Genomic DNA, 139,435 nt, shown 5'->3' on the forward strand with positions numbered 1-139,435 from the left:
CAAAAATAATAATCCTGGCTACACCCATGGTGTCTGCGTCATCAGCTAGGTTGTGAGAAAAAGGGCCTACATATTGAGAACCAAGTTCTCCCATTCAGGTTTGGTGGAGCATAACTTGCCAGGTGGAGAAGAGAGAATTCTGGTGGATTCTCCTGAAATGCATGGGAGCCGCTTCTCGGCTAGGATGGCTAGCAATCCTATATACACTCTGGGTTGGTTTCAGGTATGTCCTACTCAGAGTAAGCCCATTGAAATGAATGAGCCTGTTAGCCGTGCCTATTGACTTCAATGGGTCTGTTCTGAGCAGGACTTTTGCCAGAATAAAGAATGACAACGGTAGGGGGGCTGTGGAGGGGATTGAAGAGAGAATTCTGGAGGCTTTTGTTGAACTGCATTGAACTGCAAGGGCTACTTGGAGAAAGGTGATGGGGGTATTTATTAAACCATTTCCTGATGTTTGTCTCCGCAACTTCAGCATGTATTCCAAGTCCTTTGGGCAAGTGAGACTCACCCTTATCTGCCATGGCAATGAGACAACTGAAGAACTGGGAACAGGGCCAAGGGGGCATCAAAGAAACATTTCTGACATTGTCCCACTGCTCAAATAGGAAGAGGAAGTGAAGGGAGATCTTTTTAATCTCTTCTGAGTTCTGTGGAGCAAAGAGGAAATAAATGCTACATCCTTGTGCCCACTCCCCCCCCTCGGCAAAAATCATAATCAAATACTGTATGTCCTTCTGGGAAAGCCTCTAAAAATGAAGACCATTAGAGGGGCTGGAGATGGGACGAGTGGGTGGACAGGACTGGGAAGACGCCGGAGCTGGAGAGCAGCTTAGAAATCCTCCAGCCTCCATCTCATGTTCTCACTGGCTGCGGATGAGTGTGCAATTGTCCCGTGGGAATGTGCATCACAGTGGCGGGTTAGGCTCCGGCTGCGATGCTCCTTGGAGTCTGAACTTCTGGGTCTTGCAGCTGGATAAGGGTGTGTGAGTTTGAGCAATTGGGTGGGAAGGGCTTGCAAGATTCAGATTCATTCACTGGCTTTCAAATAAATCTGAGACTGACATGAAGCTCAATTAAAAAAACAAAACTCGCTTCCATCTCCTTTGAGAAATGGCTCCTTAAATCGGCAGCCAGGATTTATGCCCTTTCTTTTTAATATATAAATTCCCATGCTGCAAAGACTCTGCGTCTCAGCTCACTCCCTCTCTCTTCAGGCAAGCAGTGATTTCGAGCCATCGTCTGAATTTCCTGGAAAGGAAACACGCCCCTTTGCAGACGCAAACGAGAGAAAACGAAACCATCTCTCTCTTCCTGGTGAGGCAGCAGCCATGGCTACTTATGGGGGTCCCGTGCAGGATCTCTGCGAGGAAGCCACTTGCTGCATCTGCCTGGAGTATTTCAGGGATCCTGTGATCATCCCGGAGTGCGGGCACAACTTCTGCCGATCCTGCCTGATCCAGTACTGGGGGGAATCCGAGGGAGAGGCTTCCTGCCCTCAGTGCAGAAAAATCATTCTGCACAGGAATCTCATCCCCAATCGGCCGCTGGCAAATGTTGTGGAAAGACTTACAGCCGGGAATTTCCGTCTTCATGGAGAAATGGAGGCGGAAGGAAAGGGGAAGATCTGCGAGAAGCACCAGGAGCCCCTCAAGCTGTTCTGCAAGGAGGACGAAAGCCCCATCTGTGTCGTGTGTATTGTATCCAAGGAGCACAAAAGCCACAAGGCGATTCTTCTGGAGGAGGCTTTCCAGGAGTACAAGGTATGAAATCTCTCTGGGTTTCCTTTGGGGATGGTGAGGGTGAAATAGCTACAGAGAAGGCGTCTTGCAAGAAAAAGTTTTAAGGTATTCTCCCCTCTACCGGCAAAAGAGTCACTCACAGCAAGAGCTTTAGTGCAGCCTTATAAAACTCATTTTCTGAAACTCTGTTCAATAAACATTTCTTTTTCCCTTTCAGGGGAGTACAGTGCCCCCAATGCCCCCCTACCTGCATGCAGGAGTAACTCATCCACAGCTCTTCCTCTGGAAGCAGCTCTCCTATGAAAGGGCTGGAGGGAGGAGCAATGGAGGTGGCAGCGATAGAATTGTAGAGTTGGAAGGGACCCTGAGGGAGGGCCATCTAGACCAACCCCCTGCAATGCAGGAATTCTGCCCACTGTCGTCCCTGGTTGGGCTTGAACCACCAACCTTCTGGTTAACAGCCAGACACACTGACCCATTGTGCCACAGGCTCCCTGGATGAAGAAGGCACTTGGGAGACCCAGGCAAAGATCACAGACTTGGGATCAGAGAGCAAGCATATGATTCATCTTTCCTGTTATTATGAATATTGAACTCCAACAATGAAAAAAGCAACCAAACTTTGATTTTGTTTTGTTTTCAGGATCAGATCAGCAGCTGCCTGGACAATTTGAGGAAGGAGAGAAATAAAATTCTGGTATTTAAAGCAGACACAGAAAAGGAAAGCCAAGACCTTCTTGTAAGCATCATTATTAGTTTAAGGTGGAAAAGTACTATAGTTTAGAATCCATATCTGGGGGGAAATAAATATGGAATATAGAAAGGGGTTTCTTTTTGAACAGTCTGATTACCCACAGGGCATGGAAGACCATTTGAAGGAGGGGATGGACTTCTACATTTTTATGAAACTCTTTTCCTGCTGGAATGATCTCTCTAAAATGTCAGACTTGCCCTTCCAAGTGAATTCTGATAACTGGTATTTTCATCCTGCAACATTAGACTATATGCAAGCCTGATAGGTTCTCTTCCTTTTTCTGTTTTTGCTGGTACAGAAGCAAATGGAAGCAGAGAGGGAAAAGATGGTGGCTGAGATCAGGCAGATGCACCAGTTTCTGGAAGAACAAGAGAAGCTTCTTCTGGCCCAGATGGCAGAAGTGGAGAAGGAGATTGCAAAGAAAAGGGAGGAGCACCTGGCCAGACTCTCCGGGGAACTCTCCTGTTTTGAACACGCCATTTGGGAGATGGAGGAGAAGCTTCAGGAACCAGCCAGTGAACTCCTGCAGGTCAGGCCTCATCTTGATGAGAGAGGGTGGAGTGTGTTGCTTCAGACTACAGGCTTTTCTTAGTCCTCCCCCACATAAAAATACTTTTTGTAAGAGAAACAAGCAGTACATGAATTGTAAAAAGTGTCAGCCCTGGCATAGGAGCTAACTCTGAGGGGCTGAGGTCCCTTGGACGCCCCAATAAAATATTTGAGGGGGCCAGCCCCCCTAATAATGGGCATTTCTATTGAAATGGGGTGTGTGTACTGCATCCTGTGATTGATTATGTGGGGCGGAGATTACCTGCTTCCCTCCCCCCCAATATTTTGTTCAAGTCGTCACCCCTGAGCCCCCGGGGTTGGCACGAAGGGCCCTGCTAGATCAAACCACAGGCCCCTTTGGTCCTGCATCCTGTTCTCACATTGGCCAACCAGAGGTCTCTGGGAAGACCACAGGCCAATAGAGCTCTGTATGCAATTAACTTTTACTCAGAGTAGACTGATTGAAATTAATGTGGATGACTATCTTAGGTTCATTAATTAGATTCATTAATCTCAGTGTGTCTGAGTAATAGCGAGTTGAATACAACAGATACTGCCTCCAACACAGGCATTCCAAATTGGCACTGCATCACTTTTTCATTCAGATGCTGTCTTGGGTCCAGCCAGAGACGGGATGACTTATTATTATTATTATTAAAATAATTTTGTATACCGCCCTATTCCCACAGGTCTCAGGGTGGTTCTCAGGATATGATTGAGTGTGGGATGCACATATCAGAGGACCGACTGGTTGCAGGTGAACATGGCAGATCAGGGTGATTGGATTGATCTCTCAGGTGTTTGGGTGACTTGGCCAAAAGGGAAGAAAGGGACCTTTTATTAGTCATCACTGGAATGGCTGACTTTTGTCATCTGATGGTTATTCCAAAATTATGTGCACTGCATATTTTATCGGCTTAGTATTTTATCGGCTTAGTATTTATAACTGACCGCAGGGCTCTCTGCAGAAATGGCTCCATGGATATCTTTTTCTTTCTTTCCTTCCAGGATATCAGAAGCTTCTTGCAGAGGTAAGTGATGGAAATCTGCTGCTTTAAGAAAACCCCTGCCTTATTATGATGCTAGGAACATTCTTGTTTAATGGGTGTTACACTCCCTCTGCAGTCCCTCCTTACAGAGACAGCTTTAGGTCTCCCATCGTCCATCTCACAACATCCCAGCAAAAATAGGGACACGTTTTCGTAGTCATTGGTCTCATCTACAATCATCAGAAGGAAGCCATTCCTCGTTCCCCTCCATTGCATATCTCTGAAGGCCACTTGAAACGCTTCACTAAAACTGGTGTAGTCCTAAAATCTCTGCGGAAGGACCCAGTATTGTTCACTTTTCTTCAAAAAAAAAAGTTGCATGTATCAGCTTCTTTCCCTTCAATCTCATATTCATATATTTCCTTCAGTATGTTTTGGAAGCAGGTGTGTGTCGGTTTTCCTTCCACTTGTTAGGTGCTCTCTAGATCCACACGTAAACAATATGCTCCCTTTTGTCATCATAAAAAATCCTGCTCTCAAGTCTTCATCGTGCCTTAATCATCAGGATGAGACACCTGCCCTGTCTGAAAGTTGCTTGAATTGGAAGGATGGTGATTGACTTTGTTCTTTCCCCCCAGGTCTCAGGTGAAGGAGGAATCTCCTGTGGCTTTTCCTCCTGCCCTGAAGTGGAGGATCTGGGACTTCTGTGATATAAATCCCTTCCTGGAGGCTGTCATGAAGAAATTCAGAGGTAGTAAAGAAGAGCTGAAAATATTTTATACTGAATATTTAAAATTGTTCATGAAACGCTCCAGCTCGTTAGCAGTGCCAGGATGCACAATCACCAGGAATGTAACCCTCCCTTAAGTTGTGAGTTGTCACTGACCTCTTCATATCTCTCGGCCAGGCATTAGGTGCTTTCACACATCTCGCCCATTTCCCAAGTAGCCTCACCTACAGCTTTTCAGGCATTTCTCCTGTTCCTTTGGCCCTGAGATTGATGTAAGGTGGGGGCAGAAGGAGGGGAGCTGTCCAAGAGCCAGCCAGGAGCAGAAGGGACTGGGGTTGAGGCCTCCCATCCTGGAACATCTAGATCTTCTTGTTGACGGGGAGATCTTCTGGGGGTCCTGCTCCTCCTCCCAAGATTTGGGCAGGCCTGAACCTTAACAGCACCCTTGCCCTGGTTATGCAGGGATAGCCAGCATGGTTTCAGATGGTTTTAACTGCAACTTCCATAATCTCCAGCTGGCATGTCCCATGATTAGGGATGATGGGACTTGTAGTCCACAATACCTGGCTACAATCTCATGAGCTCATATAGTTGTTGCCAGGTTTGTGCTCTAAATGATGGTGTGATGCTAAATCTCTGTTCCCTTTTCTCTTCCAGACACTATGGAATATGGACTTCAGCTGCGAAAAGGTACATTTAATAATAATAATAATTTATTATTTATACCCCGCCCATCTGGCTGGGTTTCCCTAGTCATTTTGGGTCAAACAGAGGCACCAGTTCAGGAGAGATGGGATCCGCTTCTCAGAAGACCAGGCCACTGCAGCTCTTCCGTCCATGCCTTCTTTCCCCTTCTTTCCCAGAGGCATCTGTTCAGTGAGAGTAGCATGCTGGGCTAGACGGGCTCTTGGCCTGAGCCTGCAGACTCTTAGGAAGCCCCCAGCCCAGGATGGCTGGCTTTTCGGTGCCGAATCTCAATAAGACACAGGGGTGATGTGAAGCCAAATGCTCCTGGCACATGAGGGGGAAATATCCCTTTGAGCCATACAAGATCCCCACCCCTTTTAGGGGAGTTTATGTAAGAGTAAGGTGTAAGAGTGGGAAATGTATGATCAAAAATAGCTCAGAAAATGGCTGCAACAACCTTTGAGGGCGAAAAGCTAATTGTGTTCTGGTGTCAATGGCAGGGAGGTGGGGGCTGCCTGAGTGTCAACTCCAGGGGCCCGGCTTCCCTGCAAGATGGGGGTCTTCCCTCAGCCTTTGTATTGGAGGGGAGACATGACTTCTCTGCTTCAACATGATGGCAGACTAGAGAAACCTGAGTAAACTTAAAAGAGCAGGGCACAGCAGGACAGAATTACTCCAGAGACCAGGGAGAAAGGCTCAATGGGAAGACAGAAGTCCCATCTGGCCTGATCCTGGACACCACAAAAATGGAATCATAAGAGCTGAAAAAAGTACAGCAGATGGTAGCATAAAGGAAACTCTTACTTGGCTTCTATCTATCTATCCACATTTAATATCTATATTCATATTCTCACCTTTTATCTTGGGATTCCAACAACAAATGCATTAACACAATTCATAGGAAAAGAAAGCTATTCATAGTATCAACAATGTAATAGTTGTCAATTTAAAAGATAAAAGTATACATATTCTGCATCACTCTAACCAAACCACAGGAGATAATCAAGTTTGTTCTTGGCTGACTGCTCATAGTTTGGCTGGGGGAAACAAATCACAGGCCCAAAGGCTGCCAGACTCCTGCATGGCACTGAAGGGAGGCCCTCGGAGGGTGGTGGACTCTCCTTCCTTGGAGGCTTTTAATCAGACGTTGGGTCAGGAATGCTTTGATAATGTTTCCTGCCTTGCAGGGGATTGGATTAGATGACCCTTGGGGTCCCTTCCAACTCTACAATTATACGATGCGCTTTCAAGAATCCCAAGTAGGACATTTCACTTGGGGTCGGGGTCGCCTAGCCACTTTCTAGCTTTTTTATAAATTACCTGGAAGGATGGGGAATAACATTACATTAAAAATGTAACTGAAACTGGAATGGTGGTTACAAGGAGGGTGAGAGCACCTTCTGCCAGATTTACCTGGCATGTTAAGCTTGGTCTGCCATGTGATGTGAGGTAAAATATTAAGATTTGAATGAGGGAGTCCCTGCTTTGACTCCCTTCTGCCATAAACTGTGGGGGGTGGGGCTGGCCTTAGACAAGCCGTTGTCTCTCAGCCTCAGTCCTCCCATCTGAAAAATGGGCAAAGTAAGATTGACTCAACTTACAGGGTTATTGCAAGGGTTCTATGTAGATAATGTGTGCTAAGTACTTCAGACACTTGAAAGAACTGCAAATGTTTCAAAAATCCTTATTAAGAACTTGATGAACATCCCTCTCTCGAATGCAGAGCCATGGAGTCCCTGTTCATTTCAGAGGGGATGCTATTTCTGTCATGTGCCTAAAAATGAGTCAGCTTCCCAGTTGACGTCATTTCTCTTCTCTTTCCTCCTCTGCACCCACAGAAAACATAACTTTGGATCCAATCACAGCAAATCCCTGGCTCATCCTGTCTGAGGATCGAAAGAGTGTGAGAGAGGGAGAAGTGTGTCAAGACCTGCCAAACAGCCCTAAAAGATTTGACCAACATGCCTATGTGCTGGGATGTGAGGAGTTCAAGGAAGGCAGACATTTCTGGGAAGTCGCTGTGGGGAGTGAAGAGAGATGGGGAGTGGGGGTGGCCAGAGAGTCTGTGAAGAGGAAAGGCGTGTTAATCCCTGGCCCTAAGGAAGGGATCTGGCGCATAGGGAAGTTGGATGGTCAATACAGGGTCTCCAACTTAGCTGGGCCCCCTGTTTCCTTGCTGGGTGGGGAGCCCAAAAGGATCCGAGTGACCCTGAACTTTGAAGGGGGACGGGTGTCCTTTTACGATGCAGATACAGCAGTCCTCCTCCACTCATTCTCAGAAGCCTCCTTCTCTGGAGAGACCCTCAAGCCCATCTTTTTCGTGAGCGAGGAAGCAAACCTGACACTCTCTTGACAGAGGGTGGAGATAGACAAGCTTATATTCATCGCCATCATGGCACATTCAGTCTCCTCTTCAGGACTGAGCTGACAAGAACTTGAGAAACCATATTTGCCGAACTGTGATTGGCCATCCCTTGTGTCAATGATGCAACTCTCCCTTCTCTAGCTAGCTTTGTAAATGATACTGATTGACTGGGTCTCCTGTCTGTCCCCAAACTTGCCTGTTCTCTCTCCCTTGGGAATCAGCTACTTCTGTCAGTCAAGGAGGTGTATAGGAGGAAAGAAGCAAGAAAATAATTTAGGAAACAACAGCTACCCCCCAACACATTCCTGTTTCAGTGTAGTTCTTTCTCCAACTTCCAATTCTGACTTAAGATTTCTAGGGACAATACCATCAACTTTTATGAATAGAATCACTTAAAACTTAAAACCATCCTCAGCCTCAATCCTGCTCTCAGATTCCCTTTTCCTCCCCCAAGACCTCCACTGACCATAGAGATGGAAGTTCCAAAATCTCTTTTCTTGCTGCTACTCAGAGAGGCCTATGTGGCAATTCAGCAAAATCTCCATATCCAAAGAGACCTGTTTGTTAGTTGAGTACATTCAGCCCAAAATTCACAGCGTGATGGAGGCCTGGAGCCTTTCGTTTGTGATACAAGGGCAAGAGACTGGGGAAAACTGTTGGAAGGGACTGTGTGAGATCTCACAAGAGTCTTCAGAGCCCAGAAGGCAATGGGGGGGGGAGGCTTTGGCAGTGGGGGGGAAGAGTTTCTACATTCACCTTGCTTCCCGGCCTCTAGAAAGGTTGCATAAAGCCTCTCAAGATCTCTGCCTTGGGACAAGCATAGATGGTTGCTTGGGGGCATTTTGGGGGGGTCTTCCTGATTTGCACTATATTGCCTTCATATGCTGACCCCTGTCTCCGAGACGTGTAAAGCTTTGTGGCTTCTTGAATGATTTCCCCAGAGATAAAGTGTTACTCCTTGTGTGTGTCGTCATGGTCCCTTCGTATGTTTGGTCAAAAATGTATTTGCAGCATTTGTGAGCATCCACCCTTTGAGAGATGGTTAATGCAGGCCTCTCTTATTTGGGGCATGAGTGTGGACACCACTATGGCTCTGTGTGGAAGACCTCCCTTTGTATCTGTTATTTTAAGCTGGAATTTCCAAGCCAAGTGCAGTACTCTGTGTATACATTTCAATGTCTATCATATTAAGGAGCATGACATGATGTGTGGCTGTAGTTGATTAGTATGGAATCTAGCCTTTATTGGTTGTGATCTCCTGAACCTATATACAATAAAGGCATTAATGGTTTGCCAGTCCGCTGCAGCATGTTCCTTTTGTTCCAGATGTACTGAGGCAAATCGCTTTTTCAAATATTAAAAGCAGAGGATATCCAAATAAGCAAGCAAGCTGCTTACCAACTCTTGTGCAGAATGGTGTACACAGAGTACAAGTGAAAGGCAGTAATTTTTAATAAATTCTGACAAGCAATATTACAATATGCACTTTCTTCTGGTGGCTGTCAGAGTTCATGCAAATCTGCTCCCTCTTATCTTTTGCTATTGTTGATGCATCACAGGAGACAATTGCACTCCAGTGCTGTGGAGGGGAAGGGTGCAACTTCAGAAGAATTCAGAAAAGCAGAAGCAACGGGGTGGGAGGTTTTGACATTGAGGTCACAATCATGGGGGAAGGGAAGCCTTGTTCTTTCCCACCCCCTATTTTGCTTAAATAGCTGCTCAAGCTTCCTTGCTTCAGTGGCACTAGCTGAGAATATTCAACCTCTGAATAATGTCCTTAGCTAGGACCATCATTTGAGCAGGAAATGTAAATTCCCAGAGACTGTCATCTAGAAAGGCCCTAAAACATAGCATCATAGAGTTGGAAGGGACCCCAAGGGCCATCTAGGCCATCCCCTTGCAATGCAGGAATCTCAACTAACACATCCATGACAGATGACCATCCATCTATCATGCCATTGGGAAAGGCCTCTATTAAAGATGGCAGACCCTAAGAGATTTGCTGCCCTCCTCGATCATGCTTCTGATGTATCCCCTGTGTAACACCACCAGCAGCCTGCCCACTTCTTCTCCGTCACTGACTGGGCAGGCCATACATCAGTATTTTCATTACAAACAATACATGTGCTTAGGGGGTAAGGGTTTCTTTAACTAATCTAGTGGAAGAGACTAATCTAGTGCTAAAATCCACGGGTTATGGGGCGCAAATTACTTGCCTTGCCCCGGGTGCTGACAACCCACGCTACGCCACTGGTGAGAGGTTATGCTGGAGTTTGTTAGAGGTAGAGAGAGAATTAGAATTACTGATCTATGTACTGTTTGTTGTATTTCTGTAAATAAACTTGTATATAGTTACTCAGTATTGTGGCAGTGAGTTCCTGTGTCAAGCTACTTGCCTTCACCTGCAACCAAGAAGTTTCTGCTGTGCCTGCGCTTACTCTGCTGAAGTCCAACTGGTGTAGTTGGCATTTACAGACAGCCTACAAATCTTTAACACAAACTTCAGGCCCTTTCAGTCCTGCATCCTGTTCTCACATTGGCCAACCAGAGGTCTCTGGGAAGCCCACAGGCAAATAGAGCTCTGTAATTTTATTGTGGTTGTTGTTGTTTTAATTTCAACACAATTCCAATAGAGGCAACATTATCATAATGCCAATTAAAAACAATAACAACCAATTATTCAGAAGCCAAATTAAAACATTTTTTGAAGACTTCCCATGTTCTGGATTTCAGGATGCAAATGATCTTATTTCTTACTGCTTTCATAATCTTGATTAATCCAATTACCACCATTCTGATCTTAGTCCCTTATTTGACAGCCACATATTTCTTGACTTTCATTCGTTGTTACAAATTTACTGACTTTTATGTTTGCAAGAGGAGTTTATGTCCAGTAAGATTCCTGTGTGAGATAGTAATCTTCCAGCTATTTCTTCTTTTTCCTGATATATTCCAGTCTTAAAAGACACCTTCATTTCCACAGTTTCGCTTTCTCTTCTGGTCCTACTCTCCGAGGTTAATTTCCTCTGCGTCAGTCAGGGCTACGGTAGATCAAAGGGCGGTAACTTTAATTGCGCTTCAGTGGAAATTCGGTGCAGTCAATCATCATATCAACATTCTCACACAGAATAGAGCTCTGTATTCAATTAACCTTTACTCAGAGTAGACTGGTTGAAATTAATGGGCGATGGCTATCTTACGTTCATTAATTTCAGTGTGCCTGAGTAAAAGCGAGTTGAATACAACCGATACTTCCTCCAACACAGGCATTCCAAATTGGCACTTTGTACTTTGTAACAAATAACATAAAGTGTTGAATTTTTTGTGTATTTTGTTGGTGTGTAAACATAATAAAGCATAATAATAATAAATAAAAACAAACTGGCATTGTAATCACCTTTTCATTCAGATGCTGTCTTGGGTCCAGCCAGAGAGGGGGTGACCTATTATTATTATTATTATTATTATTATTATTATTATTATTATTAGTTTGTATACCGCCCTATACCCACAGGTCTCAGGGTGGTTCATAGGATGTGATTGTGTGTGGGATGCACATAGCAGTGAACAAATTGGTCACAGGTGAACCCGGAACCAGCACACACTGCGGGGCAAAATGGCAGATCAGGGTGGTAGGATTGAATCTCTCAGGTGTTTGGGTGACTTGGTCAAAAGAGAAGAAAGGGACCCTTTATTCCTCATCACTGGAATGGCTGACTTTTGACATCTGATGGTATTCCAAAATTATGTGGCACTGTGTATTTTATCAAGGTTCTTTTGTTTTGTTTCTCTCTGCTTCAGCTGCATGGCTCTGTGCAGAAATGGCTCCACATATATAACTTTTTCTTTCCCTCCTTCCAGGATATCAGAAGCTTCTTGCAGAGGTAAGTGATGGAAATCTGCAGCTTTAAGATACTTCTATTGGGAAAGTTCCTGTTTAAAGGGTGAGAAACTCACTCTCCGGTTCCTCCTTTCAGAGATAGCTTAGGAATCCATTGTCCATTTCACAAAATCACAGACAAAAGTAGGGACACATTTTTGTGGTAGTTTGTAGCTACAATCACAGACAGGAAGCCGCTCCCATTGCATATCTCTGAAGGCCCTTCTCTGTGAAGGATTCATTTACTCTGCAATGGATAGAAAAAAGGGGGGACATACTGTATAGCAAATATCTTCACTATAACTTGCCCCTAAATATCTAGTGTATTTCAGGCTCCTGCAGGTTCTCCCCCAGACATAAGAACATGAGAAAGGGCCCTGCTGGATCAGGCCAGTGACCCATCTAGTCCAGCATCCTGTTTTCCCCATGATTAACCATATGCCCCTGGGAAACTCGTGATCAGGATCTGAGCCCCAGAGGACACTCCCCTCCTGAGGTTTCAGAGGAACCACTGCCTTGGACCCAGCCATCGTGAATAGTAGCCACTGAGAGTCTTGTCCCCAAACAATTTTATATTGTGAAAATCTTCCATGTTTAGAAAATACTCTAATATTTTCTCCATTTTTAAAATATAACCACTCTGCTACAATACATTTCAGATGCGGGTGGCGTTGTGGTCTAAACCACAGAGCCTAGGGTTTGCCGATCGAAAGGTCGGCGGTTCAAATCCCCGCAACAGGGTGAGCTCCCGTTGTTCGGTCCCAGTTCCTGCCAACCTAGCAGTTCAAAAGCATATCAAAGTGCAAGTAGATAAATATGTACCACTCTGGTGGGAAACGGTGTTTCCGTGCGCTGCTCTGGTTCACCAGAAGCGACTTAGTCATGCTGGCCACATGACCTGGAAGTTGTCTGCGGACAAACGCCGACTCCCTTGGCCAGTAAAGCAAGATGAGCGCCGCAACCCCAGAGTTGTCTGTGACTGGACTTAACGGTCAGGGTTCCCTTTACCTTTACAATACATTTATAATGTTAATTGCAAAAGCCATTCTAAAGCATTCTGCACTTCCTTATATTTCAGAAATGCACATGTTAGCATGCCACCAAGGAAACCGGGACAACTGGCAGGCCCCAAACTGGCTCCAGCTCTGCTGGCCGATCTCATTAGTGGATGTCCGCTCCTTGGTGCAGAAATGTGTCAGAAATGCAGAAGTGGCACCGTGAGGCTTGTGTAAGCATAATTTACAGCAGTTTATTGAAGCAAGTGAGGACAAAGAGAAAACATGTCCGAACTCTTTCTTGTCCAAGCAAAACAGAACAGTAATACACAAACGGAAATTCCCAGCATGCAATGCTGGTGTGTGTTACAGACATGTGACACGCAACAGTCCCACATCTGCCTTAAGGTGGAACGGAATATCCCAACAGCACATACCAGATCTATTTTATTTTGCCATTAATCACTTGAAATGCTTCACTAAAACTGATGTAGTCCTAAAATCTCTGCGTCAGGACCCAGTATCTGAAGAAGTGTGCATGCACACGAAAGCTCACACCTATGACAAACTTAGTTGGTCTCTAAGGTGCTACTGGAATGATTTTTTATTTTTATTAGGACCCATTATTGTTCACTTTTCTTCAAAATAATAATTTGCATACATCAGCTTCTTGCCTTCAATCTCATATTCATATATTTCCTTCAGTATATTTTGGAAGCAGGTTTGTGTCGGTTTTCCTTCAACTTGTTAGATGCTTTCTAGATCCACACGTCATCTAGATTCTCCCTTTTGCCAAAGGAAAATCCCTGCTCCCAAGTCTTTATAATATATCCATCATGCCTTTATCATTAGAATGAGACACCTGCCCTGTCAGAAACCTCCTTGCATTGGAAGGATGTTGGCTTGACTTTGTTCTTCTCCTCCCAGGTCTCAGGCGAAGGAGAACTTAGAGGATCCTCCTGTGGCTTTTCCTCCTGCCCTGAAGTGGAGGATCTGGGACTTCTGTGATATTCATCCCTTCCTGGAGGGAGTCATGAAGAAATTCAGAGGTAGTAAAGAAGGGCTGAAAGGATTGTTAGCTGGATGTTTCGAAATGTTCACGACAAGCTCCAGGTCATAGGGAATATTAGCCAAGCCAGGAAAATAGAAGGCTTATTTATTTATTCTCTTTCAATATCTAGAAGCCGCACTTTCATATGTAGATGACTGATTTTACTTAGGCAATTGAAAGGGGACGGTAAACCCTTCTTGCTGGGATCTTCGGGGAGCCTCCCAGATTCCAGTCAGCAAGGTTAAGGGTGTTTGAAAGCTTTTGCCATGAAGGGTTTAGCCACCACACAAATTGCTTTTAAGACCTCGGCCATGCTTATTGGGCTCTGAGAGGCTCCTGCGAAATCTCATGGGGCCGTCTTGAGATCTCAAATGGCAGGGGTGATTCTAGGGGTTTTCTGACTTTGTACAATTTGCCTTATTCTCATTACCCAGGAATGTAAAGGGAGCCCTGACCATTAGATCCAGTCGTGACCGACTCTGGGGTTGCGTGCTCATCTCGCATTATTGGCCGAGGGAGCCGGCGTACAGCTTCCAGGTCATTTGGCCAGCATGACAAAGCCACTTCTGGCGAACCAGAGCAGCACATGGAAACGCCATTTACCTTCCCGCTGTAGCGGTTCCTATTTATCTACTTGCACTTTGGCATGCTTTCGAACTGCTAGGTGGGCAGGAGCTGGGACCAAGCAACGGGAGCTCACCCCGTCGTGGGGATTCAAACTGCCGACTTCCTGACCGGCAAGCCCTAGGCGCTGTGGTTTAACCCACAGCGCCACTCGCGTCCCTCCCCCAGGAATGTAACCCTCCCTTAAGTTGCGAGTTGTACTTGACCTCTGCACATCTCTCAGCCAGACTTTGGGTGATTTCACACATCTCACCCATTTCCCAAGTAGCCTCACCTACAGCTTTTCAGGCATTTCTTCTGTCCCTTTGGCCGTGAGATTGATGTAAGGGGGGGCAGGAGGAGGGGAGCTGTCAAAGAGCGAGCCAGGAGCAGGGGGGGACTGGGGTTGAGGCCTTCCATCCTGGAACATCTGGATCTTCTTGTTGAAGGGGACTCTCCTTCCTTGGAGGTTTTTAATCAGACGTTGGGATGGTCATGTGGCATGGATGCTTTAGTTGAGATTCCAGCATTGCAGCGGGTTGGACTAGATGACCCTTGGGGTCCCTTCCGACTCTACAATTATACAATGTGCTTTCAGGAATACCAAGTAGGACATTGCACATGGGGGATGGGGAAGCCTAACCACTTTCTTGCCTTTTATACACTACCTGGAAGGATGGAATATAACATTATTTAAATATACAACTGAAACTTGAATGGTGGTTACAAGGAGGGTGAGAGCACCCGCTGCCAGTTTTACCTGGCCTGTCAAGCATGTTCTGCCATATGAGGTAAAAGATTGATGTGAATGAGGGAGTCCCTGCTTTGACTCCCTTCTGCCATGAACGGTGGGGGTGGCCTTAGACAAGCCAGTCTCTCAGCCTCAGTCCTCCCATCTGAAAAAAATAGGAATAGTAAATTTGAGTTAACTTACAGGGTCCTTGCAACGGTTCTATGTAGATAATGTGTCTTAAGTACTTCAAACACTTGAAATAACAGCAAATGTTTCAAGAATCCTTATTAAGAACTTGATGAACATCCTTCTCTCGAATGCAGAGCCATGGAGTCCCTGTTCGTTTCAGAGGGGATGCTATTTCTGTCATGTGCCTAAAGAAAAGTCAGCTCTCAGTTGACATTGTTTTTCTTCTCCTTCCTCATCTGCCCCCACAGAAAACGTAACTTTGGATCCAGACACAGCAAATCATTACCTCATCCTGTCTGAGGATCGAAAGAGAGTGATTCGGGGGAAAGTCTACCAAGACCTGCCAAACAACCCTGAGAGATTTGACATGCGTGGCTATGTGCTGGGATGTGAGGGGTTCACATCAGGCAGACATTTCTGGGAGGTCACTGTGGGAAGAGAGGAGAGATGGGGGGTGGGGGTTGCCAGAAGATCTATAAAGAGGAAGTGTCTTTTCTCTTTTGCTCCTAGGGAAAGGAGTCGGGTAAAAGAGTGTCAAGAGATGGCAAACAACCCTGAGAGATTTGACACACATGTCTATGTGCTGGCATGTGAGGCGTTCAAGGAAGACAGATATTTCTGGGAGTTGATTTTGATGAGAGAGGGGGAATGGGCCATGGGGGTGGCCAGAGAGTCTGTGAAGAGGAAAGGCAATTTAATCCCTGGTCCTAAGGAAGGGGTTTGGCGCATAGGGAAGTGGGGTGATCAATACAGGGTCTCCACCCACGATGGGCACCCTGTTTCGATGCTGGGTGGGGAGCCCAAGAGGATCCGAGTGGCCCTGAACTGTGAAGGGGGACGGGTGTCCTTTTACGATGCAGATACAGCAGATCTCCTTTGCACATTCCCGGCAGCCTCCTTCTCAGGAGAGACCCTCCAGCCCTTCTTTTACATGTTTGCCAGAGGCCACCTGACAGTCTCTTGAGTGTAGAGACAGACAAGTTCCCCAGTTCCCTGCTTTTCAGTGCCAGCAGTCCTAAATCATCAGAGAGATGCACAACATCAAAGCGCTTCAGGAGCCCTGACCCAGACAACAAAGCAATAAATCACAGAGGCAATTAAGCACAGACAAAAGTATTTTACTACCGGGTCAAAAGCATAATGGTTCCCATTTACAGTGTTTGTATCCTTAAGCGTTTGTTAGTTAGAGTTTTCCAGGCTTTGCTTTTCGCGACCCGCAATGCCCTGCTCTTCCCTCTCTTGCATTCTGTCGGCTTGCCAGATAAATGCAGACTAAACATAGTTTTTATACAGCTTCTGTTAGAACAGAAGCAGCTCCTCTCGCAGATGTGGCCTTGACGAAAGGTCCAGCTTTCTGAATCCTCTGGAATCTTCGAGAACTTTCAGTTAGTTCTGGAAAGAATGAACATGAAATTCTCCGTAACGTGAAATTCCATTACCTGAAGGCAATGTATCTAGATGTATGACTGCATATGTTTTTAGAGATCACCTCTTATCCTTTTGTGTAACATGTCTGAACAAATGTTCCATGTGTTAACCTGCTTGAGTTTATTAAATATGCTTCTTCTTGTTGCTCCTACCGTATGTTATTTCAGACTCGGTGGTGTAATAGCCCCATCCACCCCACATGACACCCCCCCCCCCCGGATATAAACAGGGTGATATCCCATCTGATCCCCACAGCAATAGTTTGCCACACCACCCCCACTTTGTTACTTAACCATTTTGTTGTAAGAATAACAGATGCTCACAATGTTTCCATGAACAAAGAGGGGACACTAAGTATCTGTATATACCCCGTATGTTCCAGCTTCCGACTAACACTGTCTGTATTCTTTGTTCCCTTTGTTTTATTATATTCTTGTTTTAATGCATGCACTGTAATCAAATATACCATGCCATGTCCTGTTTTCATAAAATTTTATCCTTTGTATAAAACCTGTATCTCCTTGTAACCAAATTATAAGGAAACTTGGTTTCACGCTGGCTGCTACTGTTGTCAAAATGTATTCTCCAGCGCCACCTACTGGGTCTACAATGAAGACACATGAATATACAAGTTTAGAATATTTTACTGTATTGAAATAAAGGTATCTGAAGAAGTGTGCATGCACACGAAAGCTCATACCAAAATAAAAAACTTAGTTGGTCTTTAAGGTGCTGCTGGAAGGAATTTTTAAATTTTGTTTCGACTATGTCAGACCAACACGGCTACCTACCTGTAACTGAAATAAAGGAAACACTGATTAGGACCAAAATAAAACAATTCCTTCCAGTAGCACCTTAGAGAGCAACTAAGTTTGTCATTGGTATGAGCTTTCGTGTGCATGCAACACGTGTGATTAGGACATCACACCCACACTGATTAGCGGCTCCCAATCTCCTGTCTCATCTTCAGACAGTTCCATTGTTTTCCTGTAGATACAGTGGTGCCTCACTAGACGAACGCCCTGTAAGTCAATTTTTTCGCTTAACAAATCTATTTTTCGAGTGAAGGTTGCCTCGCTAGACGAATTCGCTTTACAAAAAATGTGTCTAGCAAATCGCGGTTTCCCATAGGAATGCATTGAAATTCAATTAATGCGTTCCTATGGGCAAAAAATAAAAATAAAAAAATTCAATGCATTCCTATGGGATTTGCTAGATGAATTTTTCGTTATAAGAATTGACCCGTGGAATGAATTAAATTCATCTAGCGAGGCACCACTGTATAGGAAAAACAAATTAACACTTGTCAAATACAACCCAAACACTTCTTGTATACCGTAGCAATCACAAACTAACACCACCATTTGACCCTTCCTCAACACACCACTTACCTGTGAAAAATCCTCTTCAACATATTTTGCAGCCGTGCCTCTTCTGACATCTACTGTATAGAGATTGAAGGGTATAAATGTAAAGGATATCTTTTGTTCAGGGTTCCTCCTCCAACGCCTGCAGCGTGAGTGGGAACCCTGTTGCCAACAGCTGTTCCCCCCCCCTTAATAATAAAGATCATGCTTAATCAGCTGCCTTGCTTTCTCTAATTCTGGTTTGGTCTCTGTCATTTTCCTACCAGAAAGGAGCATTCAAGTTTGCTCTCTCCGGAGGTTTTGGACTTCCTACCGGAGTCAGAACCCCTTCAACTGGGGAGACAATCAGCTTCCTATCTCAATTTCAACCCGTGCCAAGCGGATGGGGTATCACACATAAGGAGAGGCACTTCATTTCCACATTTCTGCCATAGTCCTGCCACCCAAATGCTGATTCTCAAATGGGAAGAGAAAGTGAAGGCAGCGGGTCTTTCTAATCTCCTTTGAGCTCTATGGAGCGAAGAGGAAATTAAAGCTACAGCCCTGGGCCCACTTCCCTGGGAGCAAGTCCCTTTGAACTTAATGGGATTTACTTCTGAGTAGACATAGGAGTGCTGATGTTTTTATAGATTGAGGGAAAGGATTAGCTCCCAGGTTTTGGTGATTCTCCTCTTCACACAGCACATAGTGTGGTGTTGGCCACTAACTTGCACACCCTCTTAAAGGCAAAATAAAAAAATTATTGAAAAAGATAACAGAAGTCACCAGACCCATATATTGAAAGAGCGGTTGCCGACAACAAACTTAGGTAAAGGTAAAGGGACCCCTGACCATTAGGTCCAGTTGTGGCCAACTCTGGGGTTGTGGTGCTCATCTCGCATTATTGGCCGAGGGAGCTGGCGTTTGTCCGCAGACAGCTTCCGGGTCATGTGGCCAGCATGACAAAGCCGCTTCTGGCAAACCAGAGCAGCGCACAGAAATGCCATTTACCTATTTATCTACTTCCACTTTGATGTGCTTTAGAACTGCTAGGTGGGCAGGAACTGGGACCGAGCAACGGGAGCTCACCCCATCATGGGAATTCAAACCGCCGACCTGATTGGCAAGCCCTAGGTTCTGTGGTTTAACCCACAGCGCCACCCATGCCCCATGACTTAGGTGGTCTCAAAGGTGCTACTGAACAATTTTTGGAAGGATTCTTTTAAGGACTTTTTTTAGGGAAATTTTTTTTTAGACTTGATTCTTTTGGAGGATTTTTTTTCTGGAAGAGTTTTTTATTATCTTTTTTGAGATTTTTTAATGTATTTTTCTATTTTGACTACAGCAGACCAACACAGCTACCTACGGTACCTGCCTCTTAAAGGCAGTGAGACAAAGGAGGGTTTGAGACCCGAAGCCCTTTCCTGTTGTTCACCTACACAGCTTCAGCTTATTCAGAGGTAGACTGCTCTGTGGTGCAAAGAGGAAATAATTGCTGCAGCCTTGTGCCCACTTTCTCCCCCACCCTCACCCCACCAATCAAAAGCCTTATTATTATTATTATTATTATTAAATGATATATTTCCCCCCAAGAGCACAGAGGGGCTGGAGATGGGAGGAGTGGGTGGACAGGACTGGGAAGACGCTGGACCTGAAGAGCAGCTTAGAAATCCCCCAGCCTAATGGTCCCGTGGGAATGTGCATCACAGGGGAGGGTTGGGCTCCAGCTGCGATTCTCCTTGGAGTCTGAACTTCTGTGTCTTGCAGCTGGAAAAGGGTGTGTGAGTTTGAGCAGTTGGGTGGGAGGGGCTTGCAAGATTCAGATTCTTTCACTAGCTTTGGAATGAGTCTGAGGCTGACATGAAGCTCATAAAAAACTCGCTTCCTCCACCTCTTCTTGGAAAGTGGCACCTTAAATCGGCAGCCAGGAATTACGCCCTTTCTTTTTGAAATATAAACGCCCATGCCCCAAAGATTCTGTTTTCCAGCTAACCCGCCTCACTCTCTTCAGACAGCAGTGATTTCGAGCCATCGGGTCTGAATTTCCCGGAAAGGAAACACGCCCATTTGCAGACGCAAACGAGAGAAAACGAAACCAACTCTCGCTCTCTCTTCCTGGCGAGGCAGCAGCTATGGCTGCTTCTGGGGGTCCCGTGCAGGATCTCTGCGAAGAAGCCACTTGCCCCATCTGCCTGGAGTATTTCAGGGATCCTGTGATCATTCCAGCCCCTTCATGGATCAATGCCTTGTCGTGGCGAAGGGGCTTGAATAACTCAGAGAAGCTATGAGCTATGCCATGCAGGGCCACCCAAGATGGACAGGTCATAGTGGAGAGTTTTGACTAAACGTGATCCACCTGGAGAAGGAACTGGCAAGCCACTCCAGTATCCCTGCCAAGAAAACTCCATGGACAAAGACAACAGGCATATAAAAGTTATGACGCTGGAAGATGAGCCCCTCAGGTCGGAAGGCGTCCAACATGCTACTGAGGAAGAGCGGAGGACAAGTACAAGTAGATTCAGAGCTAATGAAGCGGCTGGGCCAAAGCCGAAAGGACGCTCAGTTGCGGATATGCCTGGAAGCGAAAGGAAAGTCCGATGCTGTAAAGAAAAATATTGCATAGGAACCTGGAATGTAAGAACCATGAGTGGAGGTAAGCTGGATGTGGTCAAAAATGAGATGACAAGAATAAATATCGACATCCTGGGCATCAGTGAACTAAAATGGAAGGGAATGGGCGAATTCAGTTCGGGTGACTATCATATCTACTACTGTGGGCAAGAATCCTGTAGCAGAAATGGAGTGGCCCTCATAGTCAACAAAAGAGTGGCAAAAGCTGTAATGGGATGCAATCTCAAAAATGACAGAATGATCTCGATACGAATCCAAGGCAGACCTTTTAACATCACAGTAATCCAAGTTTATGCACCAACTACCGGTGCTGAAGAAAGTGAAATTGACCAATTCTATGAAGACCTACAACAACTTCTAGAAATGACACCAAAGAAGGATGTTCTTCTCATTACAGGGGATTGGAATGCTAAAGTAGGGAATCAAGAGATAAAAGGAACAACTGGCAAGTTTGGCCTTGGAGTTCAAAATGAAGCAGGGCAAAGGCTAATAGAGTTCTGTCAAGAGAACAAGCTGGTCATCACAAACACTCTCTTCCAACAACACAAGAGACGACTCTACACATGGATATCACCAAATGGGCAGCATCGAAATCAGATTGATTATATTCTCTGCAGCCAAAGATGGAGAAGCTCTATACAGTCAGCAAAAACAAGACCTGGAGCTGACTGTAACTCAGATCATCAGCTTCTTATAGCAAAATTCCAGCTTAAACTGAAGAAAGTAGGAAAAACCACTGGGCCAGTAAGATACAATCTGAATCAAATCCCTTATGAATACACAGTGGAAGTGAGGAACAGGTTTAAGGATTTAGATTTGGTGGACAGAGTGCCTGAAGAACTATGGATGGAGGCTCGTAACATTATACAGGAGGCAGCAACGAAAACCATCCCAAGGAAAAGGAAATGCAAGAAAGCAAAATGGCTATCCAACGAGGCCTTACAAATAGCGGAGGAGAGGAGGCAAGCAAAATGCAAGGGAGATAGGGAAAGATACAGGAAACTGAATGCAGATTTCCAAAAAACAGCAAGGAGAGACAAGAGGGTCTTCTTAAATGAGCAATGCAAAGAAATAGAGGAAAACAATAGAATGGGGAAAACCAGAGATCTGTTCAAGAAAATTGGAGATATGAAAGGAACATTTCGTACAAAGATTACCATAATCAAGGACAAAAGTGGTAAGGACCTAACAGAAGCAGAAGACATCAAGAAGAGGTGGCAAGAATACACAGAGGAATTATACCAGAAAGATATGGAGGTCTCATACACCCCAGGTAGTGTGGTTGCTGACCTTGAGCCAGACATCTTGGAGAGTGAAGTCAAATGGGCCTTAGAAAGCATTGCTAATAACAAGGCCAGTGGAAGTGATGACATTCCAGCTGAACTATTTAAAATTTTAAAAGATGATGCTGTTAAGGTGCTACACCCAATATGCCAGCAAGTTTGGAAAACTCAGCAATGGCCAGAGGATTGGAAAAGATCAGTCTACATCCCAATTCCAAAGAAGGGCAGTGCCAAAGAATGCTCCAACTACCGCACAATTGCGCTCATTTCACACGCTAGCAAGGTTATGCTTAAAATTCTACAAGGCAGGCTTAGGCAGTATGTGGACCGAGAACTCCCAGAAGTGCAAGCTGGATTTCGAAAGGGCAGAGGAACCAGAGACCAAATAGCAAACATGCGCTGGATTATGGAGAAAGCTAGAGAGTTCCAGAAAAACGTCTACTTCTGCTTCATTGACTATGCAAAAGCCTTTGACTGTGTCGACCACAGCAAACTATGGCAAGTTCTTAAAGAAATGGGAGTGCCTGATCACCTCATCTGTCTCCTGAGAAATCTCTATGTGGGACAAGAAGCTACAGTTAGAACTGGATATGGAACAACTGATTGGTTCAAAATTGGGAAAGGAGTACGACAAGGTTGTATATTGTCTCCCTGCTTATTTAACTTATATGCAGAATTCATCATGCGAAAGGCTGGACTAGATGAATCCCAAGCCGGAATTAAGATTGCCGGAAGAAATATCAACAACCTCAGATATGCAGATGACACAACCTTGATGGCAGAAAGCGAGGAGGAATTAAAGAACCTTTTAATGAGGGTGAAAGAGGAGAGCGCAAAATATGGTCTGAAGCTCAACATCAAAAAAACCAAGATCATGGCCACTGGTCCCATCACCTCCTGGCAAATAGAAGGGGAAGAAATGGAGGCAGTGAGAGATTTTACTTTCTTGGGCTCCTTGATCACTGCAGATGGTGACAGCAGTCACGAAATTAAAAGACGCCTGCTTCTTGGGAGAAAAGCAATGACAAACCTAGACAGCATCTTAAAAAGCAGAGACATCACTTTGCCGACAAAGGTCCGTATAGTTAAAGCTATGGTTTTCCCAGTAGTGATGTATGGAAGTGAGAGCTGGACCATAAAGAAGGCTGATCGTCGAAGAATTGATGCTTTTGAATTATGGTGCTGGAGGAGACTCTTGAGAGTCCCATGGACTGCTAGAAGATCAAACTTATCCATTCTTAAGGAAATCAGCCCTGAGTGCTCCCTGGAAGGACAGATCGTGAAGCTGAGGCTCCAATACTTTGGCCACCTCATGAGAAGAGAAGAATCCTTGGAAAAGACCCTGATGTTGGGAAAGATTGAGGGCACTAGGAGAAGGGGACGACAGAGGACAAGATGGTTGGACAGTGTTCTCGAAGCTACGAACATGAGTTTGACCAAACTGCGGGAGGCAGTGCAAGACAGGAGTGCCTGGCGTGCTATGGTCCATGGGGTCACGAAGAGTCGGACACGACTAAACGACTAAACAACAACGTGATCATTCCAGAGTGCGGCCACAACTTCTGCCGATCCTGCCTGATCCAGTGCTGGGAGAAATCCGAGGGAGAGGCTTCCTGCCTGCAGTGCAGGGAAACGGTTGAGCAAAGCAGCATCAGGAGAAACCAGCAGCTGGCAAATGTTGTGGAAATAGCCAAGAAATTCAGCCATCTCGGAGGGAAAGAGGAGGGAGAAGGAAAAGGAGGGGTCTGCGAGAAGCACCAGGAGTCGCCAGCACTAAATTCGGCGCAGAATAGCGTTTTGGTATGTGCTTTGAAAATACTGGCCGAGAAACTCCGTGAAAAGGAGGCCGAAGGAAAGGGGAGGGTCTGCGAGAAGCACCAGGAGCCACTGAAGCTCTTCTGCCAGGAGGACGAAAGCCCCATCTGTGTTGTGTGTAATGTTTCCAAGGAGCATAAAGGCCACGAGGTGATTCCTCTAGAGGAGGCGTCCCAGAAGTACAAGGTATGAAATCTATCAGGGTTTCCTTTGGGGTTGGTGAGGGTGAAATATTCTCCACTCCAGCTGCTAAAGAGTAACTAAACTTCTATAACAAACATTTCTAACCCGCCCCCCCCCGGATTACAGTGCCCCCAATGTCCCCCTACCTGTATGCAGGAGTAACTCACCCACAGTCCTTCCTCCAGAAGCAGCTCCCTTATGAAAAGGCTGGAGGGAGGAGCAATGCAGGTGGCAGGGATAGAATAATAGAATCATTGGAAGGGACCTTGAGGGCTATCTAGTCCAACCCCCGGCAATGCAGGAATTCTGCCCACAGCCGTCCCTGGTTGGGCTCGAACCACCAACCTTTTGGTTAACAGCCAGACACACTGGCCCATTGCACCACAGGCTCCCTGGATGAAAAAAGGCAAAGACCACAGACTTGGGGGCAGGGAGCAAGGGTATGGTTCAATGTTCCTGTTATTATGAATATTAAACTCCCCAACAATGAAAAAAGCAACCAGACTTTGATTTTCTTTTCTTTTCAGGATCAGATCAGCAGCTGCCTAGAAAATGTGAGGAAGGAGAGAGAAAAAATTCTGGTACTTAAAGCAGACACAGAAAAGGAAAGCCAAAACCTGCTTGTAAGCATCATTGTTACTTGAAGGTGAACAAGTGCTATAGTCTCTAGAATCAATATCAGTGTGTGTGTGTGTGAATATGGAATATAGAAAGAGGCTTATTTTTGAACAGTCTGATCTCCCACAGAGCATGAAAGATCATTTAAAGGAGGTGGTAGACTTGTAAGTTTTTACGAAGCACTTTCTCTGCTGAATACAGTGGTGCCTTGCTAGACAAAATTAATTCGTTCCACGGGTCAATTCGTGTAACGAATTTTTCGTCTAGCGAGTCCCAGTTTCCCATAGGAATGCATTGAAACTTAATCAATGCGTTCCTATAGGCTCTGGGGGACTGGCGGCGGCATGCGACGGGGCTTCGGAGAAGGTCAGTCCGATGCCGGCTGTGTGCGAGGCGGCTGGGGGAGAAGTTCTCTTCTCCCAGCCACCGCCTTGCCTGACTGCCCCGACATGGAGCACAGCTTCGGAAGCCTCCGAAACTGCACCCCATGCCGGCTTCGCGCTGCGAGAAGCGGCGCCGCCGCCTCCCGCCTGCCTTCTCTGGTGTGGGGTGCAGCTTCGGAAGCCTCCGAAACTGCACCCCATGCCGGCTTTTCCCTTGGGAAACGCTTCTCCAAAGCCCCGTCCGATGCTCCCTGGTGTCCATGGCGTGCTGGTGGGAGGAGTAGTGGCGGAACGGATCAGTTCCTCTACTTCTCCCCCCCTTCTTCCCACGCTACAGCCCTTTGTGTTCCGCTGGTTTCTGCCGGTTGCCCCTCACCGGCAGAGACCAGCGTAACACAAAGGGGAACGAACTGCAGCGCCGGAAGACTGCAAAGGACGATCAGCTGAGAGGCGGGTCAGCGCGTTCCCCTTTGCAGCTCGTTCCCCTTTCCTAGACGAATGCCCCTTTAGGTTTTGCAATCGGAGGTTTTTATGGCCTCACTTCGCAAGACGAAGCGGTGGCCATAAAAAAAACTCATCGTCTTGCGAGGCAACCTCCGATCGCAAAACCTATTCGTATAGCGGAAAATTCGTCTTTCAGGGCATTCATCTAGCGAGGCACCACTGTGTGTCAGAAGTTGCCTTCCAAGGGAATTCAGATAACTGCTCTCTTCATCCTGCAACAGGAGACTACTGTAGATGCCTGATATTGGCCCACTGTTCTCTTCTTTCAATCTCCTTGCTGCAGAAACAAACAGATGTAGAGAGGGCAAAGATGGTGGCTGAGTTCAGGCAACTGCGCCAGTTTCTGGAAGAACAAGAGAAACGTATTCTGGCTCAGATGTCAGAGGTGGAGAAGGAGATTGCAAAGAAAAGGGAGGATCACTTGGCCAGACTCTCCAGGGAACTCTCCTCTCTTGAGAGCCTCATCCAGGAGATGGAGGAGAAGCTTCAGGAACCAGCCAGTGAACTCCTGCAGGTGAGGCCTGGTCTTGATGCGAGAGGGTGAAGTGTGCTGTTTCAAACTATAGGCATTTCTTAGTCACATAAAAATGTTGCTGGGGAAAACAGCAGTACATGAAGAATGAAAGGCATCAGTCCTGGTGTCGCAAAAGGGGCCCTGCTAGATCAAACAACAGACCCCTTTATTCTAGCATTGTGTTCTCGCATCATCCAACCAGGGGTCTCTGAGAAGCCTAAAAAACAAACCTGTGATTCCCAGAAGCTGGAACTCAGCTGCTTGGTATTCATAACTGACTGCAGAAATGGCTCCACTGATATCTTTCTTTCCTTCCTTCCTTCCTTCCTTCCTTCCTTCCTTCCTTCCTTCCTTCCTTCCTTCCTTCCTTCCTTCCTTCCAGGATATTGGAAGCTTCTTGCAGAGGTAAGTGATGAAAAAACCCTGCTTTTTTTGTTGCTAAAAAAGTTCTTGAGAGGAACTCACTCTCCAGTTCCTCCTCCCAGAGCTAGCTTATAACTCCATCGTCCATTTCACAAAATCACCGACAAAAATAGGGACACGTTTTCATAGCCATTTGTAGCTATTGGTCTCATCTACAATCATAGGAAGGAAGCCAGTCCTTGTTCCCCTCCATTACATATTTCTCCCTTTTCCCGATTCATTTACTGTGGAATAAGTACAGAAAAGGGGGGACATCCCAAAGGTCCTTGTAAATAGCTTCACTGTTGTTTGTTGTTTAGTCGTTTAGTCGTGTCCGACTCTTCATGACCCCATGGACCAGAGCACGCCAGGCACTCCTGTCTTCCACTGCCTCCCGCAGTTTGGTCAAACTCATGTTCGTAGCTTCGAGAACACTGTCCAACCATCTCGTCCTCTGTCGTCCCCTTCTCCTTGTGCCCTCCATCTTTCCCAACATCAAGGTCTTTTCCAAGGATTCTTCTCTTATGAGGTGGCCAAAGTATCCTTCATGGATCACTGCCTTGTCGTGGCGAAGGGGCTTAAATAACTTAGAGAAGTTATGTTCTGACCAAACGTGATCCACCTGGAGAAGGAATTGGCAAGCCACTCCAGTATCCCTGCCAAGAAAACTCTATGGACAAAGACAACAGGCATATAAAATACCTTCACTATATTTGACATATTTCAGGCTCCTGCAGGTTCTTCCTCAGACATAGGAATGTGAGAAAGGGCCCTGCTGGATCCGGCCAGTGGCCCATCTAGTCCAGCATCCTGTTTTCACAGTGACTAACCAGATCCCGTGAGCAGGATCCGAGCCCCAGAGGACACCCCCCTCCAGTGGTTTCAGCAACTGGAGTTCAGAGGTGCCACTGCCTTTGACCCAGCTATTGTGGCCAATAAGTGTTGATAGCTTTGTTCTCCAAATGACTTCAATATATTTTTAAAATCTTCCATGTTTAGAAAATACAGCTTTAATTTCTAATAATTCTCCCCACTTTAAATGTAACCAGAGGGCTAAAAAATATCAGTAACTTTAATCATTTGAAATGCTTCACTAAAACTGATGCAGTTCTAGATCTCTTTCTAAGGAGCTTGTAGTGTTAATTTTTCTTCTAAATTATTCATTTGCATACATTCAATCTTATCATCACATATTCCCTTCCATGTATTATGGAAGCAGGTGTGTATCGGTTTTCCTTCAACTTAGATGCTTTCTAGATTCACACGTCATCTAGATGCTCCCTTTTGCCATAGGAAAAACCCTGCTCCCAAGACTTCATGATATATCCATCATGCCTTTATCGTCAGGATGAGACACCTGCCCTGTCAGAAAGCTCCTTGCATTGGAAGGATGGTGGTTTGACTTTGTTCTCCTCCCAGGTCTCAGGAGAAGGAGAACTTAGAGGATCCTCCTGTGGCTTTTCCTCTTGCCCTGAAGTGGAGGATCAAGGACTTCTGTGATATAAATCCCTTCCTGGAGGCTGCCATGAAGCAGTTCAGAGGTAATAAAGAAGGGCTGTAAGGATTCTATAAAGGTAAAGGGACACCTGACCATTAGGTCCAGTCGCAGATGACTCTGGGGTTGCAGCGCTTATCTCGCTTTACTGGCTGAGGGAGCCGGCGTACAGTTTCCGGGTCATGTGGCCAGCATGACTAAGCCACTTCTGGTGAACCAGAGCAGCACACGGAAACGCCATTTACCTTCCCGCTGTAGCAGTACCTATTTATCTACTTGCACTTTTGATGTGCTTTCGAACTGCTAGGTTGGCAGGAGCAGGAAACAAACAGGAGCTCACCCCGTCACGGGGATTCGAACCACTGACCTTCTGATTGGCAAGCCCTAGGCTCTGTGGTTTAACCCACAGCGCCACCCACAAGGATGCTATACTTAGATGTTTAAAAGTGTTCATTACAGGCTCCAGGTCATATGTAATATTAGTAATGCCAGGGAAATGAAAGGTTTATGTATTTATCCTCTTTCAATATCCAGGCACCACCCTTTCGTATATAGATGACTTACAACTTACGCTAATTTTACTTACACAATCACAGCTGGATGGGGATCACAAATAAATAAATAAATAGGAAGTGGGGAGGAAACAATCACTTGTTGGGCTGTGGAGGCTCACGTGAGAAATAGTGCTTTTAATCCCGCCACGAAAATCGCTTTAAAGCCCTCTGCATTGCTTACTAGGCTCTGAGCGACTCTTGTGGGGCCATTCAAGATCTTTAATGGGACGGGATGATTCAGGAGGTAATTCTGATTTTGCATGACTTTATGAACAATCCCCAGGAAAGTAACCCTTGCATACGTTGTGAGTTGTTTGTAAAAAGTTGTATTTAACCGCTTCACATCTCTCAGCCAGCCCTTAGATGCTTTCACACTCCTCACCCATTTCCCAAGTAGCCTCATCTTTGGCCTTGAGAATGATATAAGGGGGCAGAAGGAGGGAAGAATTGAGGCTGTCAAAGAGCCACCCAGGAGCAGAGGTGGTGAAGGTCCTGTGTGAGTGTCTGGAGGCGGTTGGAGGATGGATGGCGGCTAACAGATCGAGGTTGAATCCTGACAAGACAGAAGTACTGTTTTTTGGGGGGACACAGGGGGCAGGCAGGTGTGGGGGACTCTCTGGTCCTGAATGGGGTAACTGTGCCCCTGAAGGACCAGGTGCGCAGCCTGGGAGTCATTTTGGACTCACAGCTATTCATGGAGGCACACGTCAATTCTGTGTCCAGGGCAGCTGTCTACCAGCTCCATCTGGTACGCAGGCTGAGACCCTACCTGCCTGCAGCCTGTCCTGCCATGCTCTAGTTATCTCCCGCTTGGACTACTGTAATGCACTCTACATGGGGCTACCTTTGAAGGTGACCCGAAAACTACAACTAATCCAAAATTCAGCGGCTAGACTGGTGACTGGGAGTGGCTACTGAGACCATAGAACACCGGTCCTGAAAGACCTACAATGGCTCCCAGTGTGTTTCTAAGCACAAGTCAAAGTGTTGGTGCTGACCTTTAAAGCCCTAAAAGGCCTCGGCCCAGTATATCTGAAGGAGCGCCTCCACCTCCATCGTTCTGCCCGGACACTGAGGTCCAGCACTGAGGGCCTTCTGGCGGTTCCCTCCCTGCGAAAAGTGAGGTTACAGGGAAACCAGGCAGAGGGCCTTCTCAGTAGTGGCACCCGCCCTGTGGAATGCTGTCCCATCAGATGTCACGGAAATAATCAACTACTGCATCTCACTTTTAGAAAGCATCCGAAGGCAGCCCAGTATCGGAAAGTTTTTTATGTTTGATGTTTTACTATGTTTCACTATATGCTGTGAGCTGGGGTATAATTATTATTATTATTATTATTATTATTATTATTATTATTATTATTATTATTACATCTCCTCAAGATTGTTGCTGATGGGAAGATCTTCTCCTCCTTTAAGGTCTGAGCAGGCCTGAATCTTGTCATTGCCCCTGCCCTGGCAGGGATAGTCAGCATGGTGGATTTCAGACATTTTAAGCTCCACCTGGCAAGGCCAATGGATAGGGATGATGGGAACTATAGTCCACAATACTTAAAGTTCACCATTCTGGTTTCCCCAGCTATAATTGCATGAGCTCATATTGTCATTACCAGGATGATGGTGTGATGTTAAATCTCTGTTCCCTTTTCTTTCCCAGACACTGTGGGATCTGGACTTCAGCTGCAAGAAGGTAAATTTCAGGGTCAAAGGGAGGCACAATTTCAGGAGAAATGGAATCTGCTTCTCAAAAGATGAGGTTATTGCAGCAGCAGGAGGAAAAAAATAAGACACCCCCTGAAAATAAGTCAGTGGTTTTTTTTTTGAGTAAAAATAAGTATAAGACTGTGTCTTATTTTTGGAGAAACACGGTACTACTCATAAGCCAGGTGTCCACCATCCTATAATCAAAATAAAAACATAAACAACCCAATAACCGCCGCCCCCCCCCCACGCACAAACACATTTTAAAAGGGCATTGGATGTCAATCAGCCAAAGGCCTGGTTAAAGAGGAATGTTTTTGCCTGGCACCTAAAGGTGTAAAACGACGGCACCAGGCCTTCATTAAAATGATCTTCTGAAGGATATTATTGGAGGATAATGCATTTTGGTCCTGTTTAATTTTTAATTACCAATATAAAGAAGGTGAGCAGAGCTTCAACATTCCCAACAGGCAAGTCCATTGTTTGGCATCTGCAGAGAGAGGCAGCCTGCTTGACAACGTCTGCTCATCAAAACAGAGCCCCCCCCCCGATTCGCTCTCAGAGCCCCAAGCAGGTCATTTCACACACAGAGGGTCAAGGGAGACTACCAGCAGAGCATAGAGACAGTTTTATGGGTGTCGGTGTTTTTACTTTTTATAAACTGCCTGGAAAGGTGGGGTAAAACATCCTTTAAATACATAACTGAACTTGGGTTGTTGCCATGAGAAGGGTGTGTTCTCTGCTCTGTCCTGCTGCCAGATTTACCTGGCATTTCAAGCATAGTATGTGATGTTATGTGATGTGAGGGAAAAGGTTGAGCTGTGAATCAGGGGGACCCTGCTTTGAAGCCACCTTCTGCCATGAGCTTTGTGGGTAAGTACTCTCAGCCTCAGTCCTCCCATCTGAAAAACAGGCATAATAAAGTTGACCTTACTTACAGGGCTGGTGTAAGGTATCTGTGCACAGTGCTTTCATTACCAGAAAATAGGAGGGTGCCTTTTGATGGCACAACTCCCCCAAAACCGGACAGATGTTTCAAGAATTATTATTAAGAACTTGTGGAGCATCCTAGTCCCGAACGCAGTTAACTGAGTCCCTGTTCATTTCAGAGGGAATTACATTACTGTCTAAAGCAAAGCCCCCAGTTGATGTTGTTTCTCTTCTCTTTCCTCATCTGCCCCCACAGAAAACGTAACTTTGGATCCAGACACAGCACATCCCCAGCTCCTCCTGTCTGAGGATCGAAAGAGCGTGAGACAGGGAAAAGTGCGTCAAGACCTGCCAGACAACCCTGAGAGATTTGACCCATACCTCTATGTGCTGGGATGTGAGGGTTTCACATCAGGAAGACATTTCTGGGAGGTCTCTGTGGGAAGAAAGGGTGGGTGGGGGTGGGGGTTGCCAGAAAGTCTGTGAAGAGGAAGGGTGTTTGCTCTTTTGATCCTACAGAAGGGATCTGGGGTTTGGGGAAGTGGGACGGTGGGTACAAGTTCTGCTCCCCCCATGAGAAGCCCAAGAGGATCCGAGTGACCCTGAACTGTGAAGGGGGACGGGTGTCCTTTTATGATGCAGATACAGCAGCCCTTCTCCACTCCTCTCGCCAGCCTCCTCAGGAGAGACCCTCCAGCCCTTGTTTTATGTGTCTGCCAAAGGCCACTTAGCACTCTCTGAGGGTAGAGACAGACAAGCAGATACAATGAATCTAAGTTTTCTCTTTTCTCAGAAGCACTAAAGGGGAAGCCGTATTGGCAGAACAGTGATTGGCTGACCCGAGTGTCTGTCATGATGCAGCTCTCTCTTCTCAGGCCACTTTTGTAAATGGCACTGATTGGTTGAGTCTCCTGTCAGTCCTGAAACCTGCCTGTTCCTCATGGTCTCCCTTGGGAATCAGCGGCTTCAGTTGGTGCAGGAGGAGCAAAGGGGAAAAGAAGCAGACTAATAATAAAAACAAAAATCAACCCTATCCTCATGCTTGTTCTGATGCTTTACTTTTTCCAGTCTCCCAAAAGTCAATGAAGTCTTTCTATGGAGAATACCTTCATCACTTCTGATAAAAGCAGAATTCTGAATAGGCATTTCTTAAAACCTCCCTCAGCCTCCGTCCTGTTTTCAGTTTCCCTTTCCCTCCCCCAAGACCTTCACTAGTTGTGGAGATGCAAGAACCAAAATCCCTTTTTTCTTCGCTGCTGCTCAGGGATGCTTATGTGGCATTTCAGTAAAATCTCTATATCCAAAGAGGCCCAAAATTTGCACGCAACTTAGTTACACGATCACTGCCTTGCATGCTTCATCAAAACAAAAATATCAAGAGGACGCAAGGACGAAAAGGATTAGCTCACTGGTTTTGATGATTCTCCTCTTCACACAGCACTTTGTGTGGTGGCGGCCACTGACTTGCATATCCTCTTAAAGGGTGTGAAACAAAAGGAGGGTTTGAGACCCAAAGCCCTTTCCTGTTGTTCACCTACACAGCTTCAGCTTATTCAGAGGTAGACTACCTCTGCACCAGGAGGTTCCTCATAGCAGGATGTTGTGTTCTGGCAGCCCCAGAAACAGTTCCCCTCTGACCTGACCTGCTGCTGCTGCCACAGGGCTTGTGCAAATAACACATATCTTAATGATTAACATAAGCTTAATGGATATAAGTAAAACAATGTCTACTCCCCCACTACTTTTGTGTGTGTCCTCCCAGAACGCATGGTCTGAGGATATCCCACCTCCAAAAGCTTTCAGAAGTGTCCCCAGGGAAACCTCAGCCCTTTCTTAAGCTCTGGACCCTTCTGCAAAAAGGAACCAGAATCTACAAGGATCCAGAATCTGAATCTGAAAGCAGTTTCTGGTGGATTTATAATGGCATTAATGGTTTTTCTCTTCATTTCTACACTTAAAAATATACCCAAATTAAGGGAAAATAAAATCCTCACTTCAGCATGGATCATATGAAATTTGTAAAAGCATCAACACTGAACAACACAATCTATTTGTAATATATTTTTATTAGGAATGTTGATCAACCACCAGCAATAATAACTTTAGCAGTATCTACAAATATTACAAGTAGGGAGAGGGAGAGAGAGAGAGAAAAAAAACACTCTTCCCCCCCCCCCCAATCAAATGCTGGCCATGAGTTAGCTCACCCTTCTGGGACAGCCTGTAAAAAAATATTTTTAAAGTTTTAAATTTTAATCCATCTGAGAGCATGGACACAGGCTGGAGATGGGGTCAGTGGAAGGATAGGACTGGGAAGGAGCTGGAGCCGAGGAGCGGCTTAGAAATGCCCCATCCAGCCTCCATCTTCTGTTTTCAGTGGCTGTGGATGGGTGTCCCATGGTCCCGTGGGAATGTGCATCACAGCAGGGGAGGGTCGGTCTTCTTTCACGTGTTCTCTGTGGCTGGGGATGGGTGTCAAATTGTCCAAAACATTCCCGTGTCAAAGACACTCTGTGTCACAGCTGAATCCGCAGCTCCAAGGCAGCAGAGATTGAAATAACCTCACCTGAATTCTCATCTAGGAAACACGCCCATTTGCAGACGTAAAAGAGAGAAAACGAAACCAGATCTCTCTCTCTTCCTGGAGAGGCAGCCGCCATGGCTGCATCTGGGGGCCCCGTGCAGGATCTCTGCGAAGAAGCCACTTGCTCCATCTGCCTGGAGTATTTCCAGGATCCAGTCATCATCCCGGAGTGTGGGCACAATTTCTGCAGAGGCTGCCTGAGCCAGTGGTGGGAGAAATCCGAAGCGGAGGCATCCTGCCCTCAGTGCAGAGAGCAAATTAAGCAGAGGAACCTCATCCCGAATCAGCCACTGGCAACTGTTTTGGAAACGCTGATAGCCAAAAAGCTCAGTCTTCAGGGCTGGGAAACGGCAGGAGGAAAGGGGAGAAGGTGTGAGGCACACCAGGAGCCCCTGAAACTCTTCTGCAAGGACCACAAAACGCCCATCTGCCTGGTGTGTGATAGATCCAAGGATCATGAAAGCCACAAGGTGATTCCTCTGGAGGAGGCTTACCAGGAATACAAGGTAGGAAATCACTCTGGATCATGATTTTGTCGACAATGGAAATAGCTGTAGACAAGTAGGACCAGGGCTTTTTTTTTCCTGGGGGGACGCAGGGGTATGCATACCCCTAAAAAAATTGTGAATCTTTGTACTTTTGTCCATTTACTGTATTTATTTTTCCCGGATTGAACTATAAAATGGTGATTTTCGTCAGTCAAAATGAGAGTACCTACAACAAAATTTCCCCACATTACTGTTATGTACTGAGCTGAATCATAGAGTGATTTCTCCAGGAGGAATTCCTGTGCAGCGTTGTAAAATCCTGCAAGCCTGTTGAATTTAATTTTTTTAAAAAAAATAACATAGAATCACAGTATTGTAGAGTTGGAATGAAGGGACCCTGAGGATCGAGTCCAGCTCCCTGCGCATGCAGCTGTACCCTACGGGCATTGAACCTTCAACCGTGCTGTTCTCAGCACCAAGCTCTAACCAATCAGCTCTAACCATGCTCTAACCACTCTATGAGAGTGCACAAAGCCTCATTTGAAATCTAAAAAAGTGATTTAAAAGTTAAGTATTGCCTGATGCATTAACTTGTATAATGAATCAATTGTTCTGAGGCTTTGATTAGAGCAAAAGAAATTTTGGGATGTCACTTAATACTTGGGAAATGTACCCCAAAGAAGTATAGACGAAAGCAACCAAAGCAAATCTCCCAAGGAAGGGGGTTGGGGGTTAAGTTGCAAAAAAACAAAAACAAAGAAAGGACACTAAAGCAGGATGAAGGCAACACAAAATGACTTTGCAAAAAGCCATGCCATCTCAGTTTGGAGAAACCAGCTTGGACCTCTTAACACGCTGGAGTTCACATACCGTAGTAGACTGAGAGAACAATAGGCTTGTCTTCTTTCTGCCTGTGAGTGGAAGTGACTTCGCTAAGCCTGGCAGGACACTTTACTCTATGGCATTAACCCCTTCATGCATTACTTAGATCAGGCTTCCTAAAACTCGGCCCTCCAGATGTTTTGAGACTACAATTCCCATCATCCCTGACCACTGCTCCTGCTAGCTAGGGATCATGGGAGTTGTAGGCCAAAAACATCTGGAGGGCCGAGTTTTAGGAAGCCTGACTTAGATTTAAGCAGGTTGATTATATGTGGCTAGTTAGGGCACAAAAAAATATGTAGGCAACTGAACACTCAGTCAATTACTACCCCACATTGCCCCTCTGCATATGGGCTGGAGCAACTCCACCAGTAAGTGGGGCACACTATAGAGGTTTATAATAGGGTTGCCATATTTCACGAAGTAAAAATCCAGACACAAAAAGTTGCTGAGCAAAACCTAAACATTCCGCCCTTGGAATCCCGGACATGTCTGGGGGAAAACAAACATATGGCAACCCTAGTTTATAGAATTGTGTGAGATGTGTCAAAAGTGGAGGGGTGGATTAAATAGAAAATTTCAAGTTTCTCTGCTCAAGCATGAGATGATTATTTAGAATCTGGACATGGGAAGGAGCTCCCTGTCATAGCTGCCAAGTATCCCGTTTTTGCCAGGAAACCCCCTTTTTTCCTACCGTTTCCCGGCGGTCTCCCGTATAGGTTTTTATCTCATTATTCTCCCTTAAATCCGCTTCTGCCGGCGGCCATTTTTCTGGTGCCGCTTTGCCCTTCTATGGGCACCAGAAAATGGCAGCGCCGGCGCCAGAAGTCGTTGTTACGCGTTTCCGGACTTGCGTAGAAGCGACTTCTGGTGCTGGCGCCACCATTTCTGGTGCCCATAGAAGGGCAAAGCACCACCGGAGGTTGCGTCTACGCAACTTGGATTTTTCTGTCCAGGACTTGGCAGGTATGCTCCCTGTCTGCCCCATCTCGAGAGGTGTTGAACCCATATTGAATCCAGTAAGTAGCCTCCTCACCCCACTTCTGTGTTACAGTGGGGGAAAGAGGGCACCTCGGAGACCTTAGCAAAAACACCGTGGGATGAGCAAGCATATCAATCAACTTGCCTTTTCCATGTACAGTGGTACCTCGACTTATGAAGGCGATCCGTTCCGCGGCGCTCTTCAGAAGTCAAATCCTTCGTAAGTCGAAGCGTCCATTTAGCGCATGTGCAAAGAATGCGTGCAGGGCGAAAATACCTTCGGGTTTGCGGACTTTGGAAGTCGAAACCTTCGGAAGTCGAGGCATTTGTAAGTCGAGGTACCACTGTATACTAAAACAATTACTGTACAGTGGTACCTCGGTTTATGAACACAATTGGTTCCGGAAGCCTGTTCATAAACTGAAGCGAACTTTCCCATTGAAAGTAATGGAAAGTGGATTAATCTGTTCCAGGAGGTCTGTGGAGTACTTAAACTGAAGTGTTCATAAACTGAAGCGAACTTTCCCATTGAAAGTAATGGAAAGTGAATTAATCCGTTCCAGATGGGTCCGCGGCGTTCGTAAACCGAAAATTCGTAAACCGAGGTGTTCATAAACCGAGGTTCCACTGTAATAACTAAAAGAAGGAGCCAGACTGTAATTTTGTTTTCTCTTCAGGATCAGATCAGCAGCTGCTTAGGCAATCTGAGGAAGAAGAAAGGGAAAACTCTGGCATTTAAAGCAGACGTAGAAAAAGAAAGTCAAGACCTGCTTGTAAGTTTACTGTTCCTGGGAAGTGGAAAAGCGCTATTGTCTAAAACAAGGGGGTGTGTGGCAAACCTTTTGGACCAGTGGGCACATTTCAACTTTTGGGAGAGTGCTGGGGGTGCTCTTCACAAAATGGATGCCATGGGGAGTGTGGCTTCACTCAAAATGAGAGAGACATATCCCATAATTCTTTCTAAATGAACATTTATTTAACTCCATTGTTTCTTTGCTGTTTCACATTTCCTATCATGTGGAAAAGGTCTCCTTTTTCTTTCTGACGTTTCCAACATGTGGCAGGGGTGGGATAATTTTTATATATTTTGTTCCTCTTTACTGACATAATGTACCACCTGCTCATTATTTTATAGCAATTTTCTGTTATCCCTGAATTAAATGTAAACCTACCATATTCAATGAACCATAACTTCTCCCACACTTCCAATTTCCCCAATATTCTGCCGCGCTGGTAAGAGTGGGTGGCGGCAGCGGGGGTTGCCTGGGGGGCGCATCAATGAGCCTCACGGGCCGCATCCGGCCCATGGGCCTTAGTTTGGGGAACCCTGTTCTAACAGGTAGATGTTGTGAGAGAAAGTTACTTTTAGCCTGATCCTTCTCAAAACTGACTTCTGGATGCTGCAAAGCCAGACTATAGTCCTGATATTGTCCTCCTGTCTTTTCCTTCCACTTACTTATCACAGAAACAAATAGAAGCAGAGAAGGGAAAGTTGGTGGCCGAGTTCAGGCGACTGCACCAGTTTCTGGAAGAACAAGAGAAGCCTCTTCTGTTCCAGATGGCAGAGGTGGAGAAGGAGATTGCAAAGAATAGGGATGAACTCCTAGCCAGACTCTCCGGGGAACTCTCCTCTCTTGAAAGCCTCATCCGGGAAATGGAGGAGAAGCGTCGGCAGCCAGCAAATGAACAACTGCAGGTCAGGCTCCTTCTGATGCGGGGAAATCACTTCGGAATTCTTCCCCACATTTTAAAATGTTTATGAGAAGAAGAAGCCAAGTAGCACACCTTGGCTACTTCCTCCCTGCACATCGCCACTTAGTTTTTAACTTCCGGGAACTGTTGTATTGTTCTACAGGGGAGCAGTCATATATGAGGGGCTGCTGCAGACTTAAGAACACCCTCCCTGGAGAAGCCAGGCTGGCTCCTTCCTTTCTGTCCTAAGAATAATAATAAGAATAATAATTAATAATTAATAATTTATTTATACCCTGCCCACCTGGCTGGGTACCCCCAGCCACTCTGGGTGGCTCCCAAAATAATATTAAAAATACAATCAAACATTAAAAACTTCCCTAAACAGGGCTGCCTTCAGATGTCTTTTAAACATCTGGTGGGAAGGTGTTCCACAGGGAGGGTGCCACTACCGAGAAGGCCCTCTGGTTCCCTGTAACCAGTGGCAGAGGATGGGGTGTGTGGTGGGTGTGGCTCGTCGCGGGTGTCATCCCTAAGGGGGGGTGACATTGCAGCGCCGCCGCCCCTGGGTCGCTCACTGCAGATGGCGCCTCCCCGGGATGCTCGCCACAGGCGAAGCCCCCCCCCCCCCGGATGCCAGCCCTGCCCCCGCGGGCACAGCATGTGCACCACTCCAGGTGCCAGAGCAGCTAGCTCTGCCTCTGCCTGTAACCTCACTTCTCACAGTGAGGGAACAGCCAGAAGGCTCTCGGCGCTTTAAAGGTCATCACCAACACTTTGAATTGTGCTCGGAAACGTACTGGGAGCCAATGTAGGCCTTTTAGGACTGGTATTATATGGTCTCAGCGGTCACTCCCAGTCACTTCCAGGTCTTTTTGGAACTGACTGCTTATAATGCATGTGAACATGATCCCTGGTTTGTGAGCATGGCACCAGCATTCTGAGAGCCAGCGTAGTGTAGTGGTTAAGAGCGGTAGACTCGTAATCTGGGGAACTGGGTCCGCATCTCCGCTCCTCCACATGCAGCTGCTGGGTGACCTTGGGCTAGTCACACTTCTCTGAAGTCTCTCAGCCCCACTCACCTCACAGAGTGTTTGTTGTGGGGGAGGAAGGGAAAGGAGAATGTTAGCCGCTTTGAGACTCCTTAGGGTAATGATAAAGCGGGATATCAAATCCAAACTCCTCCTCCTCCTCCTCCTCCTCCTCCTCCTCCTCCTCCTCCTCCTCCTCCTCCTCTTCTTCTTCTTCTTCTTCTTCTTCTTCTTCTTCTTCTTCTTCTTCTTCTTCTTCTTTGGGGTATGCTGATGTCATGCGCGCATGTTGCGGGTTATGCAAGCACGGCATGTTGACGTCGTGTGGCCAAGTGTGCATGGTCCTTCCTGGCCCATAGCTCTGGCTGGGTGACTACGAACTGCACTTCATGAATGCTAGGATGCCAAGACACTTAGAAGTTAGGTCCTTCTAGGGAACTTAGACATCCTGTTTAGCAACTAGATGGGGGAGGAGGATGTTTGGATAAGTCCAAATATTCAGAAAAAGTGAGCACAAGGGTTGAAAGAAGCATTCTGGATCAATGAAATTATTTGTTTCCATTACAATCTTGAATCTGTGGTTCTTTGATTCTAGGTGTGCCTCAGTTTGACTCAATTAGAATTAAGTTTCTCTGCATGTTTAAGAGGGGAGTGTTTTGCCAAAAGATAGATATGCCTCTCTGTCTCTCCCTCCCTCCCTCATTCATTCATTCAGACCCACACAGTATTCTGCAGAGAAGTGACCCAACTGACTTCTTTCTTTCCCTCTAGGATATTGGAAGCTTCTTACAGAGGTAAGCATAAAAGAAAAGAAAATTCTAGTTAATTAATTATTCTCTCACTAGTGAGAATAATATTTAAATTTTAGGGTAATCAATCTTTAAATATTCCCTTAGAGTAATTAATTTTCAACTATTCAACATGTTTCAGACTCCTGCAACCTCTTTCTCATCTACAAAATATACAGTCACACTTTATGATGTTGAAATACCCAGTCACTCATACTACGGTATTAATTATGGAAATATGCCACATGATTTACAAGTATTATTTCATTTTAAAATATCATAATAATGTCTTAAAATAGAGAGCAAATTTTCACTGGGTAGCCTTCCTTACCCTCATATAGTCTGTGCATATATATATATTTAAACACACACACTGTTTTTCTCTTTTTAAATGATTAATTTTAAATGGGCCTAACCCTAAAATCTCTCGCTGTCCAAGGATTCTATTTTTCATTCACTTCCAACAAATTAGATATTTCTTCTATATATCTTTGTACATTTGCTTCTATTTATTTGCCCCTAGGAGTCCACCGTAACTTGTCCAATTCTATTTAAAAGTATTTCTAAAACTGCTAAATATTGAGAAATCTCTAAAGGGTGTGCAAAAATACAACATAACAGCCATAATAAAGCAGCATCATAATAACAGGAATGCAGTAATAAGAGGGTCTAATCCAGGGGCTCGGGTAGAATCTGGTTAAAAAGATAGGTGTTTACAAGATGTCTGAACACAGTAAAATCCCTGCTCTTCACTTCCTATCACACATTCCATGATGTGGAGATTAACTGACACCAGGAAGAGACACCTGGCTTTTCAGAAAGCTACTTGCCTTGGAAGCAGAGGTGGCCCAATATGTTTTGGTGTCTGAGGCGAACCAAAACACAGCGCCCTCCTCCCTGCCAAGGAGAAAGGGGTGAGTGAAGATCTAAGTCAGGAACAAGAGTAGAAGGAAGATCAACATTGAGATCTGCTGCCCCTCTGGATTCTGCCACCTGAGGCGGTCACCTCACTTTGCCTCATGGGTGGGCCGGCCCTGACTGGAAGGCAGGTGGTTGATGTTGTTCTTCTCCATCAGGTCTCAGGCAAAGGAGAAGTTGGAGAACCCTCCTGTGCCTTTCCCCTCTGCACTGAAGTGGAAGATCTGGGATTTCTGCGATATAAATCCCTTTCTGGAAGGTGTCATGAAGCAGTTCAGAGGTACTACGAATGGCTTCATTGGTTTTATAGTGGGTATTAAAAACAACAACAATGTTCGTGAAAAGCTCCAGGTCACTTGTAATATTAGCTGGGCCAGGAAGATGGAAGATGTGACGGCCAACTGAAAAAGCAGCAATTTTATTTCACGATGAAAAGGTCAGTAATCAACCTGCAAACTACAAACTACCCAGCATTGCTTAACAGTGCAAGAGTGAGCCTTGCACTGTCAGAAAACATTGTATTGTCTTCAGTATTGTCTACACTGACTTGCAGTTCATTCTCCTGGTTCAGGAAGGCTGAGCTTGCTTGGAGTGGCTGTTTCAGCCATCAAGTTGCTCAGACCAAGAACTTCTTTTCACCCCTTCCCTTCTCTCTAACAGGCCTTGATTCATGCAGGTGCTTTAATACACCTCACAGCCTCTCATACTGCTAGCCAAGGGCTGGAGGGCCCCAAAGCTCATGCTTGGGCTCCAGTCTATTCAATTCCTGGGCACCCAAGGGGGGGGCAGGAGGTGTCCAAGATCCAGGCAGTAATTCTGGCAAGTGAGATCTCTGATCCTGGGGCAGGGGTGTCTGGATCCGACAGCTCCTCAAGGCTGCTGGTGATGGAAAGATCTGTTGAAGGGGGGGCAGTTTTTCAAAGAGACACCATGTCCTTATTCTGGACACTAATACATCCCCCCTACCTTGACTTATCCAAGCTGTAATGCTCTGATAGCCAATATGGTGGCTTCCAGATGTTTTTGACAACAACTCCCATCAGCCTCAGCCAGCATGGCCAGTGATTAAGGATCATGGGACTTGTAGTGCACAACATCTGGATGATACCTCTGGTTGCCTACCTCTGATATAATGTTACTTTTCTTGTCTAGACTCTCTGGGATCAGGACTTCGGCTGAGAAAAGGTATGTCATTTCAGGGTCTGCTGGAACCACAATTCCCGGGAGAGATTCCAAGTTACCAGGCCATTGGGGCTCCTCTGTCTATGTCTGTTTTCCCTGCTAGCACTTTCTATGTCTGCCATACATGTTTCTGCCGCTGCCATCTGAAATATGGGGATAATAATAATCCTGTTTTGCCTTACAGAGTTGCTACAAACATTTCAATTACATAATGCATGTGCAATGCTTTTAAACACTTGAAAGCATGGCACACATGTAAATCTTTATTATAAACCAAAGGAAGCATCCCAATCCTGGATGAGGCCCATGGAAGTCCTGCTGATTTCAGAGGGAGTGTTTTTCCTTGTTTCGTGTCTAGACAAAAGCCAGTCTCCCAGCTGACCTTGTTCGTCTTCTCTTTCCTTCTCTGCCCCCACAGAAAATGTAACCTTGGATCCCGACACAGCGAATCCCTGGCTCCTCTTGTCTGAGGATCGTAAGAGTGTGAGGCGAGGAGGAGAACGTCAAGTCCTGCCCAACAGACCTGAGAGATTTAACAACTATTATTATGTGCTGGGCCGTGAGGGGTTCACAGCAGGCAGGCATTTCTGGGAAGTCACCGTGGGGAGCGATGAGGGGTGGGCTGTGGGGGTTGCCAAAAGGTCTATCAAGAGGAAGCAGGTGATCACTGCCGGTCCCGAAGAAGGGGTCTGGGATCTGGGGAAGTGGGGAGGCGCATACAGGGCTGCCTGTCTCGGTTCCCGGACTGTTCTGCCCCTGAGTTGGGAGCCCGGGAGGATCCGAGTGACCCTGAACTGTGAAGGGAGGCGGATGGCCTTTTACGATGCTGATAGAGCAGCCCGCCTCTGCACGTTCTCAGCAGCCTCCTTCTCAGGAGAGACCCTCCATCCTTTGTTTTCTGTGTTCAGTAAAGGCCATCTAACCCTGGCTGCCTAATGGTGGAGGCAGGCAAGACAGGGGGGAACCCCCTGCTGTCGCCACATGCATGCTGCCTCCATCCCAGGAATGAGCTCAGAGGTTACTTTCTCCCGGAGAAGAAGCCCTATTTGCAGAACAGTGGCTGGCTGGCTCTTTCGCCGCTTGTCCTGCTCAGGCCAGGTGTGTCTAGGAAAGGCTAGTGGTGCCAGCCAGAAAGCCTGTAGACCAGGGGTGTCAAACTCAAATTCATCGGGGGCCGCATCAGCAGTTTGGTCACCCTCAAAGGGCCGGTTGTATCTGTAGGACTATGTGTCCACTCTTTATTATCATAAATTATTGTCACTGCATTCAATTATTACTGTTTTTTGTAATAATGTAAGTAATAACTAGCTCTGAAAGCAGAAACATAGTCAGAATAATGGCAAGTGGATATTTGAATGTACAATTATTGTACAATTTATTGAAAAATGATTTTTGGTAACTGCACTGGGTGGTGGAGGCTCGCTAGGGTTTCATGCAGGACCTTTGCAGAGCTACTAGTACCTGGAGATGCTGGGGTCCTTCTGCATGCAGGACAGATGTTCTGCCAGTGAGCCACCACCCTTCACCAAAGGGACTGGCTGAGGTTGACTCACTGGAGCTGCTCTCCTGGTTCCAGGGTTTAAGGGCCAGAAGTATAAAGCAGCATCCTATGTTTCTGAGGAGAGGGAGAGGGAGGGAGGGAGGGAGGAAGGAAGGAAGGAAGGAAGGAAGAAAAGAGGGAGTGGGAGGGAGAGAGGAAGGAAGGAAAGAGGGGAGAGAAAGAAGAGTAGGAAATAAGGAAGGGAATAAAGAAGGAAAGAAAAAGAAAGAGGGAGAGAAGACGGAAAGGGAGAAAGAAGAAAGGAAGTAGAGGGAAAGAAAGAATAAGAATGAGGGAGAGGAAGAAAGATGGGAAGGACGGAAGGAAGAAAGGAAGTAAGTAAGGAAGGAAGAAAGAAAGGAGGGAGCAGGGGGGAGAGAGGAAAGAAAGAGGTGACAGAAAGAAGAGTAGGAAAGAAGGAATAAAGAAGGAAATAAAAAGAAAGAGGGAGAGAAGACAGAGATAAAGAAGGAAGGAGAGGGAAAGAAAGAATAAGAACGAGAGAGAGGAAGAAAGAAAGGGAAGGGGGGGGTCGCTGCCTTGATTCAGCGCCAGAAAAGAGCGCGAAGGGACCCAGGGGCAAAAAGCATTTCCCGTGCAGCATGAGGCAGCAGATGTCCGTTTTAGAAGAAATGCGTAAAGCCTCAGAGTTGCACATTCGTGAGGCTGAGCCGCTGCTGAGCTCACGTTCATGAGGCTGAGCCGCGGCAGGAGGAGGAGGAGGTGAGGCAAGAGGAGGCGGAGGCGGCGGCTTGCGGGTCAGCGCCCGGCAGCGCCGCACGGAGAGTCCCGAGCCTCTGGGACGCAGCAGTGCTCTGTAGCACTTTGAATCCTCCTCCTCCTCCACACGGCGCTGCTGGGTGCTTTGTCTGTGCTTCAGCAACCGTTTCCAGGCGCCGAGCCGTGGCAGGAGGAGGAGGATTCAAAGTGCTACAGAGCACTGCTGCGTCGCAAAGGCTCGGGACTCTCCGTGCGGCGCTGCCGGGCGCTGACCCGGCAAGCTGCCTCCTCCTTCTCCTGCTGTGGCTCGGGGCGCTCCACGCAGCGCTGCTCTGGCCGCCTTTCTACCCCCCCCTGCCCCCAGCTGTTTGTCGGTGCTTTGTCGGCGCGGCGCTTCAGCAGCAAGGTCCCGCTGCTGGGTCCCGCTGGCTGGGGCGTTCGGCGGGCCACATGACGAGGTCTGGCGGGCCGGATTTGGCCCCCGGGCCTTGTGTTTGACACCTGTGCTGTAGACCCTGTCCCAAGCTTCAGTCAGTGTTTCCTCGGGAGTCTATGGCCTGGGTTGGTTATGAAACTCGGATGAAAGAAAGAAATTCCTGTGTCCGCCTAGGTCTTTCAGTAATTTTCCCAAGGTGGTCGCCATAGCTGCCAAGTTTTCCCTTTTCTCGTGAGGAAGCCTATTCAGCATAAGGGAATTTCCCTTAAAAAAAGGGAGAACTTGGCAGCTATGGTGGTCACGCTTACCTTGCAGGTGATGCTGGAAGCCAGAATGGTACTGATCTAGGGAACTCGGGGGGGGGTGCATTTCCATGTAGTATATAATTATTTCCATTGAAATAATCTGCAGCTAACAGTTGGGCAGATCAGTCTATAGATTTTTGTACTTTGTACTCTGCTTGTACTTTTGTGTTTGGAGTTTTTGTGTGTTAAGACCAGGCATAGGCAACCTTGGCTCTCCAGATGTTTTGGAACTACAACTCCCATGATCCCTAGCTAACAGGGCCAGTGGTCAGGGATCATGGGAGTTGTAGTTCCAAAACATCTGGAGAGCCAAGGTTGCTTATGCCTGGTTAAGATGCTTGCTTTTATTAAAGATTTTGCTTCCTGTTGCTCTTTTGTCATCTTGTCTCACAACAAATGAAACTTGAATTGTAGAAAACACAAACTGAGAAAAGAGGAAACGCATGTGTTTCTGTACACTAAGAAATCTTTAATAAAATATAAAAAAAGAGAAGTGTAACAGCCTCATACACCACATAATCCTGCCTCCAGAAACTGCAGTGATGTAGGCAGAGTATGATATCCCATGTAATCCTCACAGCAGCCCTGTGAGGTAGGACAGGCTCAGCGGAGAGGTGCTGACTTAGGCAGGGCCTCGCAGAAACCCCCCAATCCCTTGCTATCAGGAATGCCGATGAGGCAGCATTGGCAGGCATGGGGAGAGGCCTTCACTTGAATGTGCCACACGTCCCTCAGACCTTCCCACTCGACAGGAAGTGTAAGGAGAAGGGCTTCGAGTCCCTAAATGGGATTTGTGTTAACTCAACTTTTGGCCAACCACCTTTCCCAAACTAGCTGTTCTCTATGTAGAAAGAGAAAAGCAATGAATTCCTTATTTTATTTTATTTTGCTGGGGGGCGGGGGGGGGAATACACCATCCATACCATAAAGATCCCTCATTGATAAGATGACTGCTGATGTTCCTTCCACCTCTATGATTCTATCACCACTGAATAAACAAACTATGAGCAGTGTTTTAATGCAAGTGGAAAGCATTCGGAGTTATAAAACGTGGGATGTAATCCACTGAGAGCAGTCAAGTACAACATTCCTTGTTTTGCTAGAGTGGGCATGCAAGGGAATGTTTGGTCCAGCCAGTTGAAACTTCCTGTTCCTCCTGGCCTGGAGCATCCTTCCTTGCATGTGACTAGAGGGTGGGCGTGACCTTTCCAGACTTGGTAAAAGGACAAGGCATGCTGCCTTTTCCATCTTCCTTCCGTCCTGCAAACTTCTGAGACTGCTAACCGCAGTCACTAGGTCTACCTACATATGGGGTAAACCTGTTTGTATACGTTTGTAACTTTAAGCCTAAAGCCTGCCTTCAGGGATCACATTGTGCTCTACCTGATCTTAATTAAAAAATATTTTATTGCTTATGAACAAGACTGCGGTGTCTTTATTCTTTTAGGAGGGATTCAAGGAGTCTTACCAGGAAAATATTAGAACACATTTCAATCTGGACAAGCCTGATTGAATTGCGTATTGTGTTAGAAAATCACATGAGTTTGCAACTAGTTTTCTGCTGTGTAAAGGGGAATGCACTATGCTAAGTAAAGAAACTTGCTAATGCAAGTTAGGAAAGATATTAATAAACAATATATCCTCGTCTGCTACCCTGAACATTCCCACAAGATGCTTATTGCAGGGCTGGGTCAAAGGTAGGTTGGAATCTACTGACAGATCTCCAGTGATTGCAGAATATCACCAGTGGTTTCTAGCTGTCAATTGTCTTAACACAGCAACAACTCGAAGAGCTCGCCATCACTGTAAAAGCTGCGAGAGTGAGGAAACCAGGAGTGGATTAATGTGCGCATCTCTTGCGCTTGGCTCTGGTGCTGATCACAAATTCCTAGGCTGAGCGCATGCTCAGAGGCACTCTCTTCCTCAAGAGACCTTGGCTGTGAGTCCTGGAAGACCTGCTGTTCCCTGTCTTGCAGGCCTTTTCCCACCTGGCCTGGGAGTCCTGCATGCTTTAGTTGAGATTCCTGCACTGCAGGGGGTTGGACTAGATGACCCTCAGGATCCCTCCCAACTCTACAATTCTATGATTTTAAGAAAGGCCAGAGATCTTGGATGTCTCTTAGCGCAGTCTCAGGTCATTGAGCCTGAGCTTCCATAGCCACTGCCCACCAGGACCCGCCATGGGCAGGATTGGCAGCCACAGCGGCAGGGATGTTCTAGAGTAATATTTTACTGCTAATCATGCTGCTTTAAATGTGCATTTCATATTTGACTTCCTTTAGCAATGCTTTCTTTTGAAATGTTTTAAATTTTTCGTTAACTCTGCTGCATTAAATGCGCTCTGTAATTGACCTTCGCAATGTTTTCTTTGGACATCTTTAAGATGATATTTTAGTCGCCTGCTGATTATTTTGCTTTGAATGTATACACAGAGGAGGGGGGCATATAGGTGGGAGGAGCTTAAGAGGTTCAGATTCATTCACTGGCTTTCAGTGTGATTTGAGGATGTTGTGAAGTTCATAACAACACAAAATTTTCACTTATCTCCAGCTGTCATCGGAAAATGCCTGCCTAAATGAGCAGTCAGCCACGAACAATTTCCCTATTGTGTTTTTTTTTTTAAAAAAAATTTCATGTAAGACTCCGGAGAGATCTTGCGTCATCTCCTTCCTGCAAAGGAAACACGCCCAGTTGCTGGCAGGCAAGAAAGAAAACGAAAGCAACTCTCTTTTCCTGGGGAAGCAGCAGCCATGGCTGCTTCTGCGGGTCCCGTGCAGGATCTCTTCGAGGAAGCCACTTGCTCCATCTGCCTGGAGTATTTCAAGGATCCAGTGATCATCCCGGAGTGCGGGCACAACTTCTGCCAGCCCTGCCTGAACCAGTATTGGGAGAAATCCGAAGGAGAGGCTTCCTGCCCTGAGTGCAGGATAACACTTCAGCACAAGAACCTCATCCCCAATCGGTCGCTGGCAAATGTTGCAGAAAAAGCCAAGATGCTCCGTGGGGATTTCTATGGAAGAAAGCGGGAGGAACGAAAGGAAAGAGTCTGCGAGAAGCACAAGGAGGCCCTGAAGTGCTTCTGCAAGGAGGACGAAAGCCCCATCTGTCTGGTGTGTGAAAGATCCAAGGAGCACAAAAGCCACGAGGTGGTTCCGCTAGAGGAGGTGTCCCAGGAGTACAAGGTAGGAAAAGGCAGTGGGTCTTGAATGATGGAGGAGGGCAGGGCTGGGTGACGTGAGAGAGCAAAAATTGTGGGAAATGCTCATAATTTATTATGATTCGATTTGTAAATGTCTCTGCTTTCCTCCGAGGAGGAACACCCCCAAAACACAAACACACACACTTTTTTTGTGCTGTAATGTAGGACAGCTCTTCAAAACCTGGAGCTTGAGTTGGTCTGAAGCAGTCTCTCAAGGGGATGGAGGGAGTTGTGTTAAACCCATATTGGATCTGGTTGTCTTCTTTAATCCACTGGGATAAATAAGCCAGCCTGGGAATCTCCACAAAAGACCCTGGAACGCAGGGCAGCCATATTGTTCAACTTCCCTCTTGCATGCACCCTAAAACTCAGCAGGAAAAGAAAATAGAACCAGACTGGAATTTTGTTTTCTCTTCAGAACCAGATCTGTAGATGCTTAGGCCATCTGAGGAAGGAGAAGGAGAAGATCGTGGCATTTAAAATGGACACTGAAGAGGAAAGCCAAGACCTGCTCGTAAGTGTCAACATCCCCAGGAAGCCGAAAAGTATTGTTACAAGCACCCCACTCTCTGAGCAGTGAAAGCACTTCCCTCTGGTTCAGTTTGATTCCCCCCCTTGGTATTTGTGATACATGGTTTTATTTACACATCTGTAAAGGTAAAGGTAGGGACCCAGGTGGCGCTGTGGTTAAACCACTGAGCCCAGGGCTTGCTGATCAGAAGGTAAAGGTAAAGGGAAAGGGACCCCAGACCGTTAGGTCCAGTTGCGGACGACTCTGGGGTTGCGGCACTCATCTCGCTTTATTGGCTGAGGGAGCCAGCGTACAGCTTCCAGGTCATGTGGCCAGCATGATTAAGACGCTTCTGGTGAACCAGAGCAGTGCACGGAAACATTGTTTACCTTCCCGCCGAAGCGGTACCTATTTATTTACTTGCACTTTGATGTGCTTTCGAACTGCTAGGTTGGCAGGAGCAGGGACCAAGCAATGGGAGATCACCCCGTCATGGGGATTCGAACTGCCGACCTTCCGATCTGCAAGCCCTAGGCTCTGTGGTTTGGACCACAGTGCCACCCACGTCCCTATTACACACCTGTAAGCTGAGCATAAGATAGAAGGGCTCATGGGCCCAGCACCAATGGATCTTGCTCCCCTCTTAAGTTTCAAGGGGGACCCCAGATTCGTAGCTTTAGTTTCAGCACAGAAAGCAAGGCAGACATCTCCCGACTTCCCACCTGGCCTGTTATTATCTTTCCCCTAGGATGAGTTGCCCTCCAGTCAGGTGAGGGAGGAGGAGGGCCTGGCTTGCCCTGGAATCACTAGCTAGTTGTTTTCATGGTAGCATGGTACCTGTACTTCACCAACTCCTTAGACATGTAAAAATAATGCTTAACGGGCTGGGCTGGGGCTAGTAACTAAACAGACACTAGACTAATCACTTCAAGAGTTTCTTCTACTAGAGACCCCCATCTTATGTTATAAAAACGTAGACTTGGAAGAGGACAGCGCGCACACACACACACACACAAAAACCACAAACACTGATAATCTGGGTTGCCCCAGCCACTCTGGATGGCTTCCAACAAATTATGAGATATCATCCAAACCACCACCATTTCTATAACAGACCTGTAACCCATACCTGCCAAGTCTCCCGTTTTTTGCAGGAAACCCCTGTTTTTAAAGGCATTTCCCGCTGTTGTCCCGAATGGCGAAATATCCCGTAATTCCCCAGATTTTCAAAAATCGAGCAGAGCAGCACCGGAAGTCGCTTCTACGCATGTCTGGACATGTGTAGAAGCGACTTCCGGTGTCCCGCCGCTGCTGATCCTGGATTTTTCAGTCCAGGAGTTGACGGGTATGCTGTAACCAAGAATCAATACCTGGAAAAATGAAATGCATAAATACCGTATGTGTTTCTCTACTATTTGGAGTGGCCAGAACTCCCACCCTAAAAAAGTTCACAAAAGAGCATTCCTAAGTGTTGGGTGTGTGTGTGCAAGGTTTTGTGAACATTGGTGTGATGTCTCCGAAAGAGCCCTTTTAAGGGAATTCTCTTAACTGACCTGAAGCTGCAAAGTCAGGCTATATTCAATCCTGCTGTTGGCAAGCTGTCCTTATTTTTCTGCCTACTTGTTGCAGAATCAAATGAAAGCAGAGATGGAAAAGACAATGGCTGAGTTCAGAAGTCTACACCAGTTTTTGGAAGAACAAGAAAAGCGTCTTCTGTTCCAGATGGCAGAGGTGGAGAAGGAGATCGACAAGAAAAGGGAGCAGCACCTAGCCAGACTCTCTGGGGAACTCTCCTCTCTTGACAGCCTCATCTGGGAGATGGAGGAGAAGCTTCAGGAACCAGCGAGTGAACTCCTGCAGGTCAGGCCTGGTCTTGCTTCTGAGCTTCCTAACTAACTGGTTGTGGGATGCTGAGTCCGAGGGCCCTTGCTTGCCAGTTCATAGATGGGGTGGACTTTCCATCACTTGGCATCCTTCTCATCTTGAAGGTTGATGTTTAAAGGTTAATGAAAAAGCAGAAGGTTCCGTCTCCCTGGGCCAGCTCACAATCAGTATAAAAGTACTGAGAGAATAAGCCCCTCTCTTTTCCCGCCCTGTCTTTCTCTCCCTCCTTCTGTTGCTCCGAATTGCCTCCACTGAATTCAATCTCTTCTTTCCTTCCAGGACATTGGAAGCTTCTTGCAGAGGTAAGCAAACAAAAGCACTTCACGTTGGTCGGAAAACTCATTGCACTTGCGGAAAAACTGTTGTTTCCCCCCTGATCTCTCTTTTAAAATGGTTCACGTTAAATTATTCTAGTCCTTGGTGCCTAAAGACCCTATTTTTTATTCACTTCCAGAAAATGAAATAACATCTATTTTTACATTGTAGCATAATCCTTTTGCTTCTACGTATATATATAATAAGTCCTTGCTTTTGGGGCTGCATCATAATTTGTGCAGTAAAGTGGAACCTCGGCTCCCAAATGATCAAAAACCGGAAGTGACTGCTCTTGTTTTCTAACATTTTTTGGAAGCCAAATGTCTGGTGCGGCTTCTGATTGGCTGTAAGAAGCTCCTGCGGCCATCGGAAGCTGCACCTTGGTTCCCGAACCGTTTCGGGAGTCGAATGGACTCCCAGAACTGATTATGTTCAGGAACCAAGGTTCCACTGTAGATCTGCAAGCCACCTGCATGCTGCTTTTCATCATGTGCTAAAAACCCTGATCTCAGCTCACCATGATGTATCCCTAATGTGGAGATGAGCTGACATCAAGATGAGGCACCTGGCTTTTCAGAAAGCTCTTTGTGTTCGAGGGATGGTGAGTTGACCTTGTTCTTCTCCCCTAGGTATCAGGAGAAGTTTGAGGATCCCCCTGTGGCTTTTCCTCCTGCCCTGAAGTGGAGGATTTGGGACTTCTGCGATATAAATCCCTTTCTGGATGGTGTCATGAAGCAGTTCAGAGGTACCAAGAATGGCTTCCATGGTTCATAGTGGGCATTTAAGAAAAAATGTTCATAAAAGGCTCCAGGTTGCTTGTAATATTAGCAGTGCCAGGAAAATGAAAGAGCTGAGTGCAAAAGAAAAGACAATCATCTTCCATTATGGAAAAAGGCTCTAGTCAAAACTCCCTCCTACAAAACTGATTCTGCTCATTTATACCTATTAGTAGGGATGCGGATGGCGCTGTGAGTTAAACCACTGAACCTAGGGCTTGCCAATCAGAAGGTCGGCAGTTTGAATCCCCGCAACAGGGTGAACTCCCGTTGTTCGGTCCCAGCTCCTGCCAACCTAGCAGTTCGAAAGCACATCAAGTGCGAGTAGATAAATAGGTACCGCTCCAGCAGGAAAGTAAACAGCATTCCCTTGCGCTGCTCTGGTTCGCCAGAAGCGGCTTACTCATGCTGGCCACATGACCCGGAAGCTGTACGCCGGATCCCTCGGCCAGTAAAGCGAGATGAGCACCGCAACCCCAGAGTCGTCCGCGACTGGACCTAATGGTCAGGGGTCCCTTTACCTTTATACCAATTAGTCCCTCGGCATCTGCCATTGCTTAAGGATAGGAGCAGGGAGTGAATCGGCAAAGGGACCTGGCTCAGGCTGAGTCAGGCCATTGCTCCATCTCACTCAGTATTGTCTACACTGGGTGGCAGCCACTCCAGGATTCCAGGCAGGGGTTTCTCCCATCTCTTCCTGGAGATTCCAGGGATTGAATCTGAGACCTTTTGTCACAGGCGCGTTAGCGGCTACTCTAGAGTAACGACTCCTCCACGCGTTGTCTTTTCATTCTTTTATTAGTGCTGAGTATTTACAGTGCAGAGCAGTACTATGTACATATTGTCGGTCAGGTGTCAGAACCTCCGAATGGAGGTTCGCGCATTTTCTTCCAGCAAAGTAGTCTCGGAATACTGAATCTCCGCCCCCTTCGTTTACGGCGCAATTCCGGGGTGGGCGGGATCGGCCTCCTTCCCTTGCCTCCCGCTTCCCTTCCCACGCTGGGCATGGGCTCCGCTACCTTGCCTGAGCCTCGGACACCACTTCCTGAATCTCCGCTATAGCTCTCTCCCTCCCCACTGGTACTGGCCCTGGGAGATGAGCTGGTACTCAAGATGGGAGGGACTTGCCTATAGCTTCTGTCCCTCACACCTTTTGTGTGTAAAAGCTGGTGCTTTTCTACGAGGCCACGGCCATTCCCTGCCATGAGCAGTGGGCACTGCTAAAGAACAGCCCATCTTCCCAACGGCAGCAAACATCTCGAAGAAACAGCCAAAACACCCCATCCCCTTGCCGAAGAGGGGACTTCTCAAATCACTTAGCCCCTGTGCTCATGAGCTGGAGGATCCGTCCTTTCCCAAGGCCTCATCCAGGCCTTGGATCTGCACAGGTGCTGAGACGTAATCTCATGCATTTCCCAAGTCTCACATTTCCCAAGCACAAATCTCAGGTGGTGCAATATGCATCTTGGCTGTTAACCAGAAGGTGGCTGGTTCAAGCCCACCCAGGGATGGCTGTAGGCAGGATTCCTGCATTGTAGGGGGGTTGGACTAGATGACTTCTTGGGGTACCAAATCTACAGTTCTGTGAGTCTGTTGGTAGCTGGGCAGTGGAACCCTGTCACTTCTGTTTGGATTGCTGCCCCCTCTTTTATTATGACCTTGGGGGGGGGGGGTTGTAAAAGAGCAAGAGGCTCCTTGTAGATGCTGGAGATTAGGGGGGGGACTTTCTGGGTGGAGGACCTGCTCTCTCACTGAGAAAACGTGATGTTTTAAGGTTAGGGCTGAACCTTGGCACCAACATATCATCCTTGTCCTCACTTATACGTACGCAGGCTGAGACCCTACCTGCCTGCAGACTGTCTAGCCAGAGTGGTGCATGCTCTAGTTATCTCCCGCTTGGACTACTGCAATGCGCTCTACGTGGGGCTACCTTTGAAGGTGACCTGGAAACTACAACTAGACTGGTGACTGGGAGTGGCCACCGAGGCCATATAACACCGGTCCTACATTGACCTACATTGGCTCCCAGTACGTTTCCGAGCACAATTCAAAGTGTTGGTGCTGACCTTTAAAGCCCTAAATGGCCTCGGTCCAGTATACCTCAGGTCCAGTCTCCACCTCCATCATTCTGCCCGGACACTGAGGTCCAGCACCGAGGGCCTTCTGGCGGTTCCCTCGTTGCGAGAAGCCAAGTTGCAGGGAACTAGGCAGAGGGCCTTCTCGGTGGTGGTGCCTGCCCTGTGGAACGCCCTCCCAACAGATGTCAAAGAGGAAAACAACTACCAGACTTTTAGAAGACATCTGAAGGGAGCCCTGTTCAGGGAGGCTTTTAATGTTTAATAGATTACTGTGTTTTATTTTTCTGTTGGAAGCCGCCCAGAGTGGCTGGGGAAACCCAGCCAGATGGGCGGGGTATAAATAAAAAATTATTATTATTATTATTATTATTATTATTATTATTATTATTGCATGCTGCAATATTGTGGTGTTGTTACCAGATTCGTTGTGAGGATGACAGTGTTCTTTTTTCTTCTTCCACAGAATCTCTGGGATCTGGATTTCAGCTGCAGCAAGGTATGTTATTTTTGGAGTCTGATGGTGGCCCATATTTCCAGAGGAGATGATATCCGCCTCTCAAAAGACGAGGCCGCTGGACAAAGTGGGGCTCTATTCCCAAAATGTGCTCCCTGTCTGCCTTCGCAGGCTTCTCACTGTTCAGAAGAACCTATATATTTTAATTTGGGTGTGGTACAATCACCCCCACATCACTATGGGAAAGAGAAGTTCCAAGGATTTATCCTTCACATGCGTTTTTGGCACAGTTCAGTCCAATGGGTTTCCTTTGAGTCTCTCAATGGGGGCCTTTAAATTCATTCACCAATGTACATGGGTTGAGCATAGGTTCGCTGCTTTAGTTCTCCAGCAGCCAAGTCTGCATCAGACCTTCAGGAAGAGGCAGCTAGCACCAACACAGCCAAAATTCAGGTCTTTCTGTCTCTCACTCAAATGCCAGTTTTTCTTCATGCCAAGACATTGGGATGACATAATCACTCGCAGGGGGAACATTCCCTCTCTCAGGATCTCCAGGTATTCCATAATCATTTAGCCTGGTCTCTCTCTAAGAAAAACCATGTACAGGTGAAACTCGGGATATTAGAATATCGTCACAAAGTGCATTTATTTCAGTAATGCAACTTCTTATTTTTTATTTTTCTTCTAATTTTTACAAATGCTTTCTTTTGGAAATTCCACAGTAATAAAACAAATAGTTACAATAATACAAAAATAAACATCGCTACGACATTTCATTAATTACATTCCATTTATAATTGACCCGCCTAATGACAAATAATTACAATTGCAACAAATAAAGGCTTGACATATCTTGCTTTGCATGTCATGCATCTATCTCATATATTGGTTTCACCTTTCAAGTTGTGTTGCTGAAATAAATGCACTTTTCGACGATATTCTAATTTTCCGAGTTTCACCTGTGTGCAGGCACTTTGCCAGGACTATGAAGGCAGACGTTTTTGGCTCCATTAACCCTCCCCTGCCCACACCCCCAATCTCCCAACATGAGGGAGAAATTGCTGGATGTGGAGGCAGACGTTCAGCCTGGCCTAGTGCTGTACACCAACAAAAGGGATATTCCAACAGCCAGAAAAGGGAAGCGTCAAGACTTGCTCCCCAAGTGCAAGCCCCCCCAGACCTGGATTTTGGCAATAAAATGCCCAAGCCCAGCCACATAACCTGGGGGCTGGTGACCCAAACAGGTGCTTACGGAGACTCAAATTGGCCACTTCACTTGGGGAGTGTCGAGAGAGCCTAAGTAATCCACCCACCCCCATTGTGGGAAAGCACAGAAATAGCTCTGTTGACTTTTTTTTTGGTGAACTGCCTCAAATAGCAGGTTAGAAAGTAATTTAAATGAATACTTGAAACCTGGGTCTTCCTCACAAGGAGGATATCTTTCGCTGGCAGTTTTTCCAGAGGTTTCAAGCGAGGTCTCTGTTGGAACATTGGCTGAAAAGATTGAGCTATGAATCAGGGACTCCCTGCTTTGAATCTCCCCCTTTGCCACCTACTCACCGATTGATCTTGTCACCCTCAGTCCTCCTATCTGAAAAATGGGAATAATAATACGGATTTGCCTTAAGGGTCTTTGTAAGGTTTAAAAGTAGATAGCATATGTGAAATGCTTTGAAGAACTAAAAAGCCCCGTGTAAATGTGAATTGTTATTTTTAACAAACGGAAGCATCTCGTTTCCAAATGCAGCGCATAGAAGCCCTGCTGATTCGGGAGGAAATGTTATTCCTGTCACGTGTCGAGACATAAGCCCGTCTCCCGGCTTCTCTTCCCTTTCCTCATCTGCTTCCACAGAAAACGTAACTCTGGATCCGGACACAGCCCATCCCCGCCTCATCCTGTCTGAGGATCGTAAGAGAGTGAGATTTGGCGATGAGGATCAAGATCTGTCCGACAATTGCGAGAGATTCGACAAGCATCCCTATGTGCTGGGACGTGAGGCGTTCACAGGAGGAAGACATTTCTGGGAGGTCGTTGTGGGGAGTGAGGTGGGCTGGGCTGTGGGGGTGGCCAGGAAGTCTGTGAAGAGGAAGGGTCAGATCACATTCGGTCCTGAGGAAGGGGTCTGGGGTCTGGGGAAGTGGTCAGGCGAATACAAGGCCGCCTCCCACACCTCCCACACTGCTATGACCCTCCGCGAGGAGCCTGAGAGGATCCGAGTGACCCTGAACTGTGAAGGGGGACGGGTGTCCTTTTACGATGCAGATACGGCAGCCCTCCTCTACACATTCTCTGCAGCCCCCTTCTCAGGAGAGACCCTCCTGCCTTTGTTTTGGGTGCCCCGTAAAGCCCACCTGACACTCTCTGCCTAAGGGGCGGGGGAAAAACAAACATAAGACGTACATCAAAACAGGACTTGATTATTATTTTTTTGCTTGCTTAGCTCCTTCACTGACCCATGTAGTGAGCATGACTGGAGAGTAGGGAGGGCCAACAGGTTGGTGTCTTAACTGACACAAGAGTCACCCAATCATTACCGTCCACGTCACCGGCCTGAAAATGGGAAGGTGTATCATGACTGACACAAATACTAGCCAATCGCTCACCTGCAAATCTGGCTTCTCCTTGGAGAGAACATTAATCTCTTGAGGCAGATCCTGAAGTGCAAAAACTAAAAAGTCAGTCTTCTTCCATTCTATTCAGAGTCACCGATGTGGTTTTCTACATCAGCGTCCCCTCTGGAAACGATTCAGATAGGTAGCCATGTTGGTCTGTTTTTGTTTTTTTTAAAAAAAAATATTAAAAGATGATCCAAAAAGAACTCCCTTAAGAGAATCAAGACTTTTTTGTCTTAAGACAGTCTTTAAAAGAATCTTTCACAATTTTTTAAAAAATAATTCTAGTAGCACCTTAAAGACCAACTAAGTATAAGCTTTCTAGGTATGAGCTTTCGTGTGTATCCACACTTCTTCAGATATTCTGAAGCAGAGGTCGCTACAACCTTATAACTATTGATGACTGTTAATGATGACAGTTGGTTACAAGATTCTTAAAGGGATAGATGACCAAAATTACCGGTACCTTCAGCATGTATAATGGGACATGAATCCAATCTCTCTATTCAGACCAGGTCTCTCCATAGTTTTTAGTTTGGTAATGAGTTGTAATTCAGCAACTTCTCTTTCAAGTGTATCTCTAAAATTCTTTTAGAGCTACTTTAAGATCTTGTATAGAATATCCTGGGAAACTGAAGTCCTGTTTCTCTGGTTTATGATTCCTGGTGTCAGATTTATGGCCATTTTTCCTCTGGCGTAAGGTTTGTCCTGTTTGTGCAATATAGAGAGCACTGTTGGCATTTGATGGCATATATAATGTTGGAAGATGGACAATTAAATAGGCCTGAGATGGTATGCTTGTTGTTATTGGGGCCAATAATGATGTTGTCCGGGTGTACGGGGCAGCAAAGTTGGCATCTGGGTTTATTGCCGGCTCTTGCGCCAGTGTCCCTCTGGAAATGAAGAGCCTGCTAAATAAAAGTTATATTGAGAAGACAGAGCAAATTCTAGGGGATGGTGAGACATCTCCCTAGTATAATTGGTAGTTCAGGATTAGGCAATCCGTTCTACAGATTTTCAAGGAGCACTTCTGCTTTTATATTTTGTATATATATGACTCTGGGGTGTGTTTCATGTGTTTGAGATGTTTAGTTTTATTAAAGGTTTTGCTTCCTATTGCTCATGTTTTGATTGATTGATTGATTATGGTTCTTGACCAGCACACATAAATATGCAATACATAAAACAATAAAAGAAAAACAGTAATAATCTAAAAATAGGCAATAATTATAGGTTTTAAAAATTGTTTAAAAGAAAACAGATTAAAATGAGTGTTACTACTTAGGGAGGTATACTACAGCAATTAATAACACTGGGTCCTCTTTAGCTAGTCCTGAAGATGTTCTGAATATATTTGGACACTGCTATTTAGATTAGACCGAATTTTTATGACTCTAGCACAGAATTTGGCTACCTCCGCTGACACATTAGAGTTAGCGTCGGAAAGAAGCCACTCTATATAGAAATTATCTGAGCGTCCAGGTAGCTCTGCCAGTATAGTGTCGATAAGCTCACCTCGCACCTCCTCGTAGAAGCAGCATCGCAAAAGTATATATGCTCGTGTTTCATTTCAGACTCAGAAAAACAGCAGCCACAGATGCTGCACACACACCCTTCCTCCAAGGAACCCCATGATGACAGGAAGATAAATAGAGATGGGATATTAATTTAAAAAATAAATAAATAAATAAATAAATAAACATCACTGTCGGGGGAGGGGATTCCACAAATTTTAATGATATCCAAAGTAACAGAGTAGCTTACATCTAAGAAGCTAAATAACTCTTCTAGGTGATTGATAGCTTCTTTGTAAAGAAGAGGAGGAGTTTGGATTTGATATCCTGCTTTATCACTACCCGAAGTAGTCTCAAAGCAGCTAACATTCTCCTTTCCCTTCCTCCCCCACAACAAACACTCTGGGAGGTGAGTGAGGCTGAGAGACTTCAGAGAAGTGTGACCAGCCCAAGGTCACCCAGCAGCTGCATGTGGAGGAGCAGGGAAGCGAACTGGTTCCCCAGATTACGAGTCCATCGCTCTTAACCACTACACCATTATACAATGTCCAGACTTATATTCAGAAGAACTTTGCTTCCATGAACATATGAGAAGAATATATTTACAATCTCATGCTTATTCAAACATGGGTATGCTCCCACTTGAATTGTAGACTAAATTCTTCTTACTTAGACTTAAGAACATAACTGTTGAGACTTGTGTCAGAGTTTTACTTTCACCTCAGCAGTGTTCTCTTTGTTCCTTACAGAGAGCTCCTGCACAGGTTTCTAATAATAATAATAATAATAATAATAATAATAATAATAATAATAATAATAATAATATATTTATTTATTTATTCTTTAAACCCCGCTCATCTGGCTGAGTTTTCCCAGCCACTCTGGGCGGCTTCCAACAGAAAAATAAAATAATCGATTAAACATTAAAAGCCTCCCTAAACAGGACTGCCTTCAGATTTCTTCTAAAAGTCTCGTTGTTGTTTTTCTTTTTGACATCTGGTGGGAGGGCGTTCCACAGGGCGGGTGCCACTACCGAGAAGGCCCTCTGCCTGGTTCCTTGTAACTTGGCTTCTCGCAGCGAGGGAACTGACACATCAGACACATCAGACAGATCAGTGACACAACATTGCCTCTCTCAGCAGCCAGCCTCTCTCACATACACAGAGAGAAGGCAGTTTTAAAAAACGACAGTTACTAGAATAACAGTCACAACAGAACGGAATGCCTCTCATGTGACTCACAGTCAGCCAATCACATGAGAGCTACTGCCGGGGGGGGGGGAGCCCACGTTAAAAGTATATTGTGATTTCTTAGGGTGAATTCACATTTCTGCTTCTGAGTGCAGTGACCTGAGAGGCCAGGGTTCAAACCCGCAGTCCACCACAATGTTCACAGGGTAGGCCTTGGGTGGCCTACCTCGCAAGGCTGCTATGGGGATTCAGTTGAGGGTGAGGAGAGCCATGCATGCTACATGGAGCTTCTTGGGCGAAGGGGTGAAATATAAATGAAATAACTAAATATGCATCACTCTCAGGGGAGGCGATTTCACAATGTAGGGGCTGCAGCAAAGGAAGCCATCTCTGGGATATTACCAGGCATGGTGGAGGCAGGCAGGTGTGTGGAGGAGGCTGGGTTTGCCACCTGAGGTGATCGCCTCACCTTGCCTCATGGGCAGGCTGGCCTCGCTTTTCCCTAATCTCAGTAAATGTCTATTCCCCCCCCCTCCCTCTCTCTCTAAAAAATAGAGACAGCCGTAGACACCACAAACTCACCAAAAAGCAGGGTCAGCTCTTTTCTCTCATCGCTTGGAATGTAACAGGGGGTTCCCATCACCCTCACCTTCAGGTTTTCAGAGACAATTTGTTGTATTTCGGTCTGATCCAGCAAGTCTAAAGGGTTTCTCCCTTTTTCTTTTCCCCCAGTTTTTTTATTCATTTTATAACAACACAAACGAGTACATAAAAACATCTAATTACACTACAAAACAACAAAACAAACAATATATATGTTTTTTTGTCAATTCATCCTTTTCCTTCACCTCTTTGAGTGACTTCCTCGAGTCCCCCCTTTCTGAATTTCAAATTTAATCATCTTTAGCAATTACCTTTAGCAATTATTTTTTTAAAAATAAAGTGTTTCTCCCTGTCTAGAACTGTAAATTATGGTTGCAAATGAGTGGGGGCTTCAAACAATGGTACAGTGGCTTAAGAGTTGATGGACATGAGGTAAAGGTAAAGGGACCCCTGACCATTATGTCCGGTCGTGACCGACTTGGGTTGTGGCGCTCATCTCGTGTTATTGGCCGAGGGAGCCGGTGTACAGATTCCAGGTCATGTGGCCAGCATGACAAAGCCACTTCTGGCAAACCAGAGCAGCGCACGGAAACGCCGTTTACCTTCCTGCCAGAGCGGTACCTATTTATCTACTTGCACTTGACGTGCCTTCGAACTCATAGAATCATAGAGTTGGAAGAGACCACAAGGGCCATCCAGTCCAACCCCCTGCCAAGCAGGAAACACCATCAAAGCATTCTTGACATATGCCTGTCAAGCCGCTGCTTAAAGACCTCCAAAGGAGGAGACTCCACCAAACTCCTTGGTAGCAAATTACACTGTCGAACAGCTCTTACTGTCAGGAAGTTCTTCCTAATGTATAGGTGGAATTTTCTTTCTTGAAGTTTGAATCCATTCCTCCGTGTCCACTTCTCTGGAACTGCTAGGTTGGCAGGAGCAGGGACCAAACAACGGGAGCTCACCCCGTCGCAAGGATTCAAACCACCGACCTTCTGATCGGCAAGCCCTAGGCTCTGTGGTTTAACCCACAGCGCCACCCACATCAAGATACTAGGGTTCAAAACCCCACTCAAACCAGGTGACTTTTGAGGCCAGCCACAGTCTCTCAGTCAAGCCAACCTTGCGGGCCGTTGCAGGAAATAATAAGACAGAGGGAGAGAATCATGCATGCCACCTTGACCAAGCTCCTTGGGATGCAAAGGCAGTAAGGGTCGTGGTTTCGAGCCCCACATCGGGCAAAAGATTCCTGCATTGCAGGGGGTTGGATTAGATGACCCTCTGGACCCTCTCAGCACTACAACTCTCCGATTCCATGAACAGAACAAAAGAGCTGTTGGCATGCACGCCTTCTCCTGTTTCGGGAGGGAGTGCTAGGAAGGGGTTAACCGGTCCAGGGGCGGAGTGCAAGCGAGGGCTGGGTCCAGAGAACTGAGGAAGCAGGAGCTACGGCAGATCCAAGAGATCTGGAGAGAGGAAACAGGGGCAGCAGGCGGGGGGGGGGGTGCAGGTCGGAGAACGTATCTCTTCTTGTAGCCCAAGAGCAGAGGAGGGCGGAAGAAGCGAGGAGAAAGTCTCCCTAGATTGAACAGGTTGCACGCAGGTAAGCAGGCACCCACGAAGGTGCCTTATTTATTACATCACATTACTGGTTCGACAGTACTGGTTCTGCCATGGAATAGATGCTTTCTAGGGATTCGAGCCCCACACCGGGCAAAAGATCCCTGCATTGCAGGGGGTTGGGCTAGATGACCCTCTGGATCCCTTCCAGCTCTACAATTCTATGACTCTGTGGTTAACACCGCTGCCAAGATGTATTCGTATGCGTAAGCGCCTCTCTTGGAACCCGAGGGCAGGGCGGGGATACGACAGAACCGCTGCCCTGCCCTTCTTTGAGAGAAGAGGGACGCTCAGCGGTGGGATCCTAACTGTGCCTACCCAGGTAAGTGGGGTTAGGATCGCGCCGGAGAGTTGCCGCTGGCTAGTCCCGATTTGCACGCTGATTGGTGGGTCAGCAGCGCTGATCACAAGAGGCCTTTGTGTGCTCATTCTCTGCAAAGAAGCCCTTCCAGTCACCTGCTGCTGAGCATTCCTTCTGTCTTGTTTGCTGCGAGGATTAGTCGTTGTCAACTGCGGTGCTGGGTGTTTTTCTTGGTTTGTTTGCGGGGAGGCCAGATGACAGTTGCCTAAAGCAAGTGCTGTTTTCCCCTTTGCCTTCCTTACTGCAGGAAGTCAGTTCTTGGGGATTTCTTCCAGGAGATCTCCAGATCAGCTTTCATTGTGAAACCTATTGACACCAGGCAGGTCCCTTCGCTGAATAAGCTTAAAATATTTTTGTTTAGCCGTGCCTCTCTATGTTATCTTGATGTATTATTGTTAAATGTTTTCAACTGTCATTTCTTGTTTAATACTTAATTAAATATTTGGAATACAGTAATAATAATAATAATAATAATAATAATTTATACATACATACATACATACATACATACATACATACATACATACATACCTCGCCCATCTGGCCGGGTTTCCCCAGCCACTCTGGGCGGCTCCCAACAGAATTAAAAGCACAATTAAACATCAAACATTAAAAACTTTCCAAAACAGGGCTGCCTTCAAATGTCTTCTAAAAGTCAGACAGTTGTTTATTTCCTTGACATCTGATGGGAGGGCGTTCCACAAGGCAGGCCCTCTGCCTGGTTCCCTGTAACCTCACTTTTCGCAGTGAGGGAACTGCCAGAAGGCCCTCGGAGTTGGACCTCAGTGTCCAGGCTGAGCGATGAGGTTAGAGGTTTTGCTACAGTCAGCCAGTACCTAAATCCTAACCCTGAATTTCTGGGTACGCCGTTTTCATTGAGTCACAGAATCGTAGAGTGGGAAGGGACCCCAAGGGTCAACTAGTCCAACCCCCTACTGTACAGGAATCTCAGCCAAAGCATCCATGACAGATGGCTCTCCAACTGCTGCTTAAGAACCTCCAAGGAAGGAGAGGCCACCATCTTCCGATGGAGATCATTTTACTGTAGGAACTGCTCTTACCATCAAAAACTTCATCCTTCCCCAACCTGGCCCCCTCCAGACATTGTTGACCATTGGCTCTTATCAGCCCCAGATAGCAGAGCTGATGGTCATTCACAGGCCCCATTTTCTGTGCTTGGAACTCTTTCACCTCTTCAATAGCTTTGCTACCCATATATCTAGGGAACAACAGCAGGAAAAGTGCATCGAACCTGCGAGAAAGAAGAGAGAGGGTGGCCTGAGAGGTATATCTTGAGGGATGTGCTAGGGATGTAGAGAGGCATCATTCTCCATTCTGGTACCTCAGAAGTCGAATGGAATCCATTCCGGACATCTGCTCAACTTCCAAAACGTTCAGAAGCCAAGGCGCAGTTTCCGATTGGCTGCAGGAAGCTTCTGCAGACAATTGGAAGCCGTGGAAGCCACGGCGGACATTCGGGTTCCAAAGAACATTTGCAAACCAGAGCATTCACTTCCGGGTTTGCAGCGTTCGGGAGACAAAACGTTTCATAGAATCATAGAGTTGGAAGAGACCACAAGGGCCATCCAGTCCAACCCCCTGCCAAGCAGGAAACACCATCAAAGCATTCTTGACATATGGCTGTCAAGCCTCTGCTTAAAGACCTCCAAAGAAGGAGACTCCACCACACTTCTTGGCAGCAAATTCCACTGTCGAACAGCTCTTACTGTCAGGAAGTTCTTCCTAATGTTTAGGTGAAATCTACTTTCCTGTAGTTTGAATCCATTGCTCCGTGTCCGCTTCTCTGGAGCAGCAGAAAACCTTTCACTTTGATTCGCAAGGGGTTCAGGATCCAAGGTACGACTGTGTGTTGCATGCAGTCGTCGCAGTTAAACTAAATATTATTTCACTGTATTTTAATATTGTCCCTTGCTCTGGGATTGTGTGAACAATGAGGAACAGGTTGCAAATAAAATTGGCAAAGAAATAACATGCAGAATTAGAGCCTTTGTAGTGGTTGGATGGGGGACAATATTATCTCACAAGAGTTATTTCTTCCTTCTCTAGTCCGTTGCTATCCTGCTGTTCTCTTAACAGGGCCCGCAAGCTACATCCTTTAGCAACGGGGCTTAGAGGGTCTCTGCCCACCATGGCCTCAGCTCAGCCGTCCGCTTACATAGTGGAGGAAGCCAGGTGTCCCCTCTGCAAAGAGTATTTCACAGATCCTGTGAGCGTCAACTGCGGCCACAGCTTCTGTTGGGGTTGCATCAAGGAGCACACGGTGAACTGGAACGTCCTGTGGACCTTGAGGTGCCCCGTCTGTAGCACCATCCTCCAGAAAGGGAAGTTCCGGGCAAACTGGCAGCTGGCAAATATCGTGGAAAGGATTAAACTCCTTCCACTGAATTTGGGGGAGAGGGAGCTGTGCAAGAGCCACGGTGAAAAGCTCAGCCTGTTCTGCAAAGAGGACGAGAAATTGGTGTGTGCGCTTTGTCGAGAATCCGGAGAACATTGGACACACACACTGCTTCCGCCGGAGGAGTCTGTCCAAGGTTACAAGGTGGGAAATAACTTGATAATGGCATCCATTTCATTTTCTTGGGAATGCCAAATATAGCTCATGTTGATTCTTGTTATCTTTTGCTGGGGGAAAAAAATCCAAGCTACTCTTGCAGGTTTTGCTGTGATCAATTGGTCTGATTACAGGCATGGTCCGGTAGGGAGTGTCATTTTAGGGGGTGAAACTTAATTTTTGCAAAAACTTTCAGTGAGTGGTCTTAAAGTTATATTTTTGGGTGTGTGCTATTATTTTTGTGATTGGACGACATTTAGCTTGGTAGGTCTACGTTTGTTGAAGCAGCTGCACACAAACTGCTTCAGGAAACCATAGATTTCCAATTTTGCCTTCTGAAAATGTCAGGTAATGCTTGATAATAATAATAATATAACTGCAATTACTTGGCAATCATTTCTAATGATTTTTATGCCACGCCACACATATATTACTTACCAAGGGAAACCAAATTATATTAATTCAACAACAGAAACCTTTTGAACCCCCAAGTTATGTTAAAACTTTTTAACACCCCTCATTCTTAGAATTTGAAGGTTGAAAATTTCAAGATGCCCTAAATTGGCCTATGCTTTAAGTCTTTTTAAGTGATGCTTTTGATTTGACTATATATAGTGAATGAAGAGTTGACCAAAATGAAATTCCTTGTTCCTTTGGACACATTTGTTTCATTGATTTTCATTTTTTGCCAAATTGAAACAAATTAAATTAAAACAAATTTAATATTTTCCTAAATCTAAACAAATTAAACACCCCCCCCCAAAAAAAACTGACTTCCCACATGCCCCACTGGATGTGTCAGTGGTTGCTGGTGCTGCATCGTATTCCCCAGTTAATCCTAGTTTTTTTTATTAAGGATTTTCTTGGTTTACAGAAATATGTGCAATGTCTCTCGTAACATTTTTACAGATCAGTTTCATTTATTGAGACATTGGAAGGGAAAGGGGTACAGTTAATCCTAGTTTAACTTCAAACACTAAAAATAACCTTACATTATAATATACTTGCTTTTTAAAAAATAAAACTTAATTTCTTTTCAGACAACAATCCATCAATCAATTCCTGCACGTATATTAAATTAACATTCCCTCGTTTCTTTTCAGGATCGTCTCTACAGCTGCCTGGAGACTCTGAAGAAAGAGAGGGAGAAAGTTATGTCGTACAAAGAAGACACAAAAAGGGAAAGCGAAGTCTTGCTTGTAAGTGTTGCTCTTATTGAGAAGTGAAGGACTATATCTGTACAGTCGTATCTTGGAAGTTGACCGGAATCCGTTCTGGAAATCTGTTCGACTTCCAAAACGTCCGGAAACCAAGGCACGGCTTCCAATTGGCTGCAGGAAGCTCCTGTAGTCAATCAGAAGCCGCATTGGACATTTGGCTTCCAAAAAAAAGTTCGGAAACTGGAACACTCGCTTCCAGTTTTCGATGAGCCGAAAAGGTTCGGCAACTAAGTTGTTCGAGATCCAAGGTACGACTGTATTGGGGGTGAGGAGCTGGTGTAGGCCGGAGGTGGGGCTGCCAGGTTGATCTCCCTGGATGCATTGTTGGGGGGGGATCGCCTCCTTTTCTCCTCCTCCTGTCTGCCTATTTCAGAAGCAAACAAAAGCGAAGAGGAAAAAGACGTTGCTTGAGTTCAGGCAGCTGCGCAAGTTCCTGGAGGAGCAAGAGAAGCTCATGCTGGCCCAGCTGAAACAAGCAGAGATGGAGATCAGGTGGAAGAGAGACGAGCGCATGGCCCAGCTGTCCGGCGAACTCTTTGCCCTTGAGTGCGTCCTCCGGGAGGTGGAGAAGAAGCGCCAGCAGACAGCCGGCGAGCTCCTGCAGGTAAAATGGTGGAAGCGCAGCCTGGGCTGCTCTCCAGTTAGCAATTGTGTGGCTCCTTCAACCACTCAAGAAATGAAGGGGCCCGGTTCAGGAAAGTCAGAGGCACTACCAGATTTCAAGACACAGGCCAGACATAATTTATAATAATTTATTCTTTATTTGCCGCCTATCTGGATTGCTCCAGCCAGTCTGGGTGGCTTCCAACAAATTATAAATCCACAGTATTAAAAACTTCCCTATACAGAGCTGCCTTTAGATGTCTTCTAAAAGTTCTGCTGGGAGGGCGTTCCACAGGGCGGGCGCCGCTACCGAGAAGGCCCTCTGCCTGGTTCTCTGTACCTTCACTTCTCGCAGTGAGGGAACCGCCAGAAGGCCCTCGGAGCTGGACCTCAGTGTCCGGGCTGGACGATAGGGGTGGAGACGCTCCTTCAGGTATATAGGGCCAAAGCCGTCTACTGTATATATTTACATTTATATATTTATACCCCACCATTTTCCCTGATGGGACTCAAGGTGGCTTACAGCTTTTGACTGGGCTGTCTTGGCAAGTCCTGCCACCTTGTCCCCAGAGGGCACCAGTCTCAATGCTGAAAGGGTCGTTGTAGTGTGGGTTGCTGCAAACACTGAATTCTCCCTTGCCTCTCTCTTTTCACCTGCAGGATATTAAAAGCTTCTTGCAGAGGTAAGTGGCTTAACTGGCAATTGGCACTACCAACCATCATATTCATGGTGTGTGTGTGTGTTTGTTTGTGTGTGTGGTGTGTGTGTGTGTAGATACTGTATATTCCTGCGTATAAGACTACTTTTTAACCCAGGAAAATCTTCTCAAAAGTCGGGGGTCATCTTATATGCCAGGTCATATTTCTTATACGGCGAGTATATCCCAAACTCTTTATTTTAACTGCAAAAGTCGGGGGTCGTCTTATACGCCCAGTCTTATATGGCGGAATATACGGCACTCTCCTTCTCCTGGACTGTAGGTGGCAGCTAAATAGTTTTGAGCATGCCAGTGTCATATGGAGCTACTATTTTTCCCTCACATGTTCGACCGCGCTATTTTATTATGTGTATTTGTTTTTAAAACCGTTTATTTTATCTGTGTTTTGTCCGTTTTATTATTGGTATTAGGTTGTCTACTTTTTTCTATAAGCCTGCTGATATTCCTGTGAATGTTTTATGTTATGTGAACTGTTTAGAGGCTTTAAAAAAAGCTAAGTGGTATATAAATTTCATTACATTTCCCCCCAAAATGAAAAAATCATTGAGGGGCAATTGCCCCCTTGCCAATACACCCCCCTCTCTGCCTCCAGGCTCTCTGAAGTGTCTCCCCAACACATCCTTTTCTTTTTCGGCTTATTTGGGAATACGGGGTTGGATGGACAATGGGTTAACATGGTTGTTCTGCCAGGTGTGAGGAAAAGGAGGCATTCGAGAATCCCGAGGCTTTTTCTCCTGAACTGAAGTGGAGGATCTGGGACTTCTGCGATAAAACCTCTTATCTAGAGGGTGCCATGAAGCAGTTCAAAGGTAAGGGGGAAATGGATGCAAAGATTTGATACAGAACATCTTACATGTCCAAAAGTGAGCTTGAGGCCGGGGGAGGGGGGCGGCTCTCAGTCATAGCTGCAGCTTATAAGGGTGGCAAGGAAAGTTATTTTCGGCTTCCCTTATTTTTTTTAAAGAAGAGTAAGTTTCTGTTCCTTTTCCTTGTGGAGATAAAAGGGGAAACCTGTAGGGATTTTTCTACCCAATAAAATAAAACTGCCTCCTGCTTCCTCACTAAGAGGTGAAAAGGGCTTGAGGTAACTGAGGGACATTAGGCATTTATTTCAAAATATAATAGAACTGCTGCTTGCTAATTAATAATTAGTTTCTTTAATTTATAATACGTTTAAAGAACATTAACCACTTGTGTTGGCTGTTCAACCTTGACTAGTGAATACAGGCTCCAGCCAGGTGTTATTAACTAAACTACTGAGCCTCTTGGGATTGCCGATCAGAAGGTCAGCAGTTCGAATCCTGATCTGTCCCAGCTCCTGCCAACCTAGCAGTTTGAAAGCATACCAGTGCAAGTAAATAAATAGGTACCGCTACAGCGGGTAGGTAAACAGGGTTTCTGTGCACTCTGGCACTCGTCACAGTCTCCCGTGCACCAGAAGCAGTTTAGTCTTGCTGGCCACATGACCCGGAAAGCTGTCTGTGGACAAACACCAGCTCCCTCAGCCTGAAAAGCGAGGTGAGCACCACAACCCCTTAGTCGCCTTTAACTAGACTTAACCATCCAGGGGTCCTTTACCTTTTACCTTTTCCTTATTAACTACAATCTCTATCAAGAGACATTACTCCTAGCCTCGTTTGTTATTATATTTTAGTTTAGAATGTATGTTTCAGTGTTTTGATGACATTGTTTTATTGCTTATATTTTTATCATTGATTTCATACATGTAAACCACTGAGAAGCCATTTGGGCAAGCAAGCGGTATATAAATGAATAAATAAATAACAATGACCCAGGCCTGCTGCCAGGGCCGTCTTAAGCACCTCTGGCGCCGTGGTGTGACAGATCCCTCCGGCGCCCCGTCCCGCGCTGTTTCCCAGCACAGCGGGCGGGTGCAGTGCGCAGCGTGGCTGCCGCGGGCACTGCTGCACGACGGGCGGGTGGGCTCAGCGCGCAGCGCGGCTGCCGAAAATGCGGCGGAGCGGCCGGCGGGCAGGCACAGCTGTGTGGCGCCCCCCCCCAGCGGGCCGGCACCGTGGCGCCCTGCGCCACCCAGCCTGGCCATAGGGCCGGCCCTGCCTGCTGCAGACTTTTCTTAGTCTGATGAGAGGAAATGGGAATTCAGGAGGCTGAGCTGAATTTAAGGTGATGGAGGAGTCACATTAGAGTTGAGGGGAATACTTCTCCGCCATCAAAAACATGTTCCAGTTTTTACTTAACCCTCCCACTGAAATGGGGGGGGGGGAAATGTATGAAATGATATTGACAAGATTTGCTTTAGGCACGGCAGTGTGATCTTAATCTCTCACTCTTCTTTTTCCCTTCGCAGACACTCTGGTATTTGGAGTCAAGGTGCAAGAAGGTAAAATTTTGGCGGCTTTTGAGGGAAAACATTTACGGGAGGTGAATCTTGTGAGAGAACTTTCATTGTCATCTCATGGTTCTGTCCTGGTGGCTCTGAAACCATCCGTGGAAAGTTAAGGGAAAGTTCCATGGCTATTGATATACAGTGGGACCTCGACTTACTCGACATCCGACGCGCTTACGATTTTTTCGACATCCGAACGGAAAACCCGTTCGCGGCTAGATGCGGTTTCCTCGACTAACAAATTTTTAGATGCGGTTTCCTCGACTTACGGATTTTTCCGTTTCCAATGCATTCCTGTGGGAAACTCGACTTACGAAGTTTTCGACCTACGAGTGTGCATTCAGAACGGATTAAATTCGTAAGTTGAGGTCCCACTGTATAAGTATCATTACAGCCATACCTCATGATACGTCCACTTCATGTTGTGTCTTTTCACATTACTGACTCACCGAACCCGGAAGTCCTGGAACGGGTTACTTCCGGGTTTGGCGCATCCGTAACCTGTGTGCATTGTGCAGAAGCACTAAATCGCGCTTTGCGCATGCGCAGAAGCACTGCATTGCGTCACGTGCGTGCGCAGATGTGGCGCTTCATGTTGCAGCCTTGTTGCGAACGGGCCGCCGGAACGGATCCTGTTTGCAACATGAGGTACCACTGTATTAATATTATTAAAATTATATTTTTATCCCACCCTTCATCCCAAAAGAAGCCCTTTGTCAGGAAGATAAAAGAACTTATTCTACTGGATCAGACTAAGGATCAAGCTATATTTTCCTCTGGCGGCTGTGCCAGAGCTTTTTTCCGGCTCCAGAAGTAAGCTCAGTCCCCCGATCTGATTTAGGATTCAGCCATGGTGGTGGTGGGGCAGCTTTGGGAAGGAAGTTTGTGGGGACTTTGCCCTTTGCTGTTGACCTGAGGCGTACCTGCATACCAACAAATTGCTTGTGGGAGGAGGTCTCTGTTCAGGTTGGGGCCACAATAGGCGACAAAGGGTTAAAACACTATTCCACACGGACCAGACCTAATCCAGGTCTCGAAGGCTGTGCTTTCTTTGGAGTAAAGGGGGGGATCAGTGATACAACTGCATGCTACATCCTAATCGTAGTTTGAATTCCGTAGCATGACATTAATGGCAGCACATTGTTGAGGTCAAAGGGGGTCCAAGCTCATCGAATCCACTCCTAACAGTGGCTGTCCAGGTAATTGTGGGAAATGCCCCAATCCTGAATGCATTGAATGCAGGCCTTAATTAACCATTAAGCTAAATAAGGGCCTGCTTAGGGCTTCAAGGAAAGGCAGGCACCACAGAAATTTTCCATTGCTGGATTTGCCACGGACCACGTGGTGCAGCAAAACCACGTTCCACAAAAAAGGCTCCCACAATTAATGGAAAAATTGCATATATTCACACACAATAATAATAATAATAATAATAATAATAATAATAATAATAATAAAATAGTAATACTGTAATAGTAATAATAAATGATATATGGTTTACTAGTGTTTCTATTTTGAATTGGATAGATGTGAGAGCACCAAAATCGTTCATGCATTTTTAATACAGAAACAAAATACTCACATCCCACATTCCCTTCCCTCCAGCCACCACCAATTATTCATACCAATCACTGCATACAACTAAATACCTGGTGACCCCCCCCCCATTTCCCCTTCCCCTGGTTTCTTTGCTTTTCAGGTATTCCAAATCTTTAATCTTCACATTTCTTCCTCTGTTAATTTCTGTTAGCTCCTATTCTGCTGGATTTACTCAATACCTGCTAGGTTCTTTACTTGTTTATACTGGTTCTTAAAATATTCAATAAACATTTTCCAGTCCTCCTTTTATCCTTTTCTCTTATCCTATACCTGCCAATTCAGCATACTGAAGCATTTTAAATTGCCACTCTTTCTTAGTGGGCGCCATACTCGTTCTCCACCTTTGTGCCAATAAGATTCTAGCCACAGTGGTGGCACATAATAATAAATTCTTTTGTTTCTTAGGGACTTCTGTTGTTACCATTCCCAAGAGGAATGTCTCAGGCTTTAGGGGGGAAGGTGTTTTTTAAATATCTTTTAAAACACATTGTAAATTACTTCCCAGAATTCCCTAATTACAGGACCACTACATGTGGAAAAAAGATCCCTCTACAATAGCACCTCAGGTTATGCAACCCTCGGGTTATGTAAACTTCAGGTTGTGAAAGCGGCAAACCTGGAAGTATTTGACCAGGTTTCGCCCTGCGTGCATGCGCAGAAGCGGTCTACCGCTGCACTCACACGTATAACAGTGATCCTCGGGTTGCATAAACCTCGGGATCTGCCCGGACCTCTGGAACGGATCCTGTTCGCAACTGGAGGTGCCACTGTACTTCATTGCATTTCCAACATTTGCTTTTTCTGTTTTATATATTTTCACTAGTTTGGCAGGTGTTTAAGTACCATAAGTGGGTCATTTTCATCATATTTTCTTTTAATGAAGAAGGATACCTGAAGGAGCGTCTCCACCCCCATCGTTCAGTACCGAGGGCCTTCTGGCGGTTCCCTCGTTGTGAGAAGCCATGTTGCAGGGAACCAGGCAGAGGGCCTTCTCGGTGGTGGCGCCCGACCTGAGGAATGCCCTCCCATCAGAGAAAAACAGCTACCAGATTTTTAGAAGACACCTGAAGGCAGCCCTGTTTAGGGAGCCTTTAAATGTTTAATAGATTATTTTATTTCATTTTTCTGTTGGAAGCCGCCCAGAGTGGCTGGGGAAACCCAGCCAGATGGGCGGGGTATAAATAATATATTATTATTATTATTATTATTATTATTATTATTATTGCATAACATGCCATAAGATTCATATTTACTGTCCATAAATTCTCCCATAGCTCATAATTAATATTATGACCCGCATCCTGGGGCGGCAAAATCTTAGGGCCTCTTAAAGTCTTAATCCAGCCCTGGTTGTATGGAAATTCTATTGATTTGAGAGGGAGTAGCATTCTTGAGATTGTATCAGGTCTTAAATCTGTCTCCTGGTTAAAGTGACTTCTCTTTCCTTCCCTCATAACCCCACCGAATCCCCAACAGAACATATAACTCTGGACCCAGACACAGCTCATCCCAACCTCATCCTGTCTGAGGATCACAAAAGCTTGAGATGGGGAGATGAGTGCCAAGAGCGGCCGGACAACCCGGAGAGATTCGACAAGACTCCTTTTGTGCTGGGACGCGAGGGGTTTACCTCAGGCAGACACTTCTGGGAATTTGCTGTGGGAAGTGACGGAGGGTGGGCTGTGGGGGTCACCAGGAAATCTCTGAGCAGAAAGGGTGTGCTGTCCTTGAATTCGAAGGAAGGGATTTGGGCTGTGGGGAAGCTGGGCAATAGATACTCTGCCACCAACAACCCCCACTATTCTCCTCTGACCCTGAGCGGGGAGCTCAAGAGGATCCGAGTTTTTCTGAACGTTGAAGGGGGTCGGGTGGCCTTTTTCGACGCTGACAGTGGAGTTCCCCTCTTCACATTCTCCGGTGCCTCACTTTCTGGAGAGACACTTCTGCCTTTGGTTTTTCTCAGGGACAAAGCCCACCTCACTCTGTCACCTGGAGATGGCTCCCTCACAGGCCATGATGATATCGCTCTGTTGGGATCCTGATAATTATTTGGTTCAATGTGGGAACGTGCTCCTCAGGGCGCCTTCTTTATAGGTCTGAGAGAACCAGGCCCCAGATTCAAGGACATCCACCCTTCGTGGGCCCAAGTAGTCCTAGTAGGAGAGAGAGAGCAGCTGTTACTTAGTGCTTAATAATAATAATAAACTATTCTATTTAAGACCCAGGACTCATTCCAGGGTTTTGAGGACTCTTAAAGTATCTGTGGTTATGGCTGCTATCTTTTTTTACCCAGACTGCAATGTTCAAAGTTCTAGTTTGGGCAAAAAGCCACAGCAACACTGCCTCCATCAATTTGCTCCTTGATGTACTTCATGGTGGAACCAGGCTTGTAAAGACTTAATTGATGCTTTCCCCCAGGAGTGACTATTAATACCACAAATTAATTACATTACTTTGATTAATTATATGTTGTTGTTGTTTAGTCATTCAGTCGTGTCCGACTCTTTGTGACCCCATGGACCAGAGCACGCCAGGCACTCCTGTCTTCCACTGCCTCCTGCAGTTTGGTATATATTGGTCCAAATACAGAACTGAAAAAACCAACATGAGCTTCCATTCATAGGCAATCTGAGAATTCCTGCTATACCTTTATTTCTTACAGTGGCAGTAATTGCGCATCATGGTTGTTGAGAAGATCCATGTATCTGTTCTCACCCCGATCTTAATTTCTATTTTTCTTCTCTACCTGCCTACCTCACAAAACCTTTACAAGCTGTTAGTGAGATGGAGTGGAAAGAAAACATTCATAGTTTCTATGCAGGCAGACCAGCATGACATTCTAGGCAAAACACCTTTCTTCAAAGAGGCCTACTTATTTGTTGTTTAAAGTAAACGGACCCCTGACCATTAGGTCCAGTCGTGACCGACTCTGGGGTTGCGGCGCTCATCTCACTCTTATGGCCGAGGGAGCCGGCGTACAGCTTCCAGGTCATGTGGCCAGAGTGACTAAGCCGCTTCTGGTGAACCAGAGCAGCGCACGGAAATGCCGTTTACCTTCCCACCGGAGCGGTACCTATTTACCTACTTGCACTTTGACGTGCTTTTGAACTGCTAGTTTGGCAGGAGCTGAGACCGAGCAACAGGAGCTCACCCCGTCGTGGGGATTCGAACCACCGACCTTCTGATCGGCAAGCCCTAGGCTCAGTGGTTTAATCCACAGCGCCACACGCGTCTGTTTAGCAAGCACCAAATGAGATGTAGCCTATGAGAGAAGGGGATACCTATTTTGAAGCAGGTATAGCTAAATCTGATTGATGCAAGGGAACATTATTTCACAGTGGGAGAATACATCCCTACTGGGCCCCCAGCATGGCTGCTGTGGGTCCCTGGATGTCCCTCCTGATTTTCATTTTTTTAAAAATGTCTTGGGTTGGTTGGGGAGGTTTCTTGTTTCGGCAGGGAGCATTAGCTATTTTGGTCCGTGTTTTATTTGTTCGGGGGGGGGGGTTATATATGAATATTTTGCCTTGGGGGCGGTGAGCAGTACTGGTTTTTCCCCTGCGAAATGGGTATTTTTTGGTGCCAGCAACAGTTTCATAGATTTCTAACAGGTGAACCACAGCTGAGCAGATCCAGATATTTACCTGCAGAGAGAACCTCTGATTACTCCTTTGCATAATGTATAATAAACATGTTTTGGTGATGTTTTAAATGTGTACAGATGTTTACTTACATTTAAAAAAAGGGTTCTCTTTGCATGGTTTTTGTGTCACACTTCCACCTCACAAAAATGTCGGTCTGGTCTTATTCTTCCTCTGCCAAACTCTGGGAGGGGAGAAGCCATGAATGCTCCTATCCCAATTTAGTGTTGCAACAACCATATGAGAAGAGTGGGTAGCCCAAGGCCACCTACTGAACACCAGGAGCTGAGCAAGAATTGGGAAGCCAACTTCACAATTCCTGTTCCTATAGGCCACAATATTGAAACTAAACTCAGTATTTAAAACAAAACTAGTGTGCTAGGTAGAATTAAGAGTAAATTTGGTGGTAACATTATTCTGTGTCGGGGGAGCACTTCAACCTACAGTGGTACCTTAATTCGTTCTGGAGGTCCGTTCCTAACCTGAAACTGTTCTTAACCTGAAGCACCACTTTAGCTAATGGGGCCTCCTGCAGTCGCCGCACCACCAGAGCATGATTTCTGTTCTCATCCTGAAGCAAAGTTCTTAACCCGAGGTACTATTTCTGTAACCTGAAGCATTTGTAACCTGAGGTATCACTGTATTAGAAAAAGAGCCTCATTTTGGGGGGAACTGAGTGAGGGGTGAGAGAGAAGCAGGGAAAAAAAACTTGTCTCAAAATGCAGGAGGAAAACACCCAGAGCCTCCTTCATGAATTGGCCTAATCTTTTAAAGTCGTCCAACTGGTTCACTATTCCATATATATATATATATATATATATATATATATATATATATATATATATATATATATTCCATATATATGGAAGACACCCTGTACAATAAGCTAAACTGAGCTAAGCCCTTGTGAATGATATGAACTCATTGAATTACATCAGCAGGTGGAACTCCAGAGGTTCACAGCTCCTCCATTCATAAAGACACTCTTTCATTGGAGGTTTTAAAGCAGAGGTTGGATGGCCATTTGTCATGGACGATTTAGCTGAGATTCCTGCATTGCAGGGGGTTGGGCTAGATAACCCTTGGGGTCCCTTCAAATTCTACAATTTTGTGACACTGTGTGCATCTTTAACAGCTAATGGAAGTCTTATTGGGAGAGACGGGGTGGGGAAATAAAACCAACGTTGAAATTCATAGGCTAGAGGCCGTGCCCTAGGGACGGGGGAGGTTATTTGTGACTTTTAAAACCACTGCCATCTCTTTAAGAACTAAGCAAAAGGAGCTCCACAAAAGGGAATGAAAAAGCAAAGCCCATTTTTGTTATTACATTATTGTTACTGGAACCAATCCTCTCCCAAGATGCTATACAAAGCTGTCAAAAACGCTCTTAGCAAATGCAAGATTATTGAACCTTATTTCAATATATGATCACAGTGGTGAGACTTTCATATGCACAAAGATGGAAAAATTCAACATTAACTACCATGGAGGAATGGTGGTTAAAATTATTGGACTTAGCAAAAATGATGTATTTAAATCATTGTCCACATTTACTAAAGATTGGAAATGCCATAGACTTTTTGCGTGACAAAGAAAACAAACTTATGATAACTGGGTTTGAGGACTGAAAATAATGTTGGCTTATAGAAAGTGGATTTTGGGGTGATTTCTTGGAGTGGATGTGTAGAATAATTTTCTGTATATAGCTGACAGATGATGAACCGCAAGTTCTCTTTTTCCTCTTTCCTTTTTCCTTCATCTTTTTCTCTTCTTATCTCTTTCTGGGTCTGTGTTCTTATTTAGGTTTTTTTTTTTTCATTTTGATAAAAATATGTTTGACATTAATCTTTGTATCCCCCCATTATATATGTGTGTGCACGTGTGTGCGTGTGTGTGTGCGCACGCTCTTGGCAAATGTTTGATTTTATCATTCATTCTGATCTGGACAGAAACTCCATCTAAGCCTAGTAGATATCTTGGGTCTCCTTAAGTAATCATTGCTGGCTGGCAAGGAAAAATAAGAGGAGAGTTCCTGGATGCTAAGGTCCAAGTCTGGGGCAAGTACTCTTTGGGGAGTTATCTCCCAGCAGAGATTTAAAACTGCAAAATTTGCTGCAAAGTAAAGCATGGAAATATAGGTTGTTAGACCTTTACAATATGTCATTCTAAGTTCCTTCTAAAGTTCCCCTCTTCCCCTAGCATAGAAAAAGGCCACACGTCTGGTAAGTTAAAAATTGGTTTACTTACAAACTCTTCAGAGGTCAGGTTCATGTGTTTTTCCATACATCAGTCAGAAAACACAGGCGGTAAAACCTGGCTTTGTTACAATGGTGAAAGCTCCTAAATTATTGGTATAGGAACTCAAGAGATGATTCTAACAGCCATGCGGCCTGAGCTGCAGCAACCTGCTCTGACCTTACACATTGAGCTTCTCGGGTAGACTGATGTTGAATAAAGGCTTTGATTGGCCTATCTTCTTCCGAAGGAGTGCCCTAGCTAAGCCTGGCAGGACAGCTTACTCTATCACATTAACCCCTTAGTACAGGCATCCCCAAACTGCAGCTCTCCAGATGTTTTGGCCTACAACTCCCATGATCCCTAGCTAAAAGGACCAGTGGTCAGGGATGATAGGAATTGCAGTCCAAAACATCTGGAGGGCTGCCTGCCTTAGTACATTAATTAGACTTAAGCATGTTGGTTATATGAGGTTGGCTATCCCACAATTCTGAGGTAGGCTTTCTCTTTCACCCAAAACACAGGAAGGAGGGTCTCATCAGAGAATGAGGCTCCCATGAATGTGTAGATCAGGGCTCCTGTTTCAGCATTGAAAAAAGACACTTGCTTCCCCTGATAGTCCAGAGTCACTCGGATCCTCTCAGGCTCCCCACTCAGAGGAAGGTAATCAGGAGGGTTCAAGACGCAATACCCATGATTAATCTTTCCTACAGCCCAGAATCCTTTCTCGGGACTGAAGGGAAAGAAGCCTTTTCTCCTCACAGACTTCCTGGAGACCCCTAAAGCCCACATTCCCTCCCCTCCCAGAATGACTTCCCAGAAATGTCTCCCTGCTGTGAATCCCTCACGTCCCAGCACCGAAGTCAGTTTGTTGAATCTCTCAATGTTGTCGGGCAGTTCTTGCTGTCTGTTTCCCCATTCCACCTTTTTACCACCCTCAGACAGGATGAGCAGAGGATGAGCTGTGTCTGGATCCATAGTTATATTTGCTGTTGAAAGGTGGAGGGGTGGCGGGGGGAGAAGAGGAAAAGAGGAGGAGAGGCGGAATCAGTTTGAGAGACAGACAGGCATCTGGATACATAACACACCCCAGGAATCACAATCCACCTCAAATCAGCAGGATTTTCTTGCATTGCATCCAGGACTGGGATTCTCCTTTCCTCCTTCCAAGACCTGCCCACAATAAATCTCAGTGAATTGGGTTTCTGTTGTCTTTATTCGAAATATTTATAATGTGCCCCTTGTGTCCATCAAGCGGTCTTATACAAGAAGCAAAACCACCTAGAAAACATTTACTCAGCTCTTCTGCGGGAGCAAGTGTCAGTCATCTGAGTGGTAAGTGGATGGTCCAACCCACTTGTCATGGCTGATCCACAGGGATGGGAGAAGACAGTATCCAGCAAAGCAACATGGAGCTGGATTGTAAGCTGTTTTTATATTAAGTCCATATTCAATCCATCCAAATTGATGAAGGACAAAATTTGGGGTCTATTTCCCCCCCAGAAATCTCCTTTATCACCATTTCTCAACAGTTGGATACATGTTGTGCCAGTAAGTTCCTTTTCTGCCACATCCCCTCTAAACACCCCTATAGGGCTCATAACGATAATAAAGCAGTTGGTGTTTCCGAAATCTGTTTGACACCAACGAAACACCAGTCTCCATTCCCTTCCCAAGTGTCATCCTCCATAGAAAATTTACCTTTCTGAAACTGTTGTCTCATTAACAGAGTGTCTGTGAGAAAAATAAAGATAGGTTATACGGTAAATCAGAAGCTCTACGAGGTTGCACCTGAAATAAATATTGTACAAGAACAATCACTTCGCAACAAATCATATCTTGTTTCCTTCTTTTGAGTAAAATATAAAGTGGAACACGTAATTAACAACAAGAAAAGCATAGGGAGAACAGATTAAAGTTAACTAAAAATGTGTAACTCAGAAGTGGCAAAGTGTACTTAACACCAACAGCATAAAATAAGCTGTGGTGGTACCTTGGTTCTCGAATGGCTTAGTTGTCAAACAAATTGGCTTCCGATTGCTGCAAACCAGAAGTAAGTGTTCCAGTTTGCGGACGTTTTTTGGAAACAACATCCGACACGGCTTCCACTTGAGTGCAGGAAGCTCCTGCAGCGACTCGGAAGCCACACTTTGGTTTTCGAATGGTTTCTGGAGTTGAATGGACTCCCGGAATGGATTAAGTTCGAGAACCAAGGTACCACTGTATTAAAAATTTGGAAATGAAGAATGGTAAAGATACTGCCCAGTATTCACTGCTCGTTCCGCAGGTTCTCGTTCTCATCCAGGATTTATTAGTTAGGATAGGGGTTGTGATTCTGTTGCTATGTAGTGGGGTGGGTGGGTATTTTGCCCCAAAATCTTTCTGTAATGGAATGCAACCCGTGACGGGAAGGGAATGGAGGGAGATCTTTTCCGGGATGCAGAAACTTGAAATAGCAAGTTGCAGTCATTCATAGCAAAAGTCAGGATATGTAAACAAGTTTCACGTGGCTCCCTCTGAAGCTCTTTTTAGCAGATGTCAGTATTGTACAGTGAAATATGGGCAGAAAGGAGGTCTAAAGATTATCTGGGCTTGCAATTATTATGAGGATTGGAATTCAGTGTGGGTACAGGAGATTATTTGTAAATGTAAACTGACACATGTTGGAGCAGAATACCTAGGCTTTGCTATATGCTTAGTGCAAACGGCCTTGATTTGTGGCAGCCCCAATTTCTCCCCCCCTCCCTCAGTGCCCCAGAACAACAACGTATATAAGGCATTCTGGGTGAAAATGGTGTCTTGGCCCCTGAAAAGGAAGCTTTGCTGGTGCTACTGCTGTCTGTAGGAAGAACAAAATAAAATATGATAAGAACCCGAGACATTAATTTTGGAAGTCAAATAAGGCCCGGCACAAAATCCTTTCAGTCATTCTTCATTACCTTTGAATTGCTTCATGAATTCCTCTAGAGAGGAATTTTTATAATGGAATTCTGTGATTCTCTGCTTCAGCTCTGGAGGGAAGGCTGCTGGATTCACAAGTGTCTCCATTTTCTCACTCCTGGCGGAGAAAAACCAATATTAACTCCTACAAACACAGAATTCTTGGCAAAGGAAAAGAATTGAGAGGAGGGAGAAAAAACGAGAAAGTCAAGGGTGGGGAGTGAGACACTGAGGGGAGGAGATTCTTCATCACTGCAGCAGTTTGTACTCTAAAGCTAGATACCTGAGGGCCAAAACGACCACCCCATGTCTCTGCAACTCCCCTGAAAGAACACTTGTCATGTACTACCACCCTGCTCAGGCTATCTCTGCTCCAACTTCACTGTGTTATGACAGCACATCACAGTTTATTTCTCTATTTGACACCCTCCCCCCACCCCAGTGAGATGTGGAGAAGAGAAAGATGGCGGTTGCTGTTGGCAAAACTGAGGTGTTCCTTATAACCTCCGTCCTGAACATGAGTGGCACCTTGAAGTTGCAAATTACACCATGAATATAGTCCACCCCCTTGTGAGTAGCCCCACCGCATGGATGCCTCGTGAGACAGGTGTGCTCATGGAGACCAACAGCTTCCTCTTGGTGACAGTTAAGCTCAAATATTTGTTTCTTGAGGGACCTTGGCTTTGACAAGCTACATATATTTTGAAAACTGGTTTTAGAGCAGAGGTCCAGCAGGACCTTCCACAGAAGTACAACCAAATCAAATTATTTGTCCAAAGCCCATCCAGGGGACCCCCATGTTGACTTTGGACCTAGACGTTGAGCAAACAGAGAAGGCAATGTTGCTTTAGACCAGGCATCCCCAAACTTCGGCCCTCCAGATGTTTTGGACTACAATTCCCATCTCCCCCAACCACTGGTCCTGTTAGGGATCATGGGAATTGTAGGCCAAAACATCTGGAGGGCCGCAGTTTGGGGGTGCCTGCTTTAGACAGCTGTTTTATTGTGTGGGGTTTTTTTGTGAGGTCTCCCCTCCTAGCAATTGAGAGTGGAGGGAAATAGTGACAGGTAAGGGAAGCAAGGGAGGGGGTGACTGGTGGTAGCAGGATATCCACCGTGAGTGGGATCCACCTACCTCGGCAAGGTTCTTCCAACACCCTAGAAGGAAAGAGAGAGAGAGAGAGAGGAGAAGGAATTCAGTGCTTGCCTCAGGCCATGCTATGAAGATGCCTCAGACCAGGGGTAAGCAAACTTTTTCAGCAGGGGGCCGGTCCACTGTCCCTCAAACCTTGTGGGGGGCCCGAACTATATTTTGAAAAAAATAAATGAATGAATTCCTATGCCCCACAAATAACCCAGAAATGCATTTTAAATAAAAGGACACATTCTACTCATGTAAAAACATGCTGATTCCCAGACCGCCCATGGGCCGGATTTAGAAGGCGATTGGGCCGCATCCAGCCCCCGGGCCTTAGTTTGGGGACCCCTGCCTCAGACCCTGACTAGGATTCACTCTGGCCCTCTGGCCTGCCTAGCACACACCACACAAGGACTGGGGGTGTCATTTCCCCCAAATGTGAGGGCAGTTTTTGTTGTTGTTGTTGTTGTTGCTGCTGCTTTTCCTGCTTTCCCATGGGGTTGGGTGGGAAACCACATGAGGTAATTAAGTCAACAAGGAAAGTGGTGCCCTTTTAATGACTTGGAAGGTGGTTGACTTAAAACAGGGGGAATGGGGGGGCGACCCCTGGGCTGCCCCCAAGAGGGAGAGGAGGAAGATGGCACCTCGGGGGTGAGGAGAGGAGAGGACCGCCACAGCCACTGGGGCCAAAGGGAAGGACGTGGCTGTTGTGGCGGGAGCGGCGCCTGTGATGGGGGAGATATGAGGGTGTGGGTAGTTGTGGTGCTGGTGATGTGGTGGCAGGGAGGTGGCGAGAGGTTCAGCAGCTCTTGGGAAACCTCCACCGCTGTTGACGCTTCCTTGCCCAGCCAGCTACTACCGCCACTTCCTGTGGTGGGCGCTTGGCAATGAGAAGCGGGCATCCCATAGGCCTCTAGGAGAGTTTGCTACCAAGGCATGTTGCTTCACTCTGATGAGAGACCTGGCTCTCAGCTCCAGACTCCACTTCCTTTCCGCTGCTTTTTTAAGTGAATTAAGCGCACCATAAAGAAGGCTGATCGCCGAAGAATTGATGCTTTTGAATTATGGTGCTGGAGGAGACTCTTGAGAGTCCCATGGACTGCAAGAAGATCAAACCTATCCATTCTTAAGGAAATCAGCCCTGAGTGCTCCCTGGAAGGACAGATCGTGAAGCTGAGGCTCCAATACTTTGGCCACCTCATGAGAAGAGAAGAATCCTTGGAAAAGACCCTGATGTTGGGAAAGATTGAGGGCACTAGGAGAAGGGGACGACAGAGGACAAGATGGTTGGACAGTGTTCTCGAAGCTACGAACATGAGTTTGACCAAACTGCGGGAGGCAGTGCAAGACAGGAGTGCCTGGCGTGCTATGGTCCATGGGGTCACGAAGAGTCGGACACGACTAAACGACTAAACAACAAGCGCTCCAAGGTTTGGAATCAGTGCAAGGTGCCTCTCCATGACGAGGCTGTTTCTGACCTGCAGGAGATTACTTGCTGGCTGCTGCTGCTGGTGTTTCTCTTCCATCTCCTGCATGATCCTTTCGAGAGAGGAGAGTTTCCAGGAGAGCCTGGCCAGTTGCTCCTCCCTATTCTTTGCAATCTCCATCTCCACCTCTTCCATGTGAGCCAGAAGAACCTGCTCCTGTTCTTCCAGAAACTGCCGTAATTGTCTGAACATTTCGACCGTCTTCTGTTTTTCCATTTCTGTTAAAAGCTAAAAGAAGCATTTGGAAAGAGGAGAAAAAGCAGAACATCAAGAGGTAGGTTATGGGAATTATCATCATCATCTGTTAAATATGCATATTGCCCTTCATTCATCTGAAGATTCCAGGGGAGAATTCCACTGGAAGGGCACCTCAGATATTCTACAGACCACAATCAAAACAATAAGGCCTTATTCAGGCACTTCAGTAAATGCTGGTGATGGGATGGGAACCTACACAGACATAAGTGTTGCTACAAAAGTACTGCCTTCCACATTGAGGGGGGAGGCGGGAATCCAGGGTCCTCAGCCCCCTCACATATTTACTTTAACACTTAAAGAGGGTTGGTGTTTCCTAAAGATTTACAAGAGCCCAAACTTAGAAAGGCCTTTCATTAAGAATTTTTACAGGAGACCAGGGGTGGATATACATTGATCTGCTAAACTTTTTATAAATAAAAAATAACGTTCTATAGTCCTGAATTGAAGACAGGAGTGCCTGGCGTGCTCTGGTCCATGGGGTCACGAAGAGTCAGACATGACTAAACAACAACAAATCCTGAATTGCAATTTTCCATTATTGAAGGCTCGCTCTGGTGTCACATTTTAATAACACATTTTAACGTTATAAACGACGAGTGTAGATGTGCCCCAGGACAATTCCAAACAACCGATAGCTCTGCAAAGCAGGACAGAAGAACTTTTGGGATGCCTTCATTTTATATTACTCCAGAAAAGAATAACATTTGTTGATTTAAGTACTTGTTCCCAGGGCCGGCTCTACGGCCAGGCTGGGTGGTGCAGGGCACCAGGGCGCCCGCCTGCCAGGGGGGCGCCGCGCAGCTGTGCCCGCCCGCCCGCCGCGGAGCTGTGCCCCTGGCAGCCGCGCTGTGCACTGCACCCGTCCGCCCGCCACGCTGGGAAATGGGGCGGGGCGGGGCAGGGGCGCCGGAGGGATCCGCCGCACCACTGCGCCAGGGCGCCAAATATACTTAAGACGGCCCTGCTTGTTCCCCTTGCAGCAGTAGTTGAAAATGAGGCAACACTTACAAGCAGGTCTCTGCTTTCTTTTTCCATGTCAGCTTTGTATCCCAGAATTTTCTCTCTCTCTTTTCTCAGTACCTCCAGGCGAGTACAGATCAGATCCTGAGGAGAAAATATGAGCTCAAATGGGTGGGTGAGAAAGAGGAGAGAGGAGGTGGAAAAGAGGCTTGCTTCCTGCCATCCCTTCCAGTGCCTGGGGATAACTCAGGCCTTACAGCCTCTGGAAACAGACACTGACCATCAGGTAAGAATTTCTTCTTCTTCCATTAGGTAAGAATTATGAACATAAGACGAGCCTGCTGGATCAGCCCAGTGGATCAGGCCAGCCTCCTGTTCTCACAGTGGCCAACCAAATGCCTGTGGGAAACCGACACTAGTTTTGCTTCAGTAGTGCATTCCCAGCACAGAGGGAAAGACAGAACACAAAATGCATACATACAGAGAGATACCCCGACAGACTTCCCTGTTTGCAGGTAGAGCCCTGAAGGACTGCTAAAAAGTGGGAAGGAGTCAGCAGCAGGTGAGAGATCAACCCAAAGCAGTTGAGGGAGCTTGTTGTTGATGGCATCCCTCTGTCTCGGGAAACAACGGAGGAGTGCGCCTTCGGGGGTGAAGTCAAACTGTTGGAGTGTTACAGCGCCAGCTGTGGCTGTAGAGACTGATATGGGAGAGACATGTTTTGTTGCAACTGGGGCAGATGAAGGCGTCCGGTTTTGCTGTTACAAATGCACCATGGCATTTCTTCTCTCTGCGCTCCTCCCTGACCATTAGGTCCAGTCGTGACCGACTCTGGGATTCCGGTGCTCATCTCCCGTTATTAGCCAAGGGAGCCGGTGTACACAACCTGACTCTCTTCAGGCTCTGCGATCGTCTGCAAGGGATTCCCAGGTGGTGGGGTTAATGTTGCCAGCCTTCATGCCATTTTTGCAGACATCTTTGTAACACAGTTCCCCACAGAGCACAAGGGCATTACACCACCTCCCTGTTTCTCTATTGCTGATAGGAATTGAGTGAAAAAAGAAAGGGTGACATGATTTTTTCGAGACATGGTGGAAGAGAGGGCACTTGTCACTAGCCAGACAAAAGAACGTTCTTCTATAGCCAGGCCTTTGGCTTGGAGGGTTACTGGTTTGTTTTTGTTCTTGTTTATTTTGTGTTCTCGCTTTGTATTTTCATGCTGTGAACCATCCTGTGATCTTCGTACTTTGGAACCCTGGCACCAATTGGGAACTAGCAGGGAGGGAAAGAATCTATCTATCTCTCATCTATCTATCTGTCTGTCTGTCTGTCTGTCTGTCTAAGGCTTCCCCATGCACTTATTTACATACCAAAACACAAGAATGTAAACTGCAGCCTCAGAAAACTTCCCAAAAAGGATCAACAGCTATTCGCACAAATCACCAAGATCCAGAATGAAGTTCTCCTACCTTGTTTCCATGTTCCTTGGATTTATCACATGCCACACAGATGAGGGGTTTGTGGTCTTTGCAGGAGAGTTTCTGGGGCTCCTGGGGCGTCTCACAGACTCCCTGCTCTCTTCCTTCTCCCTTTCCCCCCTGGAGGTTGAGCTTCCTGGCTATTTCTACCACATTTGCCAGCTGACGGTTTGGCTTGACGCTGTTTCGCTGAGCCGTATATCTGCACTGAGGACAGGATCCCCCAGTTTCCAACTCCCCCCAGTACCGGGTCAGGCAGGCTCGGCAGAAGTTGTGCCCACACCCTGAGATGATCACTGGATCCTTGAAATATTCCAGGCAGATGGAGCAAGTGGCTTCATGACAGAGATCCTGGATGGGATTTGCATCACCACCAGCAGCAGCAGCAGCAGCCATGGCTGTGAATGACTCAGGATCTCTCCCGCCCGGCATGAAATCGCCAGCACAGCCAACGACCAGCCTCTTAAAGGGGACTCCTGTTCAAATGATGGGCATGAATGAAGAGAAGAAACATTTAGAAAATTCTGTCTATATGTTACAACTCACCCATTATTTTTAAATTAAAGCCAACAAATTGTTCCAGCAAAGCCCCTTCCACTCAGATGATCCCCCATGCACTGGCGGAGGAAGAGGAGTCCCGGTGGGCTTCCATGGGGCTCCCCGCCCCGCCCCCAGGACGCGCGCCAGCCCCGCCCCCGCCTGCTCTCCGCCGCCACGCCCCCGTGCTGGAGCATGAAGCTCGGCCACTGGCGCCATGCACACCTTTCCAGCTGTCAGTCACTGCGCATAGAATGTCAACTTTGCTTCGCCTAGCCTTTAACTTCTATTTTGTTACAGGAGCTGCAGAGTTTGTTTGTTTTTTGCTGCCATCTACCAATAGGAACGCGGGTTCGAATCCCCATGATGGGGTGAGCGCCCGTTGTTTGGTCCCTGCTCCTGCCAACCTAGCAGTTCGAAAGCACTTCAAAGTGCAAGTAGATAAATAGGTACCGCTCCGGTGGGAAGGTAAACGGCGTTTCCGTGTGCTGCTCTGGTTCGCCAGAAGCGGCTTAGTCATGCTGGCCACATGACCTGGGAGCTGTACACCGGCTCCCTCGGCCAATAACAGGAGATGAGCACAGGAACCCCAGAGTCGGTCACGACTGGACCTAATGTCAGTGGTCCCTTTACTTTACCCTTACCAATAGGAGCAAAAATGGACTTCTACAACCTGATGACCAAACTGCTGCAGTGCACTCTGGTTTCCATCACGTTGTCCCATTGCGCCAGAAGCGGTTTAGTCATGATCCGGAAAGCTGTCTGTGGACAAATGCAGACTCCCTCGGCCTGAAGCGAGATGAGTGCCACAACCCCATAATCGCCTTTGACTGGTCTTAACCGTCATGGGGTCCTTTACCTCAGCGTTTCTCAACCGCTGTTCCGCGGCACACTAGTGTGCCGCGAGACGCTGGCTGGTGTACCGCGGCGTGCGGCGACGAGAAGGGCGATTTGCATTGTCACGTGCCTGGCGGCCGCCAATAAACAACACTGACCCGCCGGAAAGCAATATTTCTCCTCCTCTTTCCCAAAGCTCAGTGCAAACGAGCCTGGCGGACGCCAATATGCAGCGCTCACCCGCCGGAAAGCAATATTTCTTCTCCTCTTTCCCAAAGCTCAGTGCAAACGAGCCTGGCGGCCGCCAATACACAACACTGACCCGCCAGAAAGCAATATTTGGCAAGTGTTTCTTACAGTCATAATTATAATATAGGGCGGCACAGAGTTAAATTTTTTAACTTTTTTAATGGTGGTGTGCCTTGTGATTTTTTTCACGGAACAAGTGTGCCGTGGCCCAAAAAAGGTTGAGAAACACTGCTTTACCTTTTACCATACTATAAGAACAATGGGTTGTACAGTCATACCTCTGTTTAAGTACGCTTCGGTTTGAGTACTTTCAGTTTAAGTACTCCGCGGACCCATCTGGAACAGTTTAATCCACTTTTCATTACTTTCAATGGGAAAGTTTGCTTCAGGTTAAGTACACTTCAGGTTAAGTACGGACTTCCAGAACCAATTACACTCATACTTCGGGTTAAGTACGCTTCAGGTTGAGTACTCCACAGACCCGTCTGGAACGGATTAATCCACTTTCCATTACTTTCAATGGGAAAGTTCGCTTCAGGTTAAGTACGCTTCAGGTTAAGTACAGATTTCTGGAACCAATTGTGTACTTGAACAGAGGTACCATTGTATTCGGCTTAGCATCATTCCATCAATGCAAGCAAATGGACTTGCCTGACAGAAGCAGCTCCCCTCTGCTCCCCCTGCATACTGTATTCGGGGTTCTACCAGCGCATCATAGTTTTTTATTTTATTTTTTTGCAGAGGGAAACATGGAACTCTGAGAACTATTGTTTATCCTGCAATTCCCAGCACCCTTAACAAACCAGTTTGTAGAATTCGGGGGGGGGGGAGGCATGTGATTTAAATGGATGGTGTGCCTTTCACTGGCACATCTAGACCTGAGGAAGAGGCTGAGCAGTTTTGAATGTGAGAATGTCTAATTTTATCGAATTTATTCTTATTGTTTGTTTGCCATCTTGGATAAGTGCTTCGGCTTGGTCCTATCTCAGGCATGTGTGTGAAGATTGCTACTCAGAGATCCAGATTCGGGTTGTGTGTTTTCCTAGCTGAAGGCTTCAGCCAGAGCAGAATATAGGAGAGAAAACAAGCCCAATTAAAACCAAGGGCTGTGAAGTCTGCTTGTTTCAACAATCAGTAGTTAGGATTAGGTGTGAACACGGGGCACTTTGTCCTTCCTTCGAAGCATTGTAACAACTCACAGGCACAATTCAAAGTGTTGGTCCTGACCTTTAAAGCTCTAAATGGCCTCGGCCCAGTATACCTGAAGGAGCGCCTCCACCCCCATCGTTCAGCCCAGACACTGAGGTCCAAGTCCGAGGGCCTTTTGGCAGTTCCCTTATTGCAAGAAGTGAGGTTATAGGAAACCAGGCAGAGGGCCTTCTCAGTAGTGGCGCCTGCCCTATGGAACGGACTCCCACCAGACGTCAAAGAAATAAACTATCTGACTTTTAGAAGACATCTGAAGGCAGCCATGTTTAGGGAAGTTTTTAATGTTTGAAGAAGGTAACTCTCCACTCCAGTTGTCCCATGTCTGCTCCGTGAATAGAACAGCAGTTTTAGTCTGTTGCAACGAAAACACCACCAAGACATCTTAAAAGACTAATCCTTTTATTCAGCCACAATGTGGGTGTACATATCAAGAAGGGAGGGGGACATTGTCATTACAAAAGGAATTACTCCATCCCATTAGTCTCCAGAACACATCTGGAAAGAAAAAAAGAAAGCTCCTGAGAAAATCCTGTTGGTGTGGGGTCTACTCCCAAATGGTAAAATAAATAAAGTGAACCCTGAGCCAGTCATTCTCTCTCTCTCTCAGCCTATCCTCCTTTACAGAGTTGTAACTGAATTGGGTAGGGGGGAATAATGTACAACCCAATGCACCCAAGCGTTTTGAGGGAAGGGCGAGATATTGGAGAGGAAAGTGAAACAGGCTGAAATCATTGCTAAGCCATATTGAACAGGATTTTACCTCAAAATGTGTACTCTAAAAGCAGAATTGGGGGTCCTGAAAGACTGCCTGTATAAAAACTATTCTGTCATTGCTTAGGATAAAGTATTATTTTCAATAAGATTACGTCTTCTTTTTAAAGAAATAATTTGCCGGGGGAAATCTGGGAAAGGGCAGGCAAAGAAAAACAAACTCCGGTTTCAATTAGTTAGCTTCAGAGACTTTGACTAGAAGCTGGTCTGGGCCTTTGCAGAACTATCATAGCTGCTCTTGTCCAATAAAAAGTTTGACTTAAAAACAACAACAACCGGGACAATAACATCAGAAAATCCTACGAGAGCAGACCTTTAGGAAATGAGGGCGATATACCCCTTTTCAGACAGTCGAAAGAAGGGGAATGCATCTCGCCCACCAAAATTGACATCTTTGAATTCAGTGAGCTCAGCTCCCGAATCGGCGTCATAAAACACTAGCTGTCCCACCCTGCAGTTCAGAACAACTTGGATCCTCTGGATCTCCTCACTGAAAGGCAGAGAGTGATCCTGATAACATGAGGGGCAGGAGGCCCAATGTTCACCATCCCACTTCCCAACTTGCCATATCTCATTTCTCTTAGGAGTTGAGGAACCATTCTTCTGGGAGACTCCCACAGCCCAGTCTCCTCCACTTCCCAAAAAGACCTGCCAGCTATATCTGCCCTCTGTGAGGGCCTTGGAGCCCATCACAAAAGGCCAGTCGTCATAGATTCTCTCAGGATTTGTGGACAGATCTGGATCTTTGCCTCCATGTCTCACACTTTTGAAGTCCTTGGACACGATGAGTTGTGGACTAGCTGTCTTTGGATCCAACGTTATAGGTTCTGGAGGGATTGGGGCCGGGGGGGGGGGGGGAGAGAGAAATAAAAAACATAATTAAGGGCTTTATTTCAACTTATGAAATTCTGACAGTAAGAGCTGTTTGACAGTGGAACAGACTTCCTCAAAGGGTGGTGGACTCCTTGCCCTTGGGGGTTTTTAAGCAGAGGTTTGGTGGCCATCTGTCATGGATGGTGCAGTTGAGATTCCTGCAATGCAGGGGGGGGGGGAGTTAGAATAAAGGACCCTTGGTTCCCTTCCAGATTTACAATTCTGTGATTCTGTGTGTGCAAATCTGTTTGCCATACATATATACGTGAATGACAAAATTATGCCTTGCCACATACCGGATATTTTGGGAAGGAAATCAGATGCTACCTAAATGCTCAAGTCACATTTCTCATGCTCTCTTGCTTCAGCCACTTTTCTCACAGCCCAGCTCTGACGCTGCAAACGGAGCTGGGCTGAGGGAAAATGCTAGAAAGTCTGTGAGGATGTGCTTGTGATTGACAGGAGCATTCCAAAGCAGTAAAGAATCCATTAAGAGTGAGTGAAGAGCAGTTAGGGAATAGGAATTTGAAGTCTGTGAGGGAAGGGAAAGAGAATGCAAAGGGCTGGATCTATACACCTATAGAAACACTATGAAAAGAAACGTTATAAAAGCTCACAATGGAAATTCTGATCAACTTGGGATTTCAGCTCTATGGCACCATCTGGCGCCACACTTTTTGTAACGCATTTATAACATCGTAAGTCGAAAAATGCAGATGAGTCCAAAGAGAGAGACTCAAGTCTCAGGATTTATAGTTAGGTGTATGTGCTATGGGATATATTGATTACCAAGGTAACCTAATTCTTCTTCAATGTCTTTTGATTAGTCCTTTTACAACAACTCTCATTCCTCTGAGGTAAAACTCTGAGGTAAAATTTCAACAGAAACGTCTCTCAGTCAAGGAAAGACACTTGCCACAAAGGAGTACAGGCAAGACTGCAAGTGACGGCCTCAGCAGGGCCCAGCCCTCACAATAAGCTCTTAGGTGGCTTTAAAAGAGGATTAGACAAATTTATGGAATGAGTTTAACAATGGCTACTAATCATTTTGGATCAAAAGGGCAAACCTCCGAGTACCATTTGCTAGACAGCAAGAGCAGAAAATGGCTTTTGCCCTCATCTGTCATATTGGTTTCTCTGTTTAGCTTTGCATTCGGGCAGCTCTTAAGATATCGCAACCAAACTTTGTATTATGGTTCCTGAAATGAAGGAAGTTTTTATACAGTTGGATGCCGTTTTGAACCAAAATGGTAGACCGAATCTTTCAAAACTGCACCGATGTTAAAAGCTGTACTGATTTATTTGGTTTCATGGAATTCCCAAGCAAGGCAGGCTATGAGGCTTTTCCTATGTTCTTGCATGTGAACAACTTATGGCAGGCATCCCCAAACTTCGGCCCTCCAGATGTTTTGGACTACAATTCCCATCATCCCTGACCACTGGTCCTCTTAGCTAGGGATCATGGGAGTTGTAGGCCAAAACATCTGGAGGGCCGCAGTTTGGGGGTGCCTGACTTATGGGTTAATCTGTTTAACATTCCTAAACTGGCAACCCCCATAAAACACAAATCAAACAAATTTCTGCAAAAAAAAGACCTCCCTATCCCTTCTGTGAATTTGGTCCTCCACCAGTCCCCAAAATTACCTGTGGCTGCATTAAATTCAGTTAGACCACCTGGGGGCCGGGGTGGGGGTAGGGAGTGAGAGAAAAGAAAACAGAGATAAAATGTCACACAATTGCATTTGTCACAAAAATATTTTTTTAAAATCCATCCATCACTCCCTTTAATAGATAAACTGAGTGCTGACTGAAACAAGAATATGCCTACAAGGAACAAGACAGGGGCTTCAGCATGCTTAATGTAACTCTGGGGTTTGCTAAAGCACAAATTTTAAAACACACACACACGAAAAGAGAAACCCGAGGAAAAGTATGCACACTCAATAGCTTCACAATACTGAGTCTCTGTTAGAAAACAAACAAAATAGAATATATGTGGGATGGAATGTCCTGCTCCCTCTGTTTAGGAGTAAATACTGGCAGCCCAAAAGCGCACGAAGGCCTTCCGTGTAGCCCATATGAGTGCTCAGCATCGTTCGCCAACTCTTGGATCCTTCTTCCCTGAATTCTGCTGCCTCCCCATCACTCACCCAGGTCCAAGGACCATCCTGCCCATGTAAATTATGCTGGGGTGGGAGAAAGCATGGGTGCTAGGTCTAAAGGGCAGCTCTGGGAGGAACACTCCAGCTAGAAATCCCCCCCCCCGGAAGTTGTTGGACTACTACTCACACAAGCCTCAGTCAGTCAGCCAGGCCAATGGTCAGGGATGATAGGAGTTGTAGTCCAGCAACACGGGGGTGGGGGGGTAGATGCACAGGTCCCAACCACTCTGCATGAGGAAAGGATGCTGCCACATTTCTTTCCAGAAGCCCCACGCTAACCTAGAGCTTTCCACACCTACATCTGCAAGATCATTTAGATCATCTGGAAGTTGTACCTATGGCACCAAACTGTTCCGAATATCATAGGCCAAGGCTGCCCAATTTTTTTTCAAAGAGAGCCAGATTTGATGAAGCGTGAGGGCCGACCAAAGTTGTTGACCTTTTTGGGGATTGAAGTTGAGCTTTTTTTTACAATTTTACCTCAAAGTTGTTGTTTTTAGGATTGAAGTTGTTGAACTTTAGGGGAAATAAGACTGTCACAGGGGCCAGATTAAACCCAAAGGTCCCTGAAATGGACTTTGAACATGCCTGTCATAGGGTGATGACCCTGAAACAGACATTTTCTATCGCTGCCTCTATATTATGGAATGTCCTTTCTCTGCCTTGGACAAAGCAGGAATCATCAATTGCACACGAAATCTCATACCAATGACAAACTTAGTTGGTCTCTGCGGTGCTACTGGAAAGAATTTTATTTTATTTAGTTCAGACATTTTGTAAAGATTTGCTTTTCCTGATGCATAACATCAGACCTTGTTTGTATGTGTTTCGAGAAATCTGAATTCCTGCTTTATTTGTGTGGCGTTCAGTGCTAGCCTCACCCACAGTAGACCCGTTAAAGTTAATAGACATGACCAACTTAGATTCATTGATTTCAGTGGGCCTGTTCCAAGCATGCCCTAGTCAGATATATACTTTCATGCTACTATTTTATTGGGTTTAGACTGTACTATTGTTTTAATGAAACTGTTTTTATATTTTGCACTGATTAAGAGATTTCAAAAATACCAGGCGGTTTATAAATAAAAAATAATATCCAGTACAGTATAAAATCCTTGCAGCTATTCGTTAATACAATTGCAGGGAGCCTCCAACCAGTGGACCTTATTAGGCCTGCCAGGTTTGGCACTTAACAAAACAGAATTGTATGACATCAGCCACAGAAAAAACTCAAACACAATTCATGCCAAAGCTGCTGCAGCTCAGCAGTTAAGCCAGCCAACCCCAAATGACATCACAAGATTGACAGGTGGCCGGCCGTTCCCACTTTTGGTTCCAGCTCCTGTGGAAAGATCCAGTGCCCCACCCCTGTTTTCATACCCCTTAGCTCCTGCACGATACTATTCAGACAGACATTTCTATCACGAATTTCCTCAATCCTCCACTTCAGCACGGTATAGAAAAATAATGGATTCTCAAATTGCTTCTTCTTATCATATCTGGAAAGAAAACAGTATTAACCCTCCATTGATGCAATTCAGAATCCCCAAGGAAAGCAAAAGAAAGGTTTGGATTACAATGGAATGGCAGAAAGCTTCACGTCTAAGCCCAGAACTACCTTCTGAGTCCTATTTCTCAGGAATGAGCAGAGCCATTTCAACAAAGAACCCCCAATCTCCATCCTTTTCCAGGTGACCCAGAAGGGTAACATGGTAACAAAAGCCACCTGAGAGATTCAATAGAACCAACAGACTGAAAGTAGAAGGAATCTAAATAAAGTGCATGCAAAAGACCCTTGGAGATTGATTTAATGTGAACAGAAAGAGGAGAAAGATGAACACGACACCCAGACTACCATCAGCTGCAGCGCTTTTTTCCTAAAATAATGTTTAGGGGTACAGTCATACCTCGGTTTAAGTACGCCTCAGTTTGAGTATTTTCAGTTTAAGTACTCTGTGGAGCGTCTGGAACAGATTAATTCACTTTCCATTACTTTCAATGGGAAAGTTCACTTCAGGTTAAGTACGCTTCAGGTCAAGTACTCCGCGGACCCGTCTGGAATGGATTAATCCACTTTCCATTACTTTCAATAGGAAAGTTCGCTTCAGGTTAAGTACGTTTCAGGTTAAGTACAGACTTCCGGAACCAAGTGTGTTCATAAACCGAGGTACCACTGTACTCTCATTGTCCTACTCATATTAAAATAATTCCCCTCAATGAAGCCAAACTTAGATTCACAAAATGTTTAGGGGTATGTGTACCCCTGCATTCCCCCAGGGGGAAAAAGCACTGATCTGCTGTATTAATAAATGGGGGGTAGGGTAGAATTCAGCAAATAACTAGAAAGCCTTTCTTAAGGCAGGTAAAAAACAAAACAAAAAACCCCAAACAAGTGGAAACAGAAGCAAACTAGTAGAAATAGGAATGCTGTACAAGGATGAAAAGTACAATGTGTAAACAAGAAATTAGTGGGATCCACTTACCTCTGCAATATGCTTTTAGCTTCCTACGGAAAGAAGAGAGAAAGAACAGAGATTTCAATGTACTATAAAGACTCCTTCAGACTCTGTAGGGGGTAGCTACTGTCAGAGAGCTAAAGTACAGCATTACCTCATTTAAGCAGATCTAATATGCCATCTAATCAAATGAGCACCTCAATTTTCAAAACCTTGAAACCCCAAAAGTATTTGCTGGTGCCATCAAATCTAATGCACACCCCAATTTTTGTGACATGATTTGGCCAAAAAGATGCACATTTCGAGTAAATATGGTATATAAAGTAAGAATAATAGTCTGAAACAGGACATCAGAAGAGTCCTGCTGGACCAGACTGAGGGTTCATCCTCCTCTTCCCAACATGAGGTTGGCAGGTGCCTCCAGGAAGGCCACAAGCAGGGAATGATGGCAAAAATACCCTAATTAAATACTGTAACTAAATAATTGACCTGAAGAGTTTTGTAGGCATGTGATGTGTGGCTGAAATTTTGTTTCTTGCTTTTGTTTTTATGAGATAGCATCCAATTTCATTGTAATTAGACAATGGCAATAAAGAAATCTAATCTACAGTAATCTAATCTAATCTAATTAGGAGGGCATTAGGAGCACACACATGACCTGAGAGTTAAAAAAAATACAAACCTATTCTATCAGACTGATCCACAGTGAAGTGAAATTAGACATTTATCTGGGATGTTGTAGAAGAAGAAGAGTTTGGATTTGATATCCCGCTTTATCACTACCCGAAGGAGTCTCAAAGCGACTAACATTCTCCTTTCCCTTCCTCCCCCACAACAAACACTCTGTGAGGTGAATGGGGCTGAGAGACTTCAGAGAAGTGTGACTAGCTCAAGGTCACCCAGCAGCTGCATGTGGAGGAGCGGAGATGCGAACCCGGCTCCCCAGATTACGAGTCTACCACTCTTAACCACTATACCACACTGGCTACAAACCTCATAAACCACAATCATAAAACTGGGCTCCTTGATATGGTACGGTATATATAGATGGAGAAACGCCATAATATGGAGTTTGCTTTCCTAATGGATAGTTTGTTTCTACTCTTCTTACCTTAAGGAATTCAATTTCTGGCTTCTGACGCACTTCTTCCATATCCTGAATGAAACCTCCAAGACTTGCCAATTCATCAGAGAACCTGGACAGGCAACTTTGTTTTTTCACTGCAAGAGACTTCTCCACGTTTACCATATCCTGCAGAAGAAGTTTCTCTTGATCTCTCAGAGCCTGGCATAATTTTTCAAACTCTGCCACTATTTTTTCCTTCACTTTTTTCATTTGCTCCTGCAAAAAGCGGAATATAAAGAGCAGAAAATCAGGCCAGCATAATCCATGTTTGCACCATCAAGAGAGATAGGATTTCATACAAAGGGCATACAAAATGGCATCAACGTCCAGCAGGGAAGAATTTACTAAAAACATGCAACACGTCCATCATTAAGATATCACTCCATGTTTCTGTGAAATATCTTATAATTTCTAAAAGAAACCACGTAACGCTGAGGGGCTGGGATGCCTCATGGCTTTTAACCATCTTGTTGGTTCCATTACTTGCTCAGTTCCAACAAATAGTGGTCTCTGGACTCCTCTGGGAGGAAGAGAGATATAATTTTAATTAATTAATAAATCGGCACTTACAAGAAGATCCTGGCTTTCATTTTCCAAGTTGTCTGTATACTGCAGAATGGTTTCTCTCCCCTCCTTCAGAACTTCTAGGCAGCGAAAAATCCGATCCTGGCAAAAAGAGCAGAAGTTCAAAGAAGTTCAAATTTAGTTGATTTTGAGAGATTTACACACACACACACACACACACACACACACACACACACAACTTATTTGACAAAGGGGAAAAAAGAAATGATGATAACCTTGCTCCTGTTCATGTGGCAGGGCCTGTAAGAAGGACTCTCTGAGTCCCAACTTCTCTGACCATCAATGCACATACAAACACTATATAGAATCATACAATTGTCAAGTTAGAAGGGACCCAACTTCAGCCCCTTACAATGCAGGAACCACAGCTACAGAATCCATAAAATATATATATAAAAATACTTACAGTACATGCTGGAATTATTATGTTAACAGTTTGTAGCACCTTCATTTTAAAAATTTAAACAATACCAAGTCATGCCACTGAGTTGACATGTGTTTACAGGTCTCCCCCCAAAAATAATTCACACACACACATACCGCAAAAAAGTTTAAATTGTTTAAATATAATATTTAAACCATATTACTTGGCTTTATTACTACTATTATTATTGCTAATCAGATGTTTAGATTAGGCTGCACTGATCTTTAGGAACAGTTCAGATATTTTTAAAGCAGGAAAAAATGAATGAAACAGTTTGGTTTACTAAATGGGTGTCAAACAACGTCAGAGTAGCTCACATGAAACACAGAGCAAAGTCAGAGAGGCCTACTGAGGCGCAGTGGCGTAGGAAGGGGGGTGCGGTAGGTGTCATCACTGAGGGGGCTGACAAAATGGCAAAAAATGTGTTTTTTAAATAAATAAATAAAAATTGGGTTCATGGCACTTACTAATAACTGCACCCACCGCATCCCCCTTCCTATGCCACTGGAGCATGCCTAAGCCACGCATCTCTCCTGAGGGGGAGGCGGTGAGCAGACTGCCTGCAAGCTCCGCACTGCTTTTTCGAGCAGCGCGCTGCTTGCGTCTGCCCACTGCCGCAGCCACCCTACAGCTGGGGGGAGGCTGCCAAGAGGCTCCACGCAGCACACCCTGCCTTGGCTTGCCCCGCCCCCGGCCTGCAGGACACGTGCACTGCACCGGGCACCTGAATAGCTAGTTACGCCGCTGCTGAGGCATGTGCCCAGTGTTGGGGAAATTTAGCCCACAAGACTGCCATCCCCAAAACATCATATGCAATGTGATATATAATAGTGCTGGCACTGGGAAAGATGGCCTTAATACACAGGCAGCTTGGTGTGGGAGCACATATTTCCCCATACAATTGCACCTGCAAAGTCACCTCGCACACCTGGGGTCAGAAATAAAGCCTTCCCACAAGCAAGAGTATGAATTCTCACTGCCCTCGAACCCTGGCCCTGGATATTTCTCAGAATGTAGCATTGGTTATATGCCCATATTCTATCAAATGTAATAATAATAATAATAATAATAACTTATTATTTATACCCCGCCCATCTGGCTGGGTTTCCCCAGCCACTCTGGGCGGCTTCCAACCGAATATTAAAAACAGTACAGCATCAAACATTAAAAACTTCCCTAAACAGTTGTCTTCTAAATGTAAAATAGTTGTTTATTGCCTTGACATCTGCTGGGAGGGCGTTCCACAGGGCGGGTGCCATTACCGAGAGGGCCCTCTGTCTGGTTCCCTGTAACCTCACTTCTCGCAATGAGGGAACCGCTAGAAGGCCCTTGGCGCTGGATCTCACTGTCCGGGCTGAACGGTGGGGGTGGAGACGCTCCTTCAGGTATACAGGACCGAGGCCATTTAGGGATTTAAAGGTCAGTACCAACACTTTGGTGTATTCTTCTTGTAGTATTCTTACCTTGTATTCTTCAACAGCCTGGTCTATGGGAACCACAGCTTTGCATGGGTGCTGTTGCGCAGCGTCACACAGAGGGCAGAAGAAGATTTCGTGGTCCTTGCAAAATAAATTCATGGGCACTTTGTGCGTCACACATTTTGGCCCCTCTAGGCCCATGGAATTCAGCTGTTGAGCAATTTCAGCAATGCTTGCTAGAGACCAGTTTGATTTGAAATCCCGCCCGACAGCTGCTCGGCACTGTGGGCACCTGGTTTCTGTGCCAGCCTCCCCCCAGCATATAGAGATGCATGCTTGGCAGAAGTTGTGTCCGCAGCCTAGAGTCACAGGATCTTCAAAGTAGGACAGGCAGATAGGGCAAGTAGCTTCAAACCGAAGCCTCTTCCTGGGGCTCTCAGCCATAGCTTTACTATTGCAGTGAGACACAAATGGAACAGAGTTCTTTTCTCCTGCACTCAGAAGCAGCCCCAACAGAAAGGGAGATCAAAAGGCCTGTATCTCTGCCCTGGAAAGAAACAGTAGCAAGAGAATCAGGTTAGTATTAGGCGCACCAATAAAGGGAAACATCACTCAACCAGCTTATTCACAACCAGCCACAGAGGCCAATTCCCTCTTTGATACCCCTCTTTACCACCCCCCTCTTTGTTCAACTTTGATTTGTATTTTAGGGAGATGCTACAGATGACAGTGGATTTTGATGTAATTACAATTTAGTTTGTTGTTCTCATGCTTTTGTGTGCATTGTAAACATAAAAGCTGTGTAGGCAAAGAAAGCAACTAAGACCCATTTGGGAATGCTGTCCTCCAGTGTAATACACATAAAGCCTGCTTTTTCCCAACCTTGCTCCTTGTTATTTATTCTTACAGCAGGAATCATAGAGTTGGAAGAGACCAGAAGGGCCATCCAGTCCAACCCCCTGCCAAGCAGGAAACACTATCAAAGCATTCCTGACAGATGGCTGTCAAGCCTCCGCTTAAAGACCTCCAAAGAAGGAGACTCCACCACACTCCTTGGCAGCAAATTCCACTGCCAAACAGCTCTTACTGTCAGGAAGTTCTTTCTAATGTTTAGGTGGAATCTTCTTTCTTGTAGTTTGAATCCATTGCTCTGTGTCCGCTTCTCTGGAGCAGCAGAAAACAACCTTTCTCCCTCCTCTATATGACATCCTTTTATATATTTGAACATGGCTATCATATCACCCCTTAACCTTCTCTTCTCCAGGCTAAACATACCCAGCTCCCTAAGCTGTTGCTCATAAGGCATCATTTCCAGGCCTTTGACCATTTTGGTTGCCCTCTTCTGGACATGTTCCAGCTCGTCAGTATCCTTCTTGAACTGTGGTGCCCAGAACTGGACACAGTGCTCCAGGTGAGGTCTGACCAGAGCAGAATACAGTGGTACTATTACGTCCCTTGCAAGAGACAGGCAAGGATTGAAACTCTAGAAAGAGTAGCCTTAATTGTCTATTGCAGTTTTTAAAAAAGTTATCACGTGGAATATGAAAGGCGTGAGGTATTTATTTTGCCAGAAACTTTAGTGTATCTTGGTGGACATCACATACAATGAGAAGGCGTAGCAATGCAAGAGACAAAGGCATCACAATGCCATGCAGATGAGAGCCAGACAAATAAATGGAACTACTGCTCCCAACTGGTAATGAGGTGGCAAAGCAAGACAAATACCATGCAAAGAGGGGGAATTACTTTTGGTAGTGAGCTAGCCAATCTGATGGTTTGTTTGGTGCCAAATAGTTTTATTGGTTTTCCAAATTTTAACCTATCAATACATCAAATTTGATACATTTCCCCCAGATAAGTTGACTTCCCGCTCTTCTTCCTAGCCGTGTCCCTACTTTCTCCTATTTACTGCTTTATATTAGAAATTTATATTCCAATTCACATTTCAACCCTTATATCTAATCCTAAATTGCACATTTTCCTATTTGATTCTTTTTTCTCCTCCCTTTCCTCTTCTCCCTCGGCTGTCTAGTTTTCAATTCCTGCTTGTATACTTAACAATATCTTATTCCCTTACACAGCAAAACAAATGAGGTCTCCCAGTGCCACTCTGATGGTATCAACCCTGCATATTCCAGTTCAAGAGGTTTGCATGGGATCTTCTCTTTGGAACACTGTTGAATGAATGAATGAATGAATGAATGAATGAAGGCTACTTTTCAATCCTGTTACTGAATAGCAAGGCTCTCTCACTGGTTTCTGAATGTTGCCATTATTAATAGTTGGCTTGTGTCCAGAACCTGCCTTATGTAAAATGGCAGGAGTGTATCTGGAGAGCCCAGCTGAAATGAAATGTACTCCAGCATCCTGCCCCCCCCCGAGTGTACAGCTGGATTCCTTTGGGAATCCCACAAGCATGGCATGAAGACTGTAGCCCCCTCTGGCTCTTGCCCTTAAGCAATTGGTATTCAGTGGCATACTGCCTCTGAACCTTGTATACCGCTTATGGCCAAAATAGTCTACTAAGCCACAGTCCAGTATACCTGAAGGAGCGTCTCCACCCCCATCATTTCACCTGGACACTGAGGTCCAAGCGTTGAGGGCCTTCTGGTGGTTCCTCGCTGCGAGAAGACAAGTTACAGGGAAGTAGGCAGAGGGCCTTCTTGGTAGTGGCGCCTGCCCTCTGAATGCCCTCCCATCAGATGTCAAAGAGAAAATCAACTACCAGACGTTTAGAAGACATCTGAAGGCAGCCCTGTTTAGGGAAGCTTTTAATGTTTGAAGCACTATTGTATTTTAATATTTTGTTGGAAGCCGCCCAGAGTGGCTGGGGGAACCCAGCCAGATGGGTGGGGTATAAATAATTTTTTATTAATTATTATTAGTTATTGTTATTATTATTATCATTAACATAGTAAAAAAATGAGTTATACAAACAGTGAAAGATAAACATCCATAAAGAGTATGCACAATAAAACAATCCCAGTGACTATGAAGGATCTCTATCACCCTCCTAACTAATCCTGTTCGTGGAATCATTCTAAAAAAATGTGGTCAGTGGCTTTGATAAGGAACCCACACTAGTGACCATCACCACATCTTGGGGCAGCAAATTCCTCATATTCATTATGCGTTTTGACAAAGGGTACCGCTTTTCCTCTGGTGGGAATCTATTGCCAAAATGTCATTGGGTGACAGAGTTCTGTTGGTGCAATATATATACGGTATATACACACCCACATACACACCATATGAGAATTCCTGAATGCCAAGATCCAGGTTTGGGTCAAGTACTCTTTGGCGAGAGAAGCCCAGCAGAAAAGTCACAAAACAGATTGCAAAGTAAAGCATGGAAATATAGGTTGATGGACCTTTAAAATGTGCCCTTCCAAGTGAGTTTCCAATTTTCCCTCTTCCCTCAGCATAGGAAAAGAGTAAAGACCACATGCTGGGCAAGTTAAAAAATGGTTTACTTACAAACTCTCCAGAGGTCAGAAACACGTGCTTCAGAAAAGTTGCAGATGGAGTAAAATCTAGCTTAGTTACAAAGTGGTGAAAGTTCCTAATTTTTTTGGTATAGGAACACAACAGTGGCTGGTGAGAGCCATGTGGCTGCTGAACTTGAGCAACCAGCTTTAACCTTTGCACATACTAAGCTTCTCAGGCGGGGTGGGGGGACAATTGGCAAGATTGCCTATTTCCTCCCAAGGTAAGGGGAAGTGACACAGCTATGCATTAATTAGACATAAGCATGTTGGTTAAATGAAGCTGGTTACCCCACAAGTTCTAGTATAGCACCTAGAGAAGATTGCACCCACACTACATGGGGCTGGCCCTCTTGACAGCGAGCCATTCTCTCCTGCCCTCTACAGTAGCATACATTAAAAACTTTTACAAATGGTTCATTGGATGATTTTTCTTGTTCCCTTACTCCCCGGTCTCTGCCTGTTTGTCTTCTGAACTTTGAGGGCAATTTCTTTAAAAGCAAAACAAAAACCCCATAGAACCTCCGTTTTATGCAAGCAAAGTAAAAATGCAATCCAAATCCCACAGGGGGCCTCAGATTTGGAGAGATCTATAAGTAAATCAAATCTGAATTTCCAATTTTACCTAATGAGTTAAGCGGCATCCTCCGCCTATGTACCATGATATATGCAAATATAAGACTTGAAGTTGATTAGCACTATTTCCATTGTTAGAAAAAATACACGTGTTTTTGTTAATGCAGCCAAGCCTTTTTAACTGGGCAGGGTTTAGGCCTGAGCATTGTCCTAATCCGTTCTTGGGTGGGGTGGGATTGAGCCCTGCCCCCCACTATCAAAGACCACCTTTTGCTCCCCCCCCCAGGAGTTGTGCATAAGGAAACTACAATTTTTTGAATGTCGGGCAAGCAAATAACGAGAAAAGCGAGGGTGGGGTCGTGGGAGAATAAAACCTACGATTGCGGTTAAACTGAATTAATTCGGTTAATTAATTTGCAATCATTTGGACAAATCAATAAAAATGGGGGGGGGGGAATAGATGACTCGAAACCGCATAGTAATACGCGGACAAGGCGACAAACACACGCCCAGGCAGCTCTCCTGCACTCCGCCGCAGCGAGCGAAGCCACCTGCAAAATAAAACGCGCGCTTCTTTGAGAACAACTCTCGTCTTAATTGTTTTTTAAGTCCACAAGGGAAAGAAAGATCGGGCTACAAACCAGTTCCCAATGTCTAGATTTCGTTTACCCCTCGCTCCCCAACGACCGGCCAAAGCAGCGATTTTAACTGGACGGAGGATCCGGGAACTCCTTTGGTTCAAGCGCTGGGATCCGGAGCAACTCCGGTTACGAGCAAGAGAAAGGAGAGACTGATGCAGCAGGAAATGGCCTAGGAATGAGGACAGGCAAACCAGAGACTCGGGTTTGAGAAGGAAACCCTTTTTAAAAAATGAGCATGAAGCAACTTTACTCCCAAAAAGAGGGATGAAAAAGAGGACGGCACCCATATAACTGGGGCGGAAACATTTGGGGTTGGATTTTTAACACACACAGCGTAGCCAGGATTTTGGGGGGACGGGGCGGGAACGCAAGACTTTTGTTACAGAACCGGCGTGATTGGTCAGTTATTTCTATTGTTTTACTTGATATGGGGGAGGGGGGCAGGGCAGCTGCCTCTCTGCCCACCCCACCCCCCGCTACACCCACAACAACCCCTGTCTCTAAATACACCAAGGACTGATGCACAAATTTATTTAGCTTCTGGAAGAGACCTTTTAACCACCACCTGCGTCGCCGCCCCAGTTTTCCTTTCTGCAGAACGATTTCCAGGAAGCGCGGGCGGGTCCCTCGCTTTTATATTGCAAGCGTGTTGGGATTTATGCTTTTTGTTTTTAAAGCTGACGCCCAGGAGACATTGAGGAATAAGCAATGAAAAAACTGCGGGCAGAGGAAAAGGGGCAATAATGAACCAGAACCTAATAACAGCTTTGCTGGGTTCAAAATGCAGCACGCGCACGCCTAAATTCCTGTACTGATTTAAATGGCAACCGACTGAGCCTAAACTCGTCCAGGAGGCGAATTCCCTTTACCTCGAAGCCCGGCAAAAGCAGCTGTCCTAATCCGGGGGGGGGCAGCAAAGGGGACTCCTTCGGTTCAAGCGCCCAGATCCGGAGCAACTCCAACTACCAGCAAGAAGGAGAAGAAGTCGAAGCAGGAACGAACTCAAAATCCCCGCCACGAAAAGTGATTCAGAAAGTTGCAGCAGCTGATAAGTTGTGAATGAGCAAACGTTCGGGGGCGGGGCGAACTGGCTCCCCGCTGCAGCCAATCAGCGGTGCTTAGAACGCCTCCACGTGCAAAGCTCCGCCTCCCCCTTCCATATATGGAATGCGGCCGATCGTCACAATAGAGCCAAAGCCGAAGGCAGAGGATTCCCTCGCAACGCGACTTCCGGCCCGGATGCGAAGTCGCCGCGCGTGGGGTTGGAGGCCAACGTGGCTGCAGGAGGTTGAGCGATTCGGGCTGCTTACTGGGGTTGGGGGCGGCGTCAGTTGACGTGAAGGTGAGAACCTAACACACCAATTTATATCGACTGCCCCAACGCTGTAGTTACCTCCAACTGAAATACCCAAACGCGCGGGAAAGCTAGCAAGCACATGTAGGAATCTGCCTAGGGCTGCAAATCGGGACGGGAATGGAGAAATATCCTATTCCTGATTCATGTTTTACAAGTCAAGCTGTGTTCTTTCGAGCTGACAACTCCCACTGAACTGAGAATGACTTCTGCGTAAACTCGCCCAGCGTTGCAACCCTACCGGAATGCACATTTCATGTGGTAGGGTGGATATTGGAACATTTAGAGAGGCTTGCTTCTGAGTAAAAACATGCAAAGAATACGGTATATAAAGAAGCTGCGCGCACACTGTCTACTCCGACTGACATCAGAGGGAGATTTTCCCTGTCCATATATTTAATTTTTTTGCTACGAAATGCCAGCCAGGGAGAGTTCCAGAGGCATAGCTCTCTTTAACACCTTAGCCCAGGGACAGCCTGTGTGGGGTCCTCCAGATGTTGAAAGAAGGTCAAGGGTGGAGCAAGAAGGGCCAGCGTTGTAAGGGGAAGACACGTGACTTCCTGTGCAATTGAAAAGGGCGTCTGGTCAAAAGAAAAGTAGATTCAATCAGGGGGAAGGGGAGACACTCCCACTTGGTAATGGAATTTGCAAAAGGGAGATTAAAATGCCTAAGCGGGATATCAAGACTGCAGATTGCTGCTCTTCAACAGCACAGTGGCGTCTCCCTTTGAAACCTTAACGCTGAGTAAGGCAGCCTTCGAGTCTGTTACAGTACTTGAGTGCCCGGCAAGACTGAAATGCTGCCCCACTAAGTAGCTCCCGCGTATTGCCATTTTTAATAGCTGATTTGTGAAGGTTTATTCACATATGTAGAAAGAGCCTGCTTTGTTTAATGTCAATCATAAATATTAGTATTAAGATAAATTGTACGCCACTCCTGCTGAGCAGTTTTAACACCTTAAATATATCACAAACACAATCTTTTTTAGAAAAAAACACCGCCACCATTTTAAAGCAGCACAAAAAATTCAGGCAACATATCCTCTAAGTAAGACACCATAAAAAAAACACAGCAGATCAACAGAAATACAGCATAACATGATGATTGCAGTCTTAGCTGCATGGGAATATATAGGCTACAACAGGCATCCCCAAACTGCGGCCCTCCAGATGTTTTGGCCTACAACTCCCATGATCCCTAGCTAAGAGGACCAGTGGTCAGGGATGATGGGAATTGTAGTCCAAAACATCTGGAGGGCCGAAGTTTGGGGTGCCTGGGCTACAACTTGCGCTTGTTTGTCCTCCCACCCTCACATTCCTTTTTCCTTTTGTGTTGTGTGTGAGTTGTTGTTTTTTAAGATTGTGAACTTGAGGGCAGGGACCACTTTAGCAGAAAAGGGCATGTGACATGTTGCCAATGTGCAGCCCTAATGCGTGCGCAGTCGGCATATGCGCAGAAGTGAAAAAGTGTGCTTTGCGCATGTGCCGTAGCGGCGCTTCGGCATCTGAAAACCTCGACTTATGAAGACGGCCACGGAACGGATCATCTTCGTAAGTTGAGATACCACTGTACCTGGTATCTGAAGAAGTGTGCATGCACACAAAAGCTCATACCAATGACAAACTTAGTTGGTCTCTAAGGTGCTACTGGAAGGTTTTTTTTATTTTGTTTAGAAAACCTCAAAGCAGTTTATTAATCTCAAAGCAGTTTATTAACTCACCTTAAACCTCAAAGCAGTTTATTAACTCACTCCTTTTGATGTGCCCTGTTTCAGATTGAGGTGGCGCCGCATCCCTGCCAAAGGTTCAGCCCATGGGTGACGGAAACTCCATGAAGCGGTGCCGGTGCGTAGCTACCTGCCCCATCTGCCTCTGCTATTTCACAAGCCCAGTGCTGCTAAACTGTGGGCACAGCTTCTGCCAAACATGCATCACGAGGTGCTGGGAGCAGCCTGGCGCAACTGCCAGATGCCCCGAGTGCAGAAAGGCTGTCGAGAGGACCTTCAGGCCCAACAGGTCTCTCTCAAACCTCGCTGAAATACTCAAGGACTGGGACGTTTCTGCAGAGCGAGAGGCTCGAGAAAAACGGGACTCGGAATGCCAGAGGCATCGGCAACCGTGGGACTTGTTCTGCGAGGACGACCACGTCCCCTTCTGCGGAGAATGTGCCAGTTCCCAAGAGCACAGGGGCCACAGAGTGGTCTCCGCAGAAGAAGCCGCCCAAGTATACAAGGTGAGAGTGGGCAGTGGATGGGAATGACCCAGCTTGAACACTGAAGGCTGCCCATAAATCTATTCAATGTGCTTGTAAGCGTACGATTTGGACTTGGAAGGCATAGGAATAACCTTCAGGGAGTGAGCCTCTGATTCAGCTGCACTTCAAATCAGGTGTAGGGAATCTTTAGTCCTCCAGGGGTGGCTGAACTACAACTTCCATCAGCCCCAGCGAACATGGGCAATGGGAGTTTGGTTCACCAACACGGTGACAGGCGATGGGGTCCTCACACCTGCTCCAAGTGTCTTGTTTTGACGGGTATATAAAGTAAACCTCTAAGAGGAAGAACACCCCCCAAAAAACCTGCTTCTTCTTTTTCAGGGACATATCAGCAGTTGCTTGCCGATTTTGAGGAAGGAGAGAGAAAGACTTCTGAGCTATAAAGCACAAACAGAAATTGAAAGGCGGCAGCTGATTGTAAGCATCAGCAGGGCTGAGAAATGAATGAGACGTAGGATCGGTTTTGGGGGGCTGGTGGGAAACAAATATTAAAAGCAGAAGGGTCTGAAGCAGCTTTTCCTGAAACAGATTATATCTAGCATATATAGGTATACTTGTATGTGGGTTATCTAGTCTGGTTGCAATGCAGGAATCTTTTCCCAATGTGGGGCTTGAACCTGTGACCCTGAGATTTAGAGTCTCATGTTCTACCAAACTGAGCTATCCCTTGGTCATTTATTATTTCACCCATATAATTGCTTTGCAACCCAGCCAAATGGGTGGGGTATTGTTATTATTTATTATTATTATCTTTGTCATATTATAATATATATCCTTTTAACAAGACAATAAAAGGCTGCTTTTCCAAAACTTGGCAAGATTCAACTTGCCCCAACATTGGAAGCCCTGCACAAGGATATAGCTCACTTGTGTAATGGGGCTTCCTCCTTCCTTCCCCCTCCCCCCCCCCAAAAAAATGGCTCCCTGGTGTCAGGAGAACAGCACACAGTGGGAAGAGAGAAGGGGTCATTGCAGCTAGCAAGATGGAATGTAATAACATAGCATTAATTCCACCCCTTGGGATCTCAGATGCTATGGGACTACAGGTCCCATTATCCATGACTGTGGGCCTCGTTGGTTGTGAATGTTGGGATCCAGAGTACAACACTTTGTGGATCTAAGGTTGGGGAAGGCTGGCCTGGCGATGCAAATCAGCTCTGCTCCTCAGGGTGTCTCTTTCCTTGGAAAGGTCTGGTCTCCCATAAGAATGGCCCCTGTAATTCTTCAGCAAACTCCTCCCCTGCCAAAACCTGATGTGATATTTGGGGCAATTCAGAAGGGACCTTCTCATCCTACCTCTTGACAATGCAAAGGCCGGCTGTATTCCTCAAAATGCCCTCCTTGGCTTCTCTCGCTTTGCCCCATCTGCTTGTTCTAGGAGCACATAGAGGGAGAGAAGGGAAAGGCCATAGCCGAGTTCAATCAACTGCACCAGTTCTTGGAGGAACAGGAGGAGCTTCTGCTGGAGAAAATGCAAGAGGTGGAGGAGGAGATTGCAAGGAAAAGGGAGGAGCACCTGGACGGGCTCTCCAGGGATCTCATACCCCTTGAAACTCTCATCCTGGAGATGGAAGTGAAGCTTCAGAGGCCAACCAGTGAAGTCCTGCAGGTGAGACTGAGCAGGCCAGAGCCAAGGCTGGTTCCAAATCAGTGTGTGCCTGCAGCTACGTAGGAAGTGAAAGGGGGCAGTTTATAGAGCTGGCAGCCAAGGCTGTAGCATACCGGAGCAAGAAAAACAAGAGGGGCAATTTGCTCATCTCTTAATGCAGAGTAGAGACGCCTGCTTAAAGTAGGTGGGATCAGACGTTTTCTGCTCTTTGCTCATGGTTGGTTGTCTAATGGCTTCCAATGGCTCATTCTTGCCCCTCTTCTGTTGCCAAAGGGAGGCTGCCCTGGGTGAACCTCTGCTGCTTCTTTTAAAGAGGTTGGTTTATCTTCTGGGGCGGCATAATTTTAGTAGTCGGGTGCTTATACTTCAGGGCATGGGGTTGGGCAGGGATTGTAGCCTGGTCTGGGGCAGACACTAAGCTACCTTTTCTTTCTCTCTTTTCCTTGCAGAACATTGGAAGTGTTTTGCAGAGGTAAGTGGAACCCGTGCATATCCTTCTAAACCTTTCTGGTTTTTTCCCTCTGGGAATAATGTGACCGGCAGGTAAAGAGCCTGGGGCTGTTGGAGGTGCTCATAAGCCTCTTTGACCTCTAGGTTTTCACAGACAGAAATGGGCCTTAAAGTTGAAACCTACTTTCATTCCCAAAATCAGTGCTCCTTCCCATTCCTTACAGTAGAGGCTTTCAACCTATTTGGGTCCACGGCTCCCTTGATCAGCTAGGTACATTCTTTCTGTGGCACCCCTGGGGGCTCAGTATTGTCACCCCTTGCCTGCAGAGCTGGCAGCCCCTCACCCCTTTTCAAGCCCTCCCTTCTGGAGCATTCCGTCATCCTCCTCTCCCCTCTCCTTGGGAGTCCTCTGGGCAACCACGATTGCCGCCCCTGGTCTCTGAGCTAACCCTCCCTGCCCCAAAGAGAGGTGCCTCCTCACACTGCCCCACAGGGGCCTGGGAAGCACCCCCTGGCCAGCCCCAGAGGCACCATTTACCTGGGGAGCTTGCAGCCAGGGCTGCTGCAACAAACAGCTGTACAAGTCTTTGGGAGGTGGAGACATGAGAGGGCATCCGAGGAGGGAAGATGAAGATGAGGAGGAGGAGGAGGAGGAGGAGGAGGAGGAGGAGGAGTTTGGATTTGATATCCCGCTTTATCACTACCTGAAGGAGTCTCAAAGTGGCTAACATTCTCCTTTTCCTTCCTCCTCCACAACAAACACTCTGTGAGGTGAGTGGGGCTGAGAGACTTCGAAGAAGGATGACTAGCCCAAGGTCACCCAGCAGCTGCATGTGGAGGAGCGGGGACGTGAACCCGGTTCACCAGATTACGAGCCTACCGCTCTTAACCACTACACCATACAGGAAAGAGACAGAGTCCAGTGTTGCCCATGGCACCCCTGACCATCATTCAAGGCACCCCAGGGTGCCACGGCACACTGGCTGAAAACCACTGCCTTACAGCATACTTCCTCTTGCTGTTGCAGCAATACGGATTGTCGTTCTCTATCCCCGCATGGCAGTCTTCCACTTCGAAGACAGAATTTCTAGCAGTTCTGTCTAGCTTCTCTTAAGTTTCTGTTCTGAAGAGTGACTGTTGTCACTTTCCTTGTGCCTGTGGTTTTTGTGTGGTTTTAAACCAACCTTGGGGTTCTGACAGGAACTGAGAGGCCTCCAAACACAACCAACCAACCAACCTCTGGACCCCTTAATCTCAGTAAAAATAAATATTAATAAAAGGACCTACTCATATGATGCTGACCGAAAAAACCTATACTAACCCTATGCAACAGAATGAAAGAACAATACAAAAACAATAAGAATCTCTCACTCTTTTCTCTTTTTTCCCCAACTGCAAGATGTCTACAACAACAGTGTGTCTCACTGCATGTAAACGAAATGTGAAAAAGACTGTGAATGACAGTGGGCACAAGAGATGTACTTTCCCCTATTTGTTTGTTTTGTAAGACAAATTGTTAATAAAAACTTTTTTAAAAGGTGGGATAATCTCAAAGTTGAAATATCAAACATCAGAAGGTGTGTTATACAGAGTTAGGCCATTAAAACAAAAACTAGAATATATTGGGCATCCCTCTTCCTTCCATGTATTTTGTTTTAATGCTTGTTTGTTTAGGACTTTGGACCGCATGGAGGGCTGCTAACTTTTTTTTCTGGTTTTCTTTTCAGGTTTGAGGAGAGAGGGGCATTTGAGACACCAATGGTTTTTTCTGTTCCTTTGAGATGGAGGGCCTGGGACTTCAGCGATGTGACCCCCTTTCTGGAACATGTCATACAGGAATTCAAATGTAAGGAAAACGGCTGCAAGGATTTTGTGCTGGCTGTGATTTTGGTCCAGGTCTGAGTGTGGCGAGGAGTAAAGTCCTTTGTAACGTTGCCGGGGCCAGGGCTATTGAGAAAGCAATTCTTGTCCATTCCGCTAACATTGCTCAACATTGCTCCTGCAACCTCAGGCCATAATATTTTTTTCTTCAGAATTGTTTTGAAATTGTTCTTCAGTTCATCTTTCCAGTCAGTGTTCAAAGCGTAACCGGTGTGGTGCTGAATCTCTCTTCCTGTTCTTTCCCCAGACACGCTAACATCTGATCTGAAATATTTGCAGAAAGGTAAGCTGTGAGGTTTGATAAAGAACCACAGTTCCCAGCAGGCCCTGACTTGCTTGCATTTTGCTGCAGTTCGGGGGGGTGGGAGGATGGGGAGATGACCCTGGAACAATTAATAGACCATTTATGAGTAGTGGGAAAGTTATGATGGAGGAGTTTTCTACCAACTTTTTATTCCCCCATCCCTGCTTTCTTTTAAATAAGACTTTGAATCATAGTGACCAGCTAGATGTCTCTCAGAAGCCCAGAATCAGGGCATGAAAGCAAATTCCCCCCCCTCAGTTGCTACTCCTCAGCATTCAGCTCTCAGGTACAGCTACTCACTTGCCTGTACTTAAGTGGCATGATATATTTATTTTGTTATGGTTAGCAGGAAGCAGTGTTTTTCTGCCCTTCTACTAGAAATCTTCTTGTTCAAATGTGGGCAAAGTCCAGAAGAAAGAAGAGCATCCCTATCTTTAATGTAGCTTCTGGAGCAGTGTTCCCCAAACTTGGGTCTCCATCTGTTTTTGTTTTTTTGGGCCGAAATTCCCTTCATCCTTGACCACTGATCTTGCTAGCTATGGATGATGGGAGTTGTAGTCCAAAAGCAGCTGGAGACCCATGTTTGGGAAACACTTAAGTTCTATTATTCCTGGTAAGACCACTTTGATTCCCTCCTGAAAGAATAAAGACACAACAGTCTTCTTTTAAAAAATAATAAGTTTACTCACATTCAGTTCACAGTTGGATCCCTGAAGGCAGACTTTAGCTCAGACATCCCCAAACTTCGGCCCTCCAGATGTTTTGGACTACAATTCCCATCTTCCCCGACCACTGGTCCTGTTAGCTAGGGATCATGGGAGTTTTAGGCCAAAACATCTGGAGGGCCGCAGTTTGGGGGTGCCTGCTTTCGCTTATAGTTACAGAGACAGTGTAGCTTACATCCTTGTAAGGATGGGCCCATGTGCTGCTGGCACAGAGCCAGCAGTCTAGTCCAAGAGAAGAAATGGCATCAAAAGAGGAAGGTGGCTGCATGACTGGACCTTTAGTGGGGTCTGGAAGGGCCATGCCCACCTGCCTGGTCGCATGCAAAGGAAGGATGCTCCAGACCAGGTGTAACAGGAAGTTCAACTGGCTGAAGGAACATTCTCCTCCATGTCCACTCTAGGCAAACAGGAAATGTTGTATTTGACTGCTTATGTTACATCCCACGCCCAGCTGGTTCTGATTCTATTCTCTTCCGTTTGTCTCCCCCAAACCCCAATAGCAAGAGTAACTCTGGATCCAGTCACAGCTCACCCCCAGCTCATTCTGTCTGAGGATCGCCTGAGCGTGACGTGCGGCAATGTTTGTCAAGAGGTGCCCGACCACCCGCAGAGATTCAAGCAAATGACTGCTGTGCTGGGATGCGAGGGGTTTAGAACAGGCAGGTTCACCTGGGAGGTCACTGTGGGAAATGAGGGAGAATGGGCTGTGGGGGTTGCCAAAAGTACTGTGACGAGACAGGGAGCCTTTAGCTTTACGCCCATGGAAGGGATCTGGGCTATGGGGAGGTGGGGAGGTCAGTACAGGGTCCTCCACGACCGCCATTACCACCTGCCCCTAAGTGGGGATCTGCGGAGGATCCGAGTGACTCTGAACTGTACCGGGCAGCGATTGGCCTTCTTCGATGCCGAGAAAGGAAATGCGCTTGTTAGCTTCACGGAAACTTCATTCTGTGGAGAGCTTCTGCTCCCCTTCTTTTGGCTGCAAGAAAGGGCCAGCCTCACACTCTCTCCCTAGAGTAGGCAAGACAGCGCAGAACAGCGTCGAGAACAAAGTATTTCACATCTGGCCAACAGGTGCTTTTATTACAGAGGGCGAGGCAAGGGGGTACTGCTTGAGTTTTCAAGTGACTTGGGAGAAACCCACGAAGCATTGGGGTCACTTTCCTGAAGGATTAGTGAAGAAGCCCATCAAAGGGGGCCCAGATGGGCGAAATACTCCTCTGCAGGGCAGAATGGTCCTCTCTCTTCAACCATCTTTGTATCTCCTGATATGGATCCCCACCAAATTCAGCATACCATTGTGGATTTCTCAGTGCAACTTATATGCCCCAAAGGCTGTCTCACTTGGGAAAGCAACTCCAAGATTTTGTTTTGGTGGGGGGGTTGACTTTAAAACTACTGGGTATGACTATGATGAAAGCGGAAACATTCCAATTTGTCGTTTTTTTCTGAAAAGAATAGTTGTTTGTTCAGAGAAACTTCTTGCATTATATTTTTTTAAAAAAAGGTATTGTACTGGGGCATATTTTGGGCACATAAATCCATTTTTTGTTCTTGTGTTAATGGTTTTTCTTGCTCTTATATACCTCTTAAGAAACGGACCGGCCCCAATTGTGTATGTATGTTCAGCTCTTTATAGAAAAACAGGTGTTCTTCTTTTCCACTCTAAATGTATTTAAAGAAACTCGTATAAAAAAAAACACACACACACACAACCAAGCCGTGCTAAAATAAAATGGCATAAAAGTTACAGAGCAAAGCCTTAATTATTAGTAGAGTTCTGAACTCTTAAATGCCATGGTGCATCTGCAGCAGTGCAGCTGGACGCCTTCATCTGCCCCAGCTGCAACAAAACATGTCTCTCCCATATCTACGGTATCTCTACAGTCACAGCAGGCACTATTGCCTTCCAACAGCCCCCAAAAGTGTACTCCTCCATCATCTCCCGAGACAGACAGATGCCAAGAACCCTAGGTCCGTCAAACAGACTCTGGTGTAAGCTGTAGGATGCCCTAAGAACAAAGGACAGTGTCTCTGGATGCATGTTCAGCCCAGAGATTTGCGATCAGGAGCAGAACCAATCTTGGTTCTGTCTTGGGAGACAATGGTTGAATGCAGCTTTGGTGCTGAATGCATAACCATACCCTCTGACGTTCCTCCAATAAAAAATAGGGACAGCTTAAGGAAAAGCGGGACATTCCGGGGTCAAATCAGAAACCGGGACAGCTTCTGTAACTCCGGGACTGTCCTTGGAAAATAGGGATACTTGGAGGGTCTGTACTTGGGAGAGGGGCATAGCCAGTCTTTTAATGGCATTTGGTCGCCCTGGAGCAGGTGTACCATGGCATTTGTTGTCTGTGCTCCTCCCAGCGGTCATTCCTACTTTGGGCACTGCTATAGATGGCAGTGGCGCTGTGGTCTAAACCACAGAGCCTAGGGCTTGCTGATCCAGGGCTGTCTTAAGGGTATCCAGCGCCGTGGTGCAAAAATTTCTCTGGCGCCCCCCCCCCTTTTCCCTCCAACCTGTGCGGCTCCCAGCTCCGAGTCAGAGTGCAGAGATGGGAACTCACCTCCGGGAGGGATTACCTGCTGTGCCCTGGCCACAACGAGTAAGGGCAAGCAGCCTTCAAGCCCTGGGCTTGCTCAGGATCCCAAGGATGGGAAGGAGGTCGGCTCTCCCCCACCCCACCCCACCCCCCGCGGAGCCAGCAGGGAGAGCTCCAGACTGCCAGAGGGCTAATGAAGGCCCTCCTGCCATCCAGAGCCCTCCCGCTGGCAGCGGAGGCCAGATGGGTGCCACGGAGCCTTCCCGCCGGCAGGGATGACCCTGGCGCTGCATTTCATTGTTAAGTGCTGCTGCCGTGTGGCGTTGCCTCTACCAATGAAACGCAGTGCCAGGATGAGGAATGACCCTGGTGATGCAGGGCGGAACAGGGTCCTAGTGCCTGCTCTGCCTCGCTTACCTCCCTGCTCTCCCCTGAGCGGCACAGCTGGCGGGTGTGCAGGAGGTAAAAGGGAAGCCGCCGCGCAGCTCCCCCACTTGCTGGGGCACCCCTGAGCGCCCAGCGCCCCGGCGCACTGCACCAGTAGACCCAATGGGCAAGACGGGCCTGTGCTGATCAGAAGGTCGGTGGTTCAAATCCCTGCGATGAGGATTCAAAACACTTTTAATTGTGCTCAGGAACATATATATTATTGTTTTATCTGGGTTGTTGTTGTTATAAGAATTTTGAGGTCATATATATATATATAATAATTGTTCATAAAACATGTACATGAATGTACAGAAACATGTCTGAAGCAGCACAGGAAAACAGGCCTGACTGACACCATTTTGACTCTCTCTGACCAGGTGTTCCTCTGCAAGGAAGAAGGGGGGTGGGGGGAACCTTCTCATTGTCTCAGGAATTAAAGTGATAATCCCTGGCATCCTGATACCTGACTGCCAGACAAAAGGGTGTGATTAACTTGGCTGGGAAACAGGGAAATGTAAATATCTCTCAATTTTGTTGATTAGGTTCTGGGGGCAGGGGGCAGGGTCCAGGGTGCTCAGATTACTGCCACCAGACCTCCCCTTTCATGATGTACCTATGATGAATCTAGGGAGGGGGGGTCTTGGGCTACACCCCTTCTGTGACATATGGATGATGCTTCTGGGGGGTGGGCTGAAACCAATTTCAAATCTCTTTTTAAGGGCAAGACATCTTTGTTTGGGGTTCCTTCCTTGTTCTCCTGTGTGAGAGGAAGGACCCTGTTGCAACAGCAAAAATAAAAGTGCCTTGCTTCGCACGTCCTGGTTTGGTCTCTGTTATTTGGTGGGCAGGAGACGCTTAAACTTTGTCTGCTTGCCAGGATACCTGGACTCTTCCTGGGTCAAGGATCCACTTAATTCTAGGGCCGTGTAGCTCTGCAAAATTTTTACAACAGTTTGGCGACCACTTCGGGGACCCAGTTTTGCCTTGAGCTCCGGGTTCACTGAGGAAGGGGAGCCCAGCGCGCCCTTGCCTCTTTTGCAGGGGGGTAAACCAACCTCAGGACCCGAGGCACTTGGTAGTAATTGAGAGTCCAAGCGGGACCCCCAGGACGAAGCAACGTTTAAAGGGACAAGGCTGTTTTTTCTTCAGGAACCAGTGGGAAGCTGGAGACAACGGGATTCGACTGAAAGGATCGGTCGTGAGTATTAAAAGGGGACACGCGGTGGGCTGATTACTGCAGCAACTAAAATTCTAAAACTTCACTCTTCACTGTTCTCTCCTTTTCTGTTTCTTATCTTGGGCTCTAGTTGCAGCTAAGCTGTAAAGGCATAAGGGATAAAGAAGAATTAGAGCCTTTGGGATCCGTCCTTTCGTTAAACGAAATACCCAGAAGGACGGACCCAGCTCGCTCCTGCCAATCTGCGCAGGAGTTCTGAGCAATCTACCCAACCTTTTTTCCGTATTCCTCTGCTCTTAATCTTCGGGTGAAGCCGCCCCTAGACACCCCCGATCCCCACCGGGAAGTGACGGGGTTGTTCTAGATCGCAAGGTCACCCGTTCTTTTCAAAAAACCTTCCTTCCAAGGCTAACCACCCGGCATTGCGTGGGCAAGCGTCCAGGGCAGGTAGTCTTTCTATTAGATTGTAAGAGGCAGGAAAGTTGCTGCAGGACCCTAGGCAATTGATGACCAGAAGGGGGTCCTTAGGTATCTAGCTGCACCAGGCCGCCTAGTAGTTAGTGCACGCGAACGGCAGGCAGGAACACCACTAGGACGTGGGGGTGAGTCATAGACTCGGGAAGTTAAGAGTGTCCAGGAACAGGGTCGGGGACCCAGAACTGCAGTATAAAAAGACAGAAGTAAAATGGGTGCAACCCACTCTAAGGAATTCCTTTCCCAGACTCCCAACCGAGGCAAAGCACAACTGAGGCTTTGCTCCGGTAAGGACTTTGAGGATGAAAGTCCACTCCAATTCGTTCTCTTAAATTGGCATGAAATCCCCGGGGCGGACAAGCTTGAAGGGAACCAATTGCAAAAACTTTGTAAGAAAAAAACATAGGGTCCGATTTACTATGGACCACCCAGATGAGGGGAAATGGCTACCAGGAGGTTCCTTTAACATACAGTGAATCTCCGCTTTAAAATTAACCCTGGTGAACTCTGAATGGGAAAAGTTTTGTGAGGAATCCTGCAAAGTATGTTATGGTATAAAATTATATATGTTTGCATGTTACATGTTGTCTGTGTTGTCTGTTACGTGTATGTGCGTCTGTTCCTTGTGTCTGCTATAGATAGTTGTTTCCTTTAAAGTAAATGAGAGATATAATCCAGGTTTAGGAAATTAGGGGTTTGTGTTTAAAATTTGGCCATGACACCCACAGACTGCCTTTTTTAAAGCATGCATAGTTTAAAATAATATAAAAATTAAGGCAAGCTTGCTTAAATAATCTTATGTAAGGGCTTGATCAACCCAAAAACATGGCAAATATTTAAAAGAGTGGAGGTAGTGTGTAAAGGTTTGTTTTAAAGAGGCTGTAGAAGGCCATTGTTTCCTCTCCAAAAGTAAAAAGAGGGGGCAGGATGAAGGAAAATAACGAGCTGTAAGTTTAAAAATGCTTGCTCAATGCTTTGAAAATATTTTAAACTTGAAAATGTTCATAAACTCCAGCTATAAGTGGATAAGAGATGTACTCAAGGTTTAGAATGTTATGGGGTGTGTTTAAATTGGCTACAACATCCATAGACTGCCTTCTTAAGTGTGCATAGTTAAAACTGCCAACTTGTTTAAATTTCTAGTATAGAAACAATGTTGAACCGATCAATCTTAAACATTATAAATATGAGAATGAGGTGTGCAAATGTTTGTTATTGAGAGAGGCTCCAAAGGGGAGTCTTTCTCCAAGTGACTAGATGAATATTGACTAAAGGAAAATTGAACAGCTATTCCAATAAAGGTGATTTGTTTGTCAAAGGTAGAGCTTCCATAGCCAGGAATTGTCTATCTGAGTCTAGTTTTAACTTCAATTGTGTTGGACAGAAGGGTTATTGTTGGGCTCCTAATATCAGTCTCTTAAGAAAAAAACAACTCATCTGCTCAAGGGTTCTGTATAAAGTTGGTATTTTCATTCAAATCTTGTGAATCCTGTATCTTAGAGGGTTAGACTAAATGACCTCAGGGTCCCTTCTAACCCCCATTTTAGAGCTATGTGAAAGGCAATGTGTCTGATGTGGTGATGGGTTGAAATTCAGCCCAGCTCTGCTTTCTGGCAAGGAAAGATTATTGGTTTTCAGAGTTGGAACAAGAGTGTAATTGTTTTTTTTTATGGAGTGATTATATAAGTTTTTATCACGTTGTCTATTAAGGTTTAAAGTTTAAGCACATATGAAAGTCTTGAACATTTCCCAATCTTTATCCAATCTTAAGGTTTGCTAAAGGCTTCTATATAACGTTGGTACTTTTAATCTTCCCCTTCCTTATTTTTCCCTTAGTACACACATGTGCTTCCGTGATAGGGCATAGCCTGTGTTTCCTTCCCAGTCAGGCGTCTGTACTCAAATGTATGTGTATCCTAAGGGCAGTGATAGTGTTGAGATCCCCATATTTCAGAAGGGGGGGACTAGATTACTCAAGATCCCTTCCAACCCTTTCCAAACTTAGAAAAAGGAGGGAGAGAAAATGTGTTTGTAAGCACTGAAAAGTGAGTTTAAACCCTGGTGGTATAGTGAAATGGCCTGAATTCAGTCAAGCATTACTCTTTGGTGGAGAAGGATGGAAAGATAGATTTTTAAAGTTTGGCATGAAGAGTTTGAGGTGCCATTCAGAAAGAGGTAGAGATGGTATATCATGCATTGAAAATGAATGTCTGGTGTTATTTTTTCCACCATATTGTCAGCTATTTTTTTTAACTGCAAAACTCCAGCCAACAGTTCAAGTAAATAAAGGGCCAGAAAATTTTGTCTGGAATTGGTAAGGCTGAAAATCAATGAGAATGCAAAGGATTTTATGAATTCTGGCTCTATGGCCATATTACCCATAGATAAAGGGGCAGAGAATTTAGTCTGCCATGGCTGTAATAAATTAATTAAAAACAAACAAACAAACGAAAACATTTGCAATTACGAATTCACCCCGAACCCTGTAGATAAAGGGGGCAAATCAAGATTTATTTTGCCTGGGGTATGAGGTGTTTATTTGGTGACTTCATTAGGACTTTAATCTGACCCAACTTTTATTGCAGCTTCCAAGTTAGTTTAAGGTTTATAAGCCTGCTTCTTAAGCAGCAAGAAACAAGAAACAATGTATCAAATTGTATTAGGACTCCAAACAAGGAAAAAGAATTTAAACTGGCTCTGAAAAAAAAAACACTGCTATGTTTCTATCTTTTGTTTGAAATCTAACCCTACTTTAAAATCTACTCTTTCCCCTTCCCTTCCTTTATTCAGATGGTAATGTTGTCAAGAGGTACAGCACTTTAAAAAAAAAAAAAAGGGTATAATAGACTGCCGAATCATGAACTCTGTACATGCACAGAGGCTATGTCAGCTTGAAGAGGAAAATAGAGGAGAAAAAGGAGGTTTAAACTAAGGGGCGAAAAGGTTATAATCTGCTCATGAAATATTATTCAAATTTCTTAATGTAAAGCTTTGAACCACTGAGGGAAAACAACCTCATGTATGTTACTGGTCCATCAAAGTTAAATGGTTGCCAAGTTTCAAAATCTTAACATGCCAGATTCTTTCCACAGGTATAAATAGCAGAGTACTACTATAAGTCTGTCTCTTGAGTAGTTTATAAATTAATTAAGAGGTTCAAGGTTATGCTTTGCACATGAAACTTAAATTTAAATTTCTTTATGTAAAAATAAATAAATAGATAAAGAACCATTGAGAACCATCAACTGTTTAGAAGCTGCCAATTCCAGTTCAACATGCAAAACTCTGTACATTTTAGGAACATTTCCTGACTGATTTTCACATGAAATAATTTTCCCTTTCCAGCAGGATACTGAGATTCAGTGTGCAGAGAAATTCTTTCAGAACCTTAATGCAAAATTATCTCCCAATGGGGGGGGGAACGCCACCTAAACAAGCCCCCTCCACACTTGGAAATTCATAGAAAATTGCTGTCTACCAGTTGACAGACTATGCAAACAAAAGGCTCCATTTCTTTCCTAGCAGGTACTCAGGATGGATACTTATCTCTCATTTGCATTTCACCCCAAGCATTACCCTATGTTAATATAACCCTCCCTTTTCTAATGTAGCAATGATTGAGTGTTTTGCCAATTTTTTTCTTCCACAGCACAAAAAAAAAAAAGAAAGAAAAAGTGAGGAGTGAGGAGATACAAACAGTAATTTCATTTCTCTTTGGCGCTTCTCTTTAGCTTATAAATAATCTGCTTCCATTTATTAAATCAGTTTTTCCATTATGTCTATGAAATTATTCTAACAATAACCAGGTATTGTTTTGTGACTGTATTTTGTCAGGTAGTCTTGCCTGAGTATTTCTTATTATGATGAATTTCAAAGCTTTTTCCGTTATTTTACCATTTTTCCATCTTAATTGGATATTTCACCTTCAGATCTTTAAGGTTCCTCTCCAATTTATAATGTCTTTGTATTATTTAATGATAATTCTTTTTTTAAAAAAATCTGATATCTTTGTGTCAAGTCCAATTTCATTTGAAAAATTGTTGTGTGAGTGGTAATCTAAATTTTATTGTTTTATTTTTGTATCTTTTTTTTGGTATTTCTACTTTTTCTTTCTGTACATACAAATGTAGCATCTAACTCATTCTTTCCTGTAAATAATAATAATAATATTAATCCCTTTCAAACAAGATACGTGAACCTCAAAGAGAATTCAGAACCACATAAGGAAAATGTTAATAACTTATCGATTGTGTCCTAATTAACAAAATTTTTGTCCTTTGTTTCCTCCACAGCCAAACTAGGTGAAGTAAATTAAACTGACTGAGCAGACAATAACAGCAGTAATTAAATATGAATGATAATAATAATATTTAGATGAATAAAATGCTTAACTATGATCTTATATTCTTTGCAGCTTCCCAAGAAGAAATTTCTAGAATATTCTCCCCTTTCTTGACTTTATCATTATTATACTATTTATTATTATTATTTTTTAACTAATTATATCTTCAGACCCCAACCCCCTGCAGGCCTATTTTCAAAAGGATGTTTTACAGGAAACCAAATTGACATTTTATCTCTTTGATCACAACCTAAGAAGGAGGACCTAGAAAGCTATAACGTTTCAGCAAGGTTTAGAAGTGCTGGCATAGAAGTACTGTTAACTTCCTCCCAGTGACTCGAAGGCAGACAAGAAAACCCCCTTGTTGGAGATACATGCAAAAGCAGCAAGAATTATCTCAAGTTCACCTGATTGCCTCAAGATATACAAGTGGCGTATAATTAATAATTTGAAGGTTTTGTGCATTATGTGTTATATAGGAACACTGAAATGTGTCAAATGACTTTGGGACAAAGGGGGAAAGTGAATTGCAAGGACATTCTCTCTCCTTGACCTCAAGACTCTGTGCCCTAGGATTTAAAAGCAGCCGGAATTGTCTCAAGATCATGATGGCCTCAAGACATACAACTGATATATGATTATGTTTTATGTTGTGTGATATTCGACAGAAACATTGAACTATGTCTGACAGTATGTTATTTCCACAAGGAGGGGGGGTGAACCAATTTTGTGTTTAATTGTTTTTTTATGTTTAATGTATAGTGTCCCAATGATTTTTTTTGTATTATTGTATGCCTTTTAAAGGATCAGGATATTGCATAGTCCAGTATTTAGATTAGATCAACTTATGACCACGTTTTCTTGTCCCACCTGGCACTCTGCAGTGTGCCAGCCTTCTTACACAATTTTAGATTGTTTTAAATCATTTTACCAAGAATAAGCCCCAAGATCCATGAAACACCAGATAAATGAAGGTATTTATGTCTTGATTTAACAGGAATGATCCCTTTTAGAGTTAAATTTGACTAATTTGGACATGTTTTATGGGGCTGTATAAATTCTAATTGGGTCAGTTCTAATTGGGCAAGTGTATCCAAGGTGCAAGTAGCTTTCTTCCTTTAAGAGCAACTGGGCAACTCCCTACAGTGCAAGGCCAGAGCCTATAATAAAGGCCCATAGGAAGCCCAAGGCAAAGGCATCTCTCTCATGACATGTCCAAACCTGTGGCAGCTATGGGGGGTGCCAGGCGACATGGTCAATATGAAAGCCCTAAGGGGATTCACCAGGGATTGTTGCTGTTGTGCCACGATGGAGGTGTGCAACCAGAGGAGAGCTAGCTTTTGACACCTGAAGAACACACAAAAGGGTAAACAAACAAACTGCACTTTCCAGTCAATATTGGTGGACCATCCTGTTAAATGAAATACGTAGACCATTTTTGAGAAATGCTTCTCCCAAAGTACTAAAACAACACATCTGGTTATTCTTTTGTGGGGCAACAATTTTTAAGAAAAATTATAGCCCCAAATGGGGGATATTGTTATAAGAATTTTGAGGTCATATATATATATATAATAATTGTTCATAAAACATGTACATGAATGTACAGAAACATGTCTGAAGCAGCACAGGAAAACAGGCCTGACTGACACCATTTTGACTCTCTCTGACCAGGTGTTCCTCTGCAAGGAAGAAGGGGGGTGGGGGGAACCTTCTCATTGTCTCAGGAATTAAAGTGATAATCCCTGGCATCCTGATACCTGACTGCCAGACAAAAGGGTGTGATTAACTTGGCTGGGAAACAGGGAAATGTAAATATCTCTCAATTTTGTTGATTAGGTTCTGGGGGCAGGGGGCAGGGTCCAGGGTGCTCAGATTACTGCCACCAGACCTCCCCTTTCATGATGTACCTATGATGAATCTAGGGAGGGGGGGTCTTGGGCTACACCCCTTCTGTGACATATGGATGATGCTTCTGGGGGGTGGGCTGAAACCAATTTCAAATCTCTTTTTAAGGGCAAGACATCTTTGTTTGGGGTTCCTTCCTTGTTCTCCTGTGTGAGAGGAAGGACCCTGTTGCAACAGCAAAAATAAAAGTGCCTTGCTTCGCACGTCCTGGTTTGGTCTCTGTTATTTGGTGGGCAGGAGACGCTTAAACTTTGTCTGCTTGCCAGGATACCTGGACTCTTCCTGGGTCAAGGATCCACTTAATTCTAGGGCCGTGTAGCTCTGCAAAATTTTTACAACATTGTTTTTAACTGCTATGCCTTTTCTTTGTTTGCTTTCTATTGAGGGTGCTTTAATGCCCAATCGTTTTGCTTTGTCTATTTCAATTATACGTTGATTTTATGGTTACAAACCACTTGGAATCCATCTCACCCACTAAAGAGGAAAACACCTCTTTCTAGGGTTCATCTGCTCTCTCACCTTTGGGGCTTACGTATACAAGGCTGGGTTAGCTCAAACCCTAATTTTTAAGGCAGAGAATGTCTTACTGTCTGAGCTCTGTTGGGCGAGCACAGCAGGGATGGGATAAAACAACACAAAGTCTGGATCCGACTTTGTATTTGAAATAAAAAGCTTGAGCCCCCCCTCTTGACTAGACCCAAACCAGAAGATGGAAAGGCTGATCCCCTACTTCCTGAATTCTGGGAATCCATTCCCCTAATCAAGATCTGTTGCTTAATCCCTGCCTACTGTTGGTAATCACATCACATTACTGACAAGATTCCATTGTCTGCTGGAGGAGTGATTTTGTAGAAAAGGGTTCCTGCCCAAGCTAATAGCTTGAAAAATGTGATTGGTCAGATTAACTCAGCTTCAAAGTGACAATGGCTGCCGGAAAAGAGAGAGAGCTAACTTCCCCCCCTTGTGTCCGCCCTTCCCCAGCCAGGAAAATCTCATAACCTCAAGCCTCCCAACTACACTACAGAGGGACTGATTCCTGTCTTATGGTAGGGAGGAGGGGCTGTGGTACAAATGGATAGAGCACCCCAGTCCTTGGCATCTCCAGGAAAGGGTGGGGAAAGATCCATGTCTGAAACTGTCAGTTAGGACAACTTTGAGTTAGTTCAGGTGTGGGGAATCTTTGAGCCTCCAAATGGTGCTGCACCATGCTTGCTGGAGCTGATGGGAATCGTAGTTCAGCAATATCTCAAGAGCAAGATGTTTCCCCTCGCCTCCCATCGCTCCTGAGCTAGAGAGTCTGCATAAGGCTGCTTCGAATACATGGCCATAGGACGCTGGAGAAAACAGCAACCCAAAGTAAACAGCAAGCAAGAAAACAGATACTCTCCTATTTCTTTTAACTTAAATAAATAAATAAATAAATACAATAAAAGGCATTTTCTTATGCTAAGACCTATGCCTTTTAAGGGAAAGGTGGGAGGAAAAGCAGGTTGCAATGACATGAAGTGACAAGAAAGAAGATTTCACCTAAACATTAGGAAGAACTTCCTGACAGTAAGAGCTGTTCGGCAGTGGAATTTGCTACCAAGGAGAGTGGTGGAGTCTCCTTCTTTGGAGGTCTTTAAGCAGAGGCTTGACAGGCATATGTCAAGAATGCTTTGATGGTGTTTCCTGCTTGGCAGGGGATTGGACTGGATGGCCCTTGTGGTATCTTCCAACTCTATGATTCTATGATTCTATGAATTATAACTACTACCAGTGAGTTCTTTTTCTTTCCTTTTTGAAAAAACAGTGCTTGTACTACCCATGAAGTTGTTACTGTAAGTGCCACACTTTTAACATTGGAAAACAAAGGTGCAGGTATTGCATATCCTTGACTACCCTTGACTAGCCTTGACTACTTGAATGCTTTGATGGTGTTTCCTGCTTGGCAGGGGGTTGGACTGGATGGCCCTTGTAGTCTCTTCCAACTCTATGATTCTATGACTACCCTTAGGGGGGAAAGCACTAACTACGATGATTATTTTTTGGTTTTGTTAACGGAGAAATCTGAGGGCTCCCTTGGAGGACATCAGCCAGGAATACCAGAGCAAAACAGCTTGGTCTTTATTGAAGACTGTCGCGACAGGACTCCCACCAGCAACAAGATGAAGCAAGATGGAAGCCCCGAACAAAAGGAGATGCCAACATTTCTTAGCTGCTAATCCCCATGTTGGGTGGTGCTGTGGGTTAAACCACTGAGCCTAGGGCTTGCCGATCATAAGGCTGGCAGTTTGAATCCCCGCGACGGGGTGAGCTCCCGTTGCTCGGTCCCAGCTATTGCCAACCTAGCAGTTTGAAAGCACATCAAAGTACAAGTAGATAAATAGGTACCGCTCCGGTGGGAAGGTAAATGGCGTTTCCGTGTGCTGCTCTGGTTCGCCAGAAGCAGCTTTGTCATGCTGGCCACATGACCCGGAAGCTGTACACCGGCTCCCTTGGCCAATAATGTGAGATGAGCGCCGCAACCCTGGAGTCGTTTACGACTGGACCTAATGGTCAGGAGTCCCTTTACCTTTTTAATCCCCATGTTACACCCCCTCCCAACTACATCACTAATACATCATGGTTACATCATGAAAGGGGAGGTCTGGTGACAGTAATCTGAGCATCCTGGACCCTGCCCCATGCCTCCCCTTGCCCTCCGCCAAAAAAAGTGCCAAGTGTAACAAAAGAGATATTTACGTTTCCCTGTTTCCCAGCCAAGTTAATCACATCCTTTGGCTTCATCTGGGTTTGTTATTTCTGGAATGGCTACCTGTCTGGCAAAGGGAAAGCAAGCAATGCAAAAGTCCCCAAACACTCCACTCAATAATACATTGAGAAGCGAAAACTTGTGGCATGTGATATGGATGTTGCCTGGAAGTGATACTTCCAGGCTGAACCCTTTGACTGATCGGGAGAAGCTCCGGTGACTTGGGAAAGGAGAGAGCTGAAGTAGCAGGCGACGAAATTTTAAAAACCCACCCTGAGAGGCTATCTCTCACCTTTGTGATTTTGCGGGATGAGAGTAGTGTGCAAAGCAGATCCAAGGCGGAGAATCCTTCTGTCTCCACGTCCAGCAACTTGTAGCGCTCCTAACCCGGCAGATTGAGGAGCAAGGTGACCCCTTTTTTGCCTGATCGGAGCAGCGGGCAACTGTAAGATTATTGTGATTTCGAGGAGATAAGTGATCTGATGGTCAACTCCCTTCCTGTCTCTGATTATCTCTTCCTGGCTCTGCTTATCTATGTTTGAATGCTTTCTCTATCCTGGTCAGTAAAAGCCTTTGATGTATGGCCTGGCTTTTTGTCTTTTGGGGTACAGTACCCCCATGTTTCCCCTTTTTAAAGACACCGTCTTATAACTTTTTTCCCTCAAAAAAACACAGGGTGGCTTACTTTCAGTGGGATGTCTTATTTTTATTTTTTTATTACCGGTACGGTTTTTACGGCTCAGGGTGCTGCTGGGCTCTCTTGAGTGCTCGGCGCTGCAGCAGCCACCGGTTCCGGGTGGCGGGGCGGCAGGCGTCCTTGGACGGGCCAGGCAGAGGCCGCTGGCTCAGGCGCTCCGCCCGCCGCTGCAGGGCGCTCCAAGCTCCTTGACCAGGCCAGGCAAGGAAGAAGCAGTGAGCCCAGCGGTGGCGGCAAGCACAGAAGCGGCAGGGACGAGAAGGCGGAGCGCGGGGATGCAGCCAGCAAGGCGGGAGCACGATCAGCTGTTAAGCGGAGCTCTTGGAGCACCGCTTCACAGCTGATCGCGCTCCTGCAGTGCCGGCCGCATGAAGTGACTCTGTGAGTGGAGGTGCCTGTGGGGGTTGGTTTCCACGGCGCAGAAGTATGGCTTATTTTCGGGGTATGTCTTATATTTCTCAAATGCTTAAAAACCCTGCCATGGCTTATTTTATAGTAGAAATTGGAGTTCTTGGTAAAGTCCAGAAGTAAACGAAAAATTACAAGAACTCGGGCCAGAAAGGATAATTTCAAAAAATCTTCACAAAGTTTTATTCAGGATAACTTCCAGTAAATATCAACATCAGGACAAGGCCCTATAAAAAAACTCTATAAAAAGTTTTGTGCATGGCACTCAGAAGCTCCGCATGGCACTGTTGGCCGCAGTGCTGTGTTTTGAAGGCTACCTGGGGGTCACTTTGCCACTTCTTAAGGGCTTCTCAGTGGCAGATTGAAGTGCTGCTTGGTAATGTAGATTTGGCTTGCTATTTGGAATAAAATCTGTAATCTTCTCACCCACTTGCGTTTGTATTGCTTCTGAATCTAATTCTATTTAAAAGAACCACCTTGCATTTGGCAAGACAGCAACGGAATCAAAATCCCTGCCATGAGAAATGCAGCCAGTCAGGGACAGAAGCTCCAAGGACTCTCCTCACCCTTGGCTTTGTTGATAAGATACAAGGATGTTGGACTAGCTAAGTCTTTAACCCGATCAAGCCTCTCCGCACTAACAATTCCTTGTGAATCCCTTCTGCGTAAGACTTCAATCACACGAAATCTGCAAATGGACTGGAGCTGCTATAAATCCCAAGGGGGAAGTGGCAGGAGACATCAATCAATCATAAATTTATTTAGGAGCATTTCTAGACCACCCATCTATGTGTTACATGTCAGAAAAACTAGCCCCACTGGTTCTGGTTCCAAGCAAGAAGGCTGTAATTTCAGAGACGTTGAGCCTTTTTGTAACTAGAAACCACAATGGCTATGTTTTCCATTCATTGCCCAGCAACTCCTGGGAATCACAAGGAGGGGGGAAAGTGCCTTGCACACAATGCTGAGGTTAGTTACAAGTTCCCAAGTCTTCATTTTCTCAGAAGTTTGAAACACTAAAACAGAAGGGCAGTTCAGGTATCCCTGAACTCCAAAGTAAAGTTGGGATATCCTGGATCATATATTCCACCTCCTTCCCAAAAGCAATGTTCTTAAATCACAAGTAAAATGCTTGGGAAATGCTCATAATGGTGACCTCACAAGTTGCTATTGACATGCTTGCTGATGCTCTCAAGGAACTCCTAACAGGTTTGTGAGACTGGACCTGCCCTTGCAGAAGTCATGCTGGTTCCTGGTTCGGCAAGGCTTGTTCTTCTATATCAGGGTTCCACAAACTTGGCTCTCCAGCTGTTTTGGACTACAATTCCCATCATCCCTGACCACTGGTCGTGCTAGCTAGGGATGATGGGAGTTGTAGTCCAAAAACAGCTGAAGACCCAAGTTTGGAAAACGCTGCTCTATATACTTGGCTATTTTATCTTTAACAATACTTCCCCCCAAATTCCCTGGGACAGCTGTTAAATCTAACCGGCCTGTAATTTCCAAAATTCCCCCAGATCTCTTACTAAAAATTGGTGCTACATTAGCTGCTTTCCAGGCTGCAACCCTTATGACCCCAGATTTACATTAACACCAAAAAAATTTACTGTGTTACTCCATACCATTTTATTTTAGCATGGCTTGGCTGTATTTTGTAACAAGACACCTTTAAGTACATCTGTTACAAAAAATAAGAATACTATTTTATTATAAAGTGCTAAACATACATATAGTCTGCTTTTAAAGTCTAAAGAAATCAAAATAACCCATTAATACAAGTACACAAGATGGACACATGTGCCAAAAACATGTCTTGGTCGAATTATTTTTTTAGAATGCAGTGATACTTTTGCTGAACAAACTGCCGATTATCTTTAACCAAAAAAGTGCTATAAAATGAAATATTGTCCACTTTCACAACGATCACAATAGTTCGATCACAGCCTCACCCCACCCCCAAAAAATTACCATGTAGGATGGCCTTTTTGGCATATTGACATGTCTGAAGTGGTAAGTCAATTTTGGGGGGCCGTGGGGAGAAGGAATCCCTATTAGGGAATGGTTGAAGAAAATATCATTTTGCCCTTCTGGGCATTCCACTAGTCATTCAAATGCACCGAGAGTGTTTTCCCCAGATCTTCCCAAAACTCCAAGCTGCCCCCCCATAAGCATCTAGCAGGCAGAAGTGCAATATTTTTCTTCCGACCTCCTGTACTATTTCGGCTGTTCTACGGAGAGAGCGTGAGATGGGCTCTTTCCTGCAGCCAGAAGAAGGGGAGAAGGGCTTCTCCAGAGAAGGAACCTCCTGAAAAGGCAAGGAGGGCGTTTCCTCTGTCGACATCGAAAAAGGCCACTCGCTGCCCAGTATAGTTCAGAGTCACTCGGATCCTTTTGAGCTCGCCGTTGGGGTGCAGGTGATAAAGATTGTCACTGAGGGCCCTGTACTGACCCCTCCACTTCCCCATAGCCCAGACCCCTTCCTGGGGAGTGAAGTTGAACATGCCCTTTCTCCTCACAGATTTCCGGGCCACCCCCAGAGCCCATTCTTCTCCATTCCCCACGGTAACTTCCCAACTATATCGGCCTTCTGTGAACACCTCTTTCCCCAGCACCACCGTGAGCTGGTTGAATCTCTTCGGGTTGTCAGACACCTCTGCACACCTATCTCCGCAGGTCACACTCAGGCGATCCTCAGACAGGATGAGCTGGGGGTGAGCCGTCTCTGGATCCAGAGTGACTTTTGCTATCGGGGGTTTATTTGTGGGGGGGGGGGACAAACAGAAGAGAACAGGAATCATAATCCAGTTGTTGCCATGTGATGCATTTTAATGTTTTCTTCTTCTTTTTTATTTTTTTTTTAATTTTTCAAAAAGAAATACAAAATAAAAATAGAAAAGTACACAAGTGAAAAGAAAAATACAACAAGAAGAAATAACAAAAAATATGAAAAAAAGAAAAAAGTTTCATACATCATTTACTAATATAATTCTTGTATCAGTGACTTCCTCCTTCCCCCCATCCACGTTTCTATAAGTAACTATCACAGCGCTCACGTTTTCGACACTCTCCACTTTTTCTAATACAGTACCAAACTTCTTATAACTATTATCAACCCAATTCTTATTATAAATCTATGCATATATACATTAAGTCTTATACTCTAAAAATCATGAACCTTAATCCTTACTTCTTTAAACTATTGCTTCTATAGCATCTTTGTACTTCCACTACCTTTATTGTCCATTTTTTAACTTATAGTTCTTTTTCAAATACATCTTAAATACCTCTTAAATTTCTTCCAGTCTTCTTCCACCGTCTTCTTTCCCCTGTCACGGATTCTCCCAGTCAGTTCAGACAGTGCATTTTAATGTTTTCTATACAGTCGTACCTTGGAAGTACAGAATCAGTTCCGGAAGTCCGTTCAACTTCTGAAAATGTTCAGAAACCAAGGCATGGCTTCCGATTGGCTGCAGGAGCTTCCTGCACTCAATTAGAAGCTGCGGAAGCCGCATCGGGTGTTTGGGTTCCAAAAAACGTTCGCAAACCAAAACACTCGCTTCCGGGTTTGTGGTGTTCAGAAGCCAAAATGTACGAGTACCAAGGCATTTGACAACCAAGGTACAACTGTATTGTAAACCACCCCCTGCGATCCTTGGATGAAGGGCCGTATATAAACTTAATAAAATATAAATATTTAAGAATCCGTTGGGAGAAGGATCAACAAACATCCTGAGCTTCTTGGGAATTGTTTCCCTAAAAATCAGACACCACGTTGAAGATAAGGATGCTCCTCTTTCTTCCAGACTTAGCCCACATTTGAATGAGAAGAGAATCAGAACCCTGAGAAGGCCTGATATCCTGAGCTTTATCAGACCTCACTGCTTACCTTTCTGTAGATATTTCAGATCAGATGTTAGGGCCTCTGGGGAAGGAAAAGGAAGAGAGATTCAGCAGCACACTGGTATGGTTTCTACAGTGTCCGGAAAGATGAACTGAAGAGTAACTTCAAAAGAATTCTGAAGAACAAAATTATGGGCTGAGGTTGCAGGAGGAATGTTGAGCAGAGCCCATGCCGCAAATGAGCAATAATAGCTTTCTCAATTGTCCTGTCCCCGGCAACATTACAAAGGAATTTGCTCCTCGCCACACTCAGATCTTGACCAAAATCACAGCCAGCACAAAACCCTTGCAACCATTCTTACCTTTGAATTCCTGTATGACACCTTCCAGAAATGGGTTCATATCACTGAATTCCCATGCCCTCCAGTTTAATGCAGGAGAAAAAACCACTGGTGTCTTAATCACCTCTCTCTCCTTAAACCTTAAAAGAAAAGAAAAGAAAAAAATCCTAGCAGCTCTCCATCTGGTCCAAAGTCTAGACTACATTAAACCAAAATAAATGGAAGGAAGTGGTACAGCCACTATATTAAAGCTCTTGCTTTAATGGCCTAACTCTGTATAACACACCTTCCGATGTTTGGTATCCCTAACTAATCCCTATTATTTTAATTAAAAAATTCATTCAGTAGCACCTTAAAGACCAACTAAGTTTTTATTTTGGTATGAGCTTTCGTGTGCATGCACACTTCTTCAGATACACCGAAACAGAAGTAACCAGACCCTTATGTATATTCAGAGGGTGGGGGGTGGGGTGATGGGAATGGGTGATGGGCTGATACCGGTAGGAGTGGTAAACCTGTTGATGACTGTTAACGACTGTTATCGACTGCAATTGGTCTTGCGGGGGGGGGCATTTTAATGACATTTTACTTAGCCAAGTGGAGGCCTCTCAGCTCCTTGTCAGAACTAGGGCTGGGTGATATTCAGTTTTCAACTTCATGAAATATCAACAGCGAAACATCGCAATATACTGATATATCACAATGTCTGAACAGTTTTCCCCACACTGTGATTTTTGCACCACACACACACACACAGAGAGAGAGAGAGAGAGAGAGAGAGAGAGAGAGAGATACCATGATTTGCAATATATTGCCTGATCAAAAACGATGAAACTGATAGCATGATATGGACTTCAAATTGTTTGGGATGATATTTCAACATATCACCCAGACCTAGTCAGAGCTTCGCCAGAGGTCAGTTTAAAACCACACAAAAATCACAGGCAGGGGAAAGAGTGACAAGAAGCCACTTGCCAAAATGGAAAGTCAGAGACATTGGAGAGAGTTACCAGAAATTCTGTGTTGGATGTGGAAGGCCACCATGTGATAATAGAAGACATCAAAACAGCCATAGCAGCAAAAGATACAACCAGTGATTTTTGGAAGGAAAACAGGGCAGGTTTCAACTTCAAGACACCAATATATGCCCATAAAAAGGCATTAGATGGATGCATATCATTGCCAACGAAACTAAGGAAAATGAGTGAGATCCACTTACATCGTCAAAAGGCTTCCAATATCCTGTAGCAAAAAGGGGGAAAGAAAAGGGATCTCAGTGTCTGCCCCAGACCAGGCTACAATCCCCGCCCAACCCCATGCCCTGAAGGATGAAGTATAAGCACCCGACTAAAATTATGCCGCCCCAGAAGATAAACCAACCTCTTTAAAAGAAGGGCAGCCTCCCTTTGGCAATAGAAGAGAGGCAAGAATGAGCCATTGGAAGCCATTAGACAACCAACCATGAGCAAAGAGCAGAAAACGCCTGATCCCACCTACTTTAAACAAGCGTCTCTTCTCTGCATTAAGATGAATAAATTATCCCTCATGTATTTCTTGCTCCGGTCTACTACAGCCTTGGCTACCAGCCTACATAGCCAGAGGCACACAATAATTTGGAGCCAGCCTTGCACCGCAAAGGGGTCTGGCCTGCTTGTTTCACAGTCTCACCGGCAGGAATTCACTGGTTGGCTGCTGGACACTCTTTTCCATCCCCAGGATGAGAGCTTCAAGGGGTATGAGACCCCTGTAGAGACTGGCCAGGTGCTCCTCTCTTTTCGTTGCAATCTCCTCCTCCACCTCTTGCATTTTCTCCAGCAGAAGGTCCTCTTGCTCCTCCAAGAACTGGTGCAGACGTCTGAATTCGGCCAGCATCCTTTCTTTCTCTTTCTCGATTTGCCTCTGCCACAGATAAGATGGGTGAGTGAGGTTGGGGAATGAGAGGAGGCAAGAAGGCCATTTTCAGGAATATAGCTGGTCTTTACAGCATCAAGAGATACTTCCCTAGGAAGGTCCCTTCTGAATTGCCCCAAATATCACATCAGCTTTTTGCAGGGAAGGAGTTTCCTGAAGGGTAACTGGGTCCATCCTTTAAAATTGTCTCTGAATTAACACTTGTTATGACATTTCCAAGGAAACCAGTGGCTCTAAAATTTAGACTTATCCTATCAGGATGATAAAAACTTCAATGAAGATTGGGGAAAATTTATAATCTATTTGGCAGAACATTGTCAACAGTTAAAAGCATTAGTAGGATTGAAATAACGCTTGCAATGTGAAAAGAACTATAGAAGATCTATAGGAGATATATCCAAAATAGAGATTTATGGATATATGGAAGATTAAATAATATGCAGTGAAAATGATCATTAATGGACCCCACAAAAGGGAGGATGGAAGTCAGAGAATTTGGAGAATTCTATATTTTTGTTTTGTTTTTTTAAAAAAATATATTTATTGATTTTGTAAAACTGAAAAACACATAGAGCACAAAAATCTATCATTCATATATCCTGACATTGTTGACTTCCTCGTGTCCCACCTAACTGTGTTTCATTGTATCGAGAATTCTATATTTTTGGGTTGTATTTTTTCTTTTTTGTGAATGAAAAACTAATTTTTAAAACCAATAAAAATTATTATTAAAAAATAAAAATAAAATTTAAACAAATCCTGGCCTATCCACTTCAATATAACATTCCTAGCCTGTTTACAGCTAGGCTGAATAGACTGGCCTTGAAGAGAATTCAGCTCCCTGGTGATGGTTTGGAAGACCTGGATCCCTGGGGGTGAAGTGGGGAACAAAACTGCAAGGGAAGCTCAGTTTTCAACAGCTTCCTGGTCTCTGCCATTGGAAGTCCTGCCCTCTGTCTCTTTCTGACTAATGAGTCAGAGTCACTGAGACAGCCTGGCTTAAGAAATGGTGGCGCCAGGAGACCAGGGGCGTGTGTCGCCTCCAAGTTGTCCAAATAACTCGCTGTAGTGTCTTGGGGTCATGTGTATCCAGTTATTTCTGCAACTAGATTAAGGATTTTGCTGGATCATCAAACGGTGTATAATCTGTTCCAGGGAAAATGGCTCCAGATCCTTCTGTATTTAATATTCAACTCCACCCACCCACCCAAAAAATATTGCTTCTAGAACTCATTCATTTCCCAGTCCTAGAGATACTGACGAGCAGGTCCTGCCTTTCTGTTTCTGTTTCTCTTTTATAGACCAGAAGTGTTTCTCTCTCCTCCTTCAAAGTCACCAAACAGCTGCTGATCTGTCCCTGGAAGGGAAGGAAAAGGTCTTCCTTGAGTTTTCCATTGCACAGGCCCATCAAAACAGTCACGTAGAGCAGGTGTGGGGAACCATTCACTCTTAGTTTTCATCATTATTAATAATAATAATTAGATTTAGATACAGTCCTTCAACAGGAGATCTCAGGGCAGTTCACAACCTTCAGGGGCCAATGAACCAAACTCCCATTCCCCATGCTTGCTGGGGCTGATGGGAGTTGTCGTTTTATGTATCTGCTTATTCATTATCCCACCCTTTACCCCAGGGAGTTTAAGGTGGCGTCCACGGTTTCCTCCTCCTTATGCAATCCTCCCAACAGCCCTGCGAGGTAGGTTAGGCTGAGAGGCAGTGAGTAGCCCAAGGTCACCCAGTGAGCTTCAAGGCTCAGTACTAATTTGAACCCTGGTCTCCTACTCTGAGACCAGGTCTCCTACTCTGATATGGAACATGGATGGCGCTGTGGTCTAAACCACAGAGCCTAGGTTCGAATCCCTGTGACGGGGTGAGCTCCCGTTGCTCGGTCCCAGCTCCTGCCAACCTAGCAGTTCGAAAGCACGTCAAAGTGCAAGTAGATAAATAGGTACCGCTCCAGCGGGAAGGTAAACGGCGTTTCCGTGCGCTGCTCTGGTTTCGCCAGAAGTGGCTTAGTCATGCTGGCCACATGACCCGGAAGCTGTACGCCAGCTCCCTCAGCCAGTAAAGCGAGATGAGCACCGCAACCTCAGAGTTGTCCGCGACTGGACCTAACGGTCAGGGGTTCACCTTTACCTCCTACTCTGATACTCTAACCACTACACCACACTGGCTCTCAGCATCAGGAGGGCTAAAGATTCCCCTCACCTGATAGAGAGAATTGGATGCTTGCTCCCAAATTGATATTTGCATTCTCCCAAGTCTGAATCTTTGTGCCACTGAACAGATTTACGAGCAGCATTGAACCCTGAAGGGGCCACTCCCATCCCTCACTTATTCTTACCTTGTATATTTGGACGGCTTCTTCTGCGGAGACCACTCTGTGGCCCCTGTGCTCTTGGGTTCCGGCACAATCTCCGCAGAAGGGGACGTGTTCGTCCTCGCAGAACAAATCCAAGGGCTGCCGATGCTTCTGGCATTCCGACCTCCTTTTTCTAGCCTCTCTCTCTGCGGAAACATCCCAGTCCTTGAGCATCTTTACAAAGTTAGAGATATTTCTGCTTGCCTTCAAGTTCCTCGTAACGGTGCTTCTGCACTCAGGGCACCTGGAATCTGCGCTCGGCTCCTCCCAGCATCTCAGGATGCACATACGGCAGAAGCAATGCCCGCAGTCTAGCACCACCGGGCTGGCATAATAGCAGAGGCAGACGGGGCAGGTGACCTCTTGCTGAAATGACTTCCTGCGTTTCTCATCCGCCATGGCTTCGCTCCTGTCAAGAGAGAGAAGTTTCCTCCTTCAGAAAGAGCCGCAGCTTGAGCAGAGGTGCAAGTTTATGGTCACCGCAAACTTTACTTTGAAACAGGGCATTGTAAAGGGAACATACCTCCTGGCCTAGATATTAAATTAGGGAACATGTTACAATAAATGGCTTTAAGGTGTTGTTGTTTTCTTTTGCCAAGCAAGCCATATATAAATTCTGATAAAATCTTTAGAATCGGTATGAATATCCCAGACAAGAGGTGCAATCACAGGCTCTAACATAAACAGCAGCCCACGGAGATTCCTGCATTGCCGGGGGTTGGACTAGATGTCCTTCGTGGTCCCTTCCAACTCTACAATTCTATGATCCTAAGTAAGAACTACCATAATGTCTGAAAATAACGTTCATAAAAAAAGCAGAAGCTTTTATCTTGGGAATTATAGGTACAGAAGCTGTATATAAACTTATTCAGTGGCAAGAACGTTACTTGCCCAAAAATGGAAAGAAGTAGTGCCAGCTAAGGAAGAACAGATACAAAAACACAGAAACTTACCAGAAGAATAAGAAATCAAGATAACAAACTTTTTATAAAAGAATGGAAACGGTTTATTGAATATTTACAGATAAATTGTGAACAGATAAGAACATTGGCAGGATTATAGTAATAGCCTGCAGTTTCATAAGAGCATATCTTTAAAGAAGATGAATAAATGAGCAAATTAAATGAATTTGGATATGCATAAGATATTATAAATAAATTTAAGGAACCTCAGAAAGAGGGGGAAGTCAAGTTTTGAAATGTCAAAATGATTTTAAAATTAGTGAAATGAATAAATCTGAAAAGTATAAATAATAGTAATAATAAAGAACTACCATAATATAATAAAGAACTGCAACGTGCTGGCAAATAGGCCTATACAGTTGCTATTGGGCACACTTATAATGCAATCCAACATATGTCTACTCAGAAGCAAGCTTTACTGAGTTCAACGCAGCGTTTGCCTTATTTGAATAATGAATCTCTCTGCACCGAATAAAGCTGAGATGCAAACCAGCTTAGATCATTCAATCTGGAGCGCTTCAAATATTTGTAGGTTTGCTTATTAGATTTCTGATTCACCCCCTTTCCCCAAAAGGAGGGGTTTCCCTCCCCGAAGTCCACTCAAAGCAGCCAATTACAAAGCCGCTCACCTGGCGGAAGTGAGCAAGGTGAGGCCGCCTGGATCTAAGCCACCGGAGACGCCAGAGCTTCTCCACCGGCAGTAAAAGGGAGGCGCTGAAAGACCCGAAATCAAAATCTGCGCCAAGAAATCGGGCAGCTTCGAAACTCACAGGCGGCCATCCTGCTAACAAGCGGGACGCTTTTTGAATGGATAAACTGCGGGGCGGGGCAACCGCGTTCCACGCTGCAGCCAATCAGCGGCTCTTAGAATGCTCTAACACGGACACGCCCCCACTACTTGATCCTGCGGGAGGAGTTCCGCCGGTAAAGTTAAAAGCCGAAAATGGAGCAGTTTACTCGCAGCGCGATTTGCAAAATCGTTGTCTGCAGAGTTTTCAGGCTGCAAGTTAATGAGCGTTCGCTCTCTTCAGAGCAAGTTAGTGGTTTGCTGCTTCTGCAGCTGCACCATATCAACCCCTTTGATCCGCAGAACTGTTGCTCCGACAGGTGGCACATGCTTTTCTGTGCTTCTAAGAAATGCACACGGAAGCTCATACCAATGACAAACTTAGTTGGTCTCTAAGGAGCTACTGGAAGGAATTTTTTTTTATTTTGTAAGAAATTGATACTTTAGCGTGGCTGCATCTCCTCTTCGGAACTCCCTTCATATTGACATTGGACAGGCGCCTTCACAGTGCTCTTTTTGCTGCCTGCTTAAAACATTTGTGTGTAGACAAGCCTATCCAGACATGCACAAGTTACCGTTACATGTGTCCTATTTCCTTCTTAAATCATTTTTATTTGATTTTACAAATATAATTTTGTAACAGTCCAAATACATTTACATATATAGAGATTACTGTGAATCTCAGGACTTCCCCGCATCCCTTTCACGGGTCCTATTGTTAACATTTAAAACTGCATATTGTTCCTTAATCTACATTTTATATCAATCCATATTATCCATACCATTTGTTACATTACAAATGAGATTAAAATCCTGCTAACGTTTTCATCTGCTTGCAGCGGTCTCCTATTTCCTTTTGACTATTGCTGATTTAAATGATTTTTTTAAAGGATCTGTTTTTAAGAGAAACACTTTGATGTTTTGTTTTTATAAACCACTGCAATAAAAGATTTAAAAGAGGTGTAGTGTAGTGGGTCTTCAGTGATTTCAGCTCAGTGCAAATAAGAAACAGGAGGCGAGGATCTGGTACAACATCTCTTTACTTCAAAGAACAGGCAAGAGGCAAGAGCCAGAACACAGGGAATGGGGGAAACTGGGGCTTATATAGAGAGAACTGGGACCCAGGTGGCGCTGTGGGTTAAACCACTGAGCCTAGGGCTTGCTGATCAGAAGGTCGGCGGTTCGAATCCCTGTGACGGGGTGAGCTCCCGTTGCTTGGTCCCAGCTCCTGCCAACCTAGCAGTTCAAAAGCATGTCAAAATGCAAGTAGATAAACAGGAACCGCTACAGTGGGAAGGTAAACGGCACTTCCATGTGCTGCTCTGGTTCGCCAGAAGTGGCTTTGTCATGCTGGCCACATGACCTGTAAGCTATACGCCGGCTCCCTCGGCCAATAATGCGAGATGAGCGTGCAACCCCAGAGTCGGTCACGACTGGACCTAATGGTCAGGGGCCCCTTTACCTTTACCTTTATAGAGAGAACTAGCAGGGAAAAGATACATTTTGGCGGGAACCAATGGCAAGGATTCCCTCCAGCGGAAACCAATCCGGCAGTGGATCCAAATCCTGCACTCTGAACCTGCAAATGATAGACATTCCCGCTGGAACTTGTACATTCAAATAAACTCTGTAATACACTACAATAAACTCTAGATTACAGTACGTACTTGGCTGTGCTATTACTTTAATACACAAGAGGATTCTGTTTTGATTGCATGCAGCGATGTCCAAACACACTGGGGGGAGGGGGGAATGGCGCATATTATGAGCAAGCAATGCTCCAAGGCGCTTATCTTGTGAACTTGTCATTTAACATGTTTAATCATGACAAATGCCCATTTTGAAAAAGGACAGGAAACCTTTTGGAAAGAGTGTGTTTCCAAGGTTTGATGGCTCATAACACCACTTCCCCCCCACTTTTTTGGGAGTTGTTTACACCACATGTTTGAAACAGTACAGGAAGACAGTTCTCTTTCCTGCTTGTGGTGAGTGAGGACCCTGTTGCAACAGTTTAATAAAAACCAGGCTTAATAGCTGCTTTGCTTCTCAAAATTCTCTGGTTGGCCTCTGTTATTTTCTCCTACCGAGAGGGAACCCATTAAGGACTCTATACAGGCTCTTGGATACCCCATAAGGGAAAAAGGGCAGAATTTTGTTTACAACAGGGTAATACCATTCTCCACTGTCCTCTGTGTTCTAGTAGGGACACAGGTGGCGCTGTGGTCTAAACCAGTGAGCCACTTGGGCTTCCCGATCGGAAGGTCCGATCGGAGGTTTGAATCCCTGCGATGGAGTGAGCTCCTGTTGCTCTGTCCCAGCTCCTGCCAACCTAGCAGTTCGAAAGCACCCTGTGCAAGTAGATAAATAGGTACCACTGTGGCAGGAAGGTAAATGGTGTTTCCATGTGCTCTGGTTTCTGTCACAGTGTCCCATTGCACCAGAAGCAGTTTAGTCATGCTGGCCACATGACCCGGAAAGCTGACTGTGGACATATTCTGGCTCCCTTGGCCTGAAAGCGAGATGAGCGCTGCAATCCCATAGTCGCCTTTGACTGGACTTAACCGTCCAGGGGTCCTTTAGCTTTACCTATGTTCCAAAAGGTTTCCACAATTTTGGCCACTAGTGTACAGTACATATATGGATGGATGTTGTCCAGAAATTTGCCATTCCATAATAAAATGTGGGGGTGGGGGCGGACCTTCCTGTATTTTGAGAAGGGTCTGCCAGGTTTTATTTTATTTTTATTTATTAAAGGGTGTTCTAGGCATTTTGCCTGTGGCTGGGGGTTTGTGTGATCACCCCACTTCCAGAGTTAAAAATCCCCCAGGCGTGTTTTGCAACTGGCGCAGGTCCAACTGCAACCATGATGAGATTTTTGGATGCCATGTTTGCAACTGACGTCTCCACCTGGCTGGACCCTCCGGCTTTCTTAGTTAGATATTCAGGAGAACTTACTTATTGCATTTATATACCACCATTTTCTCCAAAAGTACACCCCCAGTTAATCCCCACAACGACCCTGCGAGGTAGGTTAAGAGGTTGTGACTGACCCCAAGGTCACCTGGTGAGCTTCAAGACTGAGTGGGGATTTGAACCCTGATCTCCCAGGTCCTAGTCCGACACTCTAACCACTAGGCTACACTGGCTTCCTAGAGTCCTTCTACTATGGGGCAGCTCTATAAAGTTTAGGTAAATAAATATGGGGAAGGATCGGAAATATTCAGGGCCAGCTCTAGGTAGAGCCCCGGTGGCTGCGAGGGCAGGGGCGCCGGAGCAATCTCCGCCCCTCAGCACTAGGGCACCTGACCTGCTTGAGACTGCCCTGGAAATATTTCCCTTGAAGCCTGAATTTGATTTATTCTGAATTGTTAACCCTTGATGTTTCAGTGTGCTGTAAACCACTTTAAGATTTATTTTTTGTTTAAAATATAAAACAGTATAAAAATGGCATTGCCCCCCCCCCAAAATGGTGCCCAGACATTCCATTGTGGCCACTGTGACACAGGTTTAAGGTGTCACTTGGCGATTAACTTATGTATCCAAACTTTCTAACACTGATTGCTTCTGTTTTGTGAAATTGGCGATTTGTAGTCCCTGCAGCGGTTTTCCTAGATTGCTAAATGTACCCCTGGGTCC

The 139,435-nt window shown here is 45.6% G+C and overlaps 8 protein-coding genes and 1 pseudogene across 14 annotated transcripts; 6 read left to right on the forward strand and 3 right to left on the reverse strand.

The window, feature by feature from the left end:
- Nucleotides 1-1,085: 1,085 nt before the first annotated feature.
- Nucleotides 1,086-16,839, forward strand: LOC118080120 (E3 ubiquitin-protein ligase TRIM11-like). Of its 5 annotated transcripts, XM_088663570.1 has the most exons (8): nt 1,129-1,763; nt 2,386-2,481; nt 2,795-3,025; nt 4,054-4,076; nt 4,673-4,785; nt 5,422-5,454; nt 7,290-7,495; nt 15,911-16,246. In XM_088663570.1, the coding sequence occupies exons 1-8, from the start codon at nt 1,173-1,175 to the stop codon at nt 16,229-16,231; spliced, it is 1,614 nt and encodes a 537-aa protein (XP_088519696.1). In that variant the 5' UTR covers nt 1,129-1,172; the 3' UTR covers nt 16,232-16,246. The 5 variants fall into 5 exon arrangements, with proteins under 5 accessions (XP_088519695.1, XP_088519694.1, XP_088519693.1 ...); XM_088663567.1 differs by lacking the exon at nt 7,290-7,495 and having other exon boundaries at nt 1,100-1,763; nt 15,516-16,261; XM_060270949.2 differs by lacking the exon at nt 15,911-16,246 and having other exon boundaries at nt 1,151-1,763; nt 7,290-10,171.
- A 3,201-nt stretch (nt 16,840-20,040) lies between these two features.
- LOC118080118 (zinc finger protein RFP-like) lies at nt 20,041-32,087 on the forward strand (annotated as a pseudogene). The gene is made up of 8 exons (XR_015948506.1): nt 20,041-20,254; nt 23,489-23,956; nt 24,481-24,576; nt 25,742-25,972; nt 26,355-26,377; nt 27,794-27,915; nt 30,081-30,113; nt 31,311-32,087. The product of XR_015948506.1 is annotated as a zinc finger protein RFP-like (transcript).
- A 1,440-nt stretch (nt 32,088-33,527) lies between these two features.
- LOC148687062 (E3 ubiquitin-protein ligase TRIM7-like) lies at nt 33,528-43,607 on the forward strand. Of its 2 annotated transcripts, XM_088663582.1 has the most exons (7): nt 33,528-34,144; nt 36,667-36,762; nt 37,455-37,685; nt 39,484-39,506; nt 40,577-40,698; nt 41,571-41,603; nt 42,019-43,607. In XM_088663582.1, the coding sequence occupies exons 1-7, from the start codon at nt 33,713-33,715 to the stop codon at nt 42,534-42,536; spliced, it is 1,455 nt and encodes a 484-aa protein (XP_088519708.1). In that variant the 5' UTR covers nt 33,528-33,712; the 3' UTR covers nt 42,537-43,607. The 2 variants fall into 2 exon arrangements, with proteins under 2 accessions (XP_088519708.1, XP_088519709.1); XM_088663583.1 differs by lacking the exon at nt 41,571-41,603 and having other exon boundaries at nt 42,019-42,865.
- Nucleotides 43,608-47,285: 3,678 nt separating this feature from the next.
- Nucleotides 47,286-57,547, forward strand: LOC118080117 (zinc finger protein RFP). Its single transcript, XM_060270947.2, has 7 exons — nt 47,286-47,783; nt 48,219-48,314; nt 49,941-50,171; nt 50,475-50,497; nt 51,140-51,255; nt 53,828-53,860; nt 55,671-57,547. The coding sequence occupies exons 1-7, from the start codon at nt 47,352-47,354 to the stop codon at nt 56,186-56,188; spliced, it is 1,449 nt and encodes a 482-aa protein (XP_060126930.2). The 5' UTR covers nt 47,286-47,351; the 3' UTR covers nt 56,189-57,547.
- A 3,643-nt stretch (nt 57,548-61,190) lies between these two features.
- Nucleotides 61,191-73,262, forward strand: LOC148687063 (E3 ubiquitin-protein ligase TRIM10-like). Its single transcript, XM_088663665.1, has 8 exons — nt 61,191-61,338; nt 63,814-64,276; nt 65,392-65,487; nt 65,882-66,112; nt 66,772-66,794; nt 67,521-67,639; nt 69,160-69,192; nt 72,274-73,262. Exons 2-8 carry the CDS (start codon nt 63,866-63,868, stop codon nt 72,837-72,839), a joined length of 1,479 nt encoding a protein of 492 aa, XP_088519791.1. The 5' UTR covers nt 61,191-61,338; nt 63,814-63,865; the 3' UTR covers nt 72,840-73,262.
- A 3,399-nt stretch (nt 73,263-76,661) lies between these two features.
- On the reverse strand, nt 76,662-85,606 carry LOC118080988 (zinc finger protein RFP-like). The gene is made up of 7 exons (XM_035107072.3): nt 84,926-85,606; nt 83,505-83,600; nt 82,230-82,466; nt 80,749-80,771; nt 79,613-79,731; nt 78,375-78,407; nt 76,662-77,662 (listed from the first exon to the last, which is right to left on the reverse strand). Exons 1-7 carry the CDS (start codon nt 85,364-85,366, stop codon nt 77,151-77,153), a joined length of 1,461 nt encoding a protein of 486 aa, XP_034962963.3. The 5' UTR covers nt 85,367-85,606; the 3' UTR covers nt 76,662-77,150.
- A 2,542-nt stretch (nt 85,607-88,148) lies between these two features.
- Nucleotides 88,149-98,072, reverse strand: LOC148687064 (zinc finger protein RFP-like). Its single transcript, XM_088663638.1, has 7 exons — nt 97,627-98,072; nt 95,725-95,820; nt 95,140-95,370; nt 94,056-94,078; nt 92,953-93,071; nt 91,055-91,084; nt 88,149-89,364 (listed from the first exon to the last, which is right to left on the reverse strand). Exons 1-7 carry the CDS (start codon nt 98,023-98,025, stop codon nt 88,853-88,855), a joined length of 1,410 nt encoding a protein of 469 aa, XP_088519764.1. The 5' UTR covers nt 98,026-98,072; the 3' UTR covers nt 88,149-88,852.
- Nucleotides 98,073-103,543: 5,471 nt separating this feature from the next.
- Nucleotides 103,544-110,146, forward strand: LOC118080116 (zinc finger protein RFP-like). The gene is made up of 7 exons (XM_088663666.1): nt 103,544-103,625; nt 105,413-105,870; nt 106,234-106,329; nt 107,291-107,521; nt 107,971-107,993; nt 109,699-109,817; nt 110,100-110,146. Exons 2-7 carry the CDS (start codon nt 105,451-105,453, stop codon nt 110,144-110,146), a joined length of 936 nt encoding a protein of 311 aa, XP_088519792.1. The 5' UTR covers nt 103,544-103,625; nt 105,413-105,450.
- A 17,557-nt stretch (nt 110,147-127,703) lies between these two features.
- LOC118080115 (zinc finger protein RFP-like) lies at nt 127,704-134,453 on the reverse strand. Its single transcript, XM_088663602.1, has 7 exons — nt 134,033-134,453; nt 132,950-133,045; nt 131,446-131,676; nt 130,997-131,019; nt 129,799-129,917; nt 129,483-129,518; nt 127,704-128,339 (listed from the first exon to the last, which is right to left on the reverse strand). Exons 1-7 carry the CDS (start codon nt 134,447-134,449, stop codon nt 127,825-127,827), a joined length of 1,437 nt encoding a protein of 478 aa, XP_088519728.1. The 5' UTR covers nt 134,450-134,453; the 3' UTR covers nt 127,704-127,824.
- Between the last annotated feature and the right edge of the window lie 4,982 nt (nt 134,454-139,435).

The sequence above is a fragment of the Zootoca vivipara genome, chromosome 2 (assembly GCF_965207765.1).
Source record: "Zootoca vivipara chromosome 2, rZooViv2.hap1.1, whole genome shotgun sequence".
NCBI lineage: Eukaryota > Metazoa > Chordata > Lepidosauria > Squamata > Lacertidae > Zootoca > Zootoca vivipara.

Coding starts and splice junctions, on each gene's coding strand:
- LOC118080120 (XM_088663567.1), top strand. CDS start 1,173: ATGCTGCAAAGACTCTGCGTCTCAGCTCACTCCCTCTCTCTTCAGGCA. Junction 1,764..2,385: donor AGGCTTTCCAGGAGTACAAG/GTATGAAATCTC, acceptor TTTTGTTTTCAG/GATCAGATCAGCAGCTGCCT. Junction 3,026..4,053: donor CAGCCAGTGAACTCCTGCAG/GTCAGGCCTCAT, acceptor CTTTCCTTCCAG/GATATCAGAAGCTTCTTGCA.
- LOC148687062 (XM_088663582.1), top strand. CDS start 33,713: ATGGCTGCATCTGGGGGCCCCGTGCAGGATCTCTGCGAAGAAGCCACT. Junction 39,507..40,576: donor ATTGGAAGCTTCTTACAGAG/GTAAGCATAAAA, acceptor CTTCTCCATCAG/GTCTCAGGCAAAGGAGAAGT. Junction 40,699..41,570: donor TGTCATGAAGCAGTTCAGAG/GTACTACGAATG, acceptor TTTCTTGTCTAG/ACTCTCTGGGATCAGGACTT.
- LOC118080117 (XM_060270947.2), top strand. CDS start 47,352: ATGGCTGCTTCTGCGGGTCCCGTGCAGGATCTCTTCGAGGAAGCCACT. Junction 47,784..48,218: donor AGGTGTCCCAGGAGTACAAG/GTAGGAAAAGGC, acceptor TTTTCTCTTCAG/AACCAGATCTGTAGATGCTT. Junction 50,172..50,474: donor CAGCGAGTGAACTCCTGCAG/GTCAGGCCTGGT, acceptor CTTTCCTTCCAG/GACATTGGAAGCTTCTTGCA.
- LOC148687063 (XM_088663665.1), top strand. CDS start 63,866: ATGGCCTCAGCTCAGCCGTCCGCTTACATAGTGGAGGAAGCCAGGTGT. Junction 66,113..66,771: donor CAGCCGGCGAGCTCCTGCAG/GTAAAATGGTGG, acceptor TTTCACCTGCAG/GATATTAAAAGCTTCTTGCA. Junction 66,795..67,520: donor ATTAAAAGCTTCTTGCAGAG/GTAAGTGGCTTA, acceptor TTGTTCTGCCAG/GTGTGAGGAAAAGGAGGCAT.
- LOC118080988 (XM_035107072.3), bottom strand. CDS start 85,366: ATGCCGGGCGGGAGAGATCCTGAGTCATTCACAGCCATGGCTGCTGCT. Junction 83,601..84,925: donor CCAAGGAACATGGAAACAAG/GTAGGAGAACTT, acceptor TTTTCTCCTCAG/GATCTGATCTGTACTCGCCT. Junction 82,467..83,504: donor AAGAAAGCAGAGACCTGCTT/GTAAGTGTTGCC, acceptor TGCTTCTTTTAG/CTTTTAACAGAAATGGAAAA.
- LOC148687064 (XM_088663638.1), bottom strand. CDS start 98,025: ATGGCTGAGAGCCCCAGGAAGAGGCTTCGGTTTGAAGCTACTTGCCCT. Junction 95,371..95,724: donor ATGAAAGCCAGGATCTTCTT/GTAAGTGCCGAT, acceptor CGCTTTTTGCAG/GAGCAAATGAAAAAAGTGAA. Junction 93,072..94,055: donor GCTAAAAGCATATTGCAGAG/GTAAGTGGATCC, acceptor TTTTCTTTCCAG/ATATGATAAGAAGAAGCAAT.
- LOC118080116 (XM_088663666.1), top strand. CDS start 105,451: ATGGGTGACGGAAACTCCATGAAGCGGTGCCGGTGCGTAGCTACCTGC. Junction 105,871..106,233: donor AAGCCGCCCAAGTATACAAG/GTGAGAGTGGGC, acceptor CTTCTTTTTCAG/GGACATATCAGCAGTTGCTT. Junction 109,818..110,099: donor TGTCATACAGGAATTCAAAT/GTAAGGAAAACG, acceptor TTCTTTCCCCAG/ACACGCTAACATCTGATCTG.
- LOC118080115 (XM_088663602.1), bottom strand. CDS start 134,449: ATGGCGGATGAGAAACGCAGGAAGTCATTTCAGCAAGAGGTCACCTGC. Junction 133,046..134,032: donor AAGCCGTCCAAATATACAAG/GTAAGAATAAGT, acceptor CTTCCCTTCCAG/GGACAGATCAGCAGCTGTTT. Junction 128,340..129,482: donor TCTGAAATATCTACAGAAAG/GTAAGCAGTGAG, acceptor AACCCCCGATAG/CAAAAGTCACTCTGGATCCA.